The sequence below is a fragment of the Neolamprologus multifasciatus genome, chromosome 4 (assembly GCF_963576455.1).
Source record: "Neolamprologus multifasciatus chromosome 4, fNeoMul1.2, whole genome shotgun sequence".
NCBI lineage: Eukaryota > Metazoa > Chordata > Actinopteri > Cichliformes > Cichlidae > Neolamprologus > Neolamprologus multifasciatus.
In genome coordinates, this window is record NC_140442.1 from 28,667,056 (window position 1) to 28,810,414 (window position 143,359).

General features: G+C 41.6%; 5 protein-coding genes across 10 annotated transcripts in view; 2 read left to right on the forward strand and 3 right to left on the reverse strand.

Annotated features, from left to right (window-relative positions):
• Positions 1-215: 215 nt before the first annotated feature.
• On the forward strand, positions 216-69,290 carry hdac5 (histone deacetylase 5). 4 transcript variants are annotated; one of them, XM_085158255.1, is made up of 29 exons: positions 216-481; positions 14,642-14,801; positions 34,560-34,655; positions 36,959-37,212; positions 37,293-37,437; positions 37,538-37,643; positions 41,237-41,370; positions 43,802-43,933; positions 44,084-44,193; positions 45,876-45,992; positions 48,030-48,141; positions 48,265-48,375; positions 48,470-48,663; positions 48,753-48,871; positions 50,874-51,069; positions 54,852-54,963; positions 56,129-56,262; positions 57,494-57,614; positions 58,146-58,195; positions 58,272-58,379; positions 58,456-58,511; positions 58,599-58,686; positions 61,726-61,845; positions 62,971-63,068; positions 63,258-63,376; positions 63,580-63,713; positions 64,164-64,245; positions 64,337-64,517; positions 64,681-69,290. In XM_085158255.1, the coding sequence occupies exons 2-29, from the start codon at positions 14,780-14,782 to the stop codon at positions 64,718-64,720; spliced, it is 3,291 nt and encodes a 1,096-aa protein (XP_085014381.1). In that variant the 5' UTR covers positions 216-481; positions 14,642-14,779; the 3' UTR covers positions 64,721-69,290. The 4 variants fall into 4 exon arrangements, with proteins under 4 accessions (XP_085014381.1, XP_085014383.1, XP_085014382.1 ...); XM_085158256.1 differs by having other exon boundaries at positions 217-481; positions 14,660-14,801; XM_085158257.1 differs by lacking the exon at positions 34,560-34,655.
• A 2,043-nt stretch (positions 69,291-71,333) lies between these two features.
• On the reverse strand, positions 71,334-77,009 carry pex12 (peroxisomal biogenesis factor 12). 3 transcript variants are annotated; one of them, XM_085158268.1, is made up of 5 exons: positions 76,747-77,009; positions 75,927-76,001; positions 75,642-75,769; positions 75,009-75,544; positions 71,334-74,494 (listed from the first exon to the last, which is right to left on the reverse strand). In XM_085158268.1, the coding sequence occupies exons 3-5, from the start codon at positions 75,762-75,764 to the stop codon at positions 74,101-74,103; spliced, it is 1,053 nt and encodes a 350-aa protein (XP_085014394.1). In that variant the 5' UTR covers positions 75,765-75,769; positions 75,927-76,001; positions 76,747-77,009; the 3' UTR covers positions 71,334-74,100. The 3 variants fall into 3 exon arrangements, with proteins under 3 accessions (XP_085014394.1, XP_085014393.1, XP_085014392.1); XM_085158267.1 differs by lacking the exon at positions 75,927-76,001 and having other exon boundaries at positions 75,642-75,766; XM_085158266.1 differs by lacking the exon at positions 75,927-76,001.
• Positions 77,010-84,110: 7,101 nt separating this feature from the next.
• LOC146520754 (uncharacterized) lies at positions 84,111-89,543 on the forward strand. The gene is made up of 6 exons (XM_085157422.1): positions 84,111-84,416; positions 86,079-86,511; positions 87,669-87,814; positions 88,076-88,244; positions 88,631-88,793; positions 89,036-89,543. The coding sequence occupies exons 2-6, from the start codon at positions 86,206-86,208 to the stop codon at positions 89,341-89,343; spliced, it is 1,092 nt and encodes a 363-aa protein (XP_085013548.1). The 5' UTR covers positions 84,111-84,416; positions 86,079-86,205; the 3' UTR covers positions 89,344-89,543.
• Positions 89,544-93,854: 4,311 nt separating this feature from the next.
• Positions 93,855-110,594, reverse strand: LOC146520755 (T cell receptor beta chain MC.7.G5-like; the record flags this gene model as incomplete). The annotated part of the gene is made up of 6 exons (XM_085157630.1): positions 93,855-95,828; positions 96,568-96,674; positions 96,768-96,791; positions 96,883-97,230; positions 98,323-98,436; positions 110,285-110,594. Coding segments are annotated over 6 exons (930 nt in total), but the record flags the coding sequence as incomplete, so codon positions are not given.
• A 21,971-nt stretch (positions 110,595-132,565) lies between these two features.
• col1a1a (collagen, type I, alpha 1a) overlaps positions 132,566-143,359 on the reverse strand; it is an 18,423-nt gene continuing 7,629 nt past the window's right edge. Inside the window, exons 16-49 of the mRNA XM_085157406.1 lie at positions 143,221-143,274; positions 142,642-142,740; positions 142,408-142,452; positions 142,182-142,280; positions 141,894-141,947; positions 141,689-141,796; positions 140,921-140,974; positions 140,707-140,805; positions 140,559-140,612; positions 140,368-140,466; positions 140,221-140,274; positions 140,076-140,129; positions 139,805-139,912; positions 139,672-139,716; positions 138,931-139,029; positions 138,728-138,835; positions 138,254-138,415; positions 138,095-138,148; positions 137,899-138,006; positions 137,729-137,782; positions 137,400-137,453; positions 137,149-137,310; positions 136,861-136,968; positions 136,508-136,615; positions 136,142-136,195; positions 135,649-135,756; positions 135,474-135,527; positions 135,272-135,379; positions 135,111-135,164; positions 134,911-135,018; positions 134,467-134,746; positions 134,186-134,376; positions 133,651-133,893; positions 132,566-133,508 (exon numbers count right to left, since the gene is read on the reverse strand). Coding sequence (XP_085013532.1) covers positions 133,362-133,508; positions 133,651-133,893; positions 134,186-134,376; positions 134,467-134,746; positions 134,911-135,018; positions 135,111-135,164; positions 135,272-135,379; positions 135,474-135,527; positions 135,649-135,756; positions 136,142-136,195; positions 136,508-136,615; positions 136,861-136,968; positions 137,149-137,310; positions 137,400-137,453; positions 137,729-137,782; positions 137,899-138,006; positions 138,095-138,148; positions 138,254-138,415; positions 138,728-138,835; positions 138,931-139,029; positions 139,672-139,716; positions 139,805-139,912; positions 140,076-140,129; positions 140,221-140,274; positions 140,368-140,466; positions 140,559-140,612; positions 140,707-140,805; positions 140,921-140,974; positions 141,689-141,796; positions 141,894-141,947; positions 142,182-142,280; positions 142,408-142,452; positions 142,642-142,740; positions 143,221-143,274 — 3,390 coding nt within the window. The 3' untranslated portion in view covers positions 132,566-133,361. The remainder of the gene's footprint in view (positions 133,509-133,650; positions 133,894-134,185; positions 134,377-134,466; positions 134,747-134,910; positions 135,019-135,110; positions 135,165-135,271; positions 135,380-135,473; positions 135,528-135,648; positions 135,757-136,141; positions 136,196-136,507; positions 136,616-136,860; positions 136,969-137,148; positions 137,311-137,399; positions 137,454-137,728; positions 137,783-137,898; positions 138,007-138,094; positions 138,149-138,253; positions 138,416-138,727; positions 138,836-138,930; positions 139,030-139,671; positions 139,717-139,804; positions 139,913-140,075; positions 140,130-140,220; positions 140,275-140,367; positions 140,467-140,558; positions 140,613-140,706; positions 140,806-140,920; positions 140,975-141,688; positions 141,797-141,893; positions 141,948-142,181; positions 142,281-142,407; positions 142,453-142,641; positions 142,741-143,220; positions 143,275-143,359) is intronic.

Sequence of the window (143,359 nt, forward strand, 5' to 3'; positions counted from 1 at the left end):
AACTAAAGGGAATACTCTTAGAAAGTCTTTCCTGTGTTATCTGTTGCTCGAAAGTAAGACGCTGTCCGGTTGCCTGCACTAACGAAGAATATCTAACAAAGTAAGGTGAAGCAGGCAAACAAGCCAAACTTTACGTCTGTCTGTCTACCTCTGCCTTGTCTGTCTGCCTCCATTGGTTTCTATTGAGTCTATTTTTAGCCTCAGCAGACTGGTCACGTGGCAAGAGGAGGACGTCAATAATGTTGTTGTTGGTGGTGGGAGAAAGAGCGAGAGAGAGGGAGAGAGGCAGACGGTAAATATGGAGGAGGTGAAGCGGTAGGAGGTGAGACGCGTCCCGCTTGTTAAACTACGCGTTTTCGTGTGAATTAGAAGCGCAAAGGAGCTCCACGGAGGGACACACCGTGCCTCGGCAGAAACCAAAGCCGGGAGGAAGCGACCTCTGCTCTAATACACATTCCAAGAGGAGCCGCCGACATCCACGGTACTGTGGGGTTTTATCAGAGAGAGAGAGAAAGCGGGAGAGAGGGAGAGCGCGAGCGAGAGATTGAGGCGCGTGCGTGTGTGCGTGACCGTCCAAGAACATTATGCGTAGACATTTATTTGATCTTATTTTGCTGCAGAGCTAAGATGTAACATTTTGTGCTTTTGCTATAACGTTGTCCTCACTTCTGCCGTACAGTTAACGCATAGGCTAACTTGGAAACTGTGTAGTTAGTGCTAAGGCTAGCTAAAATACACAAGCTCACACCTGACAGATACAACAGCGAACTAGCTAGCAAACAGGTAACAGTTATTACAGCTTCATACAGGCACTAGCGGCGTGCCAGGAGTGACATGATAGCTTTCAGCTAACTAGTACAGAACAGACAGCTGACAACCACAAGTTAATAAACTAAGAGCTAGCAGTGGGCACCAATTAACTACAAATATGGTGGTTTTACTTGCCAGGGGCTACCAATGAAGAACATAACAGCTGCTACTAGTAGCTGTTATGGGTACCACTACCACTGCTGGTATGAAGTCTTCACATCTATTCAGACACTAACTTATGTTGAGGCTGTCCAGTTTTTCCCCTGAATCTTATTGCATCTGCAGTGCCATTAAAGCATCATTGTCGAGTTATATACCGCCTAAAAATGTCTAATTTGTATGTGCATTTTTGCCATCTTGCTGCAGTTCAGGAGTTGTGTCATCTCATGATTAATGACTCCTTATTATGGAGCTCACTGAATTACTCTTTAGGCAATAGAAGGAGCATAAAAACGAGAGTGTAAGACCAGTCAGTTTAAGAATAAGAGGGGTAAGTAAAGTTGGTAGAAAGTCATTTGTGAAAATCACAAGCTAGCAAGCCTCAGCTCTTAACCTGTAAGTCTCTGCAGTGAGAATACAGGATGGAAAGTCAAGTGTGCTGTAAATCAAGCTAGTCACCAGACTTGTCCGACAGGGGTTTTGCTTTATTATTAGCATTAACAAATAGTCATAACCTGCTTACATCTTATAAACCTTAATTACATTTTACATTTAACAACAACATGCTAACTAAAACCATACAATGAAGTAATATCATAACAATATGGCTCTAAAGGGCTCTAAAGTAAACATAGAAGTAATTCAAGTAATTTACATTAAAATGTTAAACCTCACACATCTCTGTAAAGTGCTTTTCATATGGCACTATTTCTGTTATTTTGCTTACCTAATGTTAACCGCGTCTGAGATTTATAGCAGAACCTTACAGGACTCATGGAGATTTCAATTAACCTGATAACTTGCAAGTTGCAAAGTTGCAAGTGAAGCGCCTCATAAGTCGAATCTGGAGTGTTCAGTCCTTCTCTCTTCCCTTTTTTGGATCAAGAGGCAGCTTTGTAATGTTTGGCAGCCCATGTAATCATTGATGTTATGGAAGTATCACATACTCAAGATTTATAATACTACACTGGATCCATACACACAAAATATGGTTACATTACAGAAGTAATATTCAGTGCTGATCTTTAATGTCTGCTTTACCTTTTAGTCCCAGTAGTGCTAATGTAAAAATCGCAGACCAGGGTCTGGCTGCAGCAATATTACAAAACCTATTTGTGAATATGTTACATTTATGTTTGGAAAAATTGCAACACTTTATAGCACAACATAATAAAATCACCCTAATGCTGATAAAATATCATGGTTCTGTCAGTAAAAAGCATCATTTTATGTTTTTCTGTAACGTGATGGGACATCTTGTTATATCGTCACCAGTCTGTGTTTGTAGGGGAGTCTGTCGTAGGTTGTAGGGGAACTCTTACATTTAAAAAAACAAAACAAGCCTACGTCACTAGTCTCAAACAGAGCGCCACAAATACACACCCAACAAGCTAACCTGCAGCCACATTTTCTTCTCACCCCTGAGCTGGATGTAGCAGATATGCTGCCCCCACTGTGAGCCTGGTTCTGTTGGAAGTCCCCTGCTGTCAGAGTTCTTCTTCCCCTCAGTTGGTCATAGCACTGCATAGCATGCCACAATACCTGAACGTTTGCAGTCTTTGCCAATACCAGCACAATTACATGATTCTTGATACCTAATCTGAAAACAAAACAAAGCCATTATCCCATCTACTTAAACTCTTTCATTAAAAAGAGATTTTGAATCACTTACATGATGCTGGCAGACCATTTATTTAAAATGTTAATGATATATTCTGTTGAGAAGACATAGATGGTTTCACATCGGTCTCAAACAAAATGGTAATGTATTTTTGAGGATAACATAAGACAGATAATACTTTGGATGTTGGTAATATGAACTGAAACTCATTCGCCTTGAATTGTTTGAACAGATCTGAATGCTGATCTTTCAGGTGCTTTGCTAAATTAGAAGCATTTCATTCCTTTGTCCAAAAAACACAGTGGGATTGTTTGCATACTGCCTCGTGTCAGTTAGCATGTCCTGGTCATCCACTTTCGACACAAAGTACTTTCATGCCTGACTGTTTCTTATCAATGAGGCAGGGCTAGTCGCCATGTTTTTTTTTGTTTTGCTCGTGGGTGTCCTTTGTTTTCGGTATGTAAAGTTAGACAGGTGCCCCCACTGGCTTTGGTACATACGCAGCGTTTAGATTCTATGGTTTCTATGGAGCTAAAACAAAAACTAGTACTTTTATATTAATGTGAAAGCCAAAATGACAATCAGTCATCGTGTATGGAATTCTCTGAACATCAAGGTTTTAGTTTCCCTTTTGCAAAATAAGACGACCACAGTCTGTCTTTATTATTAGATTTGTAATCCCGCCTCCTTGCATCTCTGCTGGAAAGTTAGTGATTTGCAGTTTGACTAGATGAAAGCGTCTTTGTCTACTTTTATTTTGCCCAGTGGCAATATTAAACCTTAATCTATTTCAAACAAAGAATAATCTGAAGAAATTGAGGTTGTATTGGACAGTAGCACTCATCACTAATGCTTGTGACCAGTATGACTAGGGACTCATCCGCAAATGATGCAGGTCGGTTATGGTGATAAAAATCCAAAAGCTTTGCCAAAACCACTTGAAAAGGGATTAAAGTTTATTGCACTGATCCTGCATGGTTCTGCTGAGTATTGGTCCTACTCCCAAGAGGGAGCACAAATTTGTGCGTCAGCATCAGCTGTTGTGAAAACACCTAGAGGCTGAGTTGTTTGGCCATAGATCATCCAGCAACTCAACGCACAGGCTGATGTAGAACACATTTCACGGGTAGGGATGCACGTCACAAGGACTGAATAGTAGCAGTACTGGTAATGCCTATCTGCATTAACTCTTATCAGTACTCTTATTCTTCCTTAGTTTAATGATTCAAATTCATATAATTGCTCTATTCATAACTGGACCCCACAATGTGCCCCTTATTCATTTACTTCATAAAAACTGCTACATGATCATAGCTTCTTCTTAATTGGTGTTTCCTGGAAGAAATAAAAAAATGATAACATTTTGATATAGGGCTTCATTTTTTTTTCTTTACATGTATTCAATGTGTGTGTGAGAGAGATCAACCAATGACTGCCTTTCTATTTTAAAAGCCATTGGTAAAGGAAAAACAACATTCACAGAGAGGCTAGTGTGTTAAGAGCAGTGAGTGAAGGAATAAGTTCAGGTCACACAGATAACACGGCACATGTATGAAAGTCTTTGAAGCGGATGTTTTCACCTATAGACATGGTTTATTTCCAGGGATTTTTGTGAAAATTCTCCCTGTTAACCCATCATTTGGGTTAACGGGCCTTAGACGATGGAGAGTTACCACAGTGTGTTTGAGTGTGGACAGAAAAATCACTTCCCTAAAGAATGAAAAAAGCTTTATTGGTTCTGTTAATGGTCATTGATCAAACCCGGGACACTCATGCTACCATAAGATGTTTTTTTTAATTGTTACCATGCTACCTGTCTTTGGTTAGTACTATTTTGTTAGTTACTAGTTATTGGTGAGGTCAAGTCCTTTATAGCTTGGGGTAAACTGCACACAGTGATGTTGCAATATTGATGGATTCATTATTACTGCTTATGGTGGCTTTGAATTTTAGACTTTTAACAGCAGTAAAATAAAGAAATCCAAACCATCTAAGGTCTAAGTTTAAACAATCTAAGGGTACTGAAGACCCAGCACATCTATAGGTAATTTAGAATCATCAGTTAACCTATCCCCACTAACTGCATGTCTTTGGACTGTGGGAGGAAGCCGGAGTAGCCAGAGAGAAACTACGCAAACACAGGGTCTGTGTGTGTATTCATGAGGTCATATCGGCCAGTCCTAGGTTAGACTGAACAGGTGCTATATGTAGGGTGAGGTTATTTAACTTCTGCCAGTCTTGTTTTGCTGTTGTTACCTAAAACAGCCTAGTAGTAGTAGTAGTAGTATAGGATGATTGGTTTGACAATAAACACTTAGCTCAAGGCCTGTCATTATGGATTTGCATTCTCCTGAGAATCCAAGGTAACTGGATTACAGGTAATTATACATACTGCCTGTATTTAACTGCTCTGCTCTAAGAGTGTATTGAAACTCTTGACTGCTACTGTAGTTAATATGCATAATTACCCATTATATCTGATTTGTAGATGTTCACGAAGAGTTTGTAACAACCCCAAGGGTAATACAAGGAACAAGCAAGAATATTCTTTATCATCACAATATTTTAAAAACCTTAAACCTAATAAGTGGTTGTGCTATCCTTGGCAGCATTTGCGATAACTGGCAATGAGTCTTTCACATCACCATGGAGGAATTGTGGCCTGCATCTTTGCACATATATTTAATTCAGTCACATTGGAGGGTTTTTGAGGAAGAAGGGCCTGTTCGTGCCAAAGCATCTCAGTGTGATTTAGGTCTGGACTTTGACTGGGCTACATCCATACTGGAAGTGAATGTCAGTGATGTCATGACCAGAGACTGTAGAAAGTGTAGGGTGTTTAGTGACTTCAGGTGACTGCTGGTGACATGAAGTGAGCAGGATGCAACATAAACTTTCCTCAACTTCCAGCTGAGCAACTCTAGCGACTACCACTGAGAGTATAGCTGATTGACATGTGACCTGGTAGTAAAAACATTAGAGAGTTACCAAGGCAACCGGAGGCTTTAATGTCCGCAGGTGACCGGCAGTCAGCTTCAAAACAATGTGTGAATCAGTTGCAGTGTGGGAACAGCCTTGAACTGCGCTTTGTTTGACAGCTCTGATAAACTCAGCATAGCATCACATGAACTAGTTCCTCCCCTGCCGCAGGTTCTGGTTAGAGCGACCCTCCACCTCACAGCACATTTTCATTGCAGACTGCTGGATGACTGTCTGAAAACTGTGACTTGATGATCCTGCAAGCAGGAAAATGTGACACTGGATGGGGCTGTGCTGGCTAGTTAGCGGGGACTGAACTTTCAGACTAGCAAGACAGTTGTCTCGGACTGAGAAGAGTCTATGTGTAAGTCACTGAATATAAATGTGTTTAGTAAATATTAGCAGAGCTTTTCTTCATTCGGTGATGTAAGTCTGTAATGTAATGGTATTAAAGTCTCAGTTAGATGTACAAGTAGCTCTGACTCAGTTACTCAGATCAGAACAAAACAGAATAGTGATTTGGCTTAAATGATATCGATTATCTGCCTTCATGTTTGGTTAGAATTTGTTACACTTTGTGAATTCTATCATCATGTTAGCAGGTATTTCTTCCGTCCTTCCTCCAAAGTCAAGAGGTCAGATCTTGGAGGTAAAGTCCAGCCTTTTAGTTATGTAAGAGTGACCCCCCCAGTGATCATAATAATTGGATTCTTGCTCTGTTATGTTACTCTGTCTCATGCCTTCCAACTTTGATGCTTCTCACTTTCTATTTCTAGAGCTTTCAACCACTTCAGAGCCTTCTTTAGTGACAGGTTGTTGTGATGATTACGTCTCTCTGTAAGGGCCCTGCAGTGAACCCAGCAGTATGTCAACACTGTAACAAATTCAATTCAGTTTTATTTATACAGTGGCAAATCACGACAACAGTCACCTCAAGGGGCTTTATATTGTAAGGTAGATCCTACAATAATACATACAGAGAAAAACCCAACAATCATATGACCCCCTATGAGCAGCACTTTGGCGACAGTGGGAAGGAAAAACTGCCTTTTAAAAAGGCCCGGCAGATACAGGCTCAGGGAGGGGCGGGGCCATCTGCCGCAACTGGTTGGGGAGAGAGAAGGAAAACAGGATAGAAGACATGCTGTGGAAGAGAGCCAGAGATTAATAACAAGTATGATTCAATATCATTCAAATAGGTCACAAAATAGCCCTCAGGGTTTGTTGTTTTTGTTCTGCTGGACAGTGTAACACTGAGTGAAGCAGAGGAATATAGAGAATTATCTTGATAACACTCGAAGGAGGAATGACTAACGGTTGTATAAATGTGTGATTATGGTGTTTGTCCCTGTTGTGTTCAGGTTAGGACTAGTTATTATGTTAAGAGATAGAAAAGCTGTAAAGCATCAGTTTTGTAACAGTCAGGATGTTTGCGCATCATTAACTCCCTGAGGATTAAATGTAGTCGCTGAAGCTTTAACAGTTATTTTAAATATGTGCTGATACAGTAAGGTCACTTTGGTAAAGACAGCTACAGCATGTGTGTGTTTGCGCGTTGGAGTTGCTGTCTCCTTTCTCCTTGAATGTGCTGGACTCAAGGGGGGGCAGTGGGGCCGGTGTTAAATGCTGTCATGGTCCAGCAGCTTGGTGTGTGTGACAGAGAACAGGTGAGAGCAAGCAGGACAAAGGGACTCCAAAGAAATCCTGCAAGAGATCGCCTCTGACATTAGCTCCACATCCTGCTCCCCCTGTCTCCCTTGCTCAGGCTTGCTGTTTGTTTAGGGAAGAGGCGTTCAGGTGAACCGTTACCACGGCACCCAGCTCCGTGGTTGCCAGGCAGCACTTCCTGCTCCTCTCCAGGTTGGGAGGGGCCAGGTATTTTAGGAAATGATAGTGTGAAGAGGAGGAGGAGGAGGTGGCAGAGTGAGAAACAGAGTAATTTATGTTTCTTGGTTTTCTGGCAACATTTGGACACTGAAGCAGCAGCTTCTGCTCTTCTGTTGTCACGTATTTCCTCTTTCTTTCTCCCGACCTCCCCATGCGTGTGTGTTTGTGTGTGTGTGTGTGTGTGCATGTTATTAGGCTAATGGAGTAGTTGGCCAGCAGGTTAGTCTGTCATGGCTAGTTAGCTCTTTAGCCTGAGTGCAGACACACACACATACACACTCACTGAGGCACGCAGACATGCTGACACCCACAGCATTTCATCCCATTATATAGGCCCTGACACTGACATCCTGTGACTTCTCTCAGGAATTAGCGAAGTTGTAGGAGAGCTGCAAAGGCAGCTTTCCTCCAGTCGGACAGCAGCCAGTAACCAAGCTAATTATAGGCTGAAATGTTTCACTTGTTGTGTTTGATTTCTGATATTGTCGAACTGTCGTGTGTTACACAAGCTTTGCAATAATTCTCGTTTTGCCTGTCAGCACATCCCGTTCATTCCCCACCAGGGCTGTGGGAGGGTTCACTTCACCTTTATCTATTTGTTTAGTTTATTAAATACAATTATAATAGAAAGCTAAAGGAGATCCAGCTGATTTTTTTAAAGTTGAATAAATCCACTGTTCTTCCAGGCTGTGACTAATCGTATTAAATACTTGTGACCCTCTGACTAATTATTTTCACACTTGCGGCACTAATTGTTTGGACTTAATGTGAGAGCTAATTATACAGAGTCACAGTTTTCTGAAAGTAAACTAAAAGGAAAACAAAAAACGACACAGAACAAAGTTAACATAATAGGTGAGAACCGGGAGCCTGCAGAGTGCGAGGCGTCGCGTTTCTTTTTTCATTCCTGGCCTGTTTTCTCTCCACTGCCTGACACGTTTTTTTTTGCAGTGTGCACGGTCGTTATTAGTAAGTAACACCAGCCTACCTCTGTGTAAATAGGCAGCTCATTATTATCATTTGCATTGTTGTGCTTTCAGTTGTGATTAAAGAAGTGCACCTGTGTTGCAGCACAGCAGTAGTTTGGTGTTGAGTAGCGGTTGTTGTGAGCTGTGAGTGTTTTTAACGTGTGCAACAGGACGACGTGTTGCAGAGCTGGAAAAGCGCAGCTGCTCCTGCTAATTTCAACAATAGCTCTGTTCAGCGAGGTCCCATATGCATCAGCATACCCAGAAACTGGCTCATTAATGCTGTTAATTACACCTGTGTTTTTCCTCTTTTAACATGTTTACATATCTGCCGGGAAACGATCCGGCCACAGCTGCATTATCGTAAATGCACTCATTTTGTTTCAAAATCAGTGAATGCGACAAACTAGTGTTTGCTATCAGTAATGTCGGTTACATTTGTGTCGTATTGTCGACAGTAAGAGCAACAGTGACTTTATTTGGAGCTCATATGATTGTTCTTCAGCAGCTTCTCTGGGAAACATCTGTTCCTCTAGCTGATCTCCACTGTGTCGTAGTGCTAGGTCAATATGTTCAGTTCCTTTTTAAAATGGTAAAGGGTAAATGGACTGGTTCTTATATAGTGCTTTTCTACTCATCTGAGCACTCAAAGCGCTTTACACAACTTGTGCATTCACACCCATTCGCACAAGCACATCTTTCTAAGTGCTTCATAGCTAACATTCACACACATTCATACTCCAATGGATGCATCGGAGAGCAATTTGGGGTTAGTATCTTGCCCAAGGATATTTGGCATTAGGGCTGCTCGATTATGGCAAAAATAATAATCATGATTATTTTCACTGAAATTGAGATCTCGATTATTTGACGATATTTATTTAACAATAACAATGTGTTGAATAATGACTTTAAAGATTGTCAAAAAATATATAAAATAGTGTGCAAATACTGATAACAGTGCAAATGTTTGCAATATAAAAAATAAATGAAAAATGTAAACATCTGTGTTTAGTGAACTTTGCAGTGTTGCTCTGTGGTGCAGCTACGACACTGTAGCAAAGTTTACACACTGTGTCTACTTGATCCACGTCTGACTCATGAACCCATAATGTTTCCACACCACTGAAGTTTTTTTTACCTCTTTTCAACCAACAGCAGTCACTCTCCTCTCCAAATAACTTCTGCTTAGCTTTCCGAGCTTCCCTCGGGTCCTCTTAATCAGCGGTCCCCAACCCCCGGGCCTCGGACCGGTACCGGTCCGTGAGTTGTTTGGTACCGGGCCGCGAGAGTTGAGGCTCAGGTGTGAAATGTATAGTTTTCAGGGTTTTTATCGGTTTTCAGCGTTATTTTGTTATCGTTTTTATCGTTAACTCTGTTTTCCTTGGTCTTTTCACGTGTGTTATGAATAAATCTTCTTTTTTTCGGTACCGGTACTAGTTTTAGTTTGTTGTATTTATCCGCGACACCTTAAAGGCCGATCCATGAAAATATTGTCGGGCATAAACCGGTCCGTGGCGCAAAAAAGGTTGGAGACCGCTGCTCTTAATTGTTGTGACACGTGTTCGAAATGCAGAGAGGTGCGCTCGATTTGCCACACGGAGCAGCGCGAGAGTAAAGCACGAGGGAGGGGCTAATAATCGGCTCAGTCATTTTTAATGATCGTTGAAAGCCCAGATCGTAATCGGGATTAAAATTCGATTAATTGAGCAGCCCTATTTGGCATGCAGACTAGGGGAAGCCAGGAATCGAACCACCAACCTTCCGATCAGTGGATGATCTGCTCTACCACCTGAGCTACAGCCACCCCACTTTTAACACTTAATAACTGCTTAAAAAGTCTGAACTAAAAATCACAAACATACAGGTCGTATTTCTTAAATATACTGAAGCTATTCGGTCGGTGGGATTGTTAAGGTGGTAGAGGAAAATGACAGCTGAATGATTTACTTCCTCATTATTTATGTCTCAGTTTTGTGCTCAGCTCTGCTGTTTTCTTCAGTGGTTTCTCATTTTTCAGCTTCCAGAGCTGCTCCTTTAATGGCCACTTGAGGCTGGCTCCAAAAGCGAGTCAGTCCCCGTAGACTTCCATCATGACAGCATTAAAAACATATTTTTTAGGGTGGTTTCGGCTTCTGTGCTTAATTTCCCTTTTCACACAAATCTGGTTGAATTTTTAAATGTATATTTTTATAAGTCATCAGTAGTTAGTGGTGTGGCTGCTGTGGCCGATAGGTGTGCAACGCAGGCAGCAGCAGGTGGTGTCTGCTTGGCCTCTCCTTTCTTTGTTATTAATCTGGACCTCTTTACTTTGGGTGTGCTGTTTGAGGATTTTAATGTATTTCTAATGGATTACACGACTAAAGTATGGATTGCTGTGTGGTAAAGGTTCACAGAGGGCGGAGACTGCGCGAGCTGTCATAGTCTGAGAACTGGGGTACTTCCTGGATAGTTCATCAGCCTATCAGGACTAACACAGAGAGGCAGAAACTATGACCAGTTTAGCGTCAGCTTTTAATCTAACAGGCATGTCTTTGGGCTGTGGGAGGAACCTGGAAAGAACCCATGCAGACACAGGGAGAGTGTGAAAAGTGCTGGCAAACAGCCTCAAAGCGCTGTATAAGAACCAGTCCATTTACTATTTACCATTTACCAGTTCAATTAATTCAATTTTATTTATATAGCGCCAAATCACAACAAAAGTCGCCTCAAGGCGCTTCATAGATACAGAGAAAACCCCAACAATCAAATGACCCCCTGTGATCAAACACTGTGGTGACTGTGGGGAAGAAAAACTCCCTTTTAACAGGAAGAATCCTCCAGCAGAACCAGGCTCAGGGAGCGGAGGCCATCTGCTGCCACAGGTTGGGGGTGAGGGCAGGAAGACAGGATGAAGATAGTGTGGAAGAGAGGCAGACGTTAATAGTAACTAGTGATTAAATGCGTGGTTTCAAGTCTAATCTTAAAAGTAGAGAAGGTATCTGTCTCCTGACTCCAAATAAAAAGAGCTTTTAAAAACCTTCTTGTTGTGAGCTGACACTGAAAACTAATGCTCCGCTGAGCCACCAGTTATTCCAGTTTAATGTGTTTTCCCAGCCAGTCTCCAGTTCCAAGTACTAAGCAGGCCTGACCCCGTCTGACATCACATGAGCTCAGATGCAGCCTGGTTGTGCTCGAGTTTTCTTCTTGTTAAAAGGGAGTTTTTCCTTTTCCAAGTGTAATATTGCTGGGTCTTTACACTATGAAGCGCCTTGAGGCGACTGTTGCTGTGACTTGGTGCTATATAAATGAATCAAATTGAATTTGTGGGCATACGTAGGCTTGTTTTTACCTGCGTCTGAAAGCAGTCCAGTGTACGTTCAACCAGTCAAAGCCATTATATTGTACATACAGGTTAGTTGACTACATGTGTTAAAAAGGTTTATTTTGAGCCGATTCAGATGCATCTACAAGCGAGTAAATGTTGGATGTAGGTGTCATTATGACAGCGATGAAGAATCCACCCACGCTGAGACGTCCCCCTCCATCAGTTAAAAGCATTAATCGACTGCTATCAGTGTTTGGGCTGAGAGCCAGCAGTCCTCACACAGCTGCCGCCACGGTGCTCTATGTCGGTGTATGTGTGTGTGTGTGTGATGTGTCCAAGAACAAATGAGTGTGTGTGGTTTGAGTGACACAAAAAGAATGGAGGAGGTGAGGGGAATGGAAGATAAATACATTACATCACATTACAGCTAAGTAGCCAAGGACTTAGCTGCAACACTTAGACACACACACACACACACCTATTACACACTGTATTGGGATCTATTTAGGGTGTCAGTATGTTTTCCATAAACCCTTTTTCAGTACAAAACCAGTAGGTGGAGCCAGAGGATCAAGCAGCATCAGTGAGCCTCGGGTTTTCTCTGTGTTTAAAATAATAAAACAAAACAAATGTGCTCATTATTCTAGATCAGAACACAGTCTGACATATAGCCAGTGTGAATGTCATCATATCAGACTGTACTTCACGATTCTTTGTGATGTTATTGTCATATGTCATAATGAAACAGCTTTTTCTGTCAGTGTAGAGAAACGTAACTGAACATTTAATCCCGGCAATGTTTTAATATAAGACAAACAAAGTGTGATTTCAACTGCACGTCTCAGTTTCTTTACATGATAAATGTGTGAAAAGACAGAAAATGTATAAAGTTTTGTTAATTCACAGATTTTTTTTTTTACATTTTTAAAAAAAAGTGGACCCACTATAATAAAAGCAGAATTTCTGTAGTAGATAGTGGAAAAAGTCTTGTGTTTTGATTATTTTTCTGTGACTTTGGTGTAGTATGAATGGGTGGACTCTTTATCAGCAGGAAAACCTATAAAACATGTGACAGTTCAGCTATGCACTGGTTCATATTGTCCAAAGCCTTCCAGCGGTCCAGATTGGAGTCTTTGCCGGGCCAATTGTGGCCCCCAGGCCTTATATTTGGCAAAAGTGCATAGAGGTGACGGGAGCATCTGTCACAAAAACTGAAGATTTTATTACTACATGTATTGCTAGCGTTTGTAAGAATAAGACATAGTCTATATAAGTAGCTAAAGCTTGTAAACAGTAGTAAGTGAATGCTGCATCCTGAAGGCATTGCTGCTAGAAAGAGAGAGGACAAGGAAGGGCAGCTTTCAGTAAAACATAAAATGAAAGCTTGTGGAAAAGTGTACCAGCAGCTTGTGTGCATAAAGATTTTATTTGAACTACTTCTGTATTCATTTGTGCTATTGATGAATGGCTTTTATTGGTGTAAAGATTTCATTTTAATATTTCAGTTAATCCACAGATAATACAACATGTACAGTTGGGCCCAGGAATGTGAAACCCTATCAAAAACATCTGGAGGTATTTGTTGGTTAGCAGTTCAGACCTGTGTTACCTCCCTTTACTCTTTGTCATTGAAGCTGTTTTCAGATGAGGGCAGATTAGGACATGAAGTACATCAACCTGTAGCCATGTTAAATTTCAGGCACAGCTGTATTATATGGCTTTGGCAATTTTGGGGATGCGAGGTGTCGGTACTAAGAGAGGTCAGACTTTCTCGCCATCAAAACATGACAGGAGTGGATCAGTAACTAAGGTTATCTTAGTAACTAAGATAAACCTGAACTTTACAGCAGATGATGGGATCCTGTTTTCTGATGATTGACAGAATTTGTTGCAGCAAAAGTAGAATATAGGTAAAAAGACATGAAAGAAATGACACGGCAGATTAAGTCAGTAAGGAAATATGATGGAGGAAATATTAAAGTCTCTTGATTTGGATTCCTGCAGTGCATCCTGATCAAGCAGAAGCAGCATTTCATACTTCATCTTTGTGGAGAAGGATTCACAGCAGGATAATGAGCCCAAACACACCTCAAAGCTTTGGAGAACACCAGAAAAGACCTCAGACTTCTGCCTGTCATCAAAATCACGATTAATTGAACATTTTACCATCATTTTAATGAATAAATACTTATTATTTTGCACAAAGACACACACACACAAGCTGCTCGGGTTGTGCTGTCGGCTCAGTGTTTGAGTTTTCCTCATGATACTTTTTCTCTAGTGTGTTTTAAAGGGGACAGTGCATAACGGAAGTAATAATAACTGAAACAACAAAAAAGAAAAACCAACATTCACCAACCAACATGGATAAAATGTTCTGAATGTCAGTTTTGATTCGTTTTTTGAACGACTGCCCAGCACTGCATAAACCCTACTGAACATTAATGGGACCTATTGAAGCTTTACAGACATCACCAGTAGCTGCAGTAACCTGGATTATTGGACGTGAGCAAGCGCTATAAAAAGCTGTCAAATAGGGAAATTTCAGAGATTTAACTCAACACTAAAATGTTTAAGCTGGCATCATTGTTTTGAATGAAATATTTTATTGACGTGTGCCGATAGAAACATCTTCACAGGCATTCTCAGGTTTTTGGATGCATCTGTGGAAAGTAGTGAAATAAAGAGCTCCAACTATACTGTGGCTCTGACTTGACCTCTGGCAGACAGAAGAACAGAAGCCAAGAGAGACATTAAGCATGCTAATCTTTGCAGTTAACTGTCGAGCAGGATCGAATCAACCTGCAGTCCCAGTTTGTCTGCTACGCTGTGACTGGGCTGTAGCTGTTTGGTTGAGGTGTCGGTTGTTTTGAGTGTGAATGCTGAAAAACGCAATTTTGTCTTTTGTAGAAAGACGTCGAGAAGAAGGTCTGAATCATCCGTCTGTCCTTCTACACATGGCCGACTCAGAGGACCCGCTTTAACCCACACACACACGTACACACACACAGTGGAAGGGCAGGGGAAAGAAGTCCAGGTTCAGCCATCATGAATTCATCACACCCCTCAGGTGAGTCTTCTTCAAACAGCATGATATGTAATTAGTTAACAGTGGTCCTGAATCCTGGAAGCGTAAAACTGCCCAGTTTGGACTGGTGAATGTTCATTTTTTCATGCAGTGTCTGTGTTTGATGTGTCAAAGTTCTAAGCTCCCAGTTAAATCCATATGAGCAATGCAAACTTTGGCCTTGTTCTTGTTGGGTTACTGCGCAGTGTGATTTTGTTGTTGCGCTTTGAGCTCAGGTCAATTATACTGAGCGCTGGCTCAATAAGGTGCTGAGTGCTGTGTAAACACTGTGAGTACGACTAAAAGGCTCGATGCTTCAGTGGCACTTTCTAGCAGATGTTTGGCTCATCTAAGCTGTCAGTATCAAAAGCAGTCATGTCATCATACTGTAGGTAGCTTTGCTCCAGCTGCCTGACAGCACTAAGTGTGTGTGACGTACTCCTGTGGCAGACAAAGTGTCTCTGAAGCCCGCTCTGTGCTTTATCTACAGTGTTTTCTCAAGTCAGGTCAAAATTTAGATTTGTCCAGGTCAAAACTGACAGCCTTGCAAGACTTGAGCTGATTTTATAGAGCTGTGTTGGTTTGAGAGCTCGTGCCATACTGGGCAGCATGTTTGTAGGTACATCTTCAACAGTTATATTTACTGATTTGTATACTGGCTGTTGCATTAGCATGAGGAGCAAGCTAGATCCAGTTACAGTCTGTTACACTGTGTTTCATCCATCTGCACAACAATATACTGTCTGTGTTAAACATACAAAACAATACTGTGTTTACACCAGCAAAACAGACCGAGGAGGGGTGCTCCCATCCTCGGTTAGTATAACTGTGATAATATGCACATGTCACAGTACAGTGTATAATTACATTACTTTGGTTTTCTAGTTACATCATGTTGGTTTTTGCCTTTGTTACACAGATATTGTGATGATTATTATCATCTACACAGATCAAAACACGTCACCCTGATCGTTCTCTAGAGGGAATCGTAAAATATATTCAGAAAGAATGATTTTGCACAGTTGGCCTTTTTCTGTCTGAGCTGCACAAACCCTCCTGAGTCTATCGACACCTCGCCCCTTATAGAACCTGCTCGGTCAGTGTAAATCAAATAATCATCATTCACATTCATTGCATGAATACTAAGCAGTGGTAGAGATCACCTAAGATATAAATTAATTCCATTCAAAGCTACTTTTGCGAACATGCTAATGTTGCTACTAGAGGTGGGAATCCCCATACATCCCACGATACGATATTATCACAATACTTAACGCACGATACGATATTATTGCAATTTTTAAAAATATTTTGCGATATTCAGATTCTGTACATAAAGGTAAACTTTATCAATATTCATTTTATCTAATATCAAAGTCTCACACTCAGTCTTTCTCTCATTTCAGTTTGATTGTTGACAAACTGAACGGTTTGTATTACAGTCTAGTCCAACTTAACTGAATCAACCATCTGGTACAATTATAGCTATTCTGAACTATGCAATTTATGAAAACTATGCAGCCCCTTCAGCAACTGAAGAATTTGAAAGTAAATTAAAACAAAATATAATTTTACATTAAATAAAAAAGTTTTAAACTTAATTAAAATAAAACATGTCTTAAATTAAAATAAGTAAACTGTCATGTTTATTGCTGCCAAAAAAAAGTTAAACACATTTGGACAGTGAAGGAATGTCAGGATTCTTGCTCAGAAAAAGGATCAACATGCTCTGAAGTCAGAGCACAAAAACCTTTTTTGTAACAAAATATCGATTTCTGCTGTCCCTGTATTGATACATTATTAGCAAACAAAATATCACCATACTACACAGAATCGATTTTTTTCCCCACCCCTAGTTGTCATTAAATAAAAGTGAATACGTAACTGTTAGCGAACCTTAACAGCTGTGTTAAAACACAGCTTGTAGCTCAGTCTGTGCATTTGGTGGCTAGCATCGGTATCAATCTTTGATTACATGAGTTACATGTGACATGACCATGTTACATGATCGTGTGTTACATGATCGTGTGTTACATGATCATGTGTTACATGATCGTGTGTTACATGATCGTGTGTTACATGTATGAAAATGCATTGTGTGGTTGTGTTGCTACGTAAGACATCAATAAATAACTAGAAAATGCATTTTCTGAAGAAACTGCAGTGTGAATGCTGATAGCTGAATGTTTTGAGCTGAAATGAAACAAATGCTGAATTTAAGTGAAAAATGTTGAATGAGATTAAAAATACAGACATTTTCACCTGAAAACAAAAGTTGAGAACTGTTGAAAGCTGACGTTCACACAGAAGTTGAAAAGTAGGTGAACATGTTTAAAATGTGAATTAGAAAAACCTGAGTAATGACGAAAGAAAATTTAGAGTCAGAAAACATCTGAATGAATATGAAACCTTATATTATTTAAATCTCTGAATGACTGAAATATGGGAAAAACCACTAAAGACAGATAAATGTTGTAAGAAAAGATGATTCTAAGTCATCATCTGACTTCAACTGCCGAGATCTGAACCACCAATGAACAATAAGCTAGAATTTAATGGGCCAATCAGAATGCTGTATTTAGCTGGCCTGCAATAACTACTGGCATACTATTATTCTGTAGCAAAACCCTGTCAAATCTGCTTTGGTGCACCTGTTGAAAAACTGCATCTAAATCCAAGACCATAACTCGTAAAAAACAGCTTTTGAACTGTGAGGATCCCAAGGAATTGTTCTACACAACAGTGTCTCTTTTATCCTTGTGCTGTCAAAAATGTGATGACAGGAGCAGTTTAACAAGTGTGGTCTTTCCTGCTGTTGAGACAAACTCCTGGCTAAAAATACAATGTATTTATATGGGTCGATTAGAAGGTTATCCCTCTACCTGGATTCACACAGTTCAAAAAGTTTACATCTCTGAGCTTTGGAAAGAGAACAACGATGGCTACGTTTTGAGGGTAAAATGATGGCTGTAGAGCAAACACTGTGGACACAGCAGCAGTTGAAAGAGGTTTTTAACATTAATCTTGGCAGAGTGACAGACAGAGCTCATAAAGCAGGCAGGTGTGAGCCTGGTTGCTATCCGGTCGTTAAGTCTGACATCACTAGCCGTGTCTGGGCCTAAACTCCGCTGCAGGTCCATATATCAAACGATCACTATGGCATTACTGAGAGTTGAAAAACTGTCTAAAGTCTTTCATCTTTAATAAAATGATCAGCGTTCTGATCTACCAGGTGTAACAGTTGAGTTTAACATCCAGGCATCCATGAAAACAAAATTTATGACATTTAACGGAGTTAGAAGTTAGCAGGAAGTTAGCTTGCTAGCTTCTATCTAAATACAATATAGCATGTTTTGGAAACAAATTAGCTCTGTTATCACTTCCAACATAAATGAAGACAGAAAACTAAACAGCAGTGATGTTTGTAGGGTTACTGAAGTTTGGCTAGCTGTAGCTAATGATGTGCTACGTGACCGCTAGTGACACGGCTATGTTAGCATAATATAAACAGTTATGTTTGAGTTATGATGCAGCTGTTATACTGGGCAAAGTATGGGACTTATCCGTGGACAGATGATTATAAGTTGTATTGTAATAGCTTTGTGCTAACGATGCTATTTGTTAACTCAGAGCTGATATTTATTTCTTTACATCTTAGTTCTGGACATTATAGATGAAAATGAAAGAAATCCAAACTGAATGAGGATCTGATGGTACGGTCACCGGAGCAACCTGCAAATCTAAAGGCGACCACATCATTTAAATCACTACATTGTGCAAAACATGCTAAATTGAGCATGTGCAATCGTGTGAGAGTGGTTTGGGGTCTTTGAAAGGATGAAAAGCAGTTTTCTTAAAATGTGCTTGCTTAATTTGCTTAGCTAGTGGAGTGTAACTTCAGTGTAGGGCCTCAAATCAAAACCTTGATTAACCGAACAGTTTACAGTTATTGATTGATTATTTTATACACACACACTCATGTCATTTTTCATTCATTGCTCATCTCAACTATAAACAAAAATGAAAATTCGGCCTTGACAATGACACCAGAGCATGCAGAAGGATTTATTAATGCATATCCTTTGAATGGCAGCAAAAATGCCAGTGTCATGGTGGTGCGAGAGGACACGTGACTAGACTATGATTGTTTGGACTAAAGGCACATGTGGAGAACTGAGCATCATTGCTATTCCTATGTCAAGCTGCTAGCATGCTGGGAAAGAAAAGCATATATTAATATATTACAAGTCTCTGGGTGTCGTTGCAGACGTGTGCTTTAACGAAAGCAATACGTTTTTGAACACTTGTGAGTCATCTTCGTTTTACATCATCACTGGTAGGTGTGTGTTTAAGGGCACTAAATGTTGGGACACATGGCTTATGTCAGAAATCTGAGTGGACCAGGTTGGAGTCTTTAAATCGAGTTGCCGACAGTCCTCGTGATTTTAAAAAAATGCTTGATATTTGCTACTGATGGTGTTAGTCAGGTGAGGGAGACATTTTTCATTCACGGTGAATGTAACGGCAGCTCCTGCTTTGCTCCATGTGCTGGATATGTGTGAGTAGTAGGTACCTGTGCGTCCTTCTCACAGCTTTTTTGACAGCTTTGTCTTGGGACGAGTGACGGGGTGACTGACTGGCTGTAATTTGGTTGTCATGGATACAGATGTAGTAGATACACGCGCACACGAGCACGCACAGACAGCAGTGTGACTCCAGGGGTTGATGCGCCTCAAATAGAAACGCAGAGATGAGTCATCCGCCAAGCTGCTGCAGTACACACAAACACACACACACACACACGCACACTCACCTTTAGTAGATGTGTTTGGTATGTTAGACCACTGAGATGTCAGACATGTTGCCTGGACAGTTTCATCTGCTACCATAAACACACGAAAGGCTGATTTTAAGCTAACAGCACAAGTCTTTAATAAATAATCATAGTGTTGGATAACAGAGCAGCAACACAGCAGCCCATTCAGTTTCAACAAGACAGGACACTTCAAGTTAACTTTCTGTATTTACATTTTCTCCCTTTGCTGTGTATATAGTCTTTACTTGTGAGTCATACTGAGGCAGCCTTAGATCTGCTGGAGGACACAGGGAGCTGTTTACACAGGAGGTGAGGATGATGAGGGAGATGAAGGTGATGAGGAGGAGGTGGGATAGAAGTGATGATAAAATGATTCAAAGAAACATTTCTGGAAAGGAAACAGCAGCGACAGTGGTCAACGCAGAGATGAAAAGCAGACGAATACATGAATTAGACGAGTCCTGAGCTGGTCTGCTGGATTTGTTCGTCTGTTAAATGTAAAATCACTGATTACACAGAGCTCAGTTTCTTCTCCTCTTTTGCTTTTCCTAATCCTTGCACTCTGCATTTGCCAGCAGCTGAGACATCCCATTATATTTCGTTACGAGGACCAAAACCTATTCTTAATGTGTAGCTTCTGTGATGACTGAATACTGAATGGAACAAACAAATACTGTAAAGAGCAGTTTCAATGAATAATATCCACGCTGACAGCAAAGTGAGGCGTGTAGCTTCTGGTTACAAAGAAGCCTTTGCAGGATTCTCTGTGACAGTTTTGTATTGGAAGTGAGTCAAAGGAGCTTGCAAAGAAAAAATGACTACGATGACCTGGATGACTGAGAACCTTCACAGACATATTGGAAGTGAGGTGACTGAAAAATGTCCGAAAGAAAATTCGGAAAAGAACATTTTTTTTGAAGCCCGGAGAACGACTGCTCAGGATCAGAATATAAGAAAACAAAAGTCTGGCTCACTGGAAGCAAAATGGGAAGAAATCAGAGGTGACTTAAGACTTACGCACAGTCTTGTAGTTATACTTAATTTAAATTCCTTTTTGAAAATTACATTTTTCAACAAAATGTCAAGAAACTGTTGTGAGTTTGTGTCCAAAGCGTCTTTGTATTGTGTTTAAGAGATTTTAACGAAAGCCTAACTAGATCTGGCCGTACTTTAACTACCAGCTTTTAACCACAAGGTGGTGCAAGTGAGGCAGTGTACTCTTTGTTTAACCCAGCAAGTCCTTAAGACCACAGACGTATTGGCAGCCTGGCAAGTGGCAGATGCTCTTAAAGAAATGGTGGTAGCGAATAAAAAAAGTTAAGCAGCCGTCAAACAATAACATCTTAAACCACTAGTAAAACACTGCCCCCTGGTGGTGGAAGTTGTAGCTAATTCAAACAAGTGTCTTTAAGGCTTCAACTTTTCTTTTCAATAAAAACTTGTTTAAGGGTTAAGTGAATGAAGCCTCACAAAAACAATCATTAACAATATTGTTAATGCAATTTAACAGCAAGTACAGCTTAAAGCTGCAGAACCATTCGCAGCACCAGCCTGATGGCGGTACTAAATGGAACAGTTATCAGGATTCCTCCTCTGGGAGCCATGAATGGCTTTGGCTGAATGTTGACATACTTTATTGGTCAGGTGGACATATCGGCCAGCTGGTGGCACTAAATGACCATTCAGCAGATTAGTAGGCTTTATCCTCTTGGCACTGTGGATGCTTGGAGCTGATATCACACTGCGATCTTACACTGACTGTGCCATCCCCCAGTGCCCGCTGCTAGCTAACATAAACACCTGCACGGCCACAATTTGTGCATCCAAAAAAAGGGGGGTCGTGGAGCTAGCAGAGCAAGAAGAGGTCCACGGTGCCCGCCCACACTCTTTGATTGACATACAATATTTGGCAAGCACAGCACAGAAACATGAAAGCACCCAGCGCCACCCTCCCATCCCCACCCCAGAGCTGCAGGCTTACTGCTCCCTCCTTCTCTCCTTCTCTCCCCTCTCTCTGTCTATTTTTATCTCTAGCTCCTCCTCTACCCTAGCAGGCTATTTTCAGCACTGTTCCCCCACCCCAATCGCCTGTGTTTGTAAATGCTTCTCTTCTCTTCTCTTCTCTTCTTCTCGTGTCCTTGCTCCCTCTCCTTCCTATGAAGTAAAATGAGCTGTTGTTGACTTTTCTCTGTATCCGTCTAACTTCCTTTCCACCCAGTGATCTACTTTCAGCCTCTCTCTCTCACTCGGTCACCCTCCTCCCTCCGTCTCCTGTCTCTCTGTCGACGTTCATTCAGTAGCTCAGTGAGCGTCTCTCACACACTCATCAGTGACTCTCAGTCAGTGAATATTAGCCGTCTGACCAGCAGCTGTTTGTGGTCGCTGTGTCGAGCACCACTGTCTTATGATAAGAGGACAGCGTGCCGTCTCCTCTCCCGCTGCTCAGTTTCTCAGCGAGGACTCCAAACTCGCCGTCCCAGCGTTCTTCCATTTCCTTCTCTGTCTGTCATTCTCTCAGTGCTTCGTTCTAATTTTGGAAACATGGAACCTCGGGGAGCGCTCTCCCAAAGCTATTTACGTCCTTGCCTCTCCTCCTCCTCCTCCACCTCCTCCTTGCTCTCCTCCTCTTCCTTCTCTTCCTCCTCCCTCTCGTCAGCCAGGAGGAGAACAGCGTGAGGATTCTTTGATGCACACAGAGCTGGGGAATTGGGCTGCTCCTCTGTCTGTATTTTTATTGTGTTGACGAGGCTGCAGCAGCTCCCCTCATCGCCGCTCCTCGCTCTCACAGCCTGTGGGTGACTGGATTTTCCCTCGCAGCTGAATGGAAGAAACAAACTTTCTGTTCCTTCCATCTGCAACACACCCCAACAGCACTGGAGCCAGCACTGTGTTTCTGCATGGATCAGGACTGCAGGTGATGTAGGTACAGAGAAATAAACCAAAAGACCACACAGACACTTTTCAGGTGGTCTCCTTTGGCTGTTGACATTTTGATTGATCTGCGAAGCCCAGCGGAGGGGAGGCTTTCTGTGGGCTGCAGCCGAGACGACGATATTAGAAAGGAGGAGTTTGCTCAAAGTGTCGCCCGCTCGTCATCACAACTCGAGCTGAGCAGTCAGAGACGGCAGAAGCTCCAGGAGTCCGATGGAGACTGGATTACACAAGAGAAGCACAGAGGTGTTCGGTTATTTTCTTTTCTTGTGATTTGCGGCCGTTCCCCGCAGAAGTTAGTTTTGAAGTTTTCAGTTTAACTGTATGGGTCTACGGCATGCCTGTGTCTCGGATGAAGAAGTGACTGGTTTAACAAAATAAAGCGCCGGCTCTCGCCTTGGCATGCTGTTGCATCCCACCGTGTCAGGATTGTGCGCCATGTTGCAGACCATCTATGAGACTGAGTCCTGTTTTTCCTCCAGCAGCACAGACAGCCACCATCAGCCTCTGGAGCTCCTGAGCGGCAACAGGGGCTCCAGCGCTGCCATGCCCACCGCTGGTGAGTCATCTATGGGAAAGTAGGGGTGGGGGGAGAGGGAAGGTGGGAGGGAGGGAGTGGGGGTGCTGCGGTGTGCTGGAGTTTGATTAAAACTGATGAATAATTTGACGTTTTCTCTCATAAGGAACGCCCGTGTGGTATTTGTGTTGAAGTTTGTCAGCTGGAGCAGCAGCACTCGCAGCTCGCTGAGGAGACGGTGGTACCTGAGCACACTAAGTGCTCGCTGTCCACAGTTTGCGTCAAACTGTGCACTCCACAGATACCTCATACACGTATTTTTAGATTCAACGTGACTTCCCACATCTCGTCTGTATCGTCTTCTCCAGCAAACACATTGAGGATAAATATTGATGGATGTGTTTAGAAATCATAGATTTAAGTAGAATAACTGTGTGCAGGTTTCCAGTGCAAGTCGTCAGTGTTACAACGCAAAAGAAAATATCCTGCTTCCATAGTTTATCCCTGCAGTACAGTTAAACAGACATTTTCTCACAATTGGAACTTTTAACTCTTTAAAAAAAAATCGAAATATGTGTAAAAGTCTCTGGTTTGACATTGAAAGAGAAAGCTCCACATGTTAAAACAAAAAGAAAAATGAATCCGATTTTTAGAAATAAAGTGCAAGTTGACGAGCCTGACAGAAGGTCAAAGAGAGATGAGACTCAGTCTTCTTTGTAAGAAGAATATTTCACTCTTAAAGCAAAAAAGCAGTTCTCGCTCTTCTTCACGTTTCTTAGAGAAGAAGGGCGGAAAGCCCCGACCAGTCTCTCTTGATCTCTTGCAAAAGGTCTGAGTATTTTTGTAGTTTATGTAGATGGTTTCTCAGTCTGGACACACTTTCTGTCATTCCGGCTCATTCTGTAGACTAAGTTAGCTTTGGGAATCCTTTGGGCATCTTTAGGAAATTGACAGTGTTATAATTATTTATTTTTGGCTACTCCTATAATGCCAAACACAAATGTACACTAGTAGGAAACATGGGTAATGAAATGGATTTTCTGAGCTTTAGGTAGAGTAGAACTGGCCAAACAATGGTGCGAAAATGAGGTGAAGCGGTGTTGAAATGTAGCTTGATGACAGCAGGCTGGAACTAAGAGGATGTATATTGACTCTAATCTTCTTTTGGCTGCCGTTACAATGTTGGCTCCGTGCATGTGTGTGTGTGTTCAGAATTAAAGACTTGCAGAGATTGAAGACGCTGTTAATGAAGTAGCTCAAGATTTGTTAGATTTACATGTGTAGTTGCCCAAAATTCCTTTAAATGAAGTAATGAATTTCCTCTTAGATTGCAAAATGAAAACAACCTGATTACTGTCTGTTTGTTTATATCATTATAACTGGTGAACTATGTGCACATCTTAGGCTTCTCAAAAAAAGAGAATGTCACAAAAAAGAACTTAACAAAAGAACTTTCACATGTACCCTGAAATATATCGAGTCTTCTTTTGTTTGAATTTTGATTATAGCTTATAATCAAAGCCAGCCTCTCTGATTATTAGAAGAGATATATTACAACACACAAATGGCCAAAATGTTCAAAGAAATGTTTGTCTGTACACCCATGACTTTACTCCGTTACTCCTTTACTGTGGATTACTGCGTCAGTGCATCGTAGTTGTGGCATTGCAAGGCTGTTATTGAGGTTTCTTTGATAGTGGCCTTTGGCTTTTCTGGATTTTCGAGTTTGGGAGTTTGTCATTTTCATCTACTCCAGAGATTCTCTGTAAGGTTCAGGTCAGGTGAGTTCGTTGGCCAGTTTCATTTTGCACTGTGGACAAGTGCTAATACCTAAATAAAGATATCAACATCTCGAGGAGACTGTGGATCCTTCACACTGCACTTAAAACACTGGGATATCTTCCTTTAAGTTCTTGAGCCTTGATTTCTAAATGCAATGCAACATTTACGTTCATCTGAAAAGACTTCGGGCCACTGATGAACAGGTAAGACATTTCTCAAGTCTTTGGTTCAGTAGTGGGTTAATCGTAGGGAAGTGACAGATGTAGCATCTTTTCCTGAAGACGTCTGTGCACGGTGGTTCTCGATGCACTGGCAACAGCCTCAGTCCGTCCAACGTTTAGAATCAACTTTTCTTGACCATCATCTCAACACTTCAGTCACCCGGGCTCCTTGTGGATCTTTTCCTATCACACTTTTCCCTTCCAGTAAACTTTCCATGCTTTGGTACGACACTCTGTGAATCCTGTGTTTTCAGCCTTTTCAGCAATGACCTAATGTGGCTTACTCTCGTTGTTGCTCGTCAGTGACTGTAATCTGAACAACTGTCAAGTTGGTAGTTTTCCCTTGATTGTGGTTATTTGTATTCTACTAGCGCAAGAGATGCACGACAGTTCTCTTGCTCTAGTAGGCTGGAACTTTATGTAACCACCAAGTAAAAGTTTACCTTTATAAATGATATTCTACCGTCAGTAACAGCAGCTGTCACCTATTGCTATTCCTGTGGACGTTACAGGCTCCTGTTGTATAGATAACCCTTTAATGTATTTACCACCCGTCAGCCGTATCCTTTTCTCCTATTGGTAGTTGATCCAATCCCTTGTCTCAAAGTTGAAAGTTTAAATTAGTCCTTGCCCACTATGTGTCAGTAAAGGTTATTTTGGTTTGGTAAGTAGCTTAAATTCATTGACGTTCACAACAGTATAATCAGTGCTTGCTGTGTGGACGCATCTGTACAGGCATGTTTAACCCTTTAAAGCTGGTCAGAGCGGGCACGCTCCGTTTTGCGTAACAATTTTTAAATCCCTGTAGAACTGGAACCGCGTAAGCTAGCGCAATAATTTTTTTTTGCATATGAAACCAGAGGAGTTGTACTTACATCTTATGCCATCAGCTTGTCCTCGGTCACGGTTTCCTTCCACATATAGCTTTGCAAAAATTGCATAAAAAGTGCTTGCAGCAACAAAAACATAATATTCCAGAAACACGCTTTGCCGATCCGATCAGCTGTTCGTAACACTTCCCACACTGAAAAAGACGTCAATGCGAACTATCCCATCGGAAGTGGCGTCATTTTCGCGGAAAATGTAGTTTTTTACTTGTAGGCCTTAAAAGCCTATACTGGTGTTTTTATAAGTCATGTTTGACTCTATACTTTTCTGAATAGTTGCTGGGATGCTTAGAACTTGAATTGCACTGCTGGAAATAGTTCATTTTGATACACATGCTGTTTTCTTTGCAAATTTGCATCATAGGATTGTTTTTTGTTTTTCCTGCAGTATATAAAAATTGCTGCATCTCCAAAATAAAACTATGAAGACACTCAAAATAAATTTCCTGTTGTTGTAAACTATTTTTTGCAACTTTTTTGTATTTAACGTTTTGAGGGATAAGCCTCTTAAATTTCTCCAAGTAGAAATATATGTTAAAAAAAAAACGATTTTCAATTTTTTTGTAGTTTATTGCACTTTTTTGCAATTAATGTAGTTACTATGTACTTAATGCATACATATTATTAAAATATGGGCTATAACAGTTGTATTGATGTATATCAACTTGAAATGCTCCCAAAAATGGCTCCACAGCATGTAAAAATATAATGTAAGCTCTGGTGGACTTGGTTCTATGGTAGGTCTTAAAGGGTTAAATCCACCACTGTCTGTTTTGGTCTCCACCGCCTGTTGTAGGAAATGTGCTCTGCTTTGTTCATCCGATACTTTCTGAACTTTTCCATCTGCTTAACTGTAAGCATTCAATGAGAGCTTTTTGTACTCTGAACTGTTGTCGGATGCTGAAATGACCAAGCAAGATCACAACCGTGAGACTCAACCAAAAGCTATAGAGTGTAAAAACACAATGACGAAATATACAGTGTTAAACGCTGAGGAGGCCTGCTTCATGGGGGTGATAATTCTTTAAGGTTTCGTTACCGTTACTGGTTCACTTTACATTGTGACCACTGAAGTTGAAATATAAAAACATAACTTAGTGCATCTTTAAAGCTACGTATATTCTGTGGCACGATTAATTGTACCAGATGTTCTCAAGTACTTTCAGCCCAGTGTAACACAACAGACAAGATCCACTGTGGATGACCTACAGTCTGCCATCCCATAATGCTTAACCCACCCATCAGTCTCTATAGCAACACCACACATGTGACTCCTCTCCCTCTCTCTAAGCTTCTAATTTGTCTAAAGTACACACAGCCATTATACTATTTTTACCTCACTCTCCCTCTTCCTCTGCCTTTTCTTTCTCTGCTCTGTCTCTCTGTCTCATGGCTTTTTTTAGAGTGTTTTGCAGGGCTGACGTCATAGTGCCTATTTTCTTTTAGCAATGCAGAGTGAACAAGACGGGGAGAAAGAAAGCAGGAGAAACGAAAAATATTGGTTTCCAGAAATACCTCCCAGCAGAAGCAGCACCAGTGTGAAACAGGAGTGATAGAACCAGAGAAAGAGTGTAAAGTAATCCAAATTGGACTTCAAACTCCATATCCCTGATGGGATACATCATGCGATTTTCAAAATATTTGCAGTGACAAATCTTGGCCAACACTTAGTAAAGCATCTTCGACTCTGTCTGGATACTGACTGGATCACAGTTGCTTTAAAGCAGCCACATGAGGTATTCCTGTCAGAGGCATCAGTGGGAAATTCCCAGTTAGTAGATTGTAGGACTGTAACACTGCAGCCAGGCTGACAAAGAGTCAGAGGTCCGCTGAGCCAAGCATTCCTTTAAACTGAACTAGTAGACTTCATTAATTTCCTCACAAATAAAATATTAAATATTCAAAAAATATTCAAAACCACCTCACAGACATATCATTATTTACAGATACTTTCAGTAGTACAGATATTTATTTAGACTCTTTCTCTCTGATTCATTTTTCTGATTGTTTTCCTCCAAATCATCAACGTGTCTGTTTCCATTCCTACAAAAGTGCTTAATGTCCTACCATTAATTAATGCTTCAATTTTAAATATAATCAGTCTCTATCTGTATTACTGGCCTGTGTACCACACGCCTTTAAGGTGGCAGTAATTAAACTGTTACTTAAAAAGCCATCACTTGACCCAGCTTGGTAGAAATTATAGTCCAATCTCCAACCTTCCTTTCATCTCTAAAATCCTTGAAAGAGTAGTTGTCAAACAGCTAACAGATCATCTGCAGAGGAATGGTTTATTTGAAGAGTTTCAGTCAGGTTTCAGAGCTCATCACAGCACAGAAACAGCTTTATTGAAGGTTACAAATGATCTTCTTATAGCCTCTGACAGTGGACTCATCTCTGTGCTTGTCCTGTTAAGCCTCAGTGCTGCGTTCAATATTCTTGACCTTAATATTTTATTACAGAGATTAGAACATGCTGCAGGTATTACAGGTACTGAACACAGTGGTTTGAATCATATCTATCTAACAGACTCTGGTTTGCTCATTTAAAGGGGGGAAGTCTTCTAAAACACACTGATGTTAATTATATATATAATTATAATTATATATATAGATGATACCCAGCTTTATCTGTCTACTAAGCCAGATGACCACACCGATAGTTAAACTGTAGGAATACCTTAAAGACATGAAAACCTGAGTGACCTCGAATTTTCTTCTTCTAAACTCAGATAAAACTGAGGATATTGTACTTGGCTATAAAACCCTTAGAAACATGGTGTTTAACCAGATACTTACTCTGGACTGCACTACCTTGTCCTCCAATAACAGTAAGAGTCATTGTTGACCAGCACATTAGACAAATATGTAGGACCGCTTTCTTCCATTTGCACAATATCTCTAAAATTAGAACCATGCTGTCTCAGAGTGACGCTGGAAAATTAGTTCATGCATTTATTACTTCTAGGCTGGACGACTGTACCTCATTATTATTAGAATGTCTTAAAAACTCTGTGAAATACCTTCAGTTGGTCCAAAATGCTGAAGTGAGAGTCCTGACAGGGACTAGAAAGAGAGAGCAGATTTATCGAATACTGGCCTCTTTATTGGCTCTGTTAAATCCAGAATCACACTTAAGTTTTTTCTCCTGATGAACAAGGTCTTGAATAATCAGGCCCCACCTTATCTTAAAGACCTCATATTAGGGTGATTTGGTAATATGTGGTTCCTACAATATTCAAAAGTAGAATGGGAGACAGAGCCGTCAGCTTCCAGATCCCAGATTTGATTGCTACTTCTAAGAATACGGTTAAAACATCCTTTTTCATAAAACGTATAGTTAGGGGTAGATCAAGTGACCCTGAATCTTTCCTTAGTTATGGTGCAGTTGGCTTCACCAATGCACTGAGCGTTTGCCACCTCTTTTCACTCATCATGTTTTTTTACACCTCTACATTTAATAATTAGTTATTATTAATCTCTGGCTCTCTTCCACAGTGTGTCTTTTATCCTGTTTCCTCCGCTCACCCCTAACCAGTCACTGCAGATGGCCCCGCCCCTCCCTGAGCCTCGTTCTACTGGAGGTTTCTTCCTGTTAAAAGAGAGTTTTTCCTTCCCACTGTTGCCAGGTGCTTGCAAATAGGGGGTTATTTGATTGTTGACTTTTCTCTGTATTATTGTAGGTTCTATTATAAAGCAGCTGCTTTTGTGATTTGGCGCCTTACTAATAAAATTGAATTGAATAAGACAGAAATGGTTCATTTCAAAATAAAGTACTTGGGGATTTTTATCCTGATAACGTAATTTATAGTTGAGCGGCTGTAGATCATTTTTATTTCCTTCATGCTCATTATTATGGAGAATGTTTATATGGTTTGCAACATCTAAAATGAGCCATTTGACAAACAATATTAAATACTGAAGAATCTTAGTTTCATTATGCCAATTCTTAGAAGAAAATGGAAAAATGTAAAATTTTTTAAAAGTAACAATATTTAATACAAAATGAAGTCAATGAGACTGCTTTCACATTTACATTGTTCTACTTTTCTGTTAATTAGTCTTTTTATCCAGTAGTTTGACAATTTTCCTGAAGTACCTTTGGCCAAATGGAATCTCCTTGTGCTGGTGATTTCAGTGCTTCCTTGTGTGGTGGATGGATGCACACAGTGTACAGACTTGCTTTTATGGACGTTATGGAGCTAACAGTCATTGCATTTGTTTGCTTGGTCCTTATCCATTAATTAAACTGCAATTTGTGGTCCATTGATTAGCCACTTCAACTTGCTGTTTGAATAAAGAGGACATGGCTAGTAATAGAAAATCACAAAATGCTTGCTAAATTACTAATGCTAGCTCTGTTTCCATGCAACCCACAGATAGTACCTGATCTCAGGTAAATCAGAGTCAGGGTTAGTCGGGTTATCTAGTTTGTCTATCCACTATTAATCTACCCTCAAAGACCAGAAGTTTTTTCACAATGTGCATGCACATATTAACAGTCCTCCAGTGTTAATGGCACATGCACATGCTCATCAAATCGACTGGTGCTATGTATTCTATGGAGGCAAGCGTACTTAAGCCTGCTTACAGAGTTAACAACTAACTGTGGCTGCATGATGACAGTAATTTAAAGGTGGTGCACACATGCAATGAGAGAAGCTCATGGGACAGAACACTCTTTGAGATGCAAGGAGAAATATTGATGTTGATTTTTTACATGTTACTGGACAAGCAGTAACATGTTTGTCCAGTAACATGCAGTGGTGGCTTTGCTTGCCCTGACTGAATGCCACTGATGCACATTTATTTAATTGGAGTTCTTCACGCCTTCATTTTTAGCTTGCTTTATAATAAACTCTCTGGTTTTATGAGGTGACCTAGTCACTGTGCAGAAAGTGTGCCTGTGTATCTTATTAGGGCCAGGGTATAATGACCAGTCCGTCTTGTTTCCATCCAGATTCATTGACTGGACGAAGTGGACCCACAGTCTGTCTTTCACTCTTTTTTGGTGCATGAATGACTGCGTGGTGCTGCAGTGAGCAGTAGTCAGTTAGAAGCTGATACTGGATGATTGACTAAAATGTTGCCTAAGCCCTGCCTCTGTGTCAGACTGTACGTTAGTGTGTGTTTACCAGACTATAAATGTCTTCAGTTTGACGTCAGACGCTGGCTGCTGTGGAATGCTGCTCCGTTGCCAAACGGACTGTTGTACCCACACTCACAGACCGGTCTCTCACGTACACACACATATACAGACAGAGTGTGTGTTGTAGTGGAAGGGGAGACACGTGCGTCACAGTGAAACTCCAGAATATTTGTTTAGGTAATTTGTGAACGGCTGCACACATATGCACAGACACACTTGTTTATCCAGAGCTCCCACTCTTTGGGCATTTTTGGTCACAAACCAGCAGCCTGAAAAGCTTCTGCTGATTTCATATACCTGTGTCATGAAGCACTTGTTCACTCGCTGTAGATCCACTTCATGTTTCTCTTCAGCTCCGCTATGATCTGAAGCCAAAGTCGTCACAATCTAACAGGCTTGGCCCTACTGTGGATGTTCCTGTTTGATTAGCTTAGAAGCCACATGGGAAGCGTCAGACATCAGAGACCAATCGGACCAACTCAGAAAGGTCAAAGGTCAGACTTCACAGTAGGTAAAACCTAATTAAATTTCCTCCCGGGTTTGCAGACAGGAAATGTCCTGATGTCACAGCGTGTGTGACGTTTCCTAAGACGTAGCCTGATCCTCTCATAGCGGTCACCAGGAGAGCAAAGGCAGGTCATGGTTACAGCCCTTCTCCCGGACACAGTGATGGCTGCTGATGGAGCAGGAATACTAGGACCTCTCTGCCCCTCTCTCTCATTGCTCTCATCTTTTACTCCCAGCACTAAATTACAAATGACCAGAGTCTCCGTTATATCGCAGCCTTTGGGAGTGAAGAAAGTAAGAAAACAGATTTATATTGGTTTATTAAAGTTACCTTTCACATTTTATCTGACACCCCTTCACTGATATAGACAGAACGTTTTCTGTGTCTTGCTCAGACCCTCTGAGGTGCTGGATCTGTAACTTCTCCGTCCCAGCATACAGACTGTGTGTTGATGCTGACGGTGCTTGTTGGTGCAAATGTAACACTTCTTTGTCTTGTAAGGCAGCGGTCTCCAACCTTTTTTGCGCCACGGACCGGTTTATGCCCGACAATATTTTCACGGACCGGCCTTTAAGGTGTCGCGGATAAATACAACAAAATAAAACTAGTACTGGTACCGAAAAAAGAAGATTTATTCATAACACACGTGAAAAGACCCAGGAAAAACCAAGTTAACGATAAAACGATAACAAAATAACGCTGAAAACAGATAAAAACCCTGAAAACCATACATTTCACACCTGAGCCTCAACTCTCGCGGCCCGGTACCAGTCCGAGGCCCGGGGGTTGGGGACCGCTGTTGTAAGGGAAAAACACAAACAGTCTATGAAAACATTTAGGGAACATTTAAACATTCAAAGTGAGAAAAGGAGAGTTTTCCACTGCCTGGCTCATAGTTCATCTAGCATCGCTCCAGGTATCTTATAGCAGCAGCCTGGAGAGCACATCATTATCTAAATTACAGGTTGTCTTATCTAAAATATAAACATGGGCTAATGATCTAAGTAAATATTAGCAGACAGACTGTTATGGGTGCGTGCATCGAGTCCAACATGGTTAAAACATCATCTGATCTCCCAAATTCCCGGACGGCTACGCAGGACCTTTGCGATACTCATCCCCAGTGTTAACCTGTTGCTTCTTTGCGCTTCCGAGGGCCAAAACTAAAGAATCAGTCCAAATGAGATCATACAAACTCTCCCCCCCTCTTCCTCTTTCTCTCTCACTAACATTCACTTATACACACAAGTGATCAGTATAAGCTGATTGGAGCTGCTAAGCTGATTGGAACCTTCCGCTGCTGAGGCTTGTAGCTTAAATGTACTTCAGAGAAAAAAGAAGACGAGTACATTGCAACAAATGCAGAGAGCGAGTGACGACAGTCAGCTTAAACTGAGTGCATTTCTGTACGCACACAAATGATGCTTCATTTCTGTTCAAATCAAGCCGTTCTTATTGTGAAAAAGCCTTTAAGAGAGTAGCCAGTGTCCAAAAGCAGGTTTTGTTTGTAGGTTATATTAAGAAAGCTCACCAATTAATCAGTATCACAGCTTAATCACAGCGTAATTATTAATCAGAGGTCATAGCCTGTTGACACACTTAAAATAAGTCAGCTGCTGGGCTTAGTGAGGCTTTGTCTGAAGCAGGAAATCAATACGAATCTGGCATTTCAATTAACCCTTTAAGACCTACCATAGAACCAAGTCCACCAGAGCTTATATTATATGTTTACATGCTGTGGAGCCATTTTTGGGAGCATTTCAAGTTTCTATACATCAATACAACCATTACAGCCTAGATTTTAATAATATGTATGAATTAAGTGCATAGTAATTACATAAATTGCAAAAAAGTGCAATAAACTACAAAAAAATTTAAAATCATTTTTGTTTTTTTAACATATATTTCTAGTTAGAGAAATTTAAGAGTCTTATCCCTCAAAACTGCAAATACAAAAAAGTTGCACAAAATAGTTTCCCACCACAGGAAATTTAATTTGAGTGTCTTCATAGTTTTATTTTTGAAATACACCAATTTCTATACACTGCAGGAAAAACGAAAATAAATATTATAATGCAAATTTTCAAAAAAGCAGCATATGCATCAAAATAAACTATTTCCAGCAGTGCAATATGAGTCCTAAGCATCCCAGAAACGACACAGAAAGTCATAAAGTCAAACATAACTTTTAAAAACACCAGTATAGGCTCATTGAGGCCCAGACGGTAAAAAACTACATTTCCGCGAAAATGACGTCACTTCCGGTTTCGGGCAGGTCATGGCAGATAGGTCGCGCTGACGTCTAATCCAATGTAGGAAGTGTTATGAACAGCTGATCGGATCGGCAAAGCGTGTTTCTGGAATATTATGTTTTTGTTGCTGCAAGTGCTTTTTATGCAGTTTTTGCAAAGCTATATGTGGAAGGAAACTGTGACCGAGGACAAGCTGATGGCATAAGATGTAAGTACAACTCCTCCGGCTTCATATGCAAAAAAAATTATTGCGCTAGCTCACGTGGTTGCAGAGCTACCGGGATTTAAAAATAGTTACGCAAAACAGAGCGTGCCCGCTCCGACCGGCTTTAAAGGGTTAAGAACAAGTTTTCTTTGCTTGCTACTTGTACTACTGTAATAATCTGTCACTATTAGTATGTAAAGCACATGCTAGCATGTTACTGCAGTGTCCTTTAGTGTAGCCGTGCTGAATAAAGGCTGACTTAAGCGCTGGAGCTCAGTGCTACCCACTGCTGCTTGTGAATATTTTTAGGCAGCAGGACTGTCCCCCTCACTTTTCTTACAACACTATCACAGCCCATCTGAATGACATGGAAGCTGTCTCTATGTGGGTGTGTATGCGATGAGTGATGCAATAATCTGCTGTGTCCCTGACATTTTCCACACTAATCAATCACTCATTTCTCTATTCTCTCTCTCTCGTTCTCTTTCCTGCAGTAGTGGAGGTGAAGAGCAGCCTCCCATCAGGCATGCAGAGCCCAGTAGGAACAGCAAGCGAGCAGAGAGGAGGAGGAGGAAGTGGTGGAGAAGGTGGTGAGTAGGGAGTCCTCTAAGAGTCCTTGAAGTGGGAGGTGTGTGTCTGTGTGTGTGTGTGGTGGTACAAATTTTAAAAAATAACCAGAATGTGGGAAGTGAAGTGTCTGACGCTCACAGTGTGCCTAACGTTCCTCAGCCCAGCGAATGACATACATACCTATGGCTATGTATGTCATATGTATCATGGACAGTCGTTATCGTGATGTCACCCACCGGTTTGGGAAGTCCTGGTACGAAACGTTCAAATCAGAGTTGGTGTTTGTGGGTTTTTACAAACCCCTGTGATGAGCGAGGGGGGGTCTGACTACAACGTGCCGTTCATCAGCCAGTGTAAAGTGTAAAATCCTTCTTTAGTAATAGCAGAATAACCGAAACTGGGCTTAACATAGACTCATATTCAAAGTGTTTACAGAGGTCATTTTCACATGGACCACAAAAAGTGTGCAGGAATGAGGCAGCCAATCAGGACTGTGCTTAGCCTTTACTTTTCAAGCACAGGCCTGATTGGATAAAAAACAAAACCTTCTCCAAAGCATCCCTTCTTATTTTAGCAGGTTGTAAGCATCTGTGAGACCAGTTGTTGGACTTCAGGGGGAGAAATGGGGGGCGATGGAGGCGATCGTGGCTCAAAGAGTTGGCAGTTTGTCTTGTAACCGGAAGGTTGCCGGTTCGAGCCCCGGCTCGGACAGTCTCGGTCGTGGTGTCCTTGGGCAAGACACTTCACCTACCACCTGCTGGTGTTGGCCAGAGGGGCCGATGGCGCGATATGGCAGCCTCGCCTCTGTCAGTCTGCCCCAGGGCAGCTGTGGCTACAACTGTAGCTGCCTCCACCAGTGTGTGAATGTGAGAGTGAATGAATAGTGGTATTGTAAAGTGCTTTGAGGGCCCTGAAAAGCGCTATATAAATGCAATCCATTATTATTATTATTATTATAAATGTTGTGCCATTCCTGCCTGATAGATTTGAGCAGCTCGAGTCCTGGTTCTACTTTCTTCTAATTTTCAGTTTAATGAAGCAACTGTTCCAATAGATGCAGGCTACAGTTTAGCATTGCCTTGCTGAAATATGTAAGCACACATTTCTCTTAAACCTGTGTATAGTTTTCAGCACTGATGATTTACAGATGTGCAAGCTTCATACCTTCATACCAAGTGAGCACTGATACTGACGATCTTTCGATTGGAGGACTGAGCTTCTGTTTTTGCCAAAAATAATTTCAGATTTCTAATCATCTGAAGACAGAAAGGTTTGCCTCAGTCCATTTTAAACGAGAAGACGGTGGTGTTTAACGATCATGTTCACGTAGTGCTTCTTCTTCTTCTGTGCACAGCTTTAACCTAAGTTTGTGGGACGGTGCACTGTGTGCTGAGAACCTGAAGATCAGGGTCGTCCAAGACTGGTTTTTGGCCTCATCCTCCTTGCACATAGATTTCTCAGATTTTCATAATCTTTTGATATTACTGCTTTAGATGATAAGATATTCAAAGTTATCACAATTATACATTGAGGAATTTTTCCAAAGACCCAATCCTGTTACTGACGTGTTGCCAATAAACCAATATTAGATGCAAAATGTTGTTCCAGCTCATTTTATTAACACTTACCTTTGCAGCCTTTAGTTTCTCTTTTTTGTTGCTGCTGCCAGAATATAATATTTTTCATAAAATAAATAAAAGGTCTCAGTTTAGATTTTAAATAGTGTCCAGTGTGTAGACACTTCCAGCGTGGCTGCTGTAATGGTCATCGCACACTTTTGCTGGAAGGAAATTAAAAAAAATAATTAGGAAATGGAAAAAATGCAGTAATTCAAATCAGACTGCAGATATGCACGATCTGATATCCTCGTGTTGGTGTTGTTCCGAGATCATCATACTAAATGTTGTTCCAGGATCAACATTGCAAGTGACCAATCAGAATGTTTTGACGTCATACTTTTGCGACTTCGGGAAAAACCACCGTAAAACAAAAAATTGTACTTAAACTGCGAGAAACCGCCTTTGTCCGCCGAACAACAGACCCTGACCCAAACCCTAACCCTTTAATAAACGGTAAGCGGAATTGATATTGTCCTTGCAACATTGGAATTTCATAAATGGACGAATGGCTTGGCGCGCAAAAGAATAACGTCACAATAATGTGATTGGTCACTTGCAATGTTGGACCTGGAACAACATTTTCATGATGATCTGGGAACAACACCAACACGACGATATCAGATCATCCCTGCAGATATACAGAATCAGAAGCTCAGCTGTGCACTTGGCTAAAGTTGATGCCATGTTGTTTGTGACATTTCCAGGTGGGAGTCCAGGAGAAAGCCCAGGAGGAGGAGGAGGAGGAGGCCCGGTGGACCTGCGAACTGAGCCCAGGGTAGGGTCTGTCTCCGGGGGTGCAGTGGTGGACACAGCCATGAGAGAGCAGCAGCTCCAGCAGGAACTCATTCTCCTCAAGCAGCAGCAGGAGCTGCAGAAACAGCTGCTGTTTGCAGAATTTCAGAAAAAACACGAAGTGCTAACAAGACAACACGAAGTCCAGCTGCAGGAACACTTAAAGGTGAGCTGAAGCACCGGCTCTCTTGTCCGCTGCCTTATTCCAGGAACCGTTCAATAACCCGTGTGTGCATTTGTGTGTAGCAACAACAGGAGCTGCTGGCAGCCAAACGACAGCAGGAGCTGGAGCAGAAGAGGAAGCTGGAGCAGCAAAGACACGAAGAGCAGGAGAAACAACGGCTGGAGCAGCAGCTGCTGCTGCTGAGGAACAAGGAGAAAGGCAAAGAGAGTAGGTCATCCTGATGCTACTCGCAGACCACAGGCTGTTTGCATACAGACAGGGAAGTGGCCTGATTGCTTTGTGTGTTTGTGTGTGTGTGTTTTGGAAGGTGCCATTGCCAGCACAGAGGTCAAGCTGAAGCTGCAGGAGTTCCTTCTCAGTAAGAAGGAGCCTGGTTCTGGCGGACTAAACCATTCCTTCTCCCCAAAGTGCTGGTGAGGACCCAAACTGTTTCAGAGTGTGTGTGTGTAGAAATGGGAAAGTGTTTCCCACTGATGGTTTGATCTTCTGCACCAGTCTCATATAACATCCACTTAACACACTTCGCTATGAAAACAAAACAGAAATAAAACAAAGCAGGACCTGAGAGATATCGAGGAAGCACTCTTCACTTTCCAAGCTGAGGAGAGTGTGAGGCTGCTGTTTTACCCGCGAAATCATGAACTTGTGTTTTCGTTGTCTGGATGTAGAGAAATAAGGACTAAAACACACACGGTTTTACACAGTTATACCTCGTTACCATGGTTACATGTAGTATTTGAGGGCACATGATGCAATTTGGTGAGCAGCTCTATCTCGTTAACCTCTTAAGCCCCAAGCCTAACTGATCTCCTGCCTTTTGCCCCCGTATCAGGGGGCAAAAGGCAGGAGATCAGTTAGGCTTGGGGCTTAAGAGGTTAAATTGACAGTATGCAGTTAATGTACTAGAGTCATGTCTTAGGTCACTGGATAGCAACATAATCACTGTGACACAGCGGGATGTGCATGGTGCAGTGATGCACATGCAAATCCTCTGTGCTATGGCTCAGCAATAGCAATAGTAAGCAATGTTTATCTATGTGGCACTTTTCCAGACACGAGTCACCAAGTGTTTTATGGAAAACGCTGTGAATAATGCAAACAGTGAGAAAGAAACATGAGGAATAACTTGAGAATACTGCTCGGATAATTAAAGAACGTGGACGTTAGTTAGAGAAGGTACAAAGACAACAACGTACACGGCAAAGAAGAAACTGGACTGGTGCAAAACACGTTACTGAAACATCCGAGGACACTGCTCTGTCTTCGGCTGACTTTAACGAGGTCACAGCAGAGCTCACAGGTGCAGCCGTCCACAGGCCGGACTCATTGTTCCAACAACAATGTGACACTGTTAGAGTTGAGTGAGCAAGCTCAAGGGTGAAGATGACGAATTTAGGACACCATGCAAGGGAGCGTGTGATGCTCTGGAGGAGGAAACATTCAGACTGGATCCTGAATGCAACAGAGAGACGTTGAGGGTCAAGCTGGGCATCGATTTCCATTTCTAATCGATTTGATTTGAATCAATTTTGACTGACAGTCAGAAATACAGTGGAACCCCGACTTACGAAACTAATTGGTTCCCGAGGGTCATAAGTTTCGTAAGTCGAAGCACTCATCGCGCCTTTTCAGTGAACGATAGGCTACAGGCTAATTGCTAACTGCAACAACAATATGTCGTTCAAGTGGAACAGCGAAGCGCAAGTACGAAAGCCAAGGGGGTTGTCACATGATTCGGAAGGCATTCTGGGCATTGTAGGCATTCTGGGCTCAGCCAATCAGAGCCAGCGGATTTCGTTACGTGGGCATTTTGCCGTAACACGGGCAGAAATATTGCCGTTAAGTGCCTTGGTAACTTGAATTTTTTGTTAAATGGGGTATTCGTAAGTCGGGGTTCCACTGTATTATATTTCTGATCATTTATCAGCACTGACACTTGTGAGATTTCATCAGAGGTTTAAGCATCACAGCAGACGCCTTTGTGTCAAAGTAACTGAGGATAAAACAGAAAAAACATGAAGGAGATTTTCCTGGCCTGGCTTTTTATAGCAGGTGACCTTAAAAATATTCTGCATTAGATCAAAAACTGAAGAAAACCATAAATCGACATATGAGCATTATCTGATGCTGCTGAAGTGAAGCAGAGCAAAGTTACAGAGGTTTCATTAGAGACGCAGCAAAGCAATTTGGAATTTGGCATCATTTAAAAAAAAAACAGCAGAAATCAGGCTTACTTGTCGGAGGTCATTTGAGTACAGCGCTGTACAAAACGGTAATAAGCAAGCTAATAATGCAGAAAACAGAGATTTGAGATGGGAAACTGTTCTTGAAGTACACCGAGAGAGAGAGGAAGTGCAGGAAGTGGGATTTTATCGTGGTGGAAGCAAAACAGCAAAAGTAAGAGGGAATCCATGATGATGTTTATCAAACGTGAAGCAAAGTTTGGATCTTTTGCTGCTGGTTCAGTGGATTTTGGTTGGAGAGCGACAAAACCTGCAGCATCAGAATCTGTGAGCTGTCGGCTCTCAGGCCCGGCGGCGTGTCCGTGTACACGTCGTCGGTTCGTCGGGTGAACGATCCGCGCTTTGTGTTTACATCTTTGTGTGGAATCCGTGTACCTGCTCTCATTTGTTGTTGTAGCTGTTTAGCGGTTGTTGAAGTAGTTTTGTGAGCTTCAAGCTGAGATTCTGGCATTTCTGGCAAAATGCATTTTTATTTAAAAATCGATTCAGGATTTACTTTATTTTATTGAAGCTAAAATCGATTTGAATCTGGAAAATAAATGTTTGAACCCAGCCCTAGTTGACGGGACTCTTATGTAGACTAGCAGGAGCATTTCTGAATTTGAGTCATGTACTTTCCCCCTTTTTATTTTAGTAAATGTTTCCCACTTTGTTGAACTGGCCTCTCGAGTGTTTTAGTGCTGTTTATCTAAATAAAAGTTCCCGCCTGTATTAAAACTCCAGTAGTTTCGAGTGCTTCAAAATAAAGTTTGGTTGTGTTATCTTAATGAGGCACTGTCTATGACAGCTATTAAAGCAGGGCTCCCCAATCCCAGTCCACGAGGGCCGGTGTCCCTGCAGGTTTTAGGTGTGTCTTTGATCCATCACAGCTGATTTAGGATAAATGACCTTCTCAACATGTCTTGAAGTTCTCCAGAGGCCTGGTAATGAACTAATCATGTGATTCAGGTGTGTTGACCCAGGGTGAGCTCTAAAACCTGCAGGGACACCGGCCCTCGTGGACTGGGATTGGGGACCCCTGTATTCAAGTTTCATTATCGCCTGTTCTAACAGAAGCATCACATGTTCAGTTTTCCTACAGCAGAACGGACCAACGATTGTCCAGTTTTGATCCTCCTATAGAAAACGTCGATCCCAAAACTGCTCGCTTTGTGTTTTCAGTGAGCTGAGCTCTTTTTCCTTTTCTACTATTAATAACAGCCACAAACCCATCGTTCTGTGTTGTATGTTTTCTCAGTCTGATGTGTGGATAATCACCTGACTCATGTTAAAAAAATATTGCTCCAACACCTCAGACACATCTCCATAACACACGCTAACATACCAGACACCTACGCCTGAATGACAAAAAGCTGTCACTTCCCATGAACGTAATGAGTTCCCAGTCTGAAAAGGGCCGCAGACAACACGATGCCACGTCCTGTTAGAATCAGCAGGGCCAGAAGCAACCGGCAATGTTCACTGATCTACAACAACAACAGAAAAAGGTCAGGTTTCAGTGTCATAAGCTTTTACTCAGACCTGTCCTGCAGCAGCTATAACACAGGAGGAAATTAAAGGAAGAAGCACAGAGAGAATGTTTCCACACTGACAATCAAAGGAAATAACGCAGCATTCTAGGAAGTGTAGGAAATGACTAAATGACGTACAAGTCCCTCGAGAACCTGGGCAGAAAATGACATTCAGCGCTCGGTCTCATGGTACGATAAAAGGGTTTTCCCAGGCCGCTAATCTGCCGTCTGTTTGGGTGTTTGTGTCTGCAGGGGAGCCCAGCACACCTCCCTGGAGCAGAGCTCGCCTCCGCAGAGCAACACACCGGGGACTCCTCCTTCCTATAAACTGCCCCCTCTCCTGGGGAACTATGAGGGCAAAGACGACTTCCCACTCCGCAAGACGGGTACGAGTGTGTGTGTGTGTGTGTGTTTGCACGTACACAATTCATAAGGTATGCAAAGGTGGTGCAGTATTCTCATATGCTTATTTACTTGTCAAATAAGTGTTGCAGACTAATTGTCTTACCTGGACCTGGAACAAAAGTGTGTAGATACTCAGCAATGCAACGGACAATTCCAACCTACCAGACAAATCTCATATATATTAAAGGTGTTTAGGTGGATCCACACATGACAACAGGTGGAGTCCCGATGGCCGAGCAGTTAGTTAGAGCCCTAGTGGACTCGCTGATGGAGAAAGTTTAAAACACATGTAACAATGTAGCTGTGATATGCTACATGCAAAGCAGCTGTGGGCACGTCTCAGGTTCATTTTACTCAGCAGCATCAATGGAGGTGAAGAAAACCTCATTTTACCTATGAAGGGGCGTCAAACAATGACACAGTCGTCTGCACAGTCCGAGTCTGTGTCTAACAGGGACCGGCCGTCCGCCATAAAGCGATAAGCGACAAGCCCACAAACTGAAGCTCGGTCACAGTCAGAGCACAGCAGCTGACAATTTACAGTTGCTAACTCGTACACAGGGAGCTGTGTTTAAGCTGCTTGAGCCTGCACGCAGATGCTGGACATCTGGAAGGGAGTTTGCAGCCCACCTCCACCCCAGCTCTTTCTTTCATGCTATTTCTGAATTGTCCTATCTGTCGTCATCTGTCCTGTGGTGGGATCTTGTTGTTGCTCTCCCCGCCTAAGGCTTTTCATGTGTGCACATGGAAAGTGGAGGTTCTCAAATAGATGCCGCCAAATATAAATGGCTGCAGATGGAAACATCGTTTTCTTTTGACTGTTGTGGTCTCAGCTGAAGTAGCAGTTACCGGATAACATGTTTGCCTCTGTAGTTAAATTGTTTAAATGCTCAGCGTACAAAGGTCTCCCACAACACTCCAAGACAGACAAGAGCGCAGCAGCTGGGCTACGTGAAGCTCACATGGATGTGTGGCAGGACCTCCGTACTGCATCTGCACCACCCGGCTCACGACTGCAAAGACTGTAGTTGTCACTCGTGCACAGCACATAGGTCTGAGTTACTTTTTTAAAGCTACTTTAAAGCTTTACTTTATATAGTAGGAGGCGCTGTGATGGATCTTTATACATACATATATATATATATATATATATATATATATATGTATATATTTATATATACACACACATATATATATATGTATATATTTATATATTTATATATTTATATATACACACACATATATATATGTATATATTTATATATATATATATATTTATATATATGTATATATAAATATATATATATATATATAAATATATACATATATATATATGTGTGTGTATATATAAATATATATATATATATATATATATATATATATATTTATATATATATATATATGTATCATATACATGTCCATACACCGAGCTTCTAATGCTCCTACACTGAATTATAATCATAGTCTGTATCATAGCCAACACCAGGGTGAAGCAGCTTCGGCGTAGGGTTAGCATGAGGTTGTATTTTCATTCTCTTTCATGCATCATGGCTTCACAGTTTGTCTCTTACAGCGTTTCTGTTTCAGTTATGCCATGTAGATGTGCACGTACCCTAACCTCTCAGCAACCTGCTGGATTTTAAGAGGTTCAAATTTGTGTTAGATGGAAAATTGACTACAATTGCAGATAGAAGCATCCATGCCGTGATGTTTTCAGCTCTAAAGGGTTCCTCCTTTTAGCCAGTCATCCAAATATAGAGGCAGGAACACTTTGTAGATGTGCATGACACGGGTGCTCTTCAGTGGCACTTGTGTAAATCACATAGACCAGATTAAACTCACTCTTTGTAAATATACTCCAGTGTGTCCCGGGATACTGTGTCCAGGTTCTGCTGCCTGGCTCACAATAATGACAAATGGGTTTTATCATAACAAATGCCAGGCTGCGCTGTCATTGGCTGCCCTGATGCCACCGGGTAAGCAGTGACATGTCACCCTCTGGATCCAGATACTGTTTATGCCACTGAAAACTTCATGTTTTCCCTTCTACTGTTTATTATCCTCACCTTGACCCATACACCAAAAATAGCTTAAAATCCACTGTGGCTGCTCGTTTAGCAAACGACCCAGCCAAATTGTAATGTAGGATTAGCAGACTTCTCAGTCTGCCCTGATAGAATCTTGTTGGCAAGTCACCAGGTGACTTAAAATATCACCGAAGCCCTCTGCCAAAACAAACCACTGCATGTTACCAGTGACCTATAATGAAAAAGAAACGAGACCGCTCAGCAGCCGACAAAATAACTGTTCTTCTTTCACCTGCACAGCGTAGTATTTACAGGAAATGGTCTGCGTTACACTGATGTCGGCGAGCTGAACAGTTTTATCTCCCCTCTCTCTTTACTCGTCCAGTCTCTGAGCCTAACCTGAAGGTGCGTTCACGCTTGAAGCAAAAGGTGGCAGAGAGGCGGAGCTCCCCTCTCCTCCGCAGGAAGGACGGAACGGTCATCAGCACCTTCAAGAAGAGAGCCATAGAGATATCAGGTGAGCAGAGACGCTTACGTTTTCATTCTGAGAAGATGTGCAAAATGAAAATAAGCTCTCAGGTGCAGAGTGTTTAGTATAGCTGCTTAAATCAGACATTTAAAATGAATTTGCTGCTGATTTATTCCTGTGTCTGTGTCTCTCCACCAGTTTCCTCTCTCTGTAACAGTGCTCCGGGGTCAGGTCCCAGCAGTCCCAACAGTTCCAATACAGCTATTGCCAACGGCAATACTGGATCAGTCCCCAACATACAGACTGAGGTACACGTGCACACACACATAGGCTGGCTTCATTTTCATTTCTTCAAACTCGACACGAAGCTCGAGTTTGCCCCCTGCAGTTCAGTGTGGAGCACTGAATCAAAAAAGACGATATGGGGGAAACTGTAACAGGCGACATGTAAGCAGCTGTGTGGAAGTGATGATGAGCAGCAAAAGGCAGCATTTAATTTAATTTAGTTGTGCATACTTTGATGCTGTTTGGGTCACAGCCAAAGTATAAATCATTTTAGCACTGCAATGTTGGAAAAGAAAATATCCTCGAATTTTTATTGTTTGTTAAATGTCAAAGATAAAATTGCTCACTGTGACGCAGAAATAGGGCTGCAAAAATACTAACTATAAATATCTAACTGTACCTTTAGTGGTTCAGAGTCACTGGAGGGAAACTCTCTAAAGTACTCCCTGCACCCTGGAGGGGGGATTTTATTTGTACCCTGGTGGTTTGTGCTTACAGAAACAAATCTTGAACCTCTAATTACAGTTTCACAATAGCATAACAGAAAACCCAGAATCGTTTTGCTGTGAGGCATCTGCACCACCCCTACAAGATCAAACTTCTGTAATGTCTACAGTTATTTTTGGAGAAAATAAAGCAAAACCTACAAATCTAAATGTAAAATTATAATTTGAGTATTGATTCTCGATACTGGAGAATAAAATCAAGAAGAATTTGAAGTATGTAGCGTTTACTACTCGTGAATGAGGTACAGTGATTAGTGTTAAAGGGTTTCAGTGGAATTATACACTTTTCCTGTGCCCTTATTTTTAGGAATGTAGAGTGTGTGATGCAAATTACACAGGTCCCATAATGGAACCCTGTGGTACACCGCCAGATGTGCCATATCTGCAATAGGTTTTGCTGCTTTGTTGATAAGAAAGAAACTATACTAAGATGATATCCAGAGTTCACCTAACAGACAAACCGTAGTTGTAGCCTCAGCAGAGTTGGTTGGTTTTGATTGGTTATTTCAGTATATGACTTTAAAGACACATGAACATTTTTTTATGTTTTCGTTGTAAGTCTTTATGAAGATAATATGACAAAGCAGTTAAATAATCATGTTTCGGATTACTCATTTACACTCTGCTCGATGCCACTTGAATTAACTGGTTGTTGTGTTTGGCTACACAAGTACACAGAACGCCCTCTGGTGGTCAAACTATCCAACATCAGTGCTCATAACATGGTTTCCTGTCTCTTTACCTTTTGAGTTTTCATTTGTTGGGCATTATAAACACTGATACTGAGATATCAGTCGGGCTCTAGTTAGAGATTAAAGACAAGCATGGCCAAAGACAGAGTGATTTCATTTTTTCATTTTATTCCAGAGGCATATTTCTAAGGGTGGTGTTGAATATGGATAATATACTGGGCACAACTGTATCAAATGCATGTTAAAGCAGGCTGTATGGAGTAATTCTTAAAGGCCTTCGAGGCTGACAAGACTCCTCTGTTTATTTAAGTTGAGCGAGTGTGGAACAAATGCCATGGAAGTTTCCTGTTTTCGTGCTTTTCCAAGAAACCTCCAGGAAATGGTCTTCTCCTGTAACAAGAAGAAGAAGCAGTTAATTATATTTTGCCCCAGTATGTGCTAAATTGAACAAACGGAGTTCTCCCTGTGCAGGACACTAAAACTGCTTGCTTGTTTGTTTTTCTGCAGCTGAGGTCTCTCCATCAGACGCTGGGGGCTGATGGGACATTGAGTCCTCTGAGTCTCTACACCTCACCCTCCCTGCCGAATATCTCGCTGGGCCTCCCTGCCAACACACACATCACGGTGAGTCACTGCGGTGCATGCACCCATCGACACAAGAACACACAAACACACCCCCACACCGATGGACTCGCCACACACACTGTTACACAGTAACCTGTAGTTCTATAAGTATCTGCATATCCTGTTTTTTCTGAGCTTGGTTCTGGTCGAGGTTTCTTCCTGTTAAAAGGAAGTTCTTCCTTCCCACTGTCACCAAATGCTCAGTCATAGACAGTTGTGGGATTGGTGTGATTGCTGGGGTTGCTTACCTCTGCAGGTTCTTTACTTAACAATATAAAGTACCTTGTGCCAGCTGTTGTTAAATGGAGCTGTATGAATGAATTGGGAAAAGGCTTACTGAGGGTGTCAATCAGTCATTTGCCAGTGACTTCTTTCCAACTGGCCTCCTTGTGGTGAGCGTAGAAGTCGCCTCCTTGTTGCTTTGCTTCTTAAACCCAGGAGTTTCGTCTAGCTGACGTGCACTTTTGTTACAAAGCAGTCAGTCTTACTCACTTAAACTAAGTGATCCACGAAGCAGTGGCTCTTCTTTTTCTATATGTGTGTAGTTTTCCACACAGAAGTAAACCAAACGAGGCCTTTTTATTTCCATGACTGTTCATTTTGGTGAGAGATCACTTCTAGCTTGCATGTGTAAGCGAGTGCTATCCTTAAAATGTGTGATTTGGTTAAAAGCTCTTTCTCCAGTGGGATTTTTATGTCTGCACGTTTCTACACGAACCCAGTGGAAAGATATCCATAGGCTGCTTCTTATGGAATACATGGAAACAATAAAGAGTCCTATTCTTGTGTTGCAGTGTAAAGCTAGTTATTCCTGCATTTTCATAAAGGTAAAATATGGTAAGACAACCAAACACGTGTTTAGACGTCTTTGGTCTTGGCTTTGGATCCATTTTCATGATGAGTTTTGGTTTCTCCGTTTACTCCGAGCTCTGTTTGCACCACTGTAGGAAATCTGTACCATAAGAAGGAATCCAGCACTTCATAGATTTGTTGTTCTGAGTTCTGTGTTAACCCTTTAAAACCGATTGGAGCAGCACGTTCTGTTTTGCGTAACTATTTTTAAATCCCGGTAGCTCTGCAACCACGTGAGCTAGCGCAATAATTTTTTTTGCATATGAAACCGGAGGAGTTGTAGTTACATCTTATGCCATCAGCTTGTCCTCGGTCACAGTTTCCTTCCACATATAGCTTTGCAAAAACTGCATAAAAAGCACTTGCAGCAACAAAAACATAATATTCCAGAAACATGCTTTGCCGATCCGATCAGCTGTTCATAACACTTCCTACGTTGGATTAGACGTCAGCGCGAACTTTCACATGTCCCGCATGACCTGCCCGAAACCGGAAGTGACGTCATTTTCGCGGAAATGTAGTTTTTTACCATCAGGGCCTCAATGAGCCTATACTGGTGTTTTTAAAAGTTATCTTTGACTTTATGACTTTCTGTGTCGTTTCTGGGATGCTTAGGACTCATATTGCACTGCTGGAAATAGTTTATTTTGATGCATATGCTGCTTTTTTGCAAATTTGCACTATAATATTTTCGTTTTTCCTGCAGTGTATAAAAATTGGTGTGTTTAAAAAATAAAACTATGAAGGCACTCAAAATAAATTTTGTGCAACTTTTTTGTATTTACAGTTTTGAGGGATAAGCCTCTTAAATTTCTCTAACTAGAAATATATGTAAAAAAAACAAAAATGATTTTCAATGTTTTTGTAGTTTATTGCACTTTTTTGCAATTTATGTAATTACTATGCACTTAATGCAGACATATTATTAAAATCTGGGCTGTAATGGTTGTATTGATGTATAGCAACTTGAAATGCTCCCAAAAATGGCTCCACAGCATGTAAACATATAATATAAGCTCTGGCGGACTTGGTTCTATGGTAGGTCTTAAAGGGTTAAATAAACAGTTCCTGTTCAAGGAGACGGTTTAAGCAAAAAGCTGAGCAGCTGAAAAACTGCCACGCTATTATATGAGGTGCCTGTCAATTTGTGTCTGTGTGGTAACTATGGTAATACTCCCTCTAAAGCCCTCCCAGAAGCTGTCTGCCCAGCAAGAGGCAGAGCGTCAAGCCATCCAGTCGCTGCGGGGGGGTGGAGCTCTAACAGGAAAGTTTCTCTCCACGTCCTCCCTTCCAGCAGGTGAGCTGGACCGCTGCTCATATCAGAGTTTAGTGAGTCATTGTGCACTAATCATAAAAGTGCATCATGACTGTAGTTGGTTTAAAATGAATTCTTTAGTTATGATTTAATATGTCTTTGCAGGTGTGGGACATGATGTGGAGACTCCGCCCCCCAGCTCTCATTCAGCCCATTCCTCGTTACTGCAACACGTACTACTGCTGGAGCAGGCTAGGCAACAGACTGCTATGCTAGGTGGTGCAGACACAATCGCGCACGCAGCACATACACAAAAATTCACGACAGCGCCTAACTCATCACCTTTTTCTGTGACCCTTGACCTGTCCAGTGCCCATGTACAGCCAATCGCCGCTGGTTACGGCAGAGAGAGGTGTGTCGGGTGGCATGCGGGCCGTCAACAAGCTGCCTCGCCACCGGCCGCTGGCTCGTACGCAGAGCGCACCTTTGCCCCAGTCCCCCCAGGCCCTGCAGCAACTGGTGGTTCAACAGCAGCACCATCACTTCCTGGAGAAGCATTACAAGGTAGACACAATTACACACACACACACACAGATGAGCACATGTGCAGATTCTCACATAATCTTTGTGTGTTTGTGTGTGTGTGCGTGTAGATGCTGTCAAAGGGGACAGATTTACCCAGGCCACCACCCACTCACCCAGAGGAAACAGAGGAGGAGCTTACAGAGACCAATGACATGCAGGAGGAGGATGAAGGGGTGGGCCTTCACAGGTGTGCCAGTATTTCTGTGTTTGTGTGTCTCTGTGTGACACACAGTGCTTAACACATTTATTAGCCCCACCTGATTTGTGTTCAGTAATGGTTCCTCCAGCAGTATGTGGAAGCTGTTTAATGCTAAATAGAAATATTGTTTTTATCTGTGAATTTTCAAATTTGTTGCTTCACAAAGAAGCTGAAAAGCTGTTATTTGTTTTTAATTCAGATTACAAATACGATTCCTGAATATAAAAAGTGAATGTTCTGTTCTCAGAGATGTCCACTCCGTTAGCTCAAATATGAGAATAAAAACATGAATTCAGTTTGTTAATATTTAGGCTTCGTTATTAGGCTGGTTAATAACAATATAAATATATATATATATATTAGGGCTGCACGATTAATCGTTAGAAAATCGCGATCTCGATTCATACTTATGTGCGATCTCATTTCCAAATGACAACAATTAAAAAAAAAATTTAAAAAAAGACGACGATTGTACCGCATTTTGATCCGGGACGTAATCTGCATGAAAACAAGCGCTCACTCTTCCTGCTCAACAAATGACAAGGGCGGAGCCTTATACCACGTGATACAGAAGCTGGCTGCTAAAATTGGCAGGAAAAAACAACGGAGAGCACGTCAGGGATGACGAGGAAGTGACAGGAGAACATCCGTCCCGGTCAACCACCCAAACATCAATAACGGGAACCTTATACAGCGCTTCTCTATACACGTCGAACTCCCGCAGGCACAAAGAAATTACGGAGGCTATTACTTATCACCTGACCAAAGATATGGCTCCATCAACACTGTGCAAAACGAGGGATTTAGGAAAACGATCAACACGCTAGACAAACGCTACACAGTGCCGTCCCGCAACTATTTTTCTATTGTTGCACTACCTGCTCTATACACGCAGCGTCGAGCAACGGTGGAGACGCAATTTCAAGCAGTACAACATTTTGCGGCAACGACAAAATGTGAGACATTTGTTGTTTTTATGTTTATTTATTGTTTTTGTGTTCAGTCTCAACTGTTACGAAGTTGATGTGCAGTTAATAAGTGCAATAAATATTTATACTGGAAAAGAAAATCGTGAGAGAATCGTGATCTCAATTCTAAGCAGAAAAATCGTGATTCTATGTGATTTTATGCAAAATCGTGCAGCCCTAATATATATGTATATATTATTATATATCTGTAGAAATGAAGAGTGTGGCTGCTCCTATTTTTACATTTTTACTGATCTTGTTGGCTGACGTAGTCACAGCTGAGATGGTTGTTAGCGGAACAAGCTTATAATGGATGGTTCAAACTGTGAACCCAAGTGCTTTGGTGCTAAACACATGCAGGTCACGTTACAGAGAGTCAAGTTTACAGTGTGCAGTGTTTTTGGTTTATAGTCAGATTTCTGTACAAACGTTGGGAGTGAAAACTGCAGAGAGCTCTTCATCATCACAATTAAGCTTTTAGGAATTTTCTAAGACTTGCATAACAACATAAAGTGTGTCGCTCCTATTATTGATGTAGACATTTGACTGCCTAATCATCCCATCAGTCAGCTGTCAGAGTTCAGGTTTGTAAGGTGGAAATGTTTGAACTGAAACAGCCCTGACCTCAGTCTTAAGACCCAAACGGATCTTGTTCAGTTTCCTTTGGTTTTGCTCTTGAATCAAAACGTTTTTCCTGGAAGGAAACGCTGTAAAACATGAGCTTGTTATGTTTGTCACATTTCAACAACAATAGATGACTCATTCTCTCACCAGGTCCCACTTGTGTCCAGCCTGCTAATTTGTGCTGCTCTTGGTAGATCATGCCGACATCATTATTGAAATGAACCGGCTGTGCCTGTTCTCATAGCTTTACACTCTCGTTGGTGTGTTGTTCAGTTGCAGGTTGTCGATCAGTTGCCCTGCTTTGTAAATCTGACCCAGAAGCTAGTTTTCGTAAAGAGCATGTGTATCTGGCTCCTGGACACACCTTTTCCCTCTGTTCTGTCCTCTCATCCAATCAGGCTTCAGAAGGAGGGGTCTGATGATAGCACGCCTTCATCTGAGCGTCTCGGCGTGCACGTGAAGGGTGAGGAGGAGTGCGGAAGCGTGCATATCAAAGGGGAGAGCACCGAGAGTGAGCTGGAAGAAGAGGAAGAGGATGAAGATATCATTCAGTTGAGGGAGGGCGACGAAGAGGAGCGAGGGAGTTACAGTCAGGTTTGTGTGTGAATACAGTGCAGCTTTGCATCATTGATAATCAGCTCGGTTCATGTAAATGGGTGTGGTCAGCTAGTGAGTGCATGGTGTCCAACAGGAGCTCCTTCAGAGCCCACGGTCTGTCTTAAAACTCAGGACTTGTTGGTTCCATAGCGTCATCCCACAGAGGGATGAGTCACACAAATGCATCACTGACCGCCTTCCTGCTGTTGTGTATCTCGCTGTGTTTGCTCTGTTGCAGCGGTTGCTTTGCGTTAGTGATCTGACTCATCCCAGCTAATGGTCGGCCTCTTACTTCAGTCTAAAGCTGAGGTGGCTTCAGGTGTTTTTCACCCACGCACAACTGTTTTCACACATAGCAATCCTGAGCTGCAGTACATTTACGTATCACTTCAGAGTATTCCTTTTGGGCTGAGCTCATTGCGTAACGTGTCTCATCTGCTTTCAGGAAAAAGAACACACATTGAATCCACAATTTGACAAACGCGTGTTTTTCTCGTCTTAGACGAGGCAAAGTGTACTTGAAGAGCCAACTTATACAATGTGATGCTCAGACCACTTGGCAGTGTGCAGGGTGGTGACGTCTAACTGTGTGAGCACCACACTGTTCAAGGACTCTGACTGAACGTAAGGATCACTTTGCTCAAAGTGGATCAGTGATGCTAACTACAAGAATTCTTTCCTATTTAGTTTGCCATCTGGTATTCTAAATATGTCGTTCCACAATCAGACTCTGATGCCAACATTTGGTATCAACAGTTGAATTGGCCAAAAACAGAAGGATGAGCTGAGCAACACCAAAAGACCACGGAGACTACACATGGCAGATAAAGGTGATAATCACAGTTGAGCTGTTTCCCTGGTAAACAAAAGCCCTACATGACATTGAGTGAAGTTGAGAACATTTAAATCTACAATTAGTGAATGTAAGTAGAGTTTAACCTCAAAGTGAGTGGCTGCAGTGACGAGCACAAACAGCCAGATTAGAACAGCCTTACAAATGTGAAACATGATAAGAGCATGAACAAGGACAAGAAAGCATCAATATTCATATATCTGATCGCCTCTCCAACATAGTAGAGATGGCATTAAGGACTAGGGATGGGTATCGTTTAGGTTTTATCCGATACCGGTGCCAAACCAGTACTTTTGAAATGGTGCCGGTGCTTAAAGAATAGAGAACACCAACTTTGTCCAAAAACCTCTCATGTTCAGCTGTTTTCCACTTTTTCTTTGGTCATTTTAGCCTTTTTGTCCAGGGTGAAGGGAGTATCTGCCATCAAACAAGAAGACAGCCGCATGTAGCTATGATGGTGTTTGCCAGTTCACCTTACATGCATTAATGTAATAACGTGGTTAGCCTACTCAACGTAAATTACACACGAACAACATGAAGCTACTCACGCAGAGAAGAACGGCTGCTGCTGCATCATCATCCTCATCATTTCTGCTACACTGGCAGGGCTAGGGGCCACTTCGGGTTCTTGGGGGATGTTGCTAACTCCGGGTCCGATAACAGGCACTACACCCGCAGTAGATGTGCTCGGTGCTCGGTCTTGCAGCAAGCTATCAAATATGGTGAATTTCTCGGCTTTTAAAAAAACGCTATGCGTCGCCAGGTGTTTCATCAGATTTGAGGTGTTACCTCCTTTGACAGTATCACAGTATCACCTTAAAGCACTTGTTGCAGCTGCTGAGTTTGCATATTTTGCTGTGAAGTACAGCCAGACTTTTGACCGCTTCGCCTTGGGCATTTTTAATCTGTAGCTCTGCTCTAAAAGAACGTACGTACCTGGACCCGCCTACTATCCTCGGAAACGTAAAGTGATTGGCTAGAATCTAAAGTGTATCACAGCTCAGGAAAAAAAAGCACCGAAATGTGCGCTGCTTTTCGGTCTGGTTACTACAGTTTATGTCAGATACCGGTACCCATCCCTATTAAGGACTTACCTTTCATATCTAAGAAGTAAAGCCTCAACAGAAATACTTTAAGCCTGCCTTTTATCAAACGGCCAACAGAGGGCGACTTCACCAGCTCTGAAGAAGTGCCGATGTTTTTTTTGTAAACACTTCTGCCATGAGTTTATGGTCACAGTCATTCAGTTTAGGTCTTATTGAATACATTATCATAGATATATTGATTGATTGACAAGTGACTGTTGTATTTCTCGGTTTAACTGTCAGATCCGGCGCTCATCATAGCCTCACTTTTAATGTTTCTTAGACCAGTGGCTGGTGCCACAGAGGCTGTGTCCATATAAAGGCACAGACACTACTGCACCACTCTTCTTTATTGATTATGTGACTGCAGGTGCAAACTGTACTTTCAATCAGATGCTGCAAAACTGATAAGATAGCGCTTCACAGTTCAGCCTTGCAACGGTCCAACAGAAGCACCTCTTAAAGCAAAACATGGAGAGGTCTTGAATGGTTACAGAAGGAGAACTCTCAGTTTTTGGTTTGGCTTCTCAATGTTTAAAGGTTTCTGATATACTCAGTTGTGGTACACTGCTCTTGTTACTGTGGAGGGAGTGTGTATAAAAATAGCTGTAATTCCTAAATGGTTAATGCAAGATTTATGGTCAGCCTCTTGAATTAAAGCTGAAGTTTCCACTTCAATCACATCTTGATTGCTTCATTTCATTGATTTAGTACAGAGGCAACATTTCTGTAGGAGAATTGTGCTGCTGTCTAAATACTTTACCCGACCGTAAAGGTTCGTGTGTGATGTGCGTGCTAGCGGTCGTTGAGTTTAAGTGCATTTAACCTGCACACTTCACTGTGTTTTTCAGTCATCTTTTCCTCTCCAGCCCCATGACAAACCTCTGACCCGTCACTGTCGGTGGTACTTACTGAGAGGAGGGTTAAAGTGGATGCTGTGATTGTGGAGAAACAGCTTTATTTATTTATTTATGTTTGCACCGGTACTCGATGAGTCATCAGAAGAAGAAGAAGAAATCAGATGCTTAACCAAAACAAAACAAGATGGCATTTGAATATGAACAACTTCACTGCTTTCATACAGTGTATACAGTAATATGCAAAATCAGAGGGAGGATGCTTCCTGGGAGACTGCATGATGAGATCAGGGCTCTGCAGGGGTTCACATGCTCTGCTGCAGGACCTGTTGTTGCTCTCAGTGCTTCAAGTATCAGGTTGGATGTTTGGGGCACGTTGTTGAACAGTGGAAGAAAGACAAAAGCCTTTAAAGCTGACCCAGCCTCAAGATAATGATGCACAGACACACACACTTGTTGATGCCGCAGTGACATCACCAGCTGATGACTCAACCACTGGACTCACCGCTGTGTGTGTATGTGTGTCCTGTATGTCTGTATATCTTCGAGTGTGTGTCTTTTAGTGTCCACCCACGCGTGATGAGTCACCCAGATCGCAGCAGGGAGCACAGCAACACTCCCTATATATAGACACCACAGAGTGTGTGTGTGTGCGAGGGGAGTGCTTACACAAACCTGAAATCTCACACACACACCATGAGGGGGTGGTGATCAGTTAGATTTCAGGACAGTCAGTCCAAATGTCATGAAAACGGAACACGATTTTTGTGAATGATACAATATTTTGAATAGTGATTTCAGTGTGTGTGTGTGTGTGTGTGTGTGAGTGTGCGTTGGCAGAGACAGAGAGACAGGACTGGTTTTAAGTGTGCTCTCCTCTTAAACTCCTCCATCGCTGCAGTGAATGAGCTGATCTCTGATTCATCCTCCTGCAGTGAATCATTACTTTCTGTCTCTTCTCTCCCTCCATCCCTGTCCCATCAGGCCTTGCAGCAGCTGGGCGTGTTCCAGTCCTCGTTGCCCCACAGACCCCTGGGTAGAGCGCAGTCCTCTCCTGCAGCTGCCGTTAATCCCATCAAACACCTCTTCACTACCGGTCAGTTTTCTGTGTTTGCGCTTCTCATGTGGTTGTGCGTGCGCGCATCTGGTTTCCCATTGGATAACGATGTGATGGTGTCAAGTCTGCCTACTGGAGGCCTCCATACTTGTTGCCTAGCAACAGGGAGCTGACTCTGTCGGTTGACGGTTCAGATGAACGGCGCATGAGCCCATCACTCGTACCTTGTTTTATATTTGATTGTTTTCCAGTGAGAGCTCTTCCTGTTTTTATGTTGCATTGATGTGCAGGTCAGGGTGTTGCTCTGAATCCACAGGACAACAGCTCCGTGTGACACTTCCTTGCATGAGTACTGTAAACTAAACTGTTACACAGAGGAGTCTGAGCACTTCACGTTTTAATCGCCTCACCTAGAATTACTTCAGCTCACACTGTGCAGCTGGCACACTTACAAAGTTTATTCAGACCGTGAGCTGCGTTCTTGGCATTTTCAAAGCCAGAGAGAGGGAGCGTCACAGCAATGACCTGTTCTGCTCCAAGTTTGAATCATAGTTCACAAGTAATCCTTATTCATCTCACACCGTGTCTGTTATTAAACAGATTTGTTCTGGTATTAAATTAGCTTTTAACTCTTTGGTACCAAATAAAGACTCAAACCGTGAGTTTTGTGCTGTTGTTTTCCTAGTCCAGTTCTTTTATGTAGAAAAGGATTCACTTTAACATGAGCTTAGCCTGAGATGGGGTCTGACCAGGATGATCTGACAGATCTGACAGATGTGGCTTTGTAAAAATGTTGAGCAAGCTTGAAAGCAGAGGCTCCAGAGAGCATGCTCATGTTAATCCTGATAATGAAAGCTGGTGATTAAGGTGACCCGTCTCTCTTTGACAGTTATTGCAGAGTAAACGTGTGGCTGTAAACTCCGAAATCTTAACTCTTCATCGATTTTGTTCTTATTGTGTTGCTGTGACCAGTTCTCTGCCTCATTTCACGCTTAAAGTGGATCTTTTGTTTTCCACTTCATAACAGACCAACCAGTGTTGAATTCCAGTTTACGAATATAAAAACAGACTTGGTAGTTGCTCCTGACATCTTGTGGTGATCATTGGGTACTACAGCTGCTGTTGACCCGGTGTCCATACCACTGAAGCACAGGCTTTTATTGCATTGCAATATCTGTGTGTATCTTTTCCTCTCCCTCTCCAGGGCTTGTATATGACAGTCTGATGCTGAAACATCAGTGTGTGTGTGGGAACGCTCACATCCACCCAGAGCATGCTGGGAGAGTTCAGAGCATCTGGTCCAGACTGCAGGAGACGGGCCTGCTGGGCCGCTGTGAGGTACACACACATTCTTACGTTTCAGATAAGGCCTTCACACTGACGGCAGAGCCTGCAATGATTCGTTCAATTCAGTTTATTGATCTATACACTGTGTAAAAGTAGAGCTGGGCGATAGAACGATAACGATATGTATTGCAAAATAACTTTTTCTCGATAGAAAAATTAAACTATTGCGATAGACCTCACCGCTCTTGTCCTCTTAAAAAACAAACAAACAGCCAATTCAAATTAAGTAGCGCAGAGCCGAACCAATCACAGCCGCAGCGTCACGTCACGTGACTTGTTACGTGCAGCACAAGTGCCAAGCCGCACATGTGTATTTGTTTGGGAAGCAGCCAACCGCCGTGCCGCCCGGGTAATGGAGGAAATGAGTGCGCCGACTAGAGAAAAATCAACCGAGAGCGTGAGCGAAGGTTACCGAAGAGAAAACAGATGATGGTTCCAATGCCGGAGAGACTGTCGAACGGAAGAGCCACAGAAGTCCCGTAGTGATATATTTCAGACTTGAAATATTTCGGCTATTTCAAGTCTGACAAAAACAGAGTAGCGCGCACTGTAATTGTGCCGAAAGCAAGTCTGGAAATACAATAAAGCGGTGCATGCTCAGTCTCTGACTGGAAGCGCTAATTCATCATTCAGCTTTTGTCGACTAAAGTAACAGTTGAAACTGTTTGAAAAGCTCAGCTATACAACAAGGAGAGATCGAGAATTTCCTTTTAGTTCTCAGTTTATTTGATATTGACAAAAGTTAGTCAGTTTTGTTCTTCTGTAAAACAAACTAAGATTTATTTTTAGAATTAATATTTTGTTTTTAAGTGGAATTGACAATTTAGTCTGTTTTGTTTTGTTCTGTTTTGAAACTTAAACACTTTAGCGGCTGCCTTTTGTGTAGTTTGCAATATTTGCCTTTATTTATCTGAAAAAGTCTCATGTTCCTTAAGTACATCTACCCTGTTGAACTTATTATGGGAAATAAATATTTAAAAACAAGCTGCTGATTATTTCACATTTTACTTGTGAGCAACGGCACATTTAAATCTTACAAATATAGTTATTTGGCTTATATCGTGATATATATCGTTATCGCCTGAAATGAAAAAACATATCGTGATATGAAAAAATCTTATATCGCCCAGCTCTATGTAAAAGCAAGTACAGCACACCTGTCATTTCCTGCAAAGTTGATTTTGATGTATGCAAACATTACTGTCTGTCTGTGTGTGAGCAGAGGATTCGTGGGCGTAAAGCATCTCTGGATGAGATCCAGTCCGTCCATTCAGAGTTCCACACCCTGCTGTATGGAACCAGTCCGCTCAATCGGCACAAACTGGACCACAAGAAGCTGCTCGGTACCCGTCTGTCTGTCTGACTGTCTGTCTACACTTTCTATACACTGAAGCTTGACTAAAGTAAATCTGTAAATTATAAATTATAGAGAAAAATGCAGCCCTGGCTTAACTTTTGCTGTACGAGTTTTATCGCTTCTTTAAATGTTCCTGTTTAATTTTTAGAAATGAAGTAATACATCAATCAGACACCCAGATCAATTATCCTCGCAGTAACTCCACAGAGGGAAATAAGATGTCACAGCATCCTTACTGTAAATAAGCTCAGGACCCAGCAGTGTGTCCACTGTAACTGAATACTTTACCCAGAAACATCAAAGGTTGATAACATTCAGATGTCGTGATGATTGAGTGTTCTGACAACCCAGTGATGGCCCTTCCATCCTGTGTTTGGCTGTTGCCTGTGTGGCAGTCTGTTTAGTTGGTGTCGTACCCACTTTCCTGTTTGTCTGTTATTATTATTTCCACTTGTGATAAATGTATCGAGCACTTCATGTAAATATGTGCCGTAACCTCAACTCTCGCTCGTTCCAGGTCCGATTAGCCAGAAGATGTACGCTGTTCTTCCCTGTGGAGGAATCGGGGTGAGATTCTCTCTTTGTAGCCGGTCTGCCTGTGTTAGTGTTAGCGCTGCTCTGAACTGTGTGCTGCCCCCTGCAGGTGGACAGCGACACAGTGTGGAATGAGATGCACTCATCGGCTGCAGTGCGCATGGCGGTGGGCTCGGTCATCGAGCTGGCCTTCAGAGTGGCTGCAGGGGAGTTAAAAGTAAGGCTTTCACCGATGCTTGTGAGTGTGAGCTCATGCTGTGTGCGTCCCCCTCACTCTGTGCTTGTTTCTCTAGAACGGCTTCGCAGTTGTTCGTCCTCCGGGGCACCATGCTGAGGAGTCCACGGCTATGTCAGTACACCTGTCACACAATTCTGACTACATTTCTCTCACTACATCTGCAGCTTGACTAATATGTTTTTTAATGTGTTTGCACAGGGGCTTTTGTTTCTTCAATTCAGTCGCCATTACTGCCAAGCTGCTGCAGCAGAAACTTGGAGTGGGCAAGATCCTCATTGTGGACTGGGTGAGAGGGCAGACACACACACAGTCATGTTTTCATATTTTTGTTGGGACATTTAATCGACATAATGCTTTCCCTAGCCTAACCATCAAAAATGAATGCCTGTCAGTAGGGCTGCCACGATTATGTCGACTATCAAAATAGTCGACGCATCGTTTGAAGCTTTGTAAGATCACAAAAGACGCAGGAATAAGTAGTAGGATTTAAGAGTGTAATAACGGACTGAAACAGAAGATGGCAGCACTGCATGTACAAGGATGCCAGCTGCCGTTAAACCCCGAAGAAGAAGAAGAAGCTGTGTCCCAGAATTCATAGCGCAGCCCAGCTCAGTTTCCAACAATGGCGGCAGCTAGTTAGTTTTAATATTACTGTTATTATTCTTTCTGGGTCACAAAATAACGTTTAACATATTTTCAGGCGAGAATGTAGCTGTGTAAACCTCAAATATCTGCTCAGTTTATCAAGACACCACATATTTTCAAAAGCGCTCCGACGTTTTCGGAGACGTCTGTTACCCACTAGCTCGATAGCAGCCGGGGGCTAGGCTCACTAGAGCCGTGAGAACACCGGACTCCCGGCAAATCGTTTTCAAACCCAGCGCCGTCTTTCACTACTCAGGTTAAACATATATAAGTCACTTAGATAAGTTAAAAATGTTATTGTTTGGCTTTTTTCAGTATTTTATTTGTTCCTGAGTAAATCTGCTGAGTTTATTAAACTTCACTGAAACAATCTGCACATTTAATTAAAATTTAATAAACTGTCATCTTGTCTTTATTTTTAGTTAGCACATACCTTAAACACTTAAAGCTGTAAGCTAATGATAGTTATATAAGAGCAGATGCTGCTGGTGCAATAAGCTGTACGTTTTACGTCCAATGGATGATGATCTGATTAGTCGACTATCAAAATAATCGTTTGTGGTGGCCCTACCTGTCAGCCTAACCCTAAAGCTAACTGTAACCCTGACACTAAAATCACATCTCAAAAATGCCTTAAGCCTGTTCAGTTATCTTAGTGAGGACCTTCATTGACATAATGATTTCCCTAGCCCCTTACCTACCTAACCCTGCCTAACCCTAACCGCCAGATCTTGGCCGAAACGTCGCGGCATAAGCACACACTTCATTGACTTTTATTTGAGGAGTTTTATTTTGTTCTTGATTTAATTTTTCATTTTTTCCATTAATAAATAAACAAATAAATAATTCTTTCATTTTATATACACACATAAAAAATACACTTATAAATAACATACCTGATAACAAATTCATTTTATTTACCTATAACAAAGCCCACGGGGACACAAATTCTACACAAATAAATAGTAACACAAGACAACTATTAACGAAAAAGCGGGACTCATCGGGAGGAGATGAGTGCCTCACAGTGGACTACGGTCCGCAGGGGGAAGAGCACTTCCCACAACCTTTTCCGGGGTCGGACGGGGCGACCCGTTGGGGGAATGGACAGTGCCTTTCCTGTTTCCGGCTGGAGACAGGTTCAGTCCACACTTCCTAACCATTAAAAGTGAATGCCTAACCCTAACCCTAATACCTAACCATAACCTAATCGTAACCCTGACACTAAAACCACATTTTGAGCCTCAAAAAGGCTTCAAACGTGTGAGGACCAGTGTGTGTGTCCTCACAAGTGACTGTTGGTTTTCAGTATAGCAGAATGCAGATTTCGGTCCTCACAAAGATAGCTAGACAGGAACACACACACAGTTTCTCTATGACTATAGAAAACATTATATTTACACACATTTTTTAGGCATTTCATATTTAATAGAAAGTGTAATAATAACTTCATTTTTACTCCAAACTTTCCCCCCCTGAACAGATGAATGCTTCTTCAGTTTGGGTGAAACAGATTTATGTTCATATATTCATCTATCAATGTACTGAAAGATGAATGTATTAATGCAGGGCTCGCAAAATCGCTAGCCCGACGTCCCGGGGCTAGCGATTTTTCCAGTCAGGCTACCAAAATCTACCTCTGCCCTGCCCATCGGCCTGCTTTTGCATTCTTTCGGAAATGTAGGTGGGTAATTATGTCATTGGCATCGGTGAGCCACTGTCAATATGTGACATATTGAAATCGCGTTTGAATTTGCGCTTGTTTTTTGCTTTCACTTTGCAATCGCGCGAATTGTGTATAGAGAGCAACAGTACTGATTGGTGAGTGATGATAATTTGCGCACCAATTCCTCTGACATCATCTTATCAATCGTTAGCTTACTATGCAAACATGACAAGTGAAATCTCCCGCAGCAAGCTTAAACTTAAAGCTTAAAGCCCTGTAATGATGCAGCTGGAAGCAGGATTTAGGCTTACTGGGGTAAGATCAGGTTAAATGTGACTGTTCATTATTGCAGCTGAAGTGACGTGATTGGACAAAGATCATTTGAGTAAATACAAAATGCACTATTTGAATAATGATTTCATGTATTAAAGGATAAAGAAAAGCTATCCAAACCTACCTTTTGTGTGTGTAGCCCAGTGGACTCATTGTATCTTTGTTAAATTATGAATTATTTGTGATTCACCACATTTTATTAGGATATCACAGTTCAGTTTTGCTAGCCACACCTAGACCTGATTCCTAGCAGACCTGCCGAATCAACACATCAGTTATAGCGTCAGTACAGCCTCTACATCGGTCCTTTCACTCACACAATATTATCACACAGTCATTTCTATTTATCCCGCTTTAACCCTCAGAAAGCTGCTGCAGTATTCTCCATCTATCTGTCTGGAAATGGTTATAAAGCCGTTTCTAACGCTTTAAGACTCCAGTGAAAAACAGTTAGATCAAAAAGAAAACAAAGGCATGTCTCACATTTACCAAAACAGCATCTTGACCTTGATCTTGATCCCTGAGAGTTTTGGGAAAACATTTTTTAAGAAGGTTTTAAAAAGTTAAACTAAAAGGGAAATGAATCTGAGTGAAAGGCTAACCCGTCCCTGCGTCCACTGTGTCTGTACCATACGTTCCCTCTGACCTTCTCTCTGACGCTGCTGTGATATGTCACTGCAGGACATTCACCATGGCAACGGCACTCAGCAGGCCTTCTATAGCGACCCCAACGTCCTCTACATTTCCCTCCATCGCTACGACGACGGAAACTTCTTTCCTGGCAGCGGCGCTCCAGAGGAGGTAATCACACAATCCCACCGGTCATTCTGTGGGTGCGAGGACTCGACAAACCAAAAGTTTCAACCTCGGCTGACCAAAGTGGCCAAAAAGATCTCCACTTGGATAATGTAGTGCACAGGAACGAACAAGAGGCAAATCAACGAGAACCGGTGGCTATTTCAGTTTAAATGGCAAATGTGGTCACAGGAGAGAAAAGAGCTGATTGCAGGATGCAGGAGGCCGATGACTGAGAAAGCAACAAGAATACAGAGATTAACTGATGGTGAACAGGCAGATAGACAACTGGAGGCTCAAAGACAAAGGCTACGTTCACACTGCAGGCGAAAGCGCATCAAATCCGATTTTTTTGACCCTATGCGACTCATATCCGATCATGCTATGACAGTGTGAACGGCACAAATCCCGATATTTTCAAATCCGATCTGGGTCACTTTTGTATGTGGTTCTGAATCCGATACATATCCGATGTTTCAGAAAGCGACTGCTGTTTGATGGTCAAGTCGCATTAAATCCATCTGTTACGTCACTGACACAAGACAGACGCCAATTATCAGCGCCAGAGAAGACATCGCAAACGCTTCCTGGCCATCCGGTGAAACTGCTGGGAAGACAACGTTGGAGAAACGTGAACATTTTATTTGTACTGTATAATCTGCAGATTCTGACAGAAATCTGCAACTATCCTTTGAAGCAGCGCTCCTCTAAAACAGCAATAAGGATCATTATTAGGTTATTTACATTATTATGTCAATAACAAAATAACTTAAAGCAAAAATTGGGAAACATAAAGTCCGAAGTCTTTATATTAAGGCCCATCAGTCAAACAACACTGTTGGTCTGGGTCTAAACAGAGCGCGTTGTGCGTGACATCTTCTTTTGCGCATGCGGGCTGCTTTTTGAGCGTTCACACTAGAGCGCGTTTGCTGTCGCATTTTATTTGTAGTGTGAACGAGCAGACAAAAAAAATCGTATTTGATCAAAAAATCGGAATTGAGCATCAAGACCTGCAGTGTGAACGTAGCCTAAGTGAAACTGATAGAAATGCAAAGAGCAGAGTTTACAAACAGAATGGCTAAATACACGTGGTGATGATGATTGTTGCTCTGTTTGTCCTGCTGTCTGCAGGTGGGATCAGGTGCAGGTGTTGGTTTTAATGTGAACATAGCGTGGACCGGAGGAGTAGATCCCCCAATGGGTGATGTGGAGTACCTCACTGCTTTCAGGTAAAACTTTTCATCGTTTCGTGATGTTTGTGCTGCCATGTGTGCATTTGAATGGTGTTAATTCAGGTTTGCAACATAAGTGGAATCAAATTCTGTTGGCAAAAAAAAACAAAACTCCAGTGGTGAAATTTATTTGCATCCAGTGAAGTAAAAACGTGTGTGTGTGTGTGTGTGTGTATGTGTGTGTAGGACTGTGGTGATGCCCATCGCTCAACAGTTCAGTCCAGATGTGGTCCTGGTGTCGGCAGGCTTCGATGCAGTGGAGGGTCATCAGTCTCCTCTGGGAGGCTACAATGTCTCTGCCAAATGTGAGCACAACCTTTAGTTTGTTTCAATTTGGGGTTTTTGCTCAACTTCTTTTTCTTTTTTGACCAGAACTCGCTGTTTTTCAACAGTAAAAAAACAAAGGAATAGAAACATGCTGTCTCTCTACAGAGCCGTCTTCTGAGGAGTCTCTGTGACTACGGTTCACATGCAGTGTTTCTCACGTGTGACGGTTGTGTGTTGGCAGGTTTTGGTCAGCTAACGCAGCTGCTCATGGGTCTGGCGGGTGGGCGGGTTGTTATGGCGCTGGAGGGCGGTCACGACCTCACCGCTATCTGTGACGCATCGGAGGCCTGCGTCTCTGCGCTTCTGGGAGACCCGGTGAGAGTCAGAGTCCAATATTTATGTCTTAACCTTAGACTTTTACCACCTGCAGGTGTTAGCCACAACAGTATGGAACAACAACACCAGTGTTTACAAGGTTTTGTGATGGTTTGTGGTGACTGAGCGCACACTGGAATTACTGCTTTGTCCGAATAAATTCACTCAAATGATGGAAAATCTGCTTCGTAGCTTTCTTACAGGGACAAAAGCTATGAAGCCGATTACACTGTGACACACAACCACATTCACACCATGTAGTGCATGTTTTTGGACTGTGAGAGGAAGCCAGAGTACCCACTAACTCATAAACTAATAAAGAGAATAAAGCATGTTAGCTAGCCTGTTCTGTGATTCAGTGATGAGAACATCACTCCTCACTGGTCAGCAGACTTTCTTGAAGTGTCGAGCACTTATTCTTTGGTTTTCCCTTCTCTCTGTCTCCGTCAGTGTGACTCTATGTTTCAGTGGCCTCAGGAGAAGCCCTGTCCAAAAGCCTACGCCTCCCTGGAGAGAGTAATAGAGATCCAGAGTAAGAAACGCTCGCTAAACTGCCAGAAACCCATGAGATCGTATTTCTCAACTTCCTGATTGTATTTCTTTCTCTCGCTGTGTCCCTGCAGGTAAACACTGGTCCTGTCTGCAGAGTTTGTCTCAGACCAGTGGACACTCGCTACTCGACGGCCCCTTGGGGGCTCAAGGCCAGTCAGAGAAGGATGAGGCGGAAACGGTCAGCGCCATGGCGTCTCTGAGCGTCGATGTTGAGCAGCCAGGCTCTGTTCCTGATAGCACAGAAACCAGCAGGTCAGCAGTGCACAGTGAAAGCTTCATGCTACAGGAGAGCACGCATGTCATCCAAGAACATTAGTGTTGTAATTCACAATAAAATGAAATGAATCATGTTTTCAAACAAATTCTCAGGCTTGTATTTATTCAATTCTGTTGTTTTGCTTTGACCTTCTCTCAGGTCCACAGAGGAACCAATGGAAGAGGAGCCCGTTTTGTAGGAGGAGCTTAAATAAGAAGCACACCAAACTTCCACCTACATCTCCTTCTAGCACCTCTCTTTCTCTTCCTCTTCCTCCATGGAGTGTGCATTGGTAAACACAACACACACACACAGAGCGCAGCCGTGCTGTTGTGGAGGACTCCAACAGGCAAAGGAGAACTTAACGGAGGAGAAACCGCGTCATGCGAAAACATGGATGCACTTCTTTTCTCTACTGTTTCGTCCATGCAAGGAGGAGCAGACGACTTGTTAGCACCTCCGTGGGGCTCGGCAGAGAGGGAGCCCTTGAATATTTGACCACCTGTACACAGCACCACTGAAATGTTCTCTTCCACCCTCCAATCATTCTCGTGACCTTTTTATTCCATCCCTGCTCCTTTGTTTCCACTGAGGGACGATGACTGTGGAGAAACTTGAATCTTAAATGCCACACACCAAGCAGACGACTGGTCCTCTTGCGTGTGTCGAGCGCAGGGTTGCCCGTTGGAGGAAATGACTGCTTTTAATATTCGCAGGGGAGGAGGAGGAACTAGGTGCCTTTTTTTCTGTCCACAAAAACTAAAACTAAGTCCAGAAAACACAAACCACCACCGCAGCACCTCAGTACAGCAACCAGCTGATCAGGACTGAAGAAGCACACTTTTAAACACACACACAAACACACACACACACACACGCTGTTGTTGATCCAGTCGGTCACTTCATTTCCGAGTCCTTGTTTCTTCATCTGGATGCCTTAGTTTGTCCCAGTCTCACTATTTAGCAGCTTGTAGAGAGATGGAGAGAGAGACTCATGAGCTCATGTAAATACATATTCTGCTTATTGACTATTTTTTAATATCTGGCTATATTCCAAAAGACTGAGTTTTGCTTTTTTTCACATTTTTGAGGGAAGAAAACCCTCTAAAGCCATCTTCACACACTAGAACTCTCCAGTAAAAATCTCAGTTGAATATTAGTAATAAGATTAAAATAATATTCAATCAGACTTTTGTGGAATCTGGTGGAAGCGTCTCAGGATCAGATCAGCTTTAGCAGGATTCATGTAACCAATGAAACTGCAACACCCATCAGTCCTCTCTCTCCCTCGCTCTGTCTTTATCATTGGTGTTGATTGAGTCATGTGACCTTCTTCTTTGAAGGAGGGGACTGTGGGATTGTACTTTTGAAACACCGCAGTGACCACCACGTCCCATGTTATCTCTCTCTCTCTTTTTTTTAAAAGAATTGTAATATTTCCTGTTTGGTGTAAATAGCGTCTCTTGTCCTGTTGGCCATGGTTACATCACAGCAGGTTTGGTGTGGTCACTTTTCTATATCTGTACATACACATATGTATAAAACCACAAAAGACTTTCTCTTTTTGTATAAAAAAAGCAAAAACAATATTCTATATAAATATATATATGTAAACAGTGTTTTATCCAATCAGATTGGATTTCTGAATATATTCTATTTGAAGATTTGAAGTTTGAAAAGGTTTGGCTGTTAGACAGGAAGTAAGCACATGGTCTGATGCCATCAGACCACGACCTGTTTGTTTGTTTGTTTATAGATGCTCAGGATGGCTGAATATTGTTGTGTTGGAGGGGGGGTGGTCAGCGAGCTCTAGTTCTTCTAGCAGGACCAGCGCTGCCCTCCTCAGGCAAACAGCAGCAACTACAGAAAGGTGATATTAAGGTCAAAAGTCATGGCTGAGTAAAATAGGCTGGTCCAGTGACTATGTGTTTTTGTAGTCCAAATGGAGCTAGCTCCTCCAGAGACTGTGGTATTCATTCTACATATCACACGATGGTACCAAATCATGAGCCCTGTAATTCTCATACGTTAGGTTTGTATCAGCTCTGATCCAGGAAGCAGTGAAGCAACGATGGTCACTTGATGGATCGTGAAATGAGGAGTGTTGAAAACAGCCTCGCTGGATGACAGTCAGACCTCTTAAATGCTGTTAAACTCACTACCATCCATTTTCTAGAGGTCACAGCAACAGTCTAAGCAGACATGCTAAGACGGTCTTACTCAGCCACGCCCTCCATCTCTTCTGGGGCGATAAATGGGTGTTCCCATTCCTGCGTGCCCTGGTTCTGTCACATTTAGTTGGACGTGCCCAAAATCCCTCACCCAGAAAGCATAATCACCACCTTACCACAGTGGGGGGCTTTGGCTGAGTGATCCCATGGGTTCAGAAGTCATTGTTGCCCCTTGTAGGGTCTGTTAGGGTGAAGTGGTCCTGGGTGAGGACCAGGGGATCAGCCAGAGCCTAGACCACGAGGCTGGACTGGGATATTGGTATTTCATCCCCAGCTGTCCACAGTAAACTTGAATAAACTCACTACAAACTGATTAAAATCAAGGTGAAATAACACAAAGTGAGTAAGCAGGAAGTACTGAGAGCGAGGAAAACCTGCTTCCTCGGGTATTGGACGTGGTTTGCACCAACTTTGATGGAGAAGACCGTTTTTTGTTGAGGACACATCAGGAAGCTGCATGCCTGCAGACCCGGGGTTAGCAGTACAAGTCCAGTTGACACTTGGATTGCCTGAATTGCTGTTAAAGCTACATGATTCTCAGTTTGTGTGTTCAAATTGGGATGTTGTCACTAGTTTTCCAATGGTGAACAGACACAAGTCTAAAGGTGTCTATTTGTAATAGGAGCAAATATAATCCTGCATATATCCTAAACAAATATGAGGAATTTAACGATATAATCCAGGCTGAAAGCTACACAGCAGCTGTAGCCAAAGCTGGCAGAAAAATGTGCAACTCAGCAGGCTTATCAACATCACTGTTACATCAATAGATCACAGGGAGATCCGCCTAGAATTAGAGTTTCTTGATAGATTCATTTTCTGTTTTCTCATATTGTTTAGTTGCATTCTCGTGTCGAGATGATTTCTCATTTCAAGCTTGTTCTTTTTCAAATTAAGACTTAAGAGCATTGCTCAGATTTTTTAACAGTCTAGTTTGAGTCAAAAAAAAAAAGTACATGCTTTGTTTATTCTAAGGTTTTAAGTATCGGGCATAAACAAAATGACTGAGACATTACCAGCTCTTTACAAAGTCAGATAAATAAAAGCTGGGATAATTCAGTAGTTTGTAGAAGCACAAGCAGCAGTAACCGCTGTATGACTATCATTTCCTCACACTGTTGGAGGAGCAGCTCTTCTTTACAACATTGCGTAGTTCATACCCGAGGTGCTCTGCCTGGCTTTATGTCAGTTTCTCTGACCTTGGGGTGATTCTGAGGTTGCACATTATCTGATTATGTCCTGATATGTGAAACATTAGAAGTTACATAGGGCGTACTTTCTTATCATATCATGGTGACTTACATCTAATGAACAGAGCGCATTTGAAGGCTGTTAAAACTTTTAACACAAATTTCGCTTCCATTCTGTGACAATAATGACAATGACTGAGAATGCATCGTGTGCTGTTCCTGGATCAGTGCCGACAATCCACTATTTTCAGTACAGTAATGAAGGAGCTTTGTTACTCGATATAATCCTCAAACATCATCATTAAAAAAGTGCAGTCAAATTGCACTCATGAAATCTTTAAAGTGAATGTTTGAAAGTGTTGAGGTTTGTTCAGTCTCAAAAACTCAACCTACCCAACTTCAGGCTCAAGCCTGCTGACTGCTGTTTGTCCACCTTCCCATTCTGACCAATCACATGTTGCTCAGCAGACACAGAAGCTTCAGAGCTGGACCGGCCTATTATGAAAACCTATTGAAACTCAACTCAGAAACACTACACCGGGACGTCAGGGGACTAACTCTGATCGACGTAATCGTCAACCTCACTAAACTTCATTTCCCAGGACCCTTTGCGGTGTTCTAGCTGACGCTGCTACCTCTGGGTCTCGTCCATTTAAAGCAATACCACAGTGGTGGAACTGCAGTGACGGGAACAGAGAGCGAGAAGGCCATAGCAACCGATGACCTGAGGAACTCTCTGTACCTTTTTACACAGTGTGGTTGAGTGCTCTTTGTGTATATTATCTGTCAGGTGGAATGGAGAGGCAGTATTGATTGATTGATTTATTGACCTGTGTTTCCAGGTGGTTTAGTGTAGTCTTTTTGTACTATTGTAAACACTAAGGGCATTTTGTCCATTTAACACGCAGTCAGTAATAGCAGCGCCTTGCGTCGGGTTCGTGGGGGCCGTAGAGTGAGCGAGAGCTGGACAGGTCGATCATTTTAATGACCCGACACCGCAGTGCTACACGGGGTCAGCTTCTGAGCTCGACTGGAGTTCATGCAAGCACAAAGGCAGCAAATGAAGAACTTTGGAGGCAAGCAGCAACTACCACAGGTGTTGGTTCAGATGAAAAATACCTTAACATTTATAAAAATGAGTAACAACAAGTAAAAGATTCACTTTGTTAAAGGATCTTCCATTCCCTCAATAACTAGACTAGCATCTTGTGGGCATCATGGTCACTGTGGCCTAAACCAGCGGTCCCCAACCTCTTTTGCACCATTGACCGGTTTATGTCTGACAATATTTTCACAGACTGGCCTTTAAGGTGTAGCGGGTAAATACAACAAAATAAAACCAGTATCAGTACCAAAAAAAACATTTATTCATAACACACGGAAAAGACCCAGGGAAACCGAGTTAACGATAAAAACGATAACAAAAATAATGCTAAAAAAAACCCCTGAAAACCATGAATTTCACACCTGAGCCTCAATACTCGTATCCCGGCACCAAACTACCAGTCCCAGGCCCGGGGGTTGAGGACCGCTGGCCTAAACTGTTAAACCACTGAAGAAGAAAAGACTGAGTTGATGTAGTTTAACAGTAAGACTTTGTTTTCCATTTTAGAAAAGATGATATAGAAATGTAGTTTTGCTTTTTGTAATAATTAGAAAAAAAGGTTCAGTAACAGCAATTAGCATCTAATCTAATTGGTAGGTTTTCCCTTTGAGATGCAAACAAGAGCAAACAAGTGAAGAGAAACCAATAAAATGGAAACAACCAATAAATCAGATGTTGGTTTTCCTAAGTCCTTTGATTTGGAAGTGCACACAATTTTTCCAATTTTCCTTGTTCTTGCATTCACAAAGGGAACAAATTGTTAGTTGATTTCCTGTAAATCAAGTTTGGATAACAATTTAGGTATTTTCAAGAATGTCACATTAAAAAAAGCCTTGACCCAACAAGTCAACATGTAAACCTATAAGAGCTCATGATTATCTTTATTTTATTTTATTTTATCTTTATTCACCTTATCTCGCTAGGTCAGACTTCTTTTGTGGTTTTTATTAGTTCCACAATAAAAATTAAAGATTTAAAAGAATTAGAAAAAAATAACAGGAAAATCCTCCCAAGATGTTGTTCAGATGGGTTTCTTGCAAACGGAATTGCCAAGCGAGCAAAACTTGACACCAGCAAAGTTTTCCAAAGTTTCCAAAGTATATGACGACAAATGTTTATCCCTTTCTTCACACACGGTTCTGAACAGTTCTAAACTTTGCTCATCTTTAAAAATACCCAACTTTCATATTAGCATTACTGTCCAAGATTCGAGCTTGAGTGAGCTCCTCTGTGTCGTCGTAGTCGACAGATGCGATGGACAAACTTGGCCTAATTTGGAAAAACTGAATGAACCACTTGTGGTTGCGTTGATTTAGCACGTCACCAAGAGACGGCCAAACCCTTCAGCTGTAGTGGTTGCTGCTTGGTGTCGAGGACACTTATGAGCACAGATTGAGGTGGGAAACATTGGGATCTTGCCTCAGCACAGGGCTGATTGTGCTAGCTGGAAGAGCCCAAGGAGAAGAGGGAAGGGGATGGAGAACTCTTTCAGGACACCGTGCTGATGCAGAGAGATGGTTTGGGTTGTCAGGGCACCTCCCCAGCCTGGAGGCCACATAGCTTTACTGCTGCTGCCACCCACACGACACTGAGGTGAAACGCACACAGTCACACACACTCGGACTATTTTGCTACGAGTTGATACTGTGTATTTCTTGATATGTTTGATACTGTGGTGTAAATGTAGTGTCCTGCTATCATGCGGCGTTCAGGGGCGGGGGGTGGGAGAGCGGTACATTTGGGCTGTCGGGTGGGAGGGAGACAGAGGAGGTTCGCCCTCTCTCCCTCATTTACCTCCTGTTTTTTGAGGGGAGACGTTCTCCCTGTTACCTTTCACTCGTTTCAGCTCGCGCCTGAAACGTTGTTTTTTTCTTTTCGGGAAACGCCATTTTTGTTGAAACTGATCACGAGCACATTCCTGACTCTTCTCTGTCTGTGCTGTTGTTTTCTCCAGATTCTTGCCTGTTGCGACGATATAACATGTGTCTAGTTCTTGCTGACTCACATGTATATAAAGTGCATATATGTGTACACATGTGCAATACACGCTATTCGAGCAATCTATTACTGTGACTATTATTGATGATGATACTTGTCCCTTTTTTGAAGTTTCAGCCTGTTTTTTGTTTGTTTTGTTTCTTTTTTGTTCCCCTCCTCGTCCTGATTTGCTGTTGATGGATTGTGTTGCAGGAGCCTAAAAAGGGAAGGTGACTATTGTGATTCTTCATGCTCAGTTTCATTTCAGGGGTTTGTGGACATTTTAACGAAGCCCTTTTTTTATTACTCTCGCTGTAATGTTGTGATGTTGACCCTGATTACCTGTTTCTCTGTTTTTTTTTTTTTTTGTTGTTTTTTTTAAGTGGGCTTGTTGTTAAATTTGTCTGGAAACTCAATAAAGCAATTCACCGATGGTCTGTGCAGTAACTTGTATTCTGTGCAAGAGGCTGTCTGTATACAGACTATGGATTGTTTGTAAAGCCTGAAAGTTGCCATCATGATGTGATCAACTGGCGCTAACTCTTGAAGGAATTCAGCTCGGCTTTTGAAATTGATACCACAGGTGCGTCCACTAGGAGGCTGAGAGCTACCCTGGTGGGTGGCAGTATTTTTGAACTCTTTGTTCAGTTTATCTTTTTGACTGTCTTGATTTTCTGGAGCCAAAAGTGAGCATATTTGAGCTAGCAAGCGTGGTTATCGAGCTGAAGCAAGCCAAAACTGAAGCTCAGGCGTGTCTGTACCACACAGCGAGCCATATTGTTTCATATGATTCCAGTAAAATGGTTTAAAGATGACTCACAAGTCCACTTCTAATTAGCAAAGATGAAGTCTGTGTTGGAACGTCTGTCCATGGCTAACTAAGCCTTAACAAAACAGCAGCTGAAATTAGCCATAGACTGAATTTCATTGGTGAAGTTGGGGTTTTTGATGTGATCGACTTGTCTTTCAAGTGGCCTGTAGAGCAAGTGCTTGGGGTTGTACAGTCTATTGGCTGCTTGCTGAAAAGTCATACAGTGCATGAGGAGAACCCTCCTCTGAAAACTCTGGATTGGAGAATGGAGACCAAACTTTTGAAGTAATCATCATTATTGTCAAAGGAGCTTGCAAAGAAAAGCGTCTGGACTTCTGGAAGACGTTTCACCTCTCATCCGAGAAGCTTCTTCAGTTCTAAGGTCAAATGGTGGAGAGTCCCAGATATAAACCTAGTGGGAGTGTCCCCCCACAGAGGGACAAAAGGACCCCCTGATGATCCTCTAATCGCCTGAGCCAAGGTGTGAAACTGGATGTGGGTCCCAATCAGCCAGGGTTTCGGGTGAGTTCATTGTGAAACCTGGCCCCACCTTATCATGCGAATTCCTGAGGTCAGATGGCCCAGGATGTGAGTGGGCGTTAAGGCGTCTGGGAAGGGAACTCAAAACTGGATTATAGATGGCAGAGAGTTGGTGTCGTAAACCACCGCCTCTGTTCAAAGATGGTCGCTCACAGCGGACATAGATGCTTCTTTCACTCCTCTTTCAAACCATCTGTCCTCTCTGTCCAAAATGTGAACATTGGCATCCTCGAAAGAGTGTCCTTTATCCTTTAGATGCAGATGGACAGCTGAGTCTTGTCCTGTGGAGGTGGCTCTTCTGTGTTGTGCCATGCGCTTGTGAAGTGGCCGTTTGGTCTCTCCAATGTAGAGGTCTGGACATTCCTCGCTGCACTGTACGGCATACACCACGTTGTTAAGTCTGTGTTTTGGCGTTTTGTCTTTCGGGTGAACCAGTTTTTTTCTGAGCGTGTTGCTGGGTCTGAAGTACACCGGGATGTCATGCTTGGAGAAAACTTTTCTTTGCAAGCTCCTTTGAGTACGATGACCTGGATGACTGAGAACCTTCACAGACATAATCATCATTATGTGTTAGCTTGTTAGCTGTTAGCTTAGCACTAAATCGCTATGAGCCTTTAAATCACATTTGGATAAGGTTTTATATTTGGTGTAGACATGAGAGCATCATTAACCTTGTTATGTTGTTTATGCCCTACTGTCAGTCATTAGTGTGATCGTAAGGTCATATCTGAAACAAGTCTTCCACTTGTTAGATCAGCTTAGGCAAAAAGAAACAGGACACACACACACTAACACACAAATACACAAATGCTTTCTAGGCTCATTCAAAATGCATCTGCTCCTCTAAGACTGTGTTCACACAACCTTACTGATTAGTATATTTATTTTTCTTCCAACTCATCAGCAGTTTGTTTGAGGAGAAGGCCAGATCTCATTCTAATCCATCTCCATTAGCATGTGTCCTCATTATGGGATGCAGCAGAGCACTCACACCATAGAAACTGATTCTACTAGGAGCAGCTCGACAATGTTTCTCTGTGCAGCAGGAGAACACTTTTTAGGTTTCTGGGTAAAAGGGAAGTGAACCAAGTTCCCCAACTGGTCGTGCCTCAGGTCTTCTTTGGGCAGAACCAGGCCAACGGTTCAAACAGGCCACAAAAATTAAGTTGCATCTTATAATCCACCATGTAGGAGTTTAAACATCTTTGCCAGGTCACAGACATTTTTATCAGTAATGACAACTTATTTGTGAACAACTTATTTCTGAGGAAAAGACCCACTGACTGATCTGCTTTTATGCTAACTGTGACAGGCCTAAATCTGGTCCTAGCACTGGAAAAAGCTGCTAAAATGCAGCCAGTTTGTAACCAGTAACCCAACTGGTGACCAAATTAAGGGACCCTGCAAATTCCTCAAAAAAACAAAACAATTACACTCTTATTAGATTTTTTTTAATTAGGCTTTATTATTGAATTATTCAATTTTCACTTTGACAAGAGCTGAAAATTAGTAAAAAAGTTATTTTAATTTTAATTTAATTTAGTATTTTAATTTTAATTAGTAAAAAATATTATTAAAATGTATTCGTTTTTTCAGAAACTTTAAGGACATTATTAGTTTATTGTATAGAAAAAGGAAAACAGCTGTGAATATTCCTCAAATATAATTTTCATATTGTGTCTGTATATCATCTCTCACACAGTTGATCTTGTCTGCTTTGATGCTTTAGCTCTCTGGTGAGTAGATCTTGATGAGGTGTTGCAGTTCGGTGGGATATCCGGTGACTGGGCAGCGGTGGTTACTTTTCACGTATGTGTAAATGCAGCGGTAACAGAACACGAAGCCCGAGGTGGACAGCACGGTGGCATTGGTGTGGGGCTTCCTGCACAGAGGACAGTTCCTGCTTTCTGAGCCCAGCCCGCCCTGATCCTGCTGCAGGTGGAGCGGGGGTGGAGGAGCCGGCAGGGAGGTGAGAGCTTTCACTGTGCTGAGGTTCTCCGACGAGTACCACCACTCCAGGAACTGCAGGAAGAAAACACCCATAGAGAGGGAAGAGGAGACAGACACAGCCACGCCCCTCGCTGCTTGTGACATCATCCACCACGCTCTCTGCATCACGCTGTGAACACAGAAACAATGCATTGTGGGTGTTTAGCAATGAGTTTTTTATGACATTCGTCATTCAAGAACTGTAAAAAATATCACTGAGTGTATGTTTGTGTGGCCTCAAATCAATTCACCAAATGAGCTAAAGCCACACAGCGCACATCAGCAAACATTAAACTTGATAAATGTTTAAAGTACTTAAACCTTTGGCCAAACAAAGTGAAATTAATCTCACTGTCTGAATATTCTCTGTGAAAAACATCTGTTTTCTAATGTGTTGGATCTGAGCCATCCCGGCAGACAGGCTTGGACCATAAGGACACAACAGTTTTGTGGTTTTTGCATCACTGACTAAATGCACTTTAATGCATGGAACGTTGTATCAGCAACATACAGTTAAACAAGCTGCATGAAAAACTTCCTTCAGTTTAGGATCTGCAACTGGTGATCTATCCGGGTACAAAGCACACCTGTTAGGACACCACTGTGGGTAAAAACAGAGACAGTAGGGAGTTTGCGAGCTGTACCTTCCACCAGCTGGTCTCCCAGGAGTCCTGGCTTTCCGCTCCATGTCTCTGATATCTTGAGCGTTAAGTCGTTCCAGTCTGACCCCGGCCAGCCACAGGAGAGGACTGTGGGTCCTGGAGGCTCCAAAGACAAACAACAGCTGCTGACAGAAGATCCAGGTCTGCCAGGCTGAGCTGATGTACGGATATGCTGCTACGGCGGCCCGATACAGCCTCTGGCTCCTCGTCTGCGCCAACCGGATGGAGAAATCCTCCTCATCCCTCTGCCGTGCCAATGTGGCCTCTAGCTTGGCCTGCAGGTATGGCAGCAGGCACAGAAGAAGAAGAGACCACCAGCGGGATGTCCTGGTCATCCCGAGGCGCACAGGAAGTCTCTGTCTGCCTGAAACTCTTTTCAGTCCGTAGAAGTTCTCCGAGAAGGAGGCACTGCAGTTAGACAGGAAGTGGTTCTGAAGGAGGAGGTCCAGCAGCAGGTAGAGCTCATCAAAGCTTCGCCACAGGAAGCCAAAGCGGGATGGGTTGGACTCTGCCAGAACCTGGAAAGGACACCGGGAGCTAGGCTGTTAGAACCCTAACACTGATCTATGGAAAGTATAAGTACCACCACCACCACCACCACACACACACGCTCACCTTGACTGCATGTTTCAGCGCCGGTCTGACCGCCTCCATCAAAGACTCCTGTGCCAGGACTTCAAACACTGACGGCTGCTCACTGACAACCGTGGATGTGAGATGGGCTCCGGCCTCAGCCATGGCTGCTGCACAAACACAGCACAGTTACCTTTTACTGCCTTTTGTATGACCACTGCACTCAAGTCCAGACTGAGAGACTCTTCCATCTGTATAAAGATTTACTGGATTACTGTAACTACACTGAAAGCACTTCATATGTGACAAAACGTTCGCTTTATTTACATCAGCTCAAGGACCAGCAGCCAGTGGAAGCAGCTGACCTCAGGGAAACACTGTTACATCCACCTTTCTGTCAATCTTTGAACACAGAGCGCAAAGCAGGGTTTACACAGGCGTGGTAGAAGAAAATCACCATGTGTTGTGCGTTTGAGGAACAGCTTGAAATGCACTTTCTTGGGAATCTCACGACTAATATTAACTTAAAATCTGTCAGTCAGTCACGTTTAAACAGTTTTAATTCCCGTTTGAGGTGCAATTGTGCAGTTTTTATGTCCCGGTGCTCACTAAAACTAAAATTTATTCAAGTAAAGTTTGAAAATTGCTGCCCAAATGAGTCTTAGGAACTATTTTAAGGTGGCTGGAGCACAAAAAGGAGGTTTCTATCGGGGCTTCGTGATTCACACTAATCTTGTCTCCCTTACAGAGATTCAGTGAGCAACATGACGGTTACACGCAGCCGCTGAATGAACTTAGAACCGAGGTACAAGGTGCAAAGCTGGCATGACCTACTTCAACGTGAGTTGTCCCTGAAGGCTGCATGTGTCGTTAAACGACACAGGTGTCTTCAGTGCAACACTCTGAAGTCTTAAAAATGCAAGCCGCGTATATGAGCATTTGTGAAACACTTAATATGTCAGTGACGTTTTGAAATGACGGCTGGTAAACACTAGTGTCGCATCTTACTCAGTGCTAACGCCAGGTAAGTAAGGCACTGGATAGGTGCTATTACTAGTTTAACACAGTTTAACAAACTAAACAGTAAAAAGTGCTGACAGCGGGAGGTAGCATTTACTTTTCACTACTTTATTTCGGTCCCACGTACCTTCCTCTGCTGGTTGCTAGCTCCCAGCTAGCAGGTCTGCATTAGCGTCGATTCTCTTCAGGCTCCTTCTAACTCACACGGCAGCGCTGAGCAAAACATTAGGACGGAGTCTGATTTTGTCCCATTTCTCTCCTCTCTCGCCCCACAGCGTGTACTGTCCACAACAATTCACCATTTCCGTTTACACACGTTCTAAGTGGGGTTTTTTTTTCAACAACGTCATCGCGCAAGAATACGTATGCGACTGCTCCATCGGACTCTAAGGAGTGACCCAGTAACTCTACGGTGATTGGCTGTTTCGCTGTCAAGCAACCGATGACGCTCTAGATCCTAGGCCACCGATAGGTGGACGCAGCCAGGCTGTGCCAAATAATGATAGTCTGCCAAAAAAAAAAAAAGATTGCCTGTATTTAAACCGTTGTAAATAACTTGTTGGCCTATAAGCTCCGAAACACATCTGTCATTAATGATATTAAGTAATTTTTAGCCAAAAAATCATACCAGTCACAAGGTAGAAGATGCAACCAGTTTTTTTTGCAAAAGCGACGCTATATCCTTTATTTATAAAGGTGAGTGTAAAAGTGCAATTGACCTTAAAAATCCACCTCAGGAAGAGGGAGAGAGCCAAGAGGGCAGTTATTAGAGAACTATAAAATAACAGTTGTTTAAACATATTTTTATTTCCGTTATTTACGGATTAATATTAATTACTTGATTTTGATGTATCATCAATTTTAATCTGGGCAGCGTTTTTCTTTACATTGTTCTATACATACAGCATCGAACAAAGCACCGAGTCGAAATAACACACAGAAACACATAGACCAATCAGGTACATTGTAAGTTTAAGAATATAATCCAGCCACTGTTATCATCGTCAATGCCCTGTACCAACACAGAGCAGAGCAGCTATCTGAACGCTACCCCAACAGAGGTCGATTATCTTGTTAATAATTTCACCTCCTCACTACGTACGACTCTGGATACTGTAGCTCCAGTGAAAACTAAGGTCTCTAATCAGAAGTACCTGACCCCGTGGTATAATTCTCAAACACGTACCCTAAAGCAGATGACTCGTAATCTGGAGAGGAAATGGCGTGTCACAAATTTAGAGGATCATCATTTAGCCTGGAGAAATAGTTTGTTGCTTTATAAGAAAGCCCTCCGCAAAGCCAGAACAGCTTACTACTCATCACTGATTGAAGAAAATAAGAACAACCCCAGGTTTCTCTTCAGCACTGTAGCCAGGCTGACAAAAAGTCAGAGCTCTTTTGAGCCAACCATCCCTTTAGTGATGACTTCATGAACTTCTTCACAAATAAAATTTTTATCATTAGAGAAAAAATTACCAATAATCATCCCACAGATGTAATATTATCTACAGCTACTCTTAGTTCCATTGATGTTAAGTTAGACTCTTTTTCTCCAATTGATCTTTCTGAGTTAACTTCAATAATTACTTCCTCCAAACCATCAACGTGTCTTTTAGACCCCATTCCTACAAAACTGCTCAAAGAAGTCCTGCCATTGATTAATTCTTCGATGTTATATATAATCAACCTATCTCTAATAATCGGCTATGTACCACAGGCCTTCAAGGTGGCTGCAGTTAAACCTTTACTCAAAAAGCCATCTCTAGACCCAGCAGTCTTAGCTAATTATAGGCCAATCTCCAACCTTCCTTTCATATCAAAAATCCTTGAAAGAGTAGTTGTCAAACAGCTAACAGATCATCTGCAGAGGAATGGTTTATTTGAAGAGTTTCAGTCAGGTTTCAGAGCTCATCACAGCACAGAAACAGCTTTAGTGAAGGTTACAAATGATCTTCTTATGGCCTCTGACAGTGGACTCATCTCTGTGCTTGTCCTTCTTGACCTTAGTGCAGCATTCGATACTGTTGACCATAATATCCTGTTAGAGCGATTAGAACATGCTGTAGGTATTACAGGTACTGCACTGCAGTGGTTTGTATCATATCTATCTAATAGACTCCAATTTGTGCATGTAAATGAAGAGTCCTCTTCACACACTGAGGTTAATTATGGAGTTCCACAGGGTTCAGTGCTAGGACCAATTCTGTTTACATTATACATGCTTCCCCTAGGCAGCATCATTAGAAGACATAGCATACATTTTCACTGCTATGCAGATGACACCCAGCTCTATCTGTCCATGAAGCCAGATAACACACACCAATTAGTTAAACTGCAGGAATGTCTTAAAGACATAAAGACTTGGATGGCCACTGACTTTCTGCTTCTTAACTCAGATAAAACTGAGGTCATTGTACTCGGCGCTGAAAAGCTTAGAAATATGGTATCTAACCAGATTCTTACTCTGGATGGCATTACCTTGGCCTCCAGTAACACTGTGAGGAACCTTGGAGTCATTTTTGACCAGGACATGTCCTTCAACGCACATATTAAACAAATATGTAAGACTGCGTTCTTCCATTTGCGCAACATCTCTAAAATTAGAAATATCCTGTCTCAGAGTGATGCTGAAAAACTAGTTCATGCATTTATTACTTCCAGGCTGGACTACTGCAATTCATTATTATCAGGATGTCCAAAAAACTCACTGAAAAGCCTTCAGCTAATCCAAAATGCTGCAGCAAGAGTACTGACAGGGACTAGAAAGAGAGAGCATATTTCTCCTGTTTTGGCTTCCCTTCATTGGATTCCTGTTAAATCCAGAATTGAATTCAAAATCCTGCTCCTCACATACAAGGTCTTAAATAATCAGGCCCCATCTTATCTTAATGACCTTGTAGTACCATATTACCCTACTAGAGCACTTCGCTCCCACTCTGCAGGCCTACTTGTTGTTCCTAGAGTATTTAAAAGTAGAATGGGAGGGAGAGCCTTCAGTTTTCAGGCCCCTCTTCTGTGGAACCAGCTTCCAGTTTTGATTCGGGAGACAGACACTATCTCTACTTTTAAGATTAGGCTTAAAACTTTCCTTTTTGCTAAAGCATATAGTTAGGGCTGGACCAGGTGACCCTGAATCCTCCCTTAGTTATGCTGCAATAGATGTAGGCTGCCGGGGGATTCCCATGATGCATTGAGTTTTTCCTTTCCAGTCACCTTTCTCACTCACTATGTGTTAATAGACCTCTCTGTGTTGAATCATATCTGTTATTAATCTCTGTCTCTCTTCCACAGCATGTCTTTTATCCTGTCTTCCTTCTCTCACCCCAACCGGTCGCAGCAGATGGCCGCCCCTCCCTGAGCCTGGTTCTGCCGGAGGTTTCTTCCTGTTAAAAGGGAGTTTTTCCTTCCCACTGTCGCCAAAGTGCTGCTCATAGGGGGTCATATGATTGTTGGGCTTTTCTCTGTATCTATGAAGCGCCTTGAGGCGACATTTGTTGTGATTTGGCGCTATATAAATAAAATTGAATTGAATTGAATTGAATTAACACATCCTACGTGATCGTGCTGAGCCAATCAAATAATTTATTCAAAAAAAGTACAACTCCGCAAGGAGACGAGGGCTGTATCCCAATTCAGGGTCTGCAGCCTTAAAGTACGCAGTCTTAACGGTCCACAAGGGCCGCGTACTTAAAGACCGCTAAGGCCGGAAGTGCGAGGCTTGTGAAATGGGACGGTCTAGCCTCCGTCGCGCTGCCCAGGTTGCCTAGCAACCATGATACTAACAGCTGGAAACGTTTCATACAGCTTTGTTTGACAGAAATGAAGGAGAAAATCTTTTGTTCATTTGTTTGTTTGTTTCTACGTGAGCTTTGATCATTCTCTGTAGGATTAAGCTCAGCTATTTAACGGCGTATATTTTAAAGTAAAGGCTTTAAAACCAAGTTAGTACAAACGTCACTTATGTCACATAAAAAGTCAAGGAAACAGAAGAGAGGAGTTGAAGCTGATAGTTTACATGTGACATGTAGTAAAGGAAGAAGAAAAGGGTAAACCAGCTGCATCTTTTCATTATTTTTATTTTAACTTAAAGATGACCATTTTTTATACTTTTGAATGTAAAATTTATTTTAATTAAAACAAGAAATTAAGATTGCATTATTTTATTTTCATTGTGGAAATTAATAATACACATTGGTGAAATAATGTGAGTTTGGCACTGATAGAAATTTTAGGCTACTTTGAAACATATTGCACTGACTGTAAAATGAATGGAACTTTATGACAGACCTTTGTTTAAGGAAGTGATTCCCAAACTTTTTTTGCTTTGGGAATCACTCCTCCTTTGTTTTACAGGAAAAATGTTCGCCCCCCCCCCCCCCCCCCTCCTTTTACTCTACGTCCACACTTAAACGGGTATTTTTGAAAACGCAGCTGTTTCTATGCGTTCGAACCTTTCGTCCACACGTAAACGGCGTTTCGAATCACCGAAAACTGAGATTTTTTTTAAAACGCCGTTTTTTTGCGTTTACGTGTGGACAAGGAATACCGAGTTCGTGACGCAACGTCAAAGGTATGTGCCTTTTTTCACGTCACGCCCCCCCCCTCTCTGCGCGCGCCCCCCCCCTCCCAGGGGCCCACACTTTGGGAACCTCTGGTTTAAGGAAACTTTTGAACCGGACCTCTTTAAATTTGAACTGAATACCCTTGCTCTGACTGTTTGCAAAGATCGCACAGCAGCTCAGCTACAGTGACATAAATAATCACATCATCCTGCTACTGATTCTGCACTTCTGGATCTCCTGAAAGTATTAGTGTATTGCTCATTCAACTTTAGGGTCACATTCATAAACCCAAAAATAACAAATATAGTGTATGTATGTATATGTATCAATTGTGTTGCTGTTAATATTGGAAGCAGGCTGACAGTCTATTTATTCATTCAAGTATAGCAGTGTGAAGTACTGGAAACCGCGATCATCTTATATATTGTCTCTTAATATGATGTCGTCTAATCTATTTCTGGTTTTATCAAACAGCCACTGTGCCTTTAGAAGCAGTGACAAACCAGCAGGTGATGTAAAACATTATTTTATATACAGTCTGTGAAACTTGATGGTTCTGCTTCCTTATCCGTTCTGCCCACATTTAGCCTGTGAAGGTTCCCCAATCAATCAGGAAGGAATTTTGGAGGCTGTCTTTGTGCTCTTTTCCTTGTTGTCTTGTGTCTAACATGGGTACCTAAAAACAAAAAAAGTGATAATTAAACATGAACAATATCCAGCTCTCCATGTGGGTCTGAGTCTGGGTTTAATCTCTTGATCCTATGCCCTCTGTCTCTCTATCCTCTTCATTTTCTGCCTGCTCTCAGTTGTCTGAGTTCAGTAAAGGCTTAACACATAACAAAGCAAAAATCTGTAGGCCCAATAACATCATTGCAGACTGTGCAGTCCTCCTGGTGAATGGATGCTGGGTATTTAACCTCTTGATTGCATAATGTGATGAAATGTTGTGCACAAACAAGAAGACAAAACATTTTAATCCTCATAAATGCAAATATAAATTCCAACATTACACATTATTCAACATTTTGTGGCTTTTCTTCACTTATGCACTTAATTATTGTTTATTCTGTAAAATAAAACACAGTCAACTTGACAGCACATTTACAGTGCTGTGCCAAAATGTTGGCTCACTTGTAATTTCTGAAGCTCACCGAAGCCTCATCAGAAATTGCACAGTAGAAATTAGTTACGTAATTGCTACAATAAATCAAGCAGCGTTTGCGTAGATGCTATAAAATCGTAGACTGTATATAAAAATGGACACATTTTTTGTGAATCCTCAAAAAAAATGTTTTGCCATCACCATCTTGGTGTGTGTTGAAATCAGATGTGGTTATTTAGGGGCCGATCTAACTGAGGCATTACATCCTAGTAACCTAATGTTGTTGATCACATGATAAAGCTTAGTCCCCGTTGTCCTTTTTTGACTTTAAAACAGACTTTGATTGACAAAATCATGTTGTATTTGAAAAGAAACGACCATATGGGGAAAGTGTACTGAGACCAAAGGGAGCTAAAGGCTGGTCTTATCCGGTCGTTAAGTCTGACGTCGCTAGCCGTGTCTGGGCCTAAACTCCACTGCAGGTCCATATATTAAACGATCACTATGGCATTACTGAGAGTTGAAAAACTGTCTAAAGTCTTTCATCTTTAATAAAATGATCAGCGTTCTGCTCTACCAGATGTAACAACTGAGTTTAACATCCAGGCATCCATGAAAACGGAATTTATGACATTTAACGGAGTTAGAAGTTAGCAGGAAGTTAGCTCGCTAGCTTCTATCTAAATGCAATATAGCATGTCCTGACTGCGGGGTTTTGGAAACAAATTAAAACGTACAGCTCTGTTATCACTTCCAACATAAATGAAGACAGAAAACTAAACAGCAGTGACGTTTGTAGGGTTACTGAAGTTTGGCTAGCTGGTATATTATGATGTGCTACGTGACCGCTAGCGAGACAGCTATGTTAGCGTAATATAAACAAGCTAACTTTTTTTCCACTCGATAAAAGTTAACGTGAGTGTTCTCGGTGGTCAGGAACAAATGTAATCGCATGGCAGGATGCTGAAAAAGGATCAAACTTCAGCCAGGAGAACAACTGAGATAATCCATCCACAATATGAGGTTAGTCATTCATATACTGCTGCATGGGCTGGGCTGTAGATACATCCTAAGGTTTAAAAAACTGAGTTTAAATAAATGATTAGCGGTAATAAAAGCCGAGGGAGGTCAACAGAGATCACTGACTGTTTTAGGAGCTTTTTGAGATTAAATAGAAGAAAATACATAACATTAAAATTGTTAACAACACAAAAGCCATATTAAACGCAGACTACTTTAGGCCCGGAAGTAGGATTTGCCACGTCATCACTTAACGACCGGATACACGTTTTTACAATCTTAACTATTTTTATATCCACAGGAGTTGGCCCCCTGCTGGTCATGAAAAGGAATGGCAGTTTAAGGAGCTTCCGCAAAGGCTTGTCTTTTCAGAACTGTAAGCTGCATCTGTCTTGCAAGGCCCAGGAAACGAACCTTGTAGACCTCCAGAGTATTCCTCTGTGATTTATGAGCCTTAAGTAAATTAACATGTTGTACTTCTCCTCTCTAATTTATCTAGTATAAGAATGAATGACTGCAACAATTTCTAGAAGTTCTTATCAGTTGTTATATTGATGCTAATAGGGGCTAAATTGCTAAATTTGCAAGTAGTCACTAGCATTGCTAGCTAAAGAAGCTGGAGAAACAGCTGACTCTTTGTATTAAAGTAATAATTAATTAATAAGTAGCCCAAGTGAATTTTGGTAGCTAAATCTGTACTTATCCTTACTTGTGCGCTTCTTTACTTACTTAATAAAGTAACGCACAAAAATATACACAGAGACACACGCGATATTCTCAAAATGTTAAAAGTCTTTATATAATATTTAAGTCGGTAAAAGGGACAGATGGAGCGATGCCTAGGAAACCAGGGGGAGGGTGGACAGAGAGAGAAACACCATGACAAACATCAAACGAGTTCAGTGAGAGAGAGAAAGCGTTTGGCAATTGGAGAGGATTAGAGGATTATTAACGCAGCTGGAAGGCTCCATCAGCATCATCGTCGACCTGTCGTTGGTTCTCTCGCTCCTTCCTCCCTCTGCCTGTTGTCTCAGAATCATCCATCAAAGCCGAGGGCATGTAGAAGTTGAGGAGCTAGCATGGATATATTTTGGTTCTTCAGCAGCAGAAGGGGTGAGTCAGGTGTCCATCGTCAAAATAACTGATAAAAAATATCCCAATTGTTAAACTTTAACTTTATTGATCCTCTTTGTTCGCTGTCTTTATTTTCTTATTTTTTTTACCATGGAAAATGTTTTATTTTGGAGATTGTTTTTTCCAAAATAAGCATTAGAAAACTACATGCTAATAAATAAAATAAAAATTTATACAGTAAAAAACTAGCAGTTTCATCAGACTGGCTGAATTCATTCATGATCTGATTATGCAGCTATATCTGGATGAGGCATGGAGAGACGAGATAAAGACGTATCCCTGTAGTCCTACAGCCTGTTAGGTAAAACTGTCCTTTGGAGATTTAATGAAAAAAATGTCATGTTTATCATGTCGTAGCTTTTCAGAACTTTTATACTCATTGTTTTATTTTCTAAGCATACAAATTCAACTGTCATAAACTGTGCCTTCATTTGCAGGAGGCAGAATTGATAATGATAATAAACTGTACAGTATACTGATGAGTACAGTGGAACAATTAACAGCTAATGATTCAAACATTTCTGTCAGGACACGTAGGAACCCAAACAAACAAACAAAAAAACAGATAAAAAAAGAAAAACCTTTACATTTGCTTCTCTTTTTTAAAAAAAAAAAAATTTCTCGCCTCTATTCTTAAAGGTGCTTTATAAATATAGCTTACTACTTCCACAAAAGCCATAATTTCTTTGGTACTGTTTGCATGTGTGTTATTCTATCTTTAATAAAACCTGCGGATAGGGGTGTGGAGCGGGGTCATGTTAACAATACATGAAAATTCGTCTTTCATCAACCAAGGTCATGAAAGTGAACTCAGTGATTTATTGGCTGGAAAATTGGCAAAAAGCCTTAGAAACTATGATTCTTTCAAGTTTGGTGTGAATTATCAACATATAATATGTTATCGATATATAGTAAGTACTGTATAAAAATTTGAACTATCATGTCACATTTGACCTTTAAACTCCCCTTCAAGGTCAACAGACTGATCCTAACGCCAAAGCGATAATAATGATAATATAGAGCTTTTAAAACTATGTTTCCTACTGCCACTATATGAATTGACCACATACAGGCATATAGGGATACACAGGGATTCTCAATATCACATTATGGTTTGCGTCCATAACCTCTGACCTCACTTTGACATGTCACATCTGCCTTTTTTCCAAGTTGACCCCAAAATGTGTCACATGTTTAAAGAAAGCATTATCAGGAGAAATGAGCTGCCTAGTTAGTTCCAAATATACTAACTAGGCACTCTCAAGTTATTCATGTCCATTTATTTACAAATCAGCACATATTATCTATTGATCCTACATAATGCTTATATATAAAAAACAATACAATTCCCTTAAAAGTAAATGCTGTCCAGACACTGAGCTACCTTGGTGGAGGTTTGTGCTCTCGGAGTGCTTCTCCATGGCAGCCTGAGCCACTCACAGCATAAATAAGGGAGAGCTGGATCAGAGGGTTTGTTTCATGAAGCTCACAGATATCTGTAAGCTTTATCAGTTAAAGGAAAGGATTTTAAATTCATTTCTGGATTTAACAGCGAGCCAGTGAAGACTACACTATTATTAATACTGAGTATAGTATTAAATTCTGATATAGAAAATATATTCTGTTTCTTTCTATTGCCAGTTACTTTGGCTGCTTTGACATGGACTACGAGGTTTGGGAAAAAGAACAGCAGAATTAAACTCCCGCCCTTCAGTGAGCTTTCTGCTTCTTAAAATCTCCTGACCCTCCTTCAGCTGTCCTGGGAAATATGAGTCTTCTTTCCTCGACACATCTCTTCTTCCTTCTTGCCATTTACTCCCTGCAGTCCCTTCTCCCATGTGTTCAGTGCTCAAAGTTGTGTCCACACAAGTGCATTTGTTATGAGCATGCTGACCTGGTGGACTGCCGCGACAGTGGGTTTGAGCACGTTCCCAGGGGCCTCCCGCATGGCACGTGGCTGCTGGAGCTAGGAAGAAACAATCTGAGTGTGATAGGCACTCAAGCCTTCAAAGGACTGTGGTCCTTGCGGGTGCTGGTGCTCACCAACAGCCAGATAGAGGAAATCCAACCACAGGTAAGAACAAAGTGGTGGAAAAACTATTTATGCGTCTGAAAATGTTGCACAATTACAGTTGTAAGGATAATACGAAGACGTATTTTAGAGATTTAATATGTAACTAAAGCAAATTAGCACAAGCATAGAAAACACTCCAGGGTAACAAGTATGTTAGCTTAACTGGAGATCCCAAATTGGCTTTAGGTGTGAATGTGAGTGTGGATGGTTGTCTGTCTAAGTGAAAGCTCTGAAACAGGATGTACCCTGCCTCTTTGCCTGTGACTGACTATCTGTCTGCAGCTCACAGATAGATAGAAAATAAATTGCAACTTTGTATTTGTATAGAAATCGACATATTAATTGTATATATATAAAAATAATACTTTATATTTAAAAAACACATTTACAGAAAATAACAGAAATGAGAAACGAGAAATGAGAGACATGGACTGCAAGCAAATGTGTTTACCACTACATCACTGCCAGTTACTGATATGTCATATAAAAACTGAATCTGTCGTGGTCACGGTGGCAGACCGTGGGGATGTGGGGAAATTAGAACCCAAATGCAGGGCTCTTCGATGCAAAGCAGTGCGTTTATTTACAGTGAAGTAAACTGACACAGTGCATTCCCGACTCCGTGCTGTATCCTCTTCCCAGAGTAGTGCCCAGTGTGTCTGCGTTCCTCAGTGTTCGAGCACCCCGTGCTCACTGCCCTCTCGACTCCACACTCCACCTGGGAAATAACAAAAAGGCAGCTGTCAGAACACACCACAATTGCGGCAGACTAACCTTCTCTAACTGACAAAGAGACTAACGTGAAGTCACTCAATGATCCAGCGTTGAGAAGCACTCAGCCACACTGCTATGTAGCTCCCCTAACGATCCTTATCAGCTGCAGGTGTGTGTGTTCCTCCTCCTCGGGTGTGGCCAGCCTCCCAACAGGACACACCCACTAGGCCTGGTGGTCCAGGAAAACCAGGACATCACACACACGCACACACATACACAATACAAAGGGAAACCAGGGGCACAAGCACCACACAAAATCACGGTACACACAGCAACAAATAAACAAGTTCAAAACTGCTCATGGACCCTGGGTCTGACTCAGGTCCCTGACAGTAGGAAAGTTGAAACAGCACAAGTAATTGATGCTTTTTGTCTTTGAATAGGCATTTTTCTCATTGTCCTTTCTGGAGAAACTGGATCTCAGTTGGAACAAATTAAAAACTCTCCCTGTGGACTTCTCATCCAGTCTGCCTGCTCTCAAAGAACTGCGACTGCAGCACAACAACTTGCATTATCTATCTGGATACAGGTACATGGCTATCTGTGGGTCATCAGAGTGCCGTGAAACTCCATCTCAGTTTTCCATCAGCTTCCATATTTCTGTTTATCGTCTGGCTTAACAGGAATATGTTTAAAGTGATCCAAAAGACCAGGAGCTGTCTTATGCATGCCTCTCTTTTACATCCAGCGAATACAGTTACAGACAGCAGCATTCAGCACAGAGCTTCTCTCTGCCTGTCTCTCACAGTATCTTCTCACTGTCTCACGCTCTCGTTGTCTCTGCTGCCAGCCTGGAGTTTCTGGACAACATGGAAAAGCTGGACCTGAGTCATAACAAACTGGTGTCTGTTGGCCCTGGCGTGTTCCGAGGCCTCTCCCGGCTCAGACAACTCTATCTACACAACAACAAACTGACTGTGGTGCAGCATGGGAGCCTGGACATGCTGCCTGGACTGGAGGTGAACATACTTTTATTTAAATGGGTAAATAAAGAGGTACCTCAAAGGTTTTTTTTGATTGCGGACTGTTGTAGCTTTAGCCTCTAAAAAGGATAATAATGTAAATGAATCTTATTTCAGGTCTTAATTCATCTATACGTAAGACAGCTAGTGTTTTGGTACACTGAATAATGATAAGTTTGAAATTCATCATTAGTTATAAAGTATAAAGTACTATGATATGGCTACCTATTAATGCACACTTTAATGTGCTGCTTTGGAAGAATTGTCTAATTATTGTAAGAAGAAGTGGCTCAAAAACAGATCCCTGTGGCACACCATTTTGATGACTTAACTTTTCTGTTTGTCTGCCTTTCTAATTAGTACCTGTTTGTCTGTCTTCCTAGGTACTCCAGCTGAGCAACAACAACATCTCTCAGATAGATACTGGTGCCCTGGCACCTCTGTACAGCCTGGCTGTTCTTGATCTGGAGGGAAACAACCTGCATAACCTCAAATTTAAGACCTTCATCAGCCTTCATACAACAGCAACACACATACAGCTGTCAGGTCTGCAGAAATACTTTAATTTTATTTCATTCATTTTTCTCCATGTCAGAAACTGACAGAACAGACTGAAATATGTTTAAAACGTTTGGACTGATTATCATGCAATATAAAATAGATGATGTTGATCAACACCCCCTCTTCTACAATCAAGTTCTGACTCAACACTCTGACACACAATTTTAAGGTTTGCATTCTTTGTTTAATTGAACTCTGTATACCTGCCTTCCTTCTTTCCCTGCCAGGGAACCCTTGGAGCTGTGACTGTGAGCTGCATCGTGTTTTCAGTAAGATCCTACACGTCCGGCACCTCCACATTGACGACTACCACAACGTGACATGCCAGGACCCTCCGCAGCTGTTGGGGGCTTCGTTGGCCTGGGTAGACAGCCAACTCTGCGTGGCTGAGACCGCTACTGTACTCGTCATCACTGTCACTGTGTTTGTCACCGTGGTGGCTGCTGTGGTGATGGCGGAAAGGAACAGGAAGAGGAACCGAGGGAAGAACTGGGACACCGAGTCGCAGACGCAAACTCAGAGCCCTCCATCCTGAGGCTAAATTAGTGAGAGGATAAGCAGATGTTTCTGGCTCCTCTAGTTACAAAAATGCTTTTAGCACACACTTCCTGACTGCTGCCACAAATGGATAGTACTTGATTTCTTTTTCCTTGCGAAAAAGTGAAAAAACAGAGTTGGAATTAAAACTAAAGAAGAGCTGGAGTATCTGTTCAAATTTAATATTGCAGCTGTGATCTGCTGTAAAAATGTGGTTCTTTCGATGAATTTTTAAGAACGACCATTGTCAGCAATGGGATTTTTCACAATAAAAGCCATACTTTTGTAAAGGCCAAAGGCCATTACATATAATGTGGAGTTCGAAGAGTAAAAAAATGTCTGACTTGTGTTAACAGTTGCCGAGGTTTCATTCAGCTGTAGTCTCTTGAAGTCACCAAATGTCAGATTGACTGTCTACGGTCTCTTGTCACCACATCACTGTGAATCGCTCCCTGTGTGGATACAGCTGAATCGTCTGTTCACACATAATCTGACTTCTGTTGTGCTTTCTTTCTTTCCTTTCACTGATCTTGTTTCCACCTATTATATAATACCTACGAGCCTCTCCTTAATCACGCGGGATCACCACAGCAGGCAGCTGTGGTAGACGTTTAGTTTAGCATGTTTTTACACCCTTTCTTATGCAACACCCAAGGGAAGTCTGTTCACTCACGAAACACATCTTTGCATGTGTGTAACTCATAATGTAAAATAGAAAATTGCAAATAAATTATTTAATATTTAATAGAAGGTTTCTTGAATATACTCTTTGTTCTTTGTAGTTTATCACCATAGAAGGCCTAGGAATGTCTGAACCTATTGATTGACAGTCAGACCGAGAGTCAGCAATAGAGACAGAGGGGGTCATGAGGACCATATGTGTCTGTACTCCACAGGGGATTAGTGCAGGACTGATGGAGGGAAAGAGAACAGAGAAGGACAAAGTCCCACAGAGGTCAAAGATGTCAAGATGATTACTGCTGATCTGGAATACAGTTATTAACTGTGAGTGTGTCTGTGTGTGTGTGTGTGTGTGTGTGTGTTGGAGGTATTAAACAGGCAGAGAAAGAGAGCCGTCTGGCCTCCAGCAGTAGACTGCCCTCCTTTCATCCATCTCTTCTTTAATTGTTGTGTTTTTCTGTCCTTTTGAAAAATCTTTTAGTAATGAAACTATTAGGACCAGTGTTGGGAACTTTGTCACAGTTTAATTGTTTCCAGCAAACAGGGTTGAAACCCAAACCTCACCTCTGATTAAAGCTGATCGTGGTACTGTGCCAAAAACAGAATGGTGGACAGATGGATGTCAGTCTTATTTCCACGCAGAGTAGAGGTTGGTTTTGACTGCGTCTTACAACTCGAGAAATACAAATCAGATTATTGCAAAGAAGGATTAAAGTGTTCACCTTTGTTTTTTCTCAAACAACAACAACTAATATGCGTAGAACTGATTGTGATCAGACGTCAGTCTGCTCCATGTACACAGACTAGTATTACTGGAGCCTGTTTTAGGGGAAAAAAATGACACTGTGAAGCTATTTATGATTTAATATTTCTAAATTCTGCATCATGTGATTATGCTCGCTCTGTCTGAGATGTCAGCATCATAAACTCAGGAATGCTGCTGCTCTTATGTACGGGTAGTTAGTTTAACAAGATAAGAAGTGGGCCGAACACTGTTTGAAACATCAGATATCTGCTCGTTCTTTCTATTGAGAAACGTTCAAATGTTTTACATTTTGTTTATTCTCATTACCAAATAGATAATAGAAAACAGTTACTGAAAACAAATTCTCAGTGATATTGGAAATATATGTCAAACTGACCCTGTGATAATGTCCCTAGTGTCGTTTCATCTTTAATTTTAGTAATATTTTTCAATATGTTTGCTAGGGTACAGCTTTAATTTCAAAATAAGAAATTTGGGTTTAATAAGCAGCTAGCCCCACAGTTTGGTCTACTGATGCAGCACTGAGCTTATCGTTAGCCTCTGTGACTGTACTGCTCTCTACAAATATTCAGTGGACTTAGACTGATAATAACTGATAATAGTTATTAATAATATCGAGCAAGCTAAAGTGGAACCAGACCAGTTTGGAGTTAGCAGAACATGAATTTCTACATGCTAACTGCTCGCACAAGCTCGCACAAGCGAATGTTTAGCTGCTAAGTGGGCGACAGCAATTTAGTTTTTCTGAATTATTCTTAACTGAACCGAGCCCAGGTATGTTTACTCTGTTTATTCTTTGAAACACTCAGATCATGACAAATGCACTGCAGTATTTTCCAAATTCCAAAGAAAAGAACAGCTTTTGAATTCTTTTGAATAAGTAATGGAAGCTCTGCAGGAGCTGTCTAATGTCTGGTATGTGGTGCTTTGTTTAGTTGTGTGGAGGGTTTTCAACAGTGCAGTGAATGAGGTGCTATTTATAAAGTTTAGTTTCTCTTTATACAGCCATGTTTATAGACCAAACTTTCTGCTTACATACACATTATTCCAAATATCACCCCACCATCTAACCCCTGATAACAATTAAAAACACTGGTGACTGCCCGTGCTACCCCACAGCCTCCTTGTAGATGGACTCGTGTTGTTTTTCCTGCGCATCACTGCCACCGCTGATCAAGTCAAACTCCAAGAGTGTTATGTTAAAAATTGAATAAATAAAGAGTGAATATGCAGTTATTAGCCCATTCACTGTAGACCTGTAAAATCTAGAGCAATGACCTGATGAACCAACGTCATACAGTCAACCTCTCTTTGACTTTTAGGTAACAGGTTTTAAAGCTGGAACAATAGGGATTAGAGTGAGATTCACTCCACATCTGACTGACAGAAAGGACGTGGCAGAGTGAATTTTGGGAGCTAATGATGATGTTTTATCTGCTGGATGACAGTTGCATTTAAAATGACATTCTAGGTGAATAGGATGTTCCTAATGTTCACTTCAATTTTATTTATACAGCACAAAAATCACAAGAAAAGTGTCTCAAGGTGCTTTATATTGTAAGGCAGACCCTACAGTAATACATAGAATATTGTAGGATCTGCCTACATTATTGGACTGAATGAAACACAATCAATACTTCAATCAATACAACTCTCTGTGGGAGGGAGTGGAGTAGGCATTGCTGTACACATAGAGTTGCAGCAGTCCAGCAAAGGCGTGATAGCTGTTTCCAGGTCCCTAAAATGTTGTGTTTGGTGTGATTTTGTTCAATTTCTGCTTCCATTGTATTTTTTATGGAAACACAATGACTTTGTACTGTGTGTAACAGTTCATATGATATATGAAGCTTAGTTATTTCCAGCTGTGCTCCACCCTCCTAGAAGCACATGTAAGTGGGTAGATTCATTCAGTTAGGTGATACTAGCAGAATTCATCTTGTGGGTTTTTAATGTAAACTATGTTGTTGAGGATAATAGACTAATATGTATTAAAGAAAGTGACTCAATGTCAGTGTAGGAGGCCTAGGTACAGACACGAACCCAAAATCAATCGTCTTCTCTGGCATGCTGCTGGCAAGTGAGGGTGTGTCCATGATGGGAGTGAAGTATAGCTCGTGCCCTTCTGGGTAGGAACAAGCTGACCGGCTCTGCAGCCCGGAGCATCACTCTGTCTCTGTTAGCCATCGCTCTGCGGCTCTGCTGGATCCTCCTGGATTAATTGCAACCGTGTCTGCATTTATTCTAGTGTAATTTTCTGGAGCTTGATAGCTTTTCTTCTTTAAGAAACATTTTAATATTTAAGATTCACTTTGTTCCTTCATCCCCAAACGTGCCAATACAATCAATCATGTTCATTTTGACTCATTAAAACATTTGAAAACTATTTGTGCTGATTTTTGTTTTATGTGTTAAACTTACCGTCTATAGTAGCCTTTAAGCTCTTGATGTAGTGGCATGGTTTGCCCAGCAGATGGAGACACTGATATAGCGCAGATGCATCCTATGCATGGCTGTATGACGTTATTCTTTAATTAAAAGAGCAGCAGGCCTGGGTGTGTTGCTCTCAGGAACACTAGCACTCTCTGATTAAGGTAAAAATATTTCTAATTTATTAATGTACAGCTTGTTTCATTTCCCATCAGTCACAGCTGATTGATGAACACAGCACTGAAGTTGTTCCTGAGTTGTTCCTACACTAGCTGAAAAAATAAACAGTTTATAAGCATTTAATAAGCTGTAGAAAAACACATATATGATCATGGATCTCCTCAAACCCCTTCAAACCTACTGTAATTACATAACTTGCGTTTTATATAAACCCAAATGTAGTTTTATACTTTTTTATTTCAGTGTTTAATCTGATTAAATATCTTGTACCCTCTGATAATGCATTCCACATTTTGATCTTGTAACTCTGGTTTAAATAATAAAACTGTTCCTCGAGTATCTTATCATTCGGGCTAATTAACATTTTTCTGTAGTATCTCACTATTTTAAATACATTTCCTCATCGTGACGTGGTTAGCGTCATGTTATACACAAAAGCAAGATGAGGTTAAAACCCAGTAAGGGTGCAAACCTTTCATAAAACAACAGGTTTCCATGTTTAACATCTTTCTATAATTGTGACTGAGTCTGAGGTGTCTGCTGTGTCACACCTGTGGACTGAATCAAAAACATATTTTAATCAGGTTTAGTTAAACGACTATTATGAATCTATAAACACTCCCTCAAAACTCTAAATGTAGTAACCTGAGCATGTTCATAAAAAGAGAGTTGAACTGTGATAAGTTTTGTAATTTTACACATCTGCTACTCTACTGACAGATAAAACACAGTAATAATGATTTTATTACAAAGCACTTTGGTGGCCAGTAAGAGTAAAACTAGCACAAAGTGAACACCACCCCAGTGTCGTACTTAAACTACAATCATATTTAAACTGGAAAAGCACCTCAGAGTGTGAATTCTTAAAGGACATTTTAATGTATTATTTTAATATAAATCTTTACCAACAGCCACCTCCTGCATCTACAGGCAGCGTGTTTGAGTTCAGTCTAAAAATGTGAGCAATGATCAGGCGATAGAGGCAGATCCCAGTTTTAATGGTAAATATACTTTAGTTAGATTTGATCTCACTTTCAGATAGAGACAGCTCTTATATGAAGGATGTGACGTGTAGGGAAAATAAAATAGACTATAGTTAACATATCACCATGAAACACTCCTTCATCTGATAATGCAGACTAAGGGGAAATATGAGGTTGTTCTTTATTGAATTAAATGAGCTGTGTTTTTTTCCAGCCCTGCGCTGAGTTGGATTAACAAAAGAAAGTGGATGGACAGATGTTAGCTTTATGTACTAATAGGAAGTCAAGCCCCAAAAATGATTTATTATATTATAGTTTTATTATAATCATTGTAGTTTATTGTTACCTTCTTGTTATGTAATGCTGTTGTGAGCATTAAAGGATTATGGTGAGTACTCTTAACTCAGCTTGAGGAGATCAAACCTCTGTTGTGATATAAACATCCTCTGATTAGGAAAAAGGAAATGAGCACTTTATTGTGCTTGATAGTTCTGATGAACTTACGTGACCTCAAACTCTAAATAAAAGGCTGCAGTTATGCACACAGAACAGCTGCTGTCTCCCAGCGTAGCTTCAGTTGACACAGTTAGTGTGCTGCAGCGCTGCAGAGCGGGGAGCTGGTGCACAGGTGCGTGTTAATGCTTGTGAAGGTTGCGGTGAAGCGGAAGTCTGCACCTCTGAAGCTTCTCAGCAAGCTGCCGCTCGCTCGTCTCACTCTGTGACCACATCCTGTGCTCTGCTGTTGCTCTCAACGCCTCCGTAAGCTGTCACGACCTGGTTTGTTCCTCACGAAACAACAGCTTCAACCTCCTTCTCTGGAGAGAGGAGAGTATTGATTTCCTGTTCCTACGAGCTGTGGTTGACTCACATTTTACACACATACTTCAATATGTATAACCCTCCACCTGCTGTGAAAAAAACACAGCTTTACTCACTGAGAATGGAAAAAGTGAATCTTGAACAGGTTTTACAGACATGTTTTGTTTTGCTCAGGGGAACATGTCACAGTAAAATGTTTTTGAGTTGGAGTTCATAGAAAATGGAAAATATAAGGGTGAGTTCTCAGAAACCCAACAGATAACAGGCTGCTAAAAATAGCCCCCTGCTAGCCACGCAGTGTAGTGAATAATACCTGAAACTGCACCTGATGAGTATACTGTATGTTGTACTGTCAGGCAGAACTGCCTCAGACTCATATATGAAAGAAATAGACAGTTGTGTGTTTAAGGAGTACTTTTATTAAGACGCAAACTGAGCACAAAGCACTTACACAGACTAACAGAATAATAACCAATAACTGCACAGGATGTCCACTTATTTATATACTAAATGGAAGAAAGTCAAATGGAAAGCAAAGCTTTAGGATACTGTGAATGTTTTTGTTTTCACAGAAAGCAGCTCAGTCGTTCAGCTCAGCTCTCATTTCTCTGGTTTTCTTGAAAACCCCTGTGAAGACAGGAAACACGTTTTCAGTTTACAGAGTCGCTCTTTAAACAAAGGTTTAAACGTAAAGCCTCATGTCTTCAGTGAGTCTTCACTAAATAAACTGACTATAAAGAAGGCCAGCTTCACCTTCCTACTAATTTTTAATTATCAATCAAGCACAAAGAAATTGTGGATGTGAAGCAGTTTTCTTGGATACACTAAATGATAACTATAAGAAATCATTTTCAGAGCTTCTGTGGTAATAATGAACGCTTTGTCAGAGTTTTTAAATGTATATTACCACCCACCAGTGCTGAGATTACTTAGAAATATTATTATACTAATTTTAAAAGTGATTGATTGAGATATTTAATGAAAAATTCTGCTGGGGTGACTGAAATATGGTCATTGAGAATCTATAAATCTATAAACTTCAAACAACATCAACAACAAAACCCCTCCCTTGTTATTTTAAATGATACCTTTATATTCATTAGTCTGTATCTCATCAGCTTTTAAAATGTTTTCAATAGGTTTTAATTGTTGAGTGATAGTTGCTAAGAAAAAAGACATATTCAAGAAAAACAGGCTAACTGAGTCGTGTTTTTACGGCGGTCTAACAAATCGATCCTGCATTACATTTAGATTCAGTTTCAGACAGGTTCCTTTGGAGGAAGAAGCACGTGGTGCTGTTAAATTATGTTTCATATAACGACCACTGCTCATGGCACAAACAGGAGCTGGATCGTTTTGGACCAACCTGAAATTTCCACACCAGGATGATCACAAAGAGTCCGTAGATGCTGCTCTTGATGATCAAAACCAGATATGACAGCTTGGCATTATGGGTGGTCTTCAGATACTTGTCTGCACAAAATTGTAAGATTTGTATTATTTTCCCAGCTCAGTATAGAGCAGACACACTTATTATTATTAATAATAATATTATATTATATTTACTTCTTATTGCTGCAGCTCCTGGATCTAAGAAAAAGAAAAACGATTTCTTTCAGTGAAATCAAGTCAAACTATTTCAGATGATTTTGACACATTTAAAGATTGTAAACGAACGTACTTCGAATGCCTGCGACCGAGCCCACAGAACGAACCGTCTGTTCCCCGTCAAAGAAGCTGACGGTGCAGGTGAAAATCTTGCCTGGTTTGAACCACTGTGAAAACAAGACTCTCAGCCTGCTTGTGATGCGGTAGCGTGAACCATTCCAGTGGGCAGAGTGATCGGTGGCGACGCCATCTTTGACGTCCACCCCATCAATCTGCCAGGACACATTCACATGGTCCGGATAGAAATCAGAGGCCACGCACAGCAAGGTCTTCTTGTTTTTCTTGTGTTTTTCATTTTGACACTCCTTTGTTGAAGGTTTAAACACTTTCACCTTTGGTGGCTTAACTGTTATATTTGGTGCTGTGGGACAAAGAGAATCGAATCATTAGAATGCAAACAGTCTCATTGTTCCCATTTTGAATACCCAAAGATAAAAAAAGTAACACTTGTAAAAAAAAACCCTGCTTCGTCATTTTCTTTTGGATTTATGGATCTTTTGGAAAAACAGCAGGTGATTACTGGGTAAAAAGAAAGTAAAATGAAATAAATATGGTGTAAGGTGTTAATATGTAAGCTGTATCTCTTTTTTTCTTTTTTCCAAAATGCCAAATATCCAAAATATCTTAGATATAGAAGACATTTGAAATAAATTTCATGGCACATTGTTTTAAATCCACGCCAACGTGTTTATAACTTTGTGATTCTGTCTACACCCAAGTATGAAAAACAACATTCAAACTTTTTACAGCCCTAAACTTACATTAGAACTTCTCAGAGGTTCTCGGCAGTGGAAAAAAAAAAACATGCATAAGGTTTCTTACCCAAAACGGTCAGTTTGGTGCCAGTACCAAAGTAAACAGGGTTGTAGTTTGCCACACTGATATGCAGCGTAGTAAAAATTGTTGTGCTATCAACAGCTGGAAATTATCTTTTTTTTCTCTTTATGAAAAATTCAAATTTCTCCAAATTTACTCTTCATAATAAAACCGAATTAGACAGATTTTAGGTTTTAGACAAAGTCAGGAACCTTAAATGATGCTACAGTAACTCAACTTACTTACAATTAGGTTTTAATTTATGGACTATTGCATGATAAAATACATTTGTGCCTGTTAAAATGTTCTATTTTTGCACCTTACCTGAAACTGGGAGTTTAGTTCCCAAAGCGAGCCTCGGACTGGGAATACGCAGTCGCTCACAGAGCTGATCAGAATAGCCACAGATAATCTGGGCAATGAGCCAATTCTTTTATAGCTGCAGCACTTTGCTGAAGACTAATCAGCACTGACACAAGTCTAACTTTGTGCTTTAATAGCTTTCACTTTTTAAAAACAGCTTGAATATGTTTATGGCTGATTAATAAAACCACCCAAAAAGTGAAGCACACTTATCACACATTATTTCTATCATATTAAGACGTGTAGTTTGAGTCTTCGCTGCAGATTATCTTACCTAAGACGGTCAGTTTAGTTCCAGCTCCGAAATAAGCCTCGCTGAATGAACACAGAGCTCTCAGACTGTTACAAAAACCTCTTCCTTGTCTCTTGGGGCTCCTCTTTGCAATTTATCAAGCTTTGTCATAGTTTCAGACATTGAGCTTTTCATAGAGATCGACAGTAGTCGACAGTTAGAGTCTGCTAAGGATCGCCCTTGAAACCACGGCAGCAACAGGACACATTTATATATATATATAGATATTTATATATATAAATATAGTGAGTTTTATGGCTATTATGCATCACTCATTACCTGAAGGTGTCATTCAGGCTTTTGGGTATTTTGCCATCAGATGAAAAACAACCATTAAATGATATTCTAATTTATATTCTAGTTCTTTCACTTTATTTCTTAACTAAAACAGTCGACCTGGTGCCTCCATTGAAAAAAGCCTCAAAAACAAAACCACCAGCACAGTAAACTGAACTTTACTCCAATCACCTTAAACATGCCGGATTTGCTTTCTTTTTGTACACACAGGCTAATATCAAATACTTTCCAACATCTACACATTTATAACGCTTCCAAAGGGATGAGCGGACATTTTACTCACCGAGGACGGTCAGTTTTGTGCCTGCACCAAAATAGGCTTCATAAGTAGCACTGTGAACCAGCTTAATATCAAATAGCACGGAGCTGAACCAGTAATAAAAAGGACCACATTTTTGTAGGTCACTGCTTCAGCCATAGTCTAAACATTGCAAACGTGTTTTTTTTCTCAATAAACAGAAATTGTGAGGCCCCAACTTACCCAGAACAGTTAGTCTAGTTCCACTTCCAAAGTAGGCTTCAGCTCCAGTGTCACATTGAACGCATCCTTTGTGAAAAAGTAACCAAACAGTCCAGAGCTCGCACTTGAAATGAGACTAAATTTCCACAAAACACTTGGAATTTTAGCAAAGGACATGTTAACACCACCAACTGAGTTTTAGTAAAAAAAAAGATGAGTGAAATAAACTCAAAAGCTGCACTGTGTTTAAAATTTTATTGAACTCCAAACAAATTCCCTCACTAATGATATTTCTGTGCAGTAAGAGCAGGGCTGCCTTGTCAGGTGTTGAAAGTAATCTGCAGAGCTCCTCGCTGTGCATTTTAAATGCAGGAGGTTTTTGTACGGCGGCTCTATTGGTTTGTATCACCGTGCCCCCCCTGTCCCCACAGTGAAAAAGCACTATACAAAAACCTGACTTCACTTTGCTGCTGTCTTTCCTCCCCCCACCCAGCATCTCCATATCTCAGCCTCCATCTTTCTCTGTTGGTGGATGAGAGCAGCTGTGCAGGCTGCCTGGAGGCCTGAGGTGAGCATGAATGCTGCTATTTCTGTGACTGCTAAGAAAAGACGCACAAAGAAAACGAAGCCCGTGTTTCTATATACAGTAGCTGCACGGTGACGTCTTCTCTGGTCACACCTCTTTATTTCCGCCCAGTCAGTATAAAACTGGAGGAAATCAGCAGTTCCACATCATCATTTTGATAATGTTTCCCAAATTACAGTGATTAAACCTATGGTTTGACACCCGTACAAGGCTTTTAGATGAATAAAAAGGAAAGCGAGTATATGATCAAACTTATCAGATATGAAGGAAAACCCTTTCAAAGTCAATCGCAGTCAAGACAACATGTTGTTTGCTTTCTTTTCAGATTGGTCATCCTGACAGAATTACACACACAGCTGTGGAGGCTCAAATTATTCACTTTACTGTTTTCTAACCACAACTAAACTTTTAGATGGAAAATAAAAACATATCAAACACATTAATACTGATGTTTTATTTCTAAAAGTGCCAGAATCCTAAAAGGAAAAAAAGGAAAAAAAAGGTACATAGTAACTACATAAATTGCAAAAAGGTGCAATAAACTACAAAAAAATTGAAAATCATTTTTGTTTTGTTTTTTTACATATATTTCTACTTGGAGAAATTATTGTGCTAGCTTACATGGTTGCAGTTCTACTGGGATTTAAAAATAGTTACGCAAAACGGAGCATGCCCGCTCTCACCGGCTTTAAAGGGTTAAAGAATTTTAACAATGATGCAGTTGGACCTCGGTTCATGCTTAAGCACAACGTTAAATCAGTCTGGTATAACTTTAGACATAAATATAATCTGAGATTGGCCCGGCTCATTCAAGGGTCATCATCAGCATGATTTTTCAGACATATGTAACACCAACTTCAGCCAGCAGAGGTCAGGCTGTGATCAACTTGTTCTTAAACATAACAACTGTGTGCTCAGACAGCAAACACTTAAAGAATAAGAGAAAAAGAAACACAGAATAGCAAAATGCAAGATATGTGGAAGCTGAGAAGCTACATTGTACGGGACACTGCTCCCTCTGTTATAGCACCTGTGTACTTATCTAACTGATCAGCTTTGTGGTACTGCAGACACGTCAGCGAACTGAAACAGATACATTTTTATGACTTCATGGATCAGCGACTGCTCCTCTGCTGCTGATCAAGTTTTGCCTCAGCTAAATTTTTCTAGAAAAAGCTCTATGTGGTTTAAAGCACTATGTGGGTAAAACCACAGAACATGGTCCAAGCTGCTTGTACTTTTGGATTACCCACCGCTAAAAACCGCGGAGCAAACTAAAGCTGAAAAACAGATAACTTGTGATCTTCGATTTGGAAGGCAGCGTGTGGCAACTAGAATACCAATCATGCTCAAAGAGAGACGAGAAAAATAGGGATAAGGATCAGAGATTATTTTCACACTTTAGTAATTTTTGATAAACTGGAAATGTAAATGAAAATATTAGCTAATGTCCCATTTCAGCGTTTTTAATCACGTATTGGTTTATTCATATTGTGAAATGTCTGTCTGTATTGTGCTGAGGTTTGCAGTCAATTACTATGTTGGACTGGAGCAGAGCAGGCTAAGGCTACCTTAGCCCCACCTAACATCAGTTTAAATGCTGATTTGATTCATTCACTAAATAAGACCTTTGCACTAGTTTTATCCGGTCGTTAAGTCTGACGTCACTAGCCGTGTCTGGGCCTAAACTCCGCTGCAGGTCCATATATCAAACGGTCACTATGGCATTACTGAGAGTTGAAAAACTGTCTAAAGTCTTTCATCTTTAATAAAATGATCAGCGTTCTGCTCTACCAGGTGTAACAATTGAGTTTAACATCCAGGCATCCATGAAAACGGAATTTATGACATTTAACGGAGTTAGAAGTTAGCAGGAAGTTAGCTCGCTAGCTTCTATCTAAATACAATATAGCATGTCCTGACTGCGGCGGTTTGGAAACAAATTAAAACGTACAGCTCTGTTATCACTTCCAACATAAATGAAGACAGAAAACTAAACAGCAGTGACGTTTGTAGGGTTACTGAAGTTTGGCTAGCTGGTATATAATGATGTGCTACGTGACCGCTAGCGACACAGCTATGTTAGCATAATATAAACAAGCTAACTATTTTTCCACTCAATAAAAGTTAATGTGAGTGTTCTCGGTGGTCAGGAACAAATGTAATCGCAGGGCAGGATGCTGTAAAAGGACCAAACTTCAGCCAGGAGAACAACTGAGATAATCCATCCACAATACGAGGTTAGTCATTCATATACAGCTGCATGGGCTGGGCTGTAGTTACATCCTAAGGTTTTAAAAACTGAGCTTAAATGAATGATTAGCGGTAATACAAGCCGAGGGAGGTCAACAGTGATCACTGACTGTTTTAGGAGCTTTTTGAGATTAAATAGAAGAAAATACAAAACACTAAACATGTTAACAACACAAAAGCCATATTAAACGCAGACTACTTTAGGCCCGGAAGCAGGATTCGTCACGTCATCACTTAGTGACCGGATAGCGTCAAGAGGTGAACGGTTAGGCATGATGGCTCAGGATGTCTAAATCCAAGACGTAGTTTGGTATCAGCAGAGAAAGCCGGCTGATCTCTGCCTCTATGCAAAGAAAAATCTACCACAGAAGAATGAATTGTGACTGAGGATTCCCCCTTGCTAATTTCCACTTTAACCCATAAGTGTACACAATTGCACGTATAGTATAAAGTACTTATTTTATCATAGTATACACAAGCAGGAAGATCATTTCAAAATTGGAGATTTATTGTGAAGTGTAACAGGTATAATTTATACATAAGGACATCATCTACCAGGGTTTCCGTGATATTTCAACTGAGGAGCTGAGAGATTCCTGAGTGGCAGTGAGGGGATGCTGTCAATTTTTATTTCATTTCAACTTCAATTGGTATACAAACACTGCTGCAGGGACTTTTTCCACACTGTGGAATTGTTTTTAGGCAGACTAGAGCAAATCTAACATGTCTCAGTCACCAGAAGAGATGGTCAGCTACTGTAATCCGATTACTTTTTTCAAGTAACGAGTAAAGTAAGGGATTACTATTGCAAAAAAGCAATTAGATTATTGTTACTTTCCCGTAAGCTCGCAGTGTTACTGCGTTACTAAACTGTGATTTTGTTTGTGAGAGTGTCTCATGACAATGACGTATGAGGCAGCAACAGACGTGTGCAGATTAACAATGAACAACATGGAGTGCGGGAGAGAGTACGACCATGCAGCGTTTAAAGCTTGGAAGTACTGACATTACTTTGAGTTTGATTCTGTAAAAGTGGCAAAAACATTAGCGTCCGCTAGGGTTGCCAACCGTCCCTTAAAAAACGGAATCGTTCCGTATTTAGAAACAAAAGTACACGTCCCGTATTGAGCTGAAAAGGGACGCACTTTGTCCCGTAATACAGTGAGAATCAAAAGTAGTCTACGCTTTGTTTGAAAAAATAATTCCCAGCCCCGCTCCTGCTTTGTGACCAATGAGCTGACAGCACACTTATGACAATTCGAGTATGACAATTCAGATTACCGCTCATCTCATTGGTTGAGGAAAGGTCGCTTGCGGAGAAAATACCGGAAGACAACGGATGACCGCAACAAAAAGCATGGCCAACTGGGAAACAAACGCCGACACTGCGGTGCAAGTCTCAGACGACAGTACACCTGAAGCTGGGCAAACACTGTGCGATTTTCAAACTGCACGATTGGCAGGGTTAAGTTCGTAGGTCACGATGCAGGGTCTCACACTATACGACCCGATGCTCTGATGCGACCTGAGTCACACTGTGCCTCCATAAAATGAAGGTTATAACAGAAAATCTGTCGCTCGCTCTCCCTCTCTGTCTTTCACTCACACAGACACACACCACCATCAGCTTTGCTAAATTGCTAATGAAAAACACTGATCAGGCAGCTGTGATTGAGCAGCAATGTAAATCCAACTATTTTCACGGTTGTTGTGGTCGTGATAATTTGGTGATGCCACATCGAAAAGGCTCGGATGAGCTTTCCAAAGTTCTACAAGTTGTGCCTCCATCGCTTGAGTCCAGATCACACGCTGCACAGCCGTGCTGCTCCGTCTTTTTCACCGACGTTTACGTGTTTGCGCGTGAGCAGTGTGAGCGGCTGCGGTGACACCCTCACGAGCGATTGATGATCGGGAGCTGGTCGTGAGGTGTTAATCGCTTCTCGTTACCCCACGTATACTACACGATGCACGATGAAGGCCAAAATCGGGCCGATCACCAAATTGGTCGCACGACTCAAAAATCGGCTCAAAATGAGCCAAAAAATCGCACAGTGTGAGCCCAGCATTAGACCAGCAATGTTTGTTCCTGTCAGAGAAAGAAAAAAGGCTGCAAAAGTACAGGGAAGAATGGGAAAAGGAAAACACCTGGCTGGAAAAGTGCACGATAACACCTATAAAGCGCACTGCACTGTGTGCCGGCGCACTTTTTCCATAGGCATTCTTCTAATGGTGGGCACATGAAGAACATGAGGGGCGTGAAAGCTCGGGGAACCCTTAACCAATTTTTGTCCACCAGGCCACGGCAGAAGCAGATATGTATGTAAACACTGGTTTGTTTGTTTTTAAACCCTCTGGTTAAGGTTAAAATGGGCATGTGCAGTGAATATCAGCGCTATGTGGCCAGAAGTGTGATAATATAATTTATTTTGTGTAATAAACAACTGCAAGGATAGATGATTACAACAAATAGATGAGTAATACATAAAAGTAATACATAGATGAATAATGATGATGAGTTATGATGCGTAATCATGGGAACAAGTGGGTTTACAAACGGGAGCAAAAGCTGAAATAATGCCTCTACTGAAGCCAATTGCACTAAATGCACTAAATGTGCACTGTTACAAGAATATTTTTCTTTCTATTGTTTTCTATTAATTTATATAATTTTAAGTTAAGCAGGACAGAGTTCTTTTAAAGAAAGATTTACTTTTATTCTCAAAAGTTAAGCATGACAGGCTTCTGTTTAAGAAAGAGACCTGTTTTATTGTGTTAATGTTGTCATTTTGAGCTAAAAATAAATGGCTAAATGATTTTTGTTTCCCATGTGTTGATATCACAAAGAATACGCATCTACTTAAATCAAATTCAAGTCAAATGGTTAAAAAAATAATTTCACACACAAAAAAAGAGCTAAAAAAATTCACCACACTGGGAAGGGTGAAGACAACTGGGTCGCCCGGCCCTGGCCACGAGGTGTCCCTTATTTATTTCTCAGGGAGTTGGCAACCCTAGCGTCCGCTGTTACTCTGTGTGGGAAGAAAACTTCTTTCTTGAAAAATTAAACTTCAATCTGAGTACGCACCGAGCACGCTACCACGGGAATGTGAAATTCACAGAGAAATCCCTGCTGTGATGACCGCTGCTGCACCGGCAAACCTCCACCCGCCCTGCTCCAGCTAGGTGAAAACTAGATTTAAAGTGACAGGACTCAGAGCTGCTGAGTCTTTGATTTTATTTATTTTCTGCTGTGTTTTACTTGCATCTATTTGAAAGAGTGAGTGTAAACACAAAAACATTATTTTATTTTATATGCTGGAATATGCAGAAAATTTCTGCAAGTCAAAGACAGCTGCATATAATTAAATTTTTGTTTAATGCAATGTGCATAAAATTAAAAGATTAAAACTCATAAAACAATTTTTAAAAAGATACATTTTCATTTGAGTCAATTTTATATGATGGATTATGCAGAAAAAACTAGATTTGGGCTGAAAGGTCTGTTGTTTTATTACATATTCAGGTTGCGTATCATGTTTTTAAAAAGTAACTAAGTAATAAGGTAAGTAATTACTTTTGAAAACAAGTAATCAGAAAAGTAACATACTCTCTTGGAGAAGTAATCAGTAACTAATTACTCCTGTTACTTTGTCTTTGTGCTGCTGTTATGTTTTTTTTAAACTTTTGTGCTTGATTTTTACTTTCAATCAGTTTCGTGTTTGTGCAGCGCCTTTTATGACTTTTGATATCACTGAATGTGTTTTGTCATGTGACTACCTGCAGGTAGGATTTTTGTCTGTGACTGTTTCAGGTTCATATTTATATTTAGTGCTGTAAATATACCAGGATTTTGAGGCATTTTAATGCAAACACAATATGCACAAAAATGGCCTTATGTAATGTATAATGCTTGATTCATTTCAATGTGTAACAAAATATATGAACAAAACTTTTTACAACAGTACATTTAGAGAAAAAATAGTAAAATGATTAAAAATGACAGAAAAAAAAGTTGGATTACAATTTTCTACAAATTACATAAATAAATAAACACAATTTCAGTCTCATAACAAACAGGATGCTGAAATAATCGATGTATCTTAATCAGGACAGAAAAATTATAGATAAACTGGAAATCTGAATCATGTTACCTTGAAATTGTAACAAATTCAAGAGCCTTATTTTCTATTCTTGTCTTAAAAGATACGAAAATTAAGAAAAATACTATCATTGCATTTCTAAATTACACTTTTAAACAAATAATATACAAATATAATCAAATCAAATATATAATTTAAAGACAAATTCTTAAAGTCAAGCCAAAGCTTTACTAATTGAACACAAAGAGTTTTGACAAAAACAAACATCTGCGAGGAGACTGAGTGAGCTGCTTGTCAGTCGTTGACCTGCTGTGATGTTGGGGTTGTTGACGAGCCACAGAGTGAGTCTGTGCTACTGTGGCAGTCTTGAGGCGCAGTAATACACCGCTGAATCTCCAGGCTCCACTCGCTTTATGTGCAGACTAGAATTACGCACCGCAGGACGTGACATGAAGTACTTTGTTTCATTAAATGGAGCTTCAGTGGTTTGAATACCTTTATTAACAGAATACGTTAACAGCTGCATTTGCCTAAAGTCTGCGTGTTTGTACCAAAACATGTATAAATATTCATCATTGTCCTGTTCACATTGCAGCGTCGCCGATTTCTCTCCTTCACGGCTCAAAGTAAAAGGTGGCTGATATATTTTCACACTGCAACAGAATCCTGGACAACGAAGAAAACAAAAAGGTTAATTGAAGGGTTTGGTGTAGAGATCAAGTCAAGTAAAACAAACAAAAACAATTTTCTTACTGGAAAACAGGAGAAGTGCTAGAGAGAAGAGCTTCATATTCATTAGGGTTCATCAAAAGGAATGTTCACATGCTTGAATGTTTCCTGAGTTTTCCACGAGTGCTCCACCCACAGTCACTGAGAACAGCCCTGCCCATGGTGGCGTGGCCTCTGTGGGAGGCTGCTGACTGCTAATTCAAGTCATTATAAAAGGCTAATTAATTAGCAGAAAACCTTTAGTTCAAATTAATTCCACCTCAAGGTGCTTTATATTGCAAGATAATAAGCACTAAGCCAGAATAATGACAGTAATGGATTGGCCAGAACAGTCTGTGGATACGAACCCTGCTGAGCTGCTGTGGGAACTGTTTGACATACTGATGGTAGGGAGGATGCTGCAGGAAGGCAATCTTGTAGGAGATGTTCCAGGAAGTGTGTGGTTAAATGTCATCAGATTACCTTAAACCAGCAGCTGTAATGTGTAGGTGCTGCCAGACTGTAACTGCTGCAAAAGGTGGTTTTTGAAGTTTGAAGAACGCGTTTATTCATTTATTGCTTTTGAGCAGTATTATATGTATATATATATATATATACATATATATATAAAAATATATATAAAAATATAAAAATATATATAAAAAAGCAAAGCAATGGTGTTACCCTGCCTCACAAAGATTATATATATATATATATATATATATATATATATATATATATATATATATATATATATATATAAATGTATATATGTATTATATACATATATATATATATATATATATACATATATATATATATGTATTTATATATATATATATATAAATGTATATATGTATTATATACATATATATATATATATATATATATATATATATATAATCTTTGTGAGGCAGGGTAACACCATTGCTTTGCTTTTTTTCACTGAAGAAAAACATTATAAAGTGCTTTTTGGGTTAATTGTCCAAAGTGCATTGTTGTTGTGCCATGACTGTCATCTCACAGCAAGAACAATTTGGAGATGAATGTGCTGGTCCTCTGCAGGTGCTGATATAAGTGCACTCTGTGGTAAACCTGTGATGGGCTGGTCCTCTGTCTACTCAAACACTTCAGTGCCCCCTCAGTCGCTGCCCTATAGCCCTACTTAGATACGGAGTTAGTGGACTGAAGAATGTCCTTTTCCTTTTCAACCAAATTTCACATTTCAGCCATTTTCAATGTTATGTGGACATCAAGCAAAGTTTGTTTTTGATGGCTAGGCTTCATTGGAGCACATTCTTCAAGATCGTCTGCTACGATACTGTAGTGTTTGACCCGACACACTGTACTACTTTGAGTAGGGTTTATTGCAAATCGCACAAAATGCTTTCTTGACAGGTTTGGCACCCACTTCAGCTTTTCACATGGTCTCCAGCACTCACACCTCCTTCCCCAGGTCTCAGGCTTCACTCTAGAGGGAGAAACCTCGCTAGTGGAATCCCAGACACCTGTCCCTCCAGCCTCCTTGGCACTCCCCCCTTGAGCTCACTGCCCTACTGCTCCCCTGAGCCAGAGACGACACCTCTGCCACAACTACATTTTTGTCCAAATGTCCTTTCCCCCCCCAAGTGATTTATGATATTTTATTTCTTCAAATATGAAAAAAAAAAAAAACAGTAGGAGATGTCTTTTCCTTTGTTGCCTTTACTTTATTATTATTTCTGGGACTGTTATTGTAGGGTCTATTTTACAATATAAAGTGCCTTGAGATGACTGTTGTTGTGATTTGGAACTGTATAAATGAAATTGAACTGAATTATTGCCTTTACTTTACCTGCATTTATCTAAATTCTATTACTGCAATTCATTGGAAAGTGGGGTCTTTTATTTCTCTAACTTAACCAGATTCTGTCACGATTACTAGTAGGGGTGCAACGATACACAAAATTCACGGTTCGGTTCGATACTTTGGTGTCACGGTTCGATATTTTTTCGATACAAAAAAAATGTTCATGCCTTTTTAATTTGTCATTTATTAAAATTATAAATATATATTTTAACTCAAAAGTACAGTTTTTAAATTTAATGTTGCTGAAACAACAAAATAATAAAAAAAATTAATCTATCTGATTGAGGAATCACTCATCTTTGGAAAAGAGAGTTTATTACAGAGAAACTGCTCTTTCCAAAATAAAAGCTATACTATACGCTTCTTCTGGGCTATATTCTCAGCAGCATATTAAACATATCAGGTCCCCATGAGGAGAATCATGTGCTAACGGCTGTCTAAATGACTCGGGTAAAGTTTGTAGCATGCGTGCTTGTTGTTTTTGTCTGCTTCCACTTGTCTTTGCACTAGGATGATGTCGGAGTAAATGTGCAGTCATATTCGTTGTGTTCCCACTAGTGCTGTCAGCGTTAATCTGAAATGAGGTTAACGCCACAACACGGCAAATCTCCGTTAACAAGCTACCGCGGATCGCCCCGTGCGTGGGGCTGGACGGCCAACACGTTAACGAGCTAACTGCACTAACACACTAGTTCCCACCCATGTAATTGAGCATTGCGTGGCACATCCAACATACTGTTTTACTTTAGTCCATGACGCGACCAAAATAGTTCCAAACGCCAGATCTGAATGAGGGTGGGGGAGGTTCAACTTGCCATGTTGCAACGAGCTTAGCTTCTGTCTTGCTAGCTTGCCCTGCGCTCGGTGAATCTGCATTCGACTACTCCGCCTAGGCTGCACTGTCGAGCGCAGATCCACTGAGCGCTCAACACAGACAGCATCGTCAGAAGAAAAGTTGATCAAATAAATTTTGTATTGTTCATACATATGCGTACCGAACCGAAAGCACTGTATCGAACGGTTCAATATTGATATGAGTATTGTTGCACCCCTAATTACTAGGTAGGACTGCAGTGCAAGTGGAATATTTACATATGTACAGCGAGAGGGGGAAGAGGGGTCCAGCGATTCCGTGGGCAGCTCCAGGCCTGGAGAACAGACATGCTCACACTCACTCCGCTCGTGAAAGAAACACACTCGGTCCAAAAGATCCACGCTGTGCCTCAGTCACACTCTCACTCATCCAAAAGGGTTCCAGGAAAGGCAGGCTGGGGTCCAGGGAGGTCTGTACAGGGGAGACGGAGAAACAACGATTAGCCAGAGAACCATAAGCACAAGGAAGAATACAACAGAGAGCTGGGCTACACTAACTGAGAAGAGTACAAGAGTACAATCAGCCAGGATGAGCAGGTGAGCAGATAAAGGATGGGAGATCCAGGGAGGCACAGGTATCCAGACGCAGCCCTTGTGGAGAAGGTGAGTACCACCACCAGAGCAGATTCTCTGTGCTGGTTTGTGTCTGACCTCCTGCTCTCCTCATGTGCTTTGGACAGGTCAACATGGCAGCTCCAAAAACTTGAGTGATGAGAGATGATCTCTACAAAGCTGTTGCAGAAATATGCTCTCTCGCAGAGCATGGCTGCACAGATGGTTTTAGTAAGTCTGTGTCACTGAACCACATCACTGTGTACTGGCAGCGCAGAAATACACAGCTGAGTGTGACAGTTTGGCACTGGGGAGGCTCAGAGCTCCTTTCACTCTGGTCTCTCTCAAAATCTCGGTGTGATTCTGAAACGCCGGCTCATAGTCGGGTTTGTTTGTGTCATAGCTATATCCAATTAAGCTCATCGCTCCATAATCCCTTTGCTGGTACCAGAGCATCACGTATAAACTGTCATCATCGTGGCTGCATTGGATTTCTACTCTTTCGCCTGCGTTGACTATCCTGGACGGAGGTTGCTGGAATGTCACACAGTTGGCTTGATCTGCAGAGAAAGAGATTTAAAATGGTTAATACTAGTTGACAAAAACAAGTAGAAACATTCTGAAGGTTGTTATTGTTGAAGAAAGATTACATGGAAATAAGAGCAGAAAAAAAAGTGTGATTCCAGCTGAACACATCTTCCACATCTTCGAGTATGAGACCGACTGCCTAACTTCTCTGCTCTGTGAAGACACGCTTCCTCTGACGTAAGAGCCGAAGAAAACAAGATGACACTGAGGGACTTTTTGTGAGGGAGCAGTATTAAACCACACCGCTGTGTGCTGGCAGAGTAACAGGTTTGCTGTGGGAATAACCAGAGCTCCTTTTACGTTGTCTTCTCTTTCAAGCTTAAATTCTTCCTTATATTGACCCTCGTAGGTCGGGTCTCCTGTGCCATATCCAAACCCAATGAGGGTCATAGACTGACTGCCTGTTCTTTGCTGGTAGCATCACAAAGTGGGTCCCGTCATCGTGGCTGCATGTGATGCGGACCTTAGAGCTCACGTTCACAATCTGAGGAAGACTTTGATGAAATATGATGCTGCTGACCAGAGCTGTGGATGTTTGGATAAAATCATTACTGCAGTACAAACAAAGAGGACAGTTATAGGTTTATGTATGAGGGAGTGTGAAACTTGGAAAGCAGAGGAAGAGAAAGCCAAACGTGTGGAGGAAAGGAGACATTGTGAAAAAGTAATGTTTGCTCTGAGTGACTGAGCTCATGTATTTCTGGAATGGGGAGGTGCTCCCCATCCCCGGCTGCCTCCCTCTTCCCGCTCCAACACACCCACCCACACAAGTAGGGCCTTCAGGTGTGGGTGTGTCACCAGGGCGCAGGGGAGGCATCCCCCCCCCTCTGTCCCGTTCTGGCCACCTGTGCCTCAATTTTATTCCACAACTTAGACATCCACATTACTCACACTCTCATAACACATACATTACGTTAACGGCGTCCAGTGGACGGTCTGTGTATTCAACCCCACCTCTGGCGCCGGTGCCCACCTCTCAATTTTAAATCCATGTAGACATTGAGGGTTCTCGGGAGGGGCCGTGCTAACACCTGCTGCTCTCTGGCAGCAGCACCATGCTCTCCCATGTTTTAAATGCACCTTAGAACAACACGCAGCAACACTACACTTGAGCGGGAGGAGGGAGGTTTGGGGTCTTCACACACCCCTGTTCTCTGCTGGCCATTGGGGCGGGGGGCTGGAAGGAGGTGTTGGCCATCCGATAGGGATCTGGGATCTGGGATCTCCCTGCTGCTGCAGAGCCTGGGGCGGTCTGCTTGCCTCCACCCCGGGGGAAAGGGTAACTTCTCCTGGGTCTAAGTGCCGTTTCCCACTCCAGGGGCGAGGGTACCTGGACCCGGGGTATAGAGTTTGTTTGGGGAGTGTGATTGTGTGTACAGTGTCCATGTATGTCTATCCCTATGTTGGGTGAGTGCTGAGTATTTGTATATGTGTGCATGAGGGTGGGAATGCATGTTTGTGTCTGTGTGTGCCTGTTTGTCTGTGTCTATATGTCAGGTCGGGTCTTACACTCCACCTCTCTGGGAACTCCCCTATCTCCCCTCACCACACTCCCTGCCGGTAACTGATGCCCTCAGGGGTCGGTGCATTGGTGGTTCTTGGTGTCCGGGGCTGGGCGCTCAGGTATGTACCAGCTCACTCCCGGTGGCTACTTGGCACGGATGCCCCTCCGGTGGTCATCCTTGGGCTCTTGCACTCTGGGGCCTGGATCTCCTCCATGCCTGCTTCATGCCCTGGGGGCGGGGCTATGGCTCTCTACATCCTCTAGCAGACCATTACATGGGGAAACCTTTTGAATACAAGCGCGCTGATCCACACAGGTGTGCACACGGGTGTTCACTGTTCATAGACATAAACTACACCTTTATTGGCTGCTATTTCCAAGCACATTGTGCGCTGTCGGTCCTGCTTGCTACACAACAACATTCAATATTTAGTATTTACTGCTGTTTACACTTAGCTAGATTAACGTGATGGTGTTGTGTTTAGTATGTTGCTCTGTTTTTTTGCTTGTTTTCTCTTCTTTTTCTGTCAACAGGTGATCCAGGAGATTTTTGTCTCTTCTTTCTCTTTTTAAGTGTCCTTTCTCACTGTCCCTCTCCCCTTCTGTTTTTCTTTTCCTTCATCTTTCTTTCTCCCTTTCCTATCCCTCACTCATGTTTGTCCCGTCTGTAACAACTGAAAATAAAATAAAATAAATAATAACAACAAAGGTTGATCAAATGAACCAATACGGCAAGGCCGTGATGATCCATTTGGCAAAGTAAATCCATTGGGTATCCTTGTTGGTCTTCAGACAACAATTCTGACGGCTAAAGAACCAAATGGGACAGGCAAAAAAAAAAAAAAAAAAGGAATGGGGAGGTGCTAATTCATCAAGCCTCTATGCTGCGTGCTCTACCTCCACCTGTTGGCTGAATCTAACCTTTAATAGACTCTGGAATCGTTTATTTTGATAAGTGGATCATAGTTATACTAAATGACATGAAAAAAGTGGAGATATTACAGCATTTGAACATGAGAAAGAGCAGGGCCATCATATTGTTTTTTGGGTGGTGACACTATGGGACTTAACAATTGTGGGATTTGTTCTCCCAAAAGCCACTCTGCCTCGAAAACAGCTCTGGCCGGTTACTTTAAATAAAAATTGCATCTAAAGATGTCATGGTCTGCAGTGGGTGGCTGGAATTTCCATAAGGCTCCTGAACCTACCTGGGATCCGCCCCTGGGCAGGGCCAACTCCTCCAGCTCCTGCACACCTGGAGCCTATTGCAGGCAATCAAGCCAGAGGGATTTAAGCCACACGTTGATGTCCATTCACTAGTGATGGGCAGGTGAAGCTTCATGAAGCACTGAAGCTTTTCATCCAATTGGTTCACCCCAGCGCAAAGCTTCTTGAAGCTTCATTTGCTCTAGTAGGACATCAACTGGACGTAAAAATATTAGTTGGCATGAATTTGAAGAGTGTGGCCTTTTGCACACAGCCTGTAAATGTCAACAACAAAAGGAGTGTGTAAAACATCTATATTGTAGTGATGGCAGTATACTTTGTATATTTATACTGGCAGTATGGAAAATGATCATTTGGAAATGCTTAAAATGGAAATGATCATTTACTGTGAGGTGTGGTTGGGGTGTGGACAGTGGTTGTGCTTTTGTAACGTTCAGGTATGGACAGCTACACACTGAGGCTTTGAGCCTCAGTCCTGCCCACATTTTATTCTGTAAAAACTAAATTTTCACTGCTTTTATGACCTTTTTAGTGGGGAGAACATAGCTAGGATTGAATGATTTAACAAATCTTTTAAATCCTTTGTCCTCCACAATGCTAAATGGCTGGGAGTCCTCAATCACCATGCTAACCAGGTCTTCATCTATTTGAGATTGTTCTCCTGAGGAAAGACAACAAAGACAAAGCACAAATATAAATATCACACACGTAACTTATTACAGTTGTATAATATTGTTATATCATTTAGTAACATTACTGCATGCTATATTATCATGGCATTTGATGGCTCACCTGGTCTTGCTCCACAATCGGTGTTCCCCTTATTCTCATGCAAAGCTCTGTAGTGCCTAAGCATGGATGAGGTGTTGTTGTTATATCCCAGCTCCCTGGCACATAGCAAACACTTTACCTTGTACAAAAGTAAAGACAGCTTAACATATGTTTTATTGCACCATCAGTATTATGAAAATACATCTTCTGTAGAAATTTACATACCTTGTTGGGAGGAATAAAATCAAAATGTTCCCACACAGGGGAGGACATCCTCCTCTTCTTAGCTGGCTCCATTCTCTCCTGACTTTCTCTCCTCACTCTCATAAACCTCCAAACTCTCTCCAAACTGTCTCTAACTCTCACTAACCACAACTCTCCATCAAACACCTACATTTTTGAATGAAGTCTGAGGGGTTTATATCGCTGTCATATCTCGCGGCAAAGTTTGAACCGCTTCATGAACCAGTCACGTGGTACAGCCGGGCAGCGAGGCTTCGGACGTCATCATTTTCAGCTCCTCCCATAAATGAAGCAAGCCTCGATACGCGCTTCGCGGAAACGTCTCCTCAATTACTCGACACACGCTTCGAAGCCTCGATACAGAACGTCACATCACTACCATTCACTGCCAGTTCGTCATCAACACATGTTGGTAACAGGCCCTTATACTTCAAGTTCTTGCTGTGATCTATCTTGTTAACCAGACTCTCTTGTGCTGCAGTTGCTGTATTCACCTTGGCTCACGCTCCACCTCCAGACTCAGGATACCAAGCAATCATTTTGAAAATCTCTCTGTGCCTCACCTGCCTGCCCTCCTGCCATCACACTCCATCTGAAGCCCCGGATCTCAGGTCAGCCTTTCCACGCCACTCAGCCTCCCCTGGATTCTCTCACCCCCCTCTCAACACTCCATGTCCCCTACTGCAATGTGACTGTTCCCTGCTCAGCTCCACTCTGCATCTCAGGCCTCATTCCCTCGCCCTAGCCACGTTTCCCAGGCCACGCCTCGTCAAACTCCACGTCTTATTGTTTTTTGTCTTTGCTACGTTTTTTGCACTACGCCTAATAAATTGTCACATCATCTGCCGTCTCTGCTCTGGGTTTCTGCACCTGAGTCCTGTTCAGTACAGGCCACTCGGCCCCGTGACAAAAGAATCACTTGTCAACTTAACAGAGCTTTTCCCTGAGGTACTTATACTGCATGGTCTTTTCTTCTCCCACAGATTTCAATTCAGGATTAAATTGCCTGTGTTTTGATGTTTCTTGTTTTTATTAGTCTACAGCGACAAAGATTCCAACTTGGGGAAATTGCTTCTAATCCTCACATTGGTTTCCTTACAGCCGTTCCAACAAACAAACAAAAACAGGAAAAACAAAATCAAGTAAAGGCTGCACTTTTGAAGAAAGAGACCGTATTCTGCGATTGCAGGTGTATGACCAGGAAGACCTTAGTTTAACATATGTTTTATATCGCACCAATGCATAACCATGGTACCCATCTGAACTTGCTTGCAACATCCTAAAAGGAAACCCAAACAGCCTTCAGAAATAGCACAAATTAGCTTAATCCTTTCTTCATTGTGTGGTGTAGGTGTGAACTAAAAACATTTGAGTTAACAGAGAAATATAACTGTCCTGAGTCGAGATCCAGGAGTCGCGTACTTGGACTAAACATTCCACAGAGGCTAAAGCGTATCAGTGAAAACACAAGGCTCCACCACCAGAGTGTGTCTGGTCTGTTGTGACGTGGAGGGTTACAGTAACACATTACATACACTGGACCTGCAGAAAGAATTAGCTTCCTTTCCTGTGCTGACCACAGGAGCTGTTAAACTCACACTGAATTGCTGGTTGGACTGATTTAGGAACAATCATTCACTTCTTTTACTGTAAACTTTGAATTCACACAGAATAAAATTGATGGAGGATGACATGACTTGCCATAGTTATGTTAATATAATACATAAGCACGCACATAATCATTTTTTAATAGATTTTATTTTCACCTTTACAGTTTCCCAAATAAGCATGGAAATTCTAATATAGCCCAGTTAGTCTATAAGTAACATTAAAAACTACAAAGAGTGTTGAATGCTTAAAACCTGTTACCTTTTATTGACGACCAGAAGCTTGAACCACATCATCATTACCCCTCAGCTGTAAAAGGCTTGTCGGGTTTCACTTTAATTATATTATTTATCAGTCTTCACTGTTATGGAGGCTAAACTGAAGCATCGCTGAAGGAAAAAAGCTTCTTATCTCAGTGCTTTCCAACCTCATCACATGATACCAGTGGTTTACCATCTGTTAGCAGTTTTTGTAAGAGAGAGGAGCTGCATTCATTACTGTGCTATCTTGCGGCACTAAAGTACTCTGCGCTGTGTTCAGGGTGTCTCGGTCTCAGGATGTGAAGATCCACTGCACTCTCTCCATTTCCACTGACGTTAAACTGACCTACAAATGATGGTTCAATAGTTGGAGACTGATAATACATGAAGCCAATTAGCTTCAGAGCAGTGTCTCCTTTGGAGCGCTGATACCACAAAATAGTGTTAAAGTTTTGGTTTTTATGTTTGCAGGTCAGCCTGACTTCCTCATTAGGCGGCTTCAGGAGCTGTTCTGGAGTTTGAAGAACCTTTATTTCTTTATCGAGGGACACTCCTGCAGAGAAACAAAGAAAAGTTGACAGGTTATAAATTGATGGCATTTCTTTTCAAGGATTCTATTGAGACAACTGCTAATTATAGGATTAGAATAAAAAGTACACAAAATGCAGTTCAATCTGACAATATGAAGAATTAAAAGAGGGTTTATTGGCTAATTGATAATTAATAATACGATTAGACATCAGAGAGTTTATAAACCCTATCCCTAACTCTCTCTCTTAACCTCTTTAAATGACCTGTGCTTGTGCGTACATTCCCCTGGACTCCCTATTTAAAATAACAGCTATTAGCAACTTTAATTCCTAATCTTTTAGAACCTGGTCTGTATTGTCCCGTGTCTTGCTGTCTTGTAGACGGAGTCAGAGAGAGGGAAATACTGAAAATCAGAACTAATCACCCTAATGTGGCTGCCTTTCTAGAACACGTCTCTGCTGAAGGCTGACCATGGAAGGGTAACAGGATTGGAAATAACTAGTTCAGGTGCTTTGCAGCACTTAATTGTCCAATAAAAGATTAACCCTCTGTGGTCCTCATTGATGACAGAATCAGAGACTTTATTTATCCCCAAGGGCCAATTAAGATACAACAGAGCAGCATGACGTTAAAAATAAGGACAGGGCATAAACAGTGAGATAAGAAAAATACTTTAAATATACAGTATGTACACAGTTTTTAAATGACAGTGACTGAATATGTGAATAAAAAACAATAAGTGACTAACAGTGAATAAAGTGTTGACAGTATACAAAAGAGTGTCGAGTAGTAGGAAATAAGACCGACAGGAAATAATCTCAAGTCGAACCTCTAAACGATCTATTGGACAACAATAGAAGAACTCTCTATATAAATAACATAAACTGTTTTTGATATATTTCAGTCACAATGATTTTTGTTACCTGAATGCAAAGACGCTGGGGAAAGGACAGCGAGCTATTGTTAGAACTGAGGATTCAGGGTTTAAACAGAAAGTCTGATCATTGGTAAATTACTTATTGAACACTAATAAAACCATTAATTGAATGCTATTATGAATGCCCAAATTACAAAGTTTTATCGTTTTTATACAAATAGAAAACATGGAAACCACTTCTAAGTCAAAATTGTAAAGACAGAGAGTCTCTATGAATACCTTTAATGCAGATGATGATGTGTATGAAGAGATGAGACCAGTTCATGTTGAATGTGATGAACCAGCTCGAATCCCAGAACTCAACCGTTTGAAAAGAATTCGCTGTATCTTTCTGTCAGCTTCTCCAGCGCAGCTCCTCCCACTGTCTGCAAAGGTTTGTGGGCACGTGGTTTGCTGCAGGTGTTCAGGGTCAGATGAAGGTTTTTGTCGAGGAATTTCAGGCTTTTCTGCTGTGGTGGGACTAGAAACTGCACAGAAATAATGCCCGCTGTTTTCAGGGTGCCTGAGTTTGCCCAAGTGCAGGAATGCTTCAACCTCTCCATTTCCACTCACGCTGAATAAGCCTTCATAGGGTTTCTCCACAGTCTGAATTTCTTTATAACTTGTAAAACCAACTAGCTTCAGAGAGGTGTCTCCTGCTGGGCGATGATACCACACAATAGTGTCGTAGCTCTCGACTTTGTGTTTACAGGTCAGCTTGTCTCCATCAGTTATGTTCTTCAGGAGATCAGTTGGAGTCTGATGAACATTTTCATTTTGATTTGGTGATGCCCCTGTAGAAAAATACTAACGTTAAATCAAATCCTGTCATGAAACTTGCAGCATTGAGCAGACAGAAAGAAATTAAGTAAATAATTACCTTTAATCCCCAACAGTGCAATAAAAACTGATATTAAAAAAGTGTTCATGTTGAAAACCACACCTGCTGACTGACAATAACTCTGAGTGTGGTGCAGGAAAGGGAGGAGACAACAGAGTGGCAACAGCATCTCACCACGATGATGAAGTCTCACGTCAGCACCAGTTAAAGTGTAGCCGTCTCATTTAGAATCTAGAAGAAGTTAAAAGTCAAGTCTCATTTTTAGGAGACAGCGTACTGTGAAAAGATTTTATATTGAAGTGCTCCAAAACAAGTGAAAATTCTCTGACAAGGGAATTTTGGTGAATAGAGAGATTTACTGCACTTAATAAATTAAGAGGAAATAATTAATTTTGTCTGACAGAAAATCAAACAAAAAAACAAAGTTTAAACCTTTAAACTTCTGATGTGGATGGGCACTGTTGTCTGCATAGAGCCAGGAATCGAACCACCAACCACCACAACCAATTGGTAGATGACCTGCTTCTATACCTACCCCATTATAATATACGAAGAACGGATTTTGAATCGAAATTGTTAAAAACAATGACTATTCATCTCTGTGCATCTCTGCAGAGGTTTCTCTTAAAAGGGAGTTTTTCCTTCGCCGAGTGCTTGCTTGGTGGTTTTCCTGTATTATTGTAGCAAGAGGAACACAATAATTATATATAGTGTGAAAATGCATATTACAAATTAGTTACATTATTTGCAGTGTCCTTCAACCTACTGCCTACTGTTGTTGGCCAGGCGCGATATGGCAGCCTTGCTTCTGTCAGTCTGCCCCAGCTGTGGCTACAACTGTGGTTTGCCTGCACCAGTGTGTGAATGTGAGAGTGAATGAATAGTGGAATTGTAAAGCGCTTTGGGTGCCTAAAAAAGCGCCATATAAATGCAATCCATTATTATTAAAACAAAAAAAATGTTGGTGAGTGAAATGAATATCTAGTAAAAAGAAAATGTAAACATGTAATCTGCCTTCAGCACACGTCTCACCCTCTTGTTCACATTTAAATATGTATCTGTGATCAGCAAAAATAGAATATCTTATAAGATAAGAAGCTTATTTTCATGTTATTGCTGTGTCATGGTACTTTTTCCATTGGCTAAACAAAATGATTTTTTTAAAACATTCAATTGCTTGGAGAAAACGCCAATTTGGAGTCGATCCCCATCCACTGCTAGAGATGGCCTAGAATGAATATCAAAGCAACCAAGTTTTATTTGGTACAACACATTACAAAGAATGTTAAAATGAAATCATTGAACAAATAAATGACTTTTTACTATTACTAACTGATTTTGCACTGTCACATTTGTTTCCACACTATTGCCCCAGTTATGTAAATTTCAGTCTCAGCTAATTCCAACTCATTATTTGGTTAATGCGTGATAACTAAATAGTATCGTCACACATTATTAGCCCGCCGTAGCCATGTTAGTGAGGTATATTAGAAAGAGCTGTCAGGAGTTTTTCCAAGGAACCCTATGAATGCTGCAGGAAACACACACCAACCTTGCTGCTGTATTTCTACACAACATCTTAGTGAAAGAACAGCCTGACTTAATAGGACATAAACCCAAATGAGAGCCACAGAAACAGGTGCCTCCTCCTCGGTGCCATCTACAAATCTATCAGCACTGGAAGTCTGTGCTTTGGGGTTTTTGTAAATACCAGAAAGATTTTGTGTCACCGTGCAAAACGAGCTGCACAATAGTACACTGCACTGTCTTGAGCTCCTGTCAACTGGATTATTAGTGAAACATTTTTTATATCATTTGTACTAAGATCTCCACTGATCTTGAAATTCTGTTTATATGTCTCTTCCACTGTGACATCCCGATAGTTGATATATCCAATGCATTTCATATCTGTCTGGCCAGCTGGCTGTTGGTACCACAGCATCACTCTGTATTCAGTTAGATTGTGGGTGCAGACGAGCTGCACCATGTCATTGGGTTTTTTGATGAGAGCAGGGGGAGTCTGATGGATACCCACACAGCAATCTGGAGAGAACACAAGAACATTTTTTCTTATTATATATTATTTGCAATGAATAAATGAGAGAAGGAATATGAGTCAGTACCTGCTAGAAAAAAGAAAAAGAGAAAGTAGATCATTTTAATGTCTTCTATAATGGAGAGCTCCTCCTCAGTTTTGTCACATCAGCTTGTGTCTCTGAGGTCTGAGGAGGAAAGAGGATGAAAGGGGTGTGGGTAATGCACAGGATGACTCCACCTCCTAACATGTGAATGGTCATCTGGTTCTTGGTTGGTCCTTCCTGTTTTTTAAGATGAGAACACTTTAACATATTCTTGTGTACATTTTTATATCAGGTGTTGGTATTAAACTAAAATTACACTGAAAAGATTACAGCCAAATGTTCTGAAAAGTAAGAATGGCTCCACCATGTGGCATTTCACAGCATAACTCTCTCTCTCTCCATGCATATATATATATAAAACAACAGCAGGAACCCAATGCAATGGACTGAAACAGAGAAAATATCCACTGAGTGGCAGTTTCCTGGGGTTTTCCTGGGGTAGGAATTAACCTCTGTTAATGCCAGAAGTTCTGAGCTGATGGGAAGGCAGTCGTATATCAAATAACCACTTGACAAAATCAAGATATGCAGAAGAGCATCTCTGAATACACAACATGTTGAACCTTGATGTAGGTAGATTTACAGTGGCAGAAGACCACATCAGATGCCGCTTGCGTCAGAACAAGAAAAAAAGGCTGGAATCAACCAAAAATACAGGCGGCTGCCAGAGCTACCCCTCAGCATAGCTAGTAGATGCAAATCCTATAATTAGTATTAGAGAGTATCAATCCCACCCAGACTCTTTGGAGGAGGTGGTCTTGATACAGTTCCAAATCAACTCCAGAGTGGTTCATTTATGGCATGAATTTGATCCAACCTCAATCCAAACTAACTATCGGGTGGACATCGTGTCACGGCGAGTGAAGTGAGCCGTGTGGAGATAATGAAGTAGGATCCAAACGCAGGCACTTGTAAAGGTGTGAAGGTGGTTTATTGAAAGTAAAGTACAAAATAAAAAAACGGCAAACTGGACTACAGACTATCTGAACTGGGAACAACTAAACTACAAAACACGAACCAGGACACGAATATGAAGAAGGATGGGCGGAGGTAAGTGATGATGGACAGCAGGGAGAACACACGGATGAAACACGATGGATACACAGACCTTCACAATAAAACAGGAAACAAGAAACCACTAAACAAAGACAGACAGATTATAACACATGCAACTCAAACAATACATGAAACAACAAATCCTTAAACACGGATGAACAGAAACATGGAACTCTAATAATAATAATCATCAAAGCATCAGAGAAACAAAACAATCATTCAAAAATAAACCAAAACATAAGAACTCAAAATGCTGGGTCGAACCTGACCCAGAACTGTGACACACTGCAAACTTCCGTGAAACATTACCTTGATCGCAAATTGACAGTTTCCCAATATTCAGTCAGAGTTTTGGTATAGCCTGGAAGGTATCTGCATCAGTGTGTGAGCTGACAGCACAGAGATACACACCACTATCACTTGGCTCCAGATGTTTCACTGTGAAAGTTCCGCTCTCACTTACAATCTTGTTGGCTGAATATTTTTCTTGACTAAAGTTTCCAAAGTCCGGGGCTTGTAAGGCAGCATGTGGACAATCAACCTGAAGCTCCCCCCTGGTAACTGCTGAAACCAGTACATATGGTAATAACTGCCATGCAGATTGTGATGGCAGTACATCTGGGCAGAGTCACCGGTTTTCAGGAGTAAGGTAGGGGTCTGTGTGACATTGTTAGTCCATATAACAGCTAGAACCAAGCTCATGAACAAGTATTTTTTAATGTGAACTTTAGCAATATATGTGTTTTAAGAAGAAAAAGATACATTTCTGTGCGTAAAGATCTTAAAACCATACCTGCATTACAGAGGAGAGAAACAGTGCTGATGATAAATGGTGACATCATTCTCTCATATGCCTCTCACAGCGAAGTGACACCTGATTTCCTCTTAATTTCTTCTGTCACATGTTGGCTTCATCAGTCCCATCAGCCCTTCACACTTGATACTTTCTTAATGTGAAATCTTCATAATAATTGTTACCTGTTTTGAGTCTCAGTGATGTCAGAAAGATTCATTTTTTTGCGTGATGTTGAAATAGTCTAGTATGTAGTTGACTACATTATAAAAGCAGCCACAGAAACAGGTGTTTGCCTTACAGGAAACCACAAGTGATTCAAAGCCTGTGCATCATGAGTGATACACAGAGATGTGTTCAGCTGCATATATTCCTCATAATCTGATGCACAGAAAAGTCTGGTTAATGGAAAGTGAACTGCTCTCTAGCATAGTGTTGAGTTCAATTCAATTCAATTCAATTCAATTTTATTTATATAGCGCCAAATCACAACAAATGTCGCCTCAAGGCGCTTAAAGTTGTGTCTGATGCTCAACCACAGTGGGTCTTCCAGTCCAAACTCTTCTTCTGTATTCACACTGATCATGAAGTAATCATGAAGTGTTAAACAATAAAGTTTAACCCCTTAATACCTGAGCTGATTCAGTTCATTGCATACAGCGCCAAATCACAGCAACAGTTGCCTCAAGGGACTTTATATTATAGGGTAAAGACTGTACAATAATACAGAAAAAACCCTAACAATCATATGAGTGAGCACTTTAGCGACAGTGGGAAGGAAAAACTCCCTTTTAACAGGAAGAAACCTTTTGCAGAGCCAGGCTCAGCCCGGGGTTGTCATCTTCTGCGATCAGTCGGTGGTAAGGGGAGGAAGACAGCACAAAGACATGCTGTGGAAGAGAGATTATTAACAACTAATGTTTACATGTAGAGGTGAATAAAAACATGAGTGAAAAAATGTTAGAGAAGGAGAAATGCTCGGTGCATCATTTGAAGCCCCTAGCAGCCTAAGCCTGCTGGGGAAGATTCAAGGTCACCTGATCCAGCCTTAACTATGTGCTTTATCAGAAAGTTAATTTTTAAGACAAATCTTAAAAGTAGAGATAGTGTCTGTCTTCCAAATCCAAATTGGGAGCTGGTTCAATACAAGAACCCTGGAAGCTGAAGGGTCTGCCATTCTACTTTTAAATATCCTAGGAACCACACGTAAGCCTGCAGTCTGAGAGCAAAGTGCTCTTGGGGCGATATAGTATTATAAGGCCTTTAAGATAAGATGGAGCCTGATTATTCAAGACATTTTATGTGATGAGAATGATTTCAAATTTGATTCTGGATTTAACAGTCCTACATATTTGTTTAATGAAAAATTCCAGATGCCTTGATGTCCACACTGATGTCTTTAGAGTTCAAATATTTGGTGTCTTGCCCATGGGCTGTGATCACATATCAAGGTTTTAAAAACTGAGCTTAAAGAAGTGCTGCACATGAATAGTGCTAATAAAAATCCAGAGAGGCCAACAATTACCACTGATTATTTTAGAGGCATGTTTGTGTTAAATAAAACACGATAGAAAGCATTACAACATGGATAAAAAAATTATTTTTTGAAAAAGGAAAACATAATAGGAAGAACTGTATAATCACATTAGCTGTTTCAAAATAAAAGTCTGTACCTCCATATAGGAATTGACCTCTCTACAGTAAGAACTCCAGCTGTAACCTCTGAAATAAAAAGCTGAGTAGATGCAGGAACAGTAATACACAGATGATATTTTATGTGTGGTGGTGAGGTTTTTGTGCTGAGACGCAACCATAGATAACACTGTGTAAACTAGCTGCACAGAAGTACACTGCATTGCTGTCCTGCTGGAGTTTCTCAATTGTTAAGGTGCAGTTTTTATTCTCATCTGCACTACCATCCAAGGTTGCAGACACATTGGCCTCTAGAGTGGGACGGCTTCCCCACATGTATCCCAGCAGCTGTAACTGTCCACCCTGTGACTGCTTGTACCAGAGGATCCTGTTATAGGTGGAAATGGTGTGCAAACATCTGAGTGTGGCTGTCTCATTTGGGTTTTTGTACATATCAGCTGGAGTCTGGTGGACCTGGTCACTGAGTGAGACACCTGTGAAAGAAACAGCAAAGAACACCATAAAATACTTTACACACAGCAATAAGAAGAAGGTGCGCGCTTTAGGCAGCGGTTATTCCCTCTTTCACGCCCTTACCTGAAGCCAGATTAATATTATGAATCAGAATCAGGAATAAGATTTTCATCTTCTTTATTTCAACTATTAAACTAGCTTTGGTGTATCTGTGCTGTTGCCTTCAGTTGCTGTTTTTCTCAGTGGATCTGCAGTCATAGTGTTCATCCACATCCTTAACGCACAGAAAATCACAAGGTGGGCGGGAACCTCCTCCCATCAGCCCTACACCATTAGCTCAGTACTTTTTGAAGATATGCTGCCAGTTCATGAGAAAACTGAGTCAGAGTTGGAGAGAGTGATATTACTTACTTTCTGTCACCACCAAACAGATGTGGCAGATGGAGCCAGGTTTCTCCTGTAAAAAGCAGGACTGTCACCAAGTGCTTGCTATTATTGAAGGGCCTTTGCAATATGACTCACTGTCATTTGGTGGTATATAAATAAAAAATGAACTGATGTCTTGAAATTGCAGGTCTGTTAAAAAAAATGTTCCTACTTTTGAAAGTGTGATGAGCTACAGATCAATGTTATTTATCTTTATTCACCTAATAGGTTAAATTGAACTGTTTGGCCATAAACCCATCTCCATAGAAACTGTGTCAGCTTCCAAAAAGACAAAAAACAAACTAAAAACCAGCAACAAACAATTTAAACATAAACAATTACAAAGAAAGAACAATACAGTATCCACATCTGAACCAAAGAGTAAAACAGTGAAATGTGGATTATTAAATATTAGGTCTCTCTCCTCCAAGTCTCTGTTAGTACATGACTTAATAATTGATCAACAAATTGATTTACTCTGCCTTACAGAAACCTGGTTGCAGCAGGATGATTATGTTAGTTTAAATGAATCAACATCCCGAGTCATTCTAACTACCAGAAATCTCGAAGCACAGGCCGAGGGGGAGGTGTGGCAGCAATTTTTCACACCAGCCTATTAATCAACGAAAGACCAAGAAAGATTTTTAATTCATTTGAAAGCCTGATGCTTAACATTGTCCACCCCAGCTGTGAAACTCAGAAACTAGTCTTACTTGTTATCATCTATCGTCCACCTGGGCCTTACACAGAGTTTCTGTCTGATTTCCCAGACATTTTATCTGATTTAGTTCTCAGCTCAGATAAAATAATTATTGTGGGTGATTTTAACATCCATGTAGATGCTAAAAATGACAGCCTCAACATGGCATTTAATCTGTTATTAGACTCAATTGGTTTCTCTCAAAATGTAAAAGAACCAACCCAAAACTTTCATCACACTCTAGATCTTGTTTTAACATATGGCATAGAAACTGAACATTTAACAGTGTTTCCTGAAAACCTTCTCCTGTCTGATCATTTCCTGATAACATTTACATTTACAATAATTGATTACACAGCAGTGGAGAGTAGACTTTATCACAGTAGATGTCTTACTGAAAGGGCTGTAACTAGGTTTAAGAATATAATCCACCCACTGTTATCATCTTCAATGCCCTGTACCAACATAGAGCAGAGCAGCTATCTGAACGCTATTCCAACAGAGGTCGATTATCTTGTTAATAATTTTACCTCCTCACTACGTACGACTCTGGATACTGTAGCTCCTGTGAAAACTAAGGTCTCTAATCAGAAGTACCTGACTCCGTGGTATAATTCTCAAACACGTAGCCTAAAGCAGATGACTCGTAATCTGGAGAGGAAATGGCGTGTCACAAATTTAGAAGATCATCATTTAGCCTGGAGAAATAGTTTGTTGCTCTATAAGAAAGCCCTCCGCAAAGCCAGAACATCTTACTATTCGTCACTGATTGAAGAAAATAAGAACAACCCCAGGTTTCTCTTCAGCACTGTAGCCAGGCTGACAAAAAGTCAGAGCTTTTGAGCCAACCATCCCTTTAACGTTAACTAGTAACGACTTCATGAACTTCTTCACAAATAAAATTTTTATCATTAGAGAAAAAATTACCAATAATCATCTCACAGATGTAATATTATCTACAGCTACTCTTAGTACCATTGATGTTAAGTTAGACTCTTTTTCTCCTATTGATCTTTCTGAGTTAACTTCAATAATTACTTCCTCCAAACCATCAACATGTCTTTTAGACCCCATTCCTACAAAACTGCTCAAAGAAGTCCTGCCATTAATTAATTCTTCGATCCTAAATATGATCAACTTATCTCTAATAATCAGCTATGTACCACAGGCCTTCAAGCTGGCTGTAGTTAAACCTTTACTCAAAAAACATCTCTAGACCCAGCAGTCTTAGCTAATTATAGGCCAAACTCCAACCTTCCTTTCATATCAAACATCCTTGAAAGAGTAGTTGTCAAACAGCTAACAGATCATCTGCAGTGGAATGGCTTATTTGAAGAGTTTCAGTCAGGTTTCAGAGTTCATCACAGCACAGAAACAGCTTTAGTGAAGGTTACAAATGATCTTCTTATGGCCTCTGACAGTGGAATCATCTCTGTGCTTGTCCTGCTAGACCTCAGTGCAGCGTTTGATACTGTTGACCATAATATCCTATTAGAGCGATTAGAACATGCTTTAGGTATTACAGGTACTGCACTGCAGTGGTTTGTATCATATCTATCTAATAGACTCCAATTTGTGCATGTAAATGGAGAGTCCTCTTCACACACTGAGGTTAATTATGGAGTTCCACAGGGTTCAGTGCTAGGACCAATTCTGTTTACACTATACATGCTTCCCTTAGGCAGCATCATTAGAAGACATAGCATAAATTTTCACTGCTATGCAGATGACACCCAGCTCTATCTGTCCATGAAGCCAGATAACACACACCAATTAGTTAAACTGCAGGAATGTCTTAAAGACATAAAGACCTGGATGGCCGCTAACTTTCTGCTTCTTAATTCAGATAAAACTGAGGTTATTGTACTCGGCGCTGAAAAGCTTAGAAATATGGTATCTAACCAGATTCTTACTCTGGATGGCATTACCTTGGCCTCCAGTAACTCTGTGAGAAACCTTGGAGTCATTTTTGACCAGGATATGTCCTTCAACGCACATATTAAACAAATATGTAAGACTGCTTTCTTCCATTTGCACAAAATCCCTAAAGTTAGAAATATCCTGTCTCAGAGTGACGCTGAAAAACTAGTTCATGCATTTATTACTTCCAGGCTGGACGACTGTAATTCATTATTATCAGGATGTCCTAAAAACTCGCTGAAAAGTCTTCAGTTAACCCAAAATGCTGCAGCAAGAGTCCTGACAGGGACTAGAAAGAGAGAGCATATTTCTCCTGTTTTGGCTTCCCTTCATTGGCTTCCTGTTAAATCCAGAATTGAATTCAAAATCCTGCTCCTCACATACAATGTCTTAAATAATCAGGCCCCATCTTATCTTAATGACCTTGTAGTACCATATCACCCTATTAGAGCACTTCGCTCTCACACTGCAGGCCTACTTGTTGTTCCTAGAGTATTTAAAAGTAGAATGGGAGGGAGAGCCTTCAGTTTTCAGGCCCCTCTTCTGTGGAACCAGGTTCTAGTTTGGATTCAGGAGACAGACACTATCTCTACTTTTAAGATTAGTCTTAAAACTTTCCTTTTTGCTAAAGCATATAGTTAGGGCTGGACCAGGTGACCCTGAATCCTCCCTTAGTTATGCTGCAATAGATGTAGGCTGCCGGGGGATTCCCATGATGCATTGAGTTTTTCCTTTCCAGTCACCTTTCTCACTCACTATGTGTTAATAGACCTCTCTGCATTGAATCATATCTGTTATTAATCTCTGTCTCTCTTCCACAGCATGTCTTTATCCTGTTTTCCTTCTCTCACCCCAACCGGTCGCAGCAGATGGCCCCGCCCCTCCCTGAGCCTGGTTCTGTCGGAGGTTTCTTCCTGTTAAAAGGGAGTTTTTCCTTCCCACTGTCGCCAAAGTGCTTGCTCATAGGGGGTCATATGATTGTTGGGTTTTTCTCTGTATCTATGAAGCGCCTTGAGGCGACTTTTGTTGTGATTTGGCGCTATATAAATAAAATTGAATTGAATTGAATTGAAGGCAAGGGGTTTAGTACGATGTCAAGAACCTGATGAAGCTCTGCTAACTGTTAAGAAGTGAGGTTGTGATAATACTAACAGGATATGGCAAAACGGTGAAAAATTAAAGACTGGCATTGTTTGAACATCTGAAGAACACCAGGGGCTGGTCAGGCTCCCAGAGTTTCAGGGGTTTGGGGAAGAGTGACAACTTTTCATGGAGTCAAACTGTCTTTGGTAATGCCATGCCCCACCATTCAAAGTTTTGTTTTAATCCCGAGTAATCGGCTGTCTGACATCAGATATTGACAAAGTGTTTGCAGAATGTGTGGCTACAGCAGATGAGTGTGGTGAGGGTTTTTGTTACAGACCGCTCGGGTGATGCAGCAGGGTGCTTCACTTGCAGCACAAAAATATATCACACTGCCTTGGGCTAAAAAGTGAAGAGACGAAGCACTTCTGCCGTCTCCGCTCACGTCCAAGTGCTTGGAATGGGCCTTCAACAGCCTGACTGTCATATCGTGCAAACCCAGTGAGAGTCATTTCATTCCTCCTTGTGGACTGCTCGTACCACTGATCATGTAAAAATCACTGTTACTGTGATTGCAGTTAATCAGGACTTGTTTTCCAGCCACTTTGAACATCTGAGCAGGACTCTGATGGACAGTTTTTGATGAGAGCCCTACAGAAAACACAATCGAAGCACACAGTTGGAGTTATTAGAAGCATTAATATTTAAATCAGTACTTACAGAACTCAGGAATTTACCTGCTAGACATAGTGGAAGAGCAGCTAATTGAAGGAGTCTGAGCATCATTATTGTGCAGGTGAAAGCCAGAGAATCACAAAGAGTACTTGTGCAACTGCTGTTGACACTGTGTGATACAGAGTGTTTCCATGTGGTGGCATGGATTTACACAATTGTGATTATTTAGCGCCTCTTTTTGGCATTAACAGGGTACTGAACCCTTGATATTATGAATATAAATAAATGTAGAGTGTGCAGCACAACAGTGCTTTTTGTATTATTGTAGCGTCTTTACCTTTCAATAAAAAATGCCTAAAAAAAGGCAACTGAAAATGAACTGATAAGGTTGGGTTTCTGGAGATTAAAATTTAACTCAAGTATTAAATTAATGGTAAATAAAATAGAAAAGATAGCAAAAGGTGACACACTGAGCTCAAACAACAGTCAGTCAACTCTGAGTAATCCTGAGTTAACTGTGAGCAATGAAAAAGTTTTGTAGAAATTCCAAAAAAATGAAAAGAAAGAAAGAAACTGGGGGAAAACCATATTTACTGTTAATGTTCCATAAATATTTGGAAACTGATGGTGGACTTTTGAGAGAGGAATGTTGTTCCATTCCTGTGTGATAGAGGATCGCAGCTTCTCAATAGTGCTGGGTGGTATTTTGGTTTTGTTTTGTTTTTGTTTCTGATGCACTCAGCCACCATGGCCTGTAAGCACACTCACCATGCAAGACAAGCATGCTGAAGGGATTTTAATGTTTGCTGAACAACATTTAGACGAACCTGAGAAATACTGTGGGAACATAGTCTGGTCAGATGAGACCAACATTAAACTCTTTGGATACACACCATGCTTGGAGGTCAAAAGTCACTGCATATGACCGGAACACACCATAGCAACAGTAAAGTTTGGAGGTGGGAACGTCATAGTGTGGGGCTGTTTTTCAGCATACAGTACTGGCATGCTTCACATAATTGAAGGAAGGATGAATGGAAAAATGTACAGAGACAGATGAAGATTAAATGAGGGTGTAGGTTTCAGCAAGACAACGATCCCAAACACACAGCCAAGGAATGGGCCAAAGTCACACCGGAGCAATGCATGGGACTAGTTTCTCCACACAGGAGGATCTTTGAAGCGGTTCACACCAACAAAAGCTTGAGTAGAAAGTATTAAATAAATTTCAGTTACCAGCCTAAATACTTTTTCCCTGTGTGTTCCACATTATTACACATAATTTACGGTCATCTATGGTTTGCTTTCTTTGCATGTGTGGATTGGATCGGTGAGAATTTCATGTCAATACCATCTTTAGATGATAGAACACTGAAGATGGAAGTTAGGTGGTACAGTAGCTAAATCTGTTACAAAGCTTCTTTTTATTTTATGTGTTCATATATTTTGTAGCTGGTGCCTAAAAGAATAAACAGAAACTGTCCCTTCAAAGATCTTGCTTAAAAGTCATCCTCTAGCTGTATCTGTTATCTCCTTTTTTCTGGCCTCATCGCACCCTTCTGATGTTTACCTTTGGTATAAAGTCACACAAGCCTGAAGAGAAGCTTCCTCTCTGCAAACAGAACCTCCTCTGTTGTCCGAAACCGGAGAGCTTAACATTCCTCTGCCCAGGCCTCAAATAAAGGCCTAAATTCTTGCGGAAATAATCCAGATTCCCGCCGGGAGTGCAAACCTACCCTCTCTTCCCTGGCTCCCTCAAGGTGGACAATCAGTGTCTTTGTGAAGCCAAGTCGATGCCAACAGTCTGAGAGCAGAGCTGGTTCCCCCCAGCACCAACAAGCCCCTCAGTTCTGCAGTCTGAGTTGAGCAGACTTGCTGACCAGCTGTGGAAACAGTGGGGTAAAAGATTGTTGTAGGGACTTGTCAAGATGGACAGAATTACTCGTAAATGGACTATCAGGCTGAAACTTTCTTGGAGGATTATGGATGTGCATTTTTCTATGTGGATTTAATGGCATGGAAGAAGTCACAATGTGGAATCTGACTGAAAGGTAGGCTGCTCTCCTCATTTTTTCTGACCCCCAGTAAGTTGGACAGGTTTCACAATTAGAAGCCGCGTTATTCACCTGCTTATTTTACGTGGCAGCACTCAAAACTGCAAAGAGGAGCAAAGGCTTACATGATCAAGAGACACAAGTCAAGGTGCTACCTTCAAAAATGTTTCAAAATCTGCTAACATCTTTCGTCTACAGAGGAATATATTAGCAAAATATTAAACAAGAGGCAGAAATCTTTCTGTCATGTTTCTTTAATCTTGTCTCTTTCTGTTACTGTACAAATTGTAAAAAAGGCAAAAGGTGCTTTACTTCAAGTCTCTTCTTTTTTTGGAGGGGGGGAGAAGTGCAGGGGGTCAGTCAGGCAATTAGGCAGGATTCATTGTTCGACCACTTAACATGCTTTATTTCAGCATTCAAAATAATTAAAAACATCTCAATTTATTATACATATACAAAATAGGTACAGATCCTTGTGGTGTTTTCCCCCATGGGTGTGTCTGTCTGCCTTCTCTCACAAACTCTCACTGATGGTTCTCTTTCTGCGCATTTGATCACAGCTCGAATTTTGTTGTTGTTGAGAAACTTCAAGAAAAGAAAAACAAGAAACAGACCACAACAGATAGTTGGTGGACTAGAATCTGGATGACAGTTAAAAGTGAAGGGGGAAGTTCAAAACATAAAAAAGAGGCTTAAAGAGGCGCTACGCTGGTTGCCAACATTACCAAAGCTGGAAATAGAAGAAGTCTGTCTCATTCTGGACACCAAGAAAAAAAAACTGTGGTTTTATTTTAGCACCATGAGGAGGACCCTGCCATGCCAGAGTGACCGTAGCTACACTACTACACAACAGTATAGTCATACTGAGCAGCCAGCAGACCTCTGAGAAAGAAAGAATAGCACCTTTAGGCTTTTGCCCTCTCTGCTTCTGTTAAAGTGTCTGCAAACCTCAACTACCCCCACTGACCACCACAACTCTACTGCAGGCTTCACTTTAAAAAACACTGGGCCCTTTTTTTAGAGCTGGAATTCCTTTCACTTCTGAGGTAGGCATAAGGATTTTTTTTGTGTTTTTTTCCTTAAAAAAAGAGGTTTAAACCCATGTTTCTCTGCTGGTGGTTTTAATGTGGCTTTTCTTTAGGAAACAAAGGGAGACATAGAGAGGAATAAACATGAAAGAGACCACAACAACAAACAAATCACAACAGCTACAACATCAGCAGGTGAGGGAGGGACAGCTCTTGAGGAGGCGTTGTCTAGGGGCAGGTGGAAAAAGGGGAAGGGCAGAACAACAGAGACAAACATGGCTGTCAGTTTCACCGTTTATTCATCAACACCTGAAACGTGGTACAAAGCAATTGGGTTCTGTCTGTTGGGACTGTCCTTTCATTCCTCTCACCGCAGAGGTGTATAAAAATACAAAAGTCACCTGTGTCTGTTTCTGTAAACTCCAGAGAGGCCGGGTTTGGCCGCATGATGAGGGGAAGTCAATTTTCTTTTACACTTTACAGAGGCATATATTATTTTCTTGTTGCCAGTGAAACAAAATGTCTTCTCTACAGGATCCTTGGTGTTGGTGATGGCAAAAACAAACAAAAAAAAGTCAGAAACAAAAAAAAAAAGTAGTGGTCCCAAATGCGATGATGCAGATGCCTCTACACCACCGCCATCTTGTTCTCGTCGAAGTGCAGGTTTTAGGCAAAGCGGACCATCGGAGCAACGGCCAAATGGAAACTTGTAGAATCAAGAACGAAGGGTCAGATTTTTCAGAAAAATGGCATCGGGAGAATGATTTGTTGGGGGCATTTTTTTTGCTTTTGCTTTAGAGAGAGATGACTGCTAGAAAAAAATTAAACACACACACGCACACAACAACAATTTCAAGTCCAGATTTCTCTTTTTACAAGAAACAGACAGGTCCAACTTCAAAGCCAAACTCTTGGTCTGGAGCACCAACGTCCATAGGAGCGATGTCAATGATGGGCAGGCGAGATGTTTTCGATGTCTTGTAGTCAATGACTGTCTTGCCCCATGTACCGGTGTGTGACTGGAAGGAGAGACAACGAAAATCAGAATTAGGGTTCATATTCAGAACAGTGCTGATTAGAACCTCTAGCCTCTAACCCTTCTCACTCTCTGTTAACTTTGAATAATTAACATATTGAGTTTAATGTAAAAGGTTTCCTCACCGTGCATCCATCCTCGAGGACGCTGTAGGTGAAGCGGCTGTTGCCCTCGGCTCTGATCTCAATCTCGTTGGATCCCTGGAGGAGGAGGGCCTTCTTGAGGTTGCCAGCGGCGCCATCCATGTAGGCGACGCTGTTCTTGCAGTGGTAGGTAATGTTCTGGGATGCCTCAGTGGACATGAGACGCAGGAAGGTCATCTGGATGTTGACATCCTCTGGCAGAGAGCCCTCGCTGCCATACTCGAACTGCACAAGACAGAGAATAGGGGTTAGATTACTAACTGTGATGGGCAAAGGTGTGATGGTGTTGAAAAAGACTGGGTAAAGACAAAGTGGGAAGAAGTGGAGACGGGTAGAGAGGAGTAGAAGAGGAACCTAAGCAGACATTTAGGAAAGTGGGTAAGAGAAATGAACTCAAGCTGCAGAAAATCACAATGGAACTGCAGATAAGAGAAATATGGAAAGAGACAGATGAAGAAACTATAAAGAAGACTAGAAGAAGAGAGAACAGGTAGGTTCTATAAATTAGGACGCTTACCTGGAAGCCGTCATTCATAGCCTCTCCGAACCAGACGTGCTTCTTCTCCTTGATGTTCTTGCTGATGTACCAGTTCTTCTTGGCAACCTCACGCTGAGTTGGGGATACGCAGGTCTCGCCGGTCTCCATGTTGCAGTAGACCTTGATGGCGTCCTGAGTGCAGCCCTGATCAGGGTCAATCCAGTACTCACCTGCAAAACACAAACAACGTCAAAACTCCGCTAGCCCTACATCTGACTGCCCTTGGACTAGCTCTCCTGTCACTGTATTGAACTGCTCACCGCTCTTCCAGTCAGGATGGCACATCTTGAGGTCCCTGCAGGTTCTTGCTGGGTTCTTGCGGGTTCCGTCAGGGCTGCGGATCTGCTCAATCTGCTGGCTCAGGCTCTTCAGGGTGCTATCAACCTCCAGATCACGGTCACGGAGAACGTTAGCATCATCAGCACGGTACATGCGGAAGGGATCAGGGGCCTTCTCCTGAGGCTGGACCATGAAGCCAAGGTCAAATCCACCACCAGGGGCACCAGGTGCTCCAGGAGGTCCAGGAGGTCCAGGAGGACCCTGCAGAAGGAGAAGGGTAAAGAAAAAGTGTGGGTTGGTTAGTTCATTAGTAATGTGCTGCTTTTATCAAAATGTAACCCTCAAAAACCCTAGGTTTAAAGGTACAACTTGGCACAACTTAAGTAAACAGCTGAATGTAAAGAAGGTTAGCTTGTTAGACTTACAGCAGGTCCTATCTCTCCAGAACGTCCACGAGGTCCAGGAGGTCCAGTGGGTCCAGGCAGACCGCTCATACCATCCTTACCAGCAGCACCAGCAGCTCCTGAAGGACCCTACAAATACCAGGAAATTTCAAATGTCAGTATCTGAAAATAAACTAGGTAAAGCTGAAACTACACAACTGCTCCAGACTAAGTTAACTTACTCTAGGTCCAGCGGGTCCAGCAGTACCAGCGGGTCCAGACTCTCCAGAAGGTCCCTATGGGTGCACAAAAGAAGACAATCAGTTTAAAGCTAAGTTTGCTGGTGTATGGCATTACTTTCTTTGACTGTAGTATATGCAGACTCAAGCATAAACTATCATACAGCAGGTCCGGGAGGTCCCTGCATGCCAGTGAATCCTCTGTGTCCCTTCATGCCTCTCTCTCCAGCCTCTCCAGCCTCTCCCTTGTCACCACGAAGTCCTGTACCCCCCTGTCATAAGGAAAAATGACAGACATCATTTGGTTTAACCTTCCTTGCATGCTCTTCCATCCAGTGTAGTTTTGCAACTAATATTGTTACTTACAGCAGGGCCACGAGGTCCAGCAGGGCCAGCAGCGCCGGCAGGGCCAGCAGGTCCCTGGAAAATTGAAACAAAAAAAGTTTTATGTGGAGACAGGGTTGCAGTAACTTACAGCCTTTGTCTTTGACTGGCATGACATACCAAGCTGAAACATTAATGAAGCAGATTTGTCACTCACAGTCTCTCCACGGTCACCAGTCTTTCCAGCAGGGCCGACAGGTCCAGGGGCTCCAGGGGGTCCAGGGGCACCAGAGGCTCCGGCAGGGCCACTCTCTCCACGGTCTCCCTAAAGGACAAATAAAAACTAGGTTATCACTAGCTTCAAACAGTGTATCTGACTACATTTGCCTGTTAAGCTTTATGTTAAAAATTCTAGTAGTGTATGGATATGTATGAACATGCTGAACACACATATATATCCTCCAGGGTGGGATTCACAAATCATGGCAGTACTCACAGAAAGTGTGACTTCTTCCTCTGGTTGGCATTTTAGAAGTTGTGGATGATGGCTAATAGGTAAGCTTTAGGCTAGATTACTTGTGATGCTACACAAATTATTTAGTTGCATGTTAACATGTTAGCATGCTAACTTGTAGGCTGTCAACATATTTGGCGCTATGGAACAAAAAATAAGATAGCTGTGTGCTGTTGGTGAGGTCAGCTTATCTTACCTTGGGTCCAGGGGCTCCATCACGACCAGATGCGCCCTCGTTACCAGGGGTTCCCTTAAACACAGGCACAGAGCAAGTTAAGCTTAACAAAAACCTTCAGAACTGACTTCCCTGAAAGTTTTGCTAAAATGGTCAATTTTAAAGTCATTACAATTTATATGGCTGAATGCATAACGAGATGTGTCAGAAATAGTGTTTATAGCAAAATACTGTCACACAAAAATTAGAAATATAGCAGTCACTAGATGCAACTACATTTCCATGAGCATATAATTGGCCCTTTAATGGGCTTCACAGTTGGTTGGGAGGGTAACCAAAGGGAGAGCCACCCCTTGGCTCTCCACTTGCTCTGGTGGGACTTTATACCTCACGTCCAGACTCTCCAGGGGCTCCGGCCAGGCCAGGGGGTCCCATGGGTCCAGGAGGTCCACGCTCACCGTTTGGACCACCAGGGCCTTGCTTTCCAGGCTCTCCCTATTAGTGCAACAATTGCAGTCAGTCCAGTTATATTAACCTCATTCCTATTTCTAACTGACTGAGACTGGTCTGTCTTATTTTTTGCTTAGCTAAATGAGAATTAAATGTTATTGTTTTGTGTCTTTTAGAAGTAGATAGACTTTTCTCTTGATTTAGAATCATGTAACTTGATGTTCTGGATTTATCAGATCCACTGAACATTTTGAAATGTTTTGGGTTTTAGAATACCAATGGGAACTTACAAGAGCTCCGGGAAGTCCAGGGAAACCTCTCTCGCCTCTCTGTCCAGGCAGACCAACAATACCACGCTGTCCAGCAATACCCTGAGGTCCAGGCATACCAGCACTACCCTGTGAAAGACAAACAGAAAGTAGTTAGACACTGAGACACAGGTAGCAGAAACTGTGCAGTCAGTGAAAGGATGGAAATTAAATTTAATGATATTGCTGAAAGAAGATTATTGAAGGCTATGGTTTATTATAAATTGTGTCACAGCATTTTAGAATGTACTGAAAGTTGATATAACTTACGGGAGCACCATCAGCACCAGGGCTACCCTTCTCTCCAGCAGGTCCTGGGGGTCCAGCAGCACCCAACTCACCAGGGCGACCAGCAGGTCCAGTCTCACCACGGTTTCCTTTGGGTCCCTCCTTGCCAGCTGGTCCAGAAGCTCCGGGAGGTCCAGCGTTACCCTGTGGGGAGGACAGGGAGAATTGAAAATAATTCCAGGAAAACACATAGATTTTGCGCACTGTGTCAGAAACACTGAAGAAAAACTTACAGCGGGGCCGGGAGGTCCAACTCTGCCAGCAGCACCAGGGAAGCCAGTAGCACCCTAGGGAGATAGAGGCCAATTAGCTAACTCGGGCTGCAAAAATACTGCATCAAGTCAGTAAAAAACAAACAAACAAAAAACAGACATGTATCAAACAATGGATTTGATGGTGGTACGTGTTTGGAAAATAAATAAAATGTTTCACTACTTTCTTTCCTTTTTTAATTTTCTTTGCCCAGTTTTATGAAGTATTGCCAGTTTGGCTAGAGGTACTGTCACCTCTAAGCTAATGTCAGAAATGTAAGTTGCTTGGGAAAGTAGGAAGAGTGACTTACAGGAGGTCCAGCAGGTCCACGGGCTCCCTTAGGGCCAGTGTTTCCAACGGGACCCTGAAAGGCAACAGCATAGTGTCAAAGAAACAGCAGCACACAATATGGTCACATATATGTCTAAATAGCTGTAATTTGTGAACTGGGATATGCTGGGAGTATGTTATTGTGTAAACCTGAGGTCCTGCAGCACCAGTGGGTCCAGCAGGTCCGGGAGGACCAGAATCTCCCTTAGCACCATTATCTCCAGGCTCTCCCTTAGCACCAGCCTGTCCATCAGCACCCTAGAGTGGAAAAAGTGAAATAGTTCTTTAGTAACTTCTGTGTTAGAGTAAGAAAAATAGCGTGGACACTATTGTAGAATTTACTTACAGGAGGTCCAGCAAATCCAGCAGGTCCAGGTGGTCCAGCCTCACCACGCTCGCCCTAAGAGGGAGGTAGACGAATCAGAATGAATTCAAACATTCAAAGATTAACACACTTGAGAACTTTGAATTAAACATTATCTGTTGCAGACATAGCAGTGCTTACAGGGGGTCCACGGGCTCCAGAAGGTCCAACAGGTCCTTGGGCACCAGACTCTCCCTTGTCTCCTGGGGAGCCAGCAGGTCCAGGAAGTCCAATTGGTCCAGTCAAACCACGAGGACCATCCTTACCAGGAGTTCCATCAGCACCCTTAGGTCCTTGGTCACCCTGTGTGTTTGAAAGGAAAAAAGATGTTGGTAATAAGACGAACATTCACATAGTATATCAGGTCTTACAATGCTGGGGTCATTTACTAAGTCACCGTAAAGCCCATCAGTGATTACACTGGGCATTTGCATTCCAGTTGTGTTGTAATGACAATAAAATGGATGGACATATAGTAGAAACACTGATCAGTGTTTGTTGGATTGGTAAAGTAAATCTCACCTAGGATAGCAGTCTACAATGGCAGTGACCGCCAATGTACTATCCTGGCTACTCTGAATACTAAGAGTAATAGGACTACAGAAGGCGACTCACTCTGTTTCCTCTCAGTCCTGGAAGACCAGCGGCACCGCGCTCGCCAGGCATTCCCTGCAGTCCAGGAGGACCCTGAGCACCAGGAGTACCAGGGGCTCCAGCATCTCCCTGAGGAAGAGATGTTCAGAATAGTGTAAAATGTGCAATTTAGTCAATCTGCTGACAACTGAGAACTTCTTAGTTTTTATATAAGATGTGTTCACCTTAGCACCATCATTTCCAGAGGCTCCGGGGGATCCACGGGCACCAGCAGGTCCAACTGGCCCAGCTGCACCACGCTCACCAGGGAATCCTCTATCGCCCTGAGGAGAAGAGTAGGTTGAAATGAGGTTATTGGATGGTTTGTTGAAACCATGAGAACTAGATCTGCTAGATCAGTTCTAGTTGGATGATATTCCCCAAAGGGAGGTTCATATGTGAGGTGAAGCTTTCATCATAATTTATCTGTTCATTTATGAATGACAGTGTAAAACAGAATTTCTGATCAACACGAAGAGCTACTTTGTGAATGGCAGTGCAAGGGTTTTCCTCCTGTGAGCATATTGACACTATTATGGTACCTTTGTTTTGTTTACAGGTAATGTGAGTTGAAGCTAGTGATAGCATCTGCATAGTTGCTATCACTATTAATGATACAGTAGCTTGTTAGCAATCCTAATATTGAAAATAGCTGGCTAGTTATCAGGCTAAAAGTTGTTTTCCAGGTCTAACATCGATCGTTTTGGACAAGAATCCACTTTAAAGAATAAAAAAGCAGTTATAAGCTTACAATAGCCTGCTAGTAATAACTTTAATGTGTTTGGACAAGCTAGTTAGCAACTTAGAAAGTTGTTTTCTACACCACGTAGGATTTTGGACAAAGAACTAATGAATATATTTAATTATATTTAAACCACAATTAGAGTCTTATCTAACTGTGAAAATTATAAGGATATGTGACTTACTCTAGCTCCAGCTGGTCCTGGGGCTCCAGCTTCGCCAGGTACACCCTAAAAGGAAAAACAGAAATACAGGAATAAGCACTTTTATTCACTGGAAATGATGCTGTTCCAGTCATGGTTCCGCTTCAATCAGTACCTGCTCTCCGGACTTGCCAGTCTCACCAATGGCTCCCTGGGGTCCTGGGAGACCCTGGAATCCAGGAGATCCAGCAGGTCCCTGCTCTCCTCTCTCACCAGCAGGACCCTTAAGATGAGCAGAGAGGGATGGTCAGCAATGGTGGCAGTAATGCATGGAGTAGATGTGACTTATTCTTGCAGCTATGTAGCTTTCAGTACTTTGTAGAGAGACATCAACACAAACTTGGGTGGTAATATCGAAGTGTGGCCAGTTAGTGTTGTTTACTTACAGCAGGTCCAGATGGGCCCTGTGCGCCAACATCACCATCCTTTCCAGGTGCACCCTGGGTAGAGAGATAGAAGGCTTTCACACACACAATCCTACCATTGATGATAGATAACAAGAAAGAAAACAGCAGGATATTGAGCACTCACAACAGGTCCAGTAGGTCCCATGGTTCCTCTCTCACCGGGCTTTCCAGCCTCACCCTATAGACCAAAAAACACGGAGACCATATTTTAGATGCCCACTATTACTAAGCATGATTAAATATAATGTATAGATGTTGTAACGCTACTCACAGCAGCACCCTTGGGTCCGGGGAATCCCATGACTCCAGGCTGGCCTCTATTTCCACCAGGGCCAGGAGGTCCAGGGCGGCCATCTTGTCCGGGGGCTCCCTGTTAAGGAAGATTAAGCATGTTAAGGGGTTTTGCTATTTCTTGACATAAATTATAAGAACTAGGGTTAACTGTACTGCATACAAACTTACAGAAGGTCCCATCTTGCCATCAGGTCCAGGGTTGCCGGGGCTGCCAGTCATTCCCTACAAAGCAGAGGTCAGAGGTCAGAGGAGGGACTGGGTATAATGAATAAATGATGCTGCAGAGAATTATTTGACAGACAGTATGCTATCCCACCTTAGCTCCGGGCAGACCAGGCTCACCAGTGCGGCCAGACTCACCAGTGGAACCTTTAGCTCCAACAAGACCGGGGGCACCACGCTCACCAGGGGCACCCTAAGAAGAAAATAAGAATGGTGGAAATTCAAAAATTTGTTAAACCAAAATTGTGGAAGCCTGCGGGCGAAATTAAGGTTTACATCTGTTGTATGTATGTGTGCATTTTCCTTACTTTGGGTCCAGCAGGGCCATCAGAACCAGGGAAACCACGACCACCAGGGGCACCCTGCAAAGACAATCAAACATGTCCTGCTTAGCTCTGAACAGTAAAAAGTGTTTAAACAGAAATGTGTCCAAACTGTAGGTTTAAAATTGAACACCCTGTATCATGCATGCAGTCGAATTCCATCAGAGAGATCTGGGCCTCAGGTCTGTGGCATCATTTTTAACTTAAATTAACATCCAAAAGACTTAATGCTTTTAACCAAGTGCTTGTGCTGAATTCCTTCTGCTTCAGTGCCTTATGAACATAATTATAGGTTTAATCATGTTTTAGAGCCCCGAGAGAACTCAATGAGAAGAAAATGATGGCAGATAGAATCTGTGGACTGGACCTGCCAGCCATTGACAAATTGCTTGTATTAACCTTGTCTCTAGGAACAGAAATGAATGTTTCTATCTTAGTACTAGCACCACTCAGTATGTCCATATCTGTAATACTCTTGGTCAAATGTTTTGGGAACATTTTGAACCTCACTCATTAGAGTGTTTGTTTACATCATGATTAAGAGCCCAATGCAGAGATTAATCTGCTTTTTCAGTCAAACTAACCTTTGTAATGTTTACAGCTGCACACAAGTAATCTCAATCATTTAGATTTGACCATCAGTATAAAGATTTCAGTCTTTTGTCCTTTGTGTTGAAACACCACTAGAGGTCCCTCTGCCATCATTTCACAGACTAGGGTACGTATAAAGTGGAAATCCAGTGGGATGCATACTCTCTCTCCAGGGCCGCCACGGGCTCCTGCAGCACCAGGCTCTCCTCTGGCTCCTCTCTTGCCCTCCTCACCGGGAGGTCCAGGGGGTCCCTGAACTCCTGAAACACCCTGTAGAAGAGCAATGTAACATGCAATGTGGCATAAGAGGCTGATACACACATAATTTTAGTGCAGTGTGCTCTGTCATGATCTATGGTGAACTCACAGCCTCTCCCTTGGCACCAGGCTCTCCCTTGGATCCTGGGGCACCAGCCTCACCCTATGGGACACAAACAAACAAGAAAACATAAAATTAAACAAACTACAAACTAGGGAGAAATTACTATTATTTGGATAAATCTAAAAGAAAAATAATTTCAGCAAACAACAAATGCCCAAAACAAATCTCTAACTTTTGTTTTTATCTCTGTAGGTCAAAGTATTCACACAAAACGTAGAAGTTTAAATTTTGGGTGATTTTGCTTTTTTTTGTATCTAAGAGATCTTTACTTACAGTGTTACCCTTGGGTCCGGGGGCACCAGCAGCACCCTGAGGTCCTGAGGGTCCACGGGGTCCGGGGAAACCAGGAGCTCCAGCAACTCCAGCAGCACCCTGTAGGGGGCAGCACACAACAATACAGTCATTTAATGTCATGCTGAAGAAAAAGTGATGACTATCTGTAGCTTTAGTAAAAATAAGAAAGCATTAAAAATAGAGTAAGTTGTTTAAAGATACTCACAGGTGCTCCCTTGGCTCCAGCGGCTCCATCAGCTCCGGGGTTTCCCTGAGAGGAGAAGGAAGGAAGTTTATTTATTGTCCCAGAAGGCAGAATTTTTTAAAATTTCTTTTAACAATTTAAACGATAATGTAAATTGTTTTATTTTGCCATGAATCAGATTCTAATGGCCTATTTTTTGTGACCCATTTGTTGTTGTTTTCATCAAGGATCTTTATTACAGTCACTCATACTTACGGCAGGTCCAGCTGCGCCAGCAGGTCCGGGGTTTCCGGGCTCACCACGAGCTCCACCAGGGCCCTCGGGTCCACGAGCACCCTGAGCTCCAGCATCACCCTGGGGAGAAAGAAAAGATTATTTAGCAATACAAACAGCTTGGTGGTGGAAGACAAGAAAAAAAGAAGATAAAATTGTCGGCATAAACACTCAACATCTAACATCAGCCAAAAAGAACCCCACAGCTTCAGCTATGACCCAGTTCCACATGCACAGACAATTACTGTGAATTTCTATCATAAGCTTTAAAATATACTGAGAACTAATAAAAATAAAATAAAAATAGCGCCCATCCATCTTTTTTCTTAATAGTTACTGTTCATACTCGAACAGTTGTGGGAGCTCAGATGTTTTTTTATGACCTGCATTCTACATGTCAGGTGTACGTGTTGGCTACCTACATGCTTCAGAAAAGAAATTCTTCAAAGTCGGCACAGTAAAAACACAACCAAGAGAGGAGAGGAAATAGATTATACTGCTTTTCAGAAGAAAAATGGATAGCACTGAAGATTACTGGAGCGGGTCAGGAGCAGTTTATACCTTGGCTCCAGGGCCACCGGGGAATCCAGGGGGTCCAGCGGGGCCAGTGGGACCCTGAGAAGAACAACAACACAGATACTCAGATATACATAGTGCATCTTTTTGGATCAGTGCTAACAAAGCTGAGATTTTAAGAACT

Bases quoted from the DNA above. Each gene is read 5' to 3' on its own strand.
- hdac5 (XM_085158254.1), top strand. From the start codon at position 22,948: ATGCTGTTGCATCCCACCGTGTCAGGATTGTGCGCCATGTTGCAGACC. The intron at 58,512-58,598 runs GTCAGTACACCT...GTGTTTGCACAG, and splicing joins GCTGAGGAGTCCACGGCTAT to GGGCTTTTGTTTCTTCAATT. The intron at 58,687-61,725 runs GTGAGAGGGCAG...ATGTCACTGCAG, and splicing joins AGATCCTCATTGTGGACTGG to GACATTCACCATGGCAACGG.
- LOC146520754 (XM_085157422.1), top strand. From the start codon at position 86,206: ATGAGTCTTCTTTCCTCGACACATCTCTTCTTCCTTCTTGCCATTTAC. The intron at 88,245-88,630 runs GTGAACATACTT...CTGTCTTCCTAG, and splicing joins ACATGCTGCCTGGACTGGAG to GTACTCCAGCTGAGCAACAA. The intron at 88,794-89,035 runs GTCTGCAGAAAT...TTTCCCTGCCAG, and splicing joins AACACACATACAGCTGTCAG to GGAACCCTTGGAGCTGTGAC.
- pex12 (XM_085158267.1), bottom strand. From the start codon at position 75,764: ATGGCTGAGGCCGGAGCCCATCTCACATCCACGGTTGTCAGTGAGCAG. The intron at 75,545-75,641 runs GTGAGCGTGTGT...TGTCCTTTCCAG, and splicing joins CGCTGAAACATGCAGTCAAG to GTTCTGGCAGAGTCCAACCC. The intron at 74,495-75,008 runs GTACAGCTCGCA...CTGTGTTCACAG, and splicing joins GGGAGACCAGCTGGTGGAAG to CGTGATGCAGAGAGCGTGGT.